This window comes from Acipenser ruthenus, chromosome 12 (assembly GCF_902713425.1).
Source record: "Acipenser ruthenus chromosome 12, fAciRut3.2 maternal haplotype, whole genome shotgun sequence".
In the NCBI taxonomy this organism is placed as follows: Eukaryota; Metazoa; Chordata; class Actinopteri; order Acipenseriformes; family Acipenseridae; genus Acipenser; species Acipenser ruthenus.
The window spans coordinates 16,662,048-16,783,943 of record NC_081200.1 but is presented as its reverse complement, the minus strand read 5'-3'; the positions used below and the strand labels follow the sequence as shown (position 1 = coordinate 16,783,943).

The following is a 121,896-nucleotide window of genomic DNA, read 5'->3' as shown; positions in this document are numbered from 1 at the left end:
CCAAACATTTTTCAGCTAAAGCGAACTGAATTAACTAACATAATGTACTAACAGAAACTGTAACCATACAAATGTACTGCATATCAAAATACGGAGTTGAAATACAAAGCAAACAAAAAATAAAAATTATCAAAATTAACTATACACAAAAAAAACCCCAAAAAAAACAGTACTACATACAGAAACACACACACAGATGAATACAGTAAATTGGAATCTATGGCTAATGGATGCCTTCTTTCAAGCATACTGGTTTGAGTTCCTTTGCTTCAAAAACAACAATCATTCCCAAGGGATTACAAATTTTTTTCGCTATACAACATGTTTTGAATATGTTATCTTGTTTAATACAAAAAAAGTTTAATTAATATTATAACAAACAGTAACATACTGATGTACATACTGATAGAATGTGTCTATTTTGTGGCTCACCTTTGTTATTTTTTTGTGTACCTTGTGTTAGTACATTAGTTAGCCACCTGTAATGAAAAAACGCTGGCACTGTCTCTGAAAATTAGCTTTCTTCCACTGTTCCCTTTAAGTGCATCTGGGTATTTCCCGTTTGATAAATAACTGAATATTTCTTGAAAGTTGGGCTCTCCTTTTCCACCAGTTACAGTGTCAGCACCAGTCCCAGCAGTGCAAGCAACAGTCCCAACAGTGCAAGCACCAGTCCCAGTAGTGCAAGCACCAGTCCCAGCAGTGCCAGCACCAGCCCCAGCAGTGCCAGCACCAGTCCCAGCAGTGCCAGCACCAGTCCCAGCAGTGCCAGCACCAGTCACAGTGTCAGCACCAGTCACAGTGTCAGCACCAGTCCCAGTTTCAGCACCAGTCCCAGCAGTGTCAGCACCAGTCCCAGCAGTGTCAGCACCAGTCAGTGTCAGCACCAGTCAGTGTCAGCACCAGTCTCAGCAGTGTCAGCACCAGTCACAGCAGTGTAAGCACCAGTCTTACCAGTTAGCAGCAGTTACCAGTGTAAGGCAACTTAAGTAGCAGTAAACCAAATGCATGTCAATAAAGGTATGAACCCATCTACTTATTAATACTGATGTTATATTCTTGTCCTTTTAAAATAACATATTTCTGACAGTGTCAATATGGTCATTTTAGGTTGCTGTAGTTTTGCTGGGAGACAATTAGTTTTAATCTTTGAAATAATATGGGTCATCAAATTTTAACATTAACATCATCATCCAAGGGACTTAATATTGCTTTGCAGTTTGCATGAACAGTCTCCAGGCTTTATAAGATGATTACTTTTACCTTTGTAACATGAACAGGATCTGCAAGAGGTTTGTTCAACTTTTTCACGCGGACATCTTGGCTTCCCCCCAGAATTGTTTTAGGGTATAAAGCAGCTAAATGCTACACTCTGGTGACTTTTGAGTATGAATTTTTCAGTAAAAAAAAATAATGAGATTAGCTATGATTGTTTGTTTAAATTTAATTTGGTTTACCTTAGTATAGATAAAACCTTTTTAATTTATACCAACTGAAAATCATTTCAAGTACAGAAAATAGCCATTTTTGTAGTATGTTTGTATTTTATTTACTGTCAAAACATAACAAATTGAAATGTATAAGCTTCTAAAACAAAGAAACAAAGCACTTTCAAAAAAGGAAAAAAGCCAGCACCAAATGTAATAGCTGTCCACAAAGTGAGTTGTTTGGAACAGAAGGGAATCCAACAGGTCAAACTGCACTTGGATGTTTAGCTTCATGGCTGACTTGGCTTTCCTGAGCATGGGACACACTTGCTGCTTCGCTGACATCATGACTTTGTGCGTCACCAGTGAATTTAGCATGTCTGTGCTCAGGCTGGCTCTGTGTTGGGTTTTGTTTTTGGTCACCAAGCTGAACACTCTTTCAGTCAGCATTACTGTGGAAGATGACCAAAATGCCTAGCGCGGTAACATTACAGTAATGCCCGATTCTTTTGTTCTGGACAGAAATATAAAGTTTCCTTCTACAGGATTCCTGCTGATCCAGACAGGAGGGTAAAATGGATTTCAGCGATTAAGAGAGGAAAAAAAAAACGAAAAAGACTGGTCCCATTCGTTTGTAGTGAGCGCTTCATAAAAAGTTAGTATCAGTAAGCATATACTGGTAGTTCTGATATTACGTTATTATTAGTAGTCGTAGTAGTATTAAGTCCCACTTTATCATGCTTACTCGTTTTTTTCATAAATATTTAGCTATACAGTTAAACAGGATTACACTTATGCGGGTCGATTATTCCCAGTCCTTACATAAAAAAAAAAAAAAAAAAATTACTGTTAACAAAATCCATAATGCTACATTAATGATCTTACTGAACTTCAATATAAATTCACAAACCAGCCGTTTATGACTTGTTTAAAGCACAATGAAACTGCATTTATCTACAATGTAATTGTACGCTACTTGCAAAGTAAACAGAAGCCTTACGTACCTTAACCATATTAACAATGTTAATGCTGTGCTCATTTTTATAAAATCGAATTTTACTGACATCCCTGTATGGTAACAGGCGTTTGTGAAAAACCGGACAACGAGCCAAAAACAGAATATTAAACTTAAATATTGTAGTATATTATTATAATAAACGTTTGTACTTACTCCCTCGCCATTCTCGTAAAATCCTCATTCAGCTGTATTTTCTTTTCATGCGATGCAGTTATCTAAACCGAGCACGTTTTTTTTTTTTTTTTTTTTTTTTTTTAACGCAAGTGGGTTTTTTCCTCGGACAATGAATGCATAACTAATGCATTAATTAAAAAAAAACAAAGGTACCGTAGCCAGTTTGAAATAATTTCCTCACAAGTCACAGTACTTCACACTCCCACCAATGTGTCCGAAACTGGCAGTTGAACAGAAGCGAGTCAGCTCAACAAAGCCTGATAGGCTACAGTAGAATGTCAGTGATTATACAAATAAACTGTACGAGAACTTGGATCGTCAACTAAACTCAAAAGCTTATTGGTTATTCTATCACGTAACTAAACTCAAAACCTGAACGGTTAATCTATCTTGCTTGCCTTGCTTGCCCTAAGTCCGGCCCTGCCGTTAGATGCAACACTTTCTCTAACTACAGGCAATATCATAGACGATGAGATCGAAATATGGATTACGTATTATTGCATATCATCTCTGATAAACGCGTACCCGTGTATTACCAACTCAAAATGCGCAGAGGTTAGCAGGTCTGCAAGTTGCACTGTTTTTTTTTTTTTTTTTAACCTTTAAATCCGTTAACCTGTTCTGCAGTCCTACAGTACCTACACCTATTTTGAACACCATTTCCATCACTCCACACCAATTTAAATCAATTATGAATACTGTCTATTAAGCTTCTAAACACGCAATTACTATCATATTTACAATCAAGGGACATTCATCGTATTTCATAAGGTATATTTGCAAAAAAATAAAAATAACTGCACTCTTATCGTAAACTTTCGACTATCAATATGGGGCTCAGATTGGAGGGAAAAATGGACGTTAAACCAGCCAAGCATTGTCTCCACGAATGACATTGAAATGCAACCAAATCCTGTATTTTGGACCTTGGTGATACTGCAACAGGGCCATCATAGCCTTGTTTACCTGCGTATCCAAAAACTGTCTTTGGTAAGCAAAATCATTCATTTTCATCAGAATATTAAAATACGTTTAAATATTTAGAGTACAGTAAGCAGGCAGATGCGGTTTTCTGCTTTCCTTGGAGACACTTTTTCAGAAGTTAAAGAGACCTCGCTTTCACTAAAAATGGAGTGAAGGACTGGGAAAATCTAAAGAAAAAACTTCACAAACATTCATAATCTGGCACCACAAACTGTTCTGAAATGTGGCATTTGTTCAAACAGTCGAAGGAAGTATGTTCTGACTGTAGCGTCACAGTTATCAAATTCTCACAAAACGGTGGTGCTTGAAAACAGACAGTATTGTACGAAAATATTTTGCCACAAGTTCTGTAAAATCAGATTCGGATCAAGCTGTTATTTTTATATAAATAACAGCAATTTGAATAAATCTAGAAATTGTGAAGAGGATGTTCTAGGCAAGTGAATGAGCAAAAAGGATTCTGTGTTTTTGTCGGTTGCCTCCTGCAGCTGTAAGTGGGGCTCAGATCAGCGGGAATAATTAACGTTAAACCAGCCAAGCATTGTCTCCTCCAATGACATTGAAATGCAAGTAAATCCTGTATCTCAGTCTACAGTGTTGATTTTGATATCTCAGCTGCCCTAGCGGTTTGGCGGTTGCACAGTAGGAAAACGAGAAATAAGTTTGTTAGACCTGCTTTGCACGCTTGTGGGAAAAAAAATCTAGCTTCTCTCACAAATATTTTTTGTGTTGGTCAGAATAATTTCTTGTGAGGGTTTTATTTTGAGAAGGCTTAGCCTCCCCAAGCCTCATACGCGCCGCCTATGCCCATGGTTATACTGTGAATTTATCATAGTTTACTCTGGTTTGCCATGTTTATGAATATGCTTTACCATACTTCTCTGTGCTTTACATATCTTACCTATGCTTTACCATGGTTTCACTAGGCTTCATTATACGTGGCTATGCTGTTATTTTGGTAAACCTTTACAAGGGCACTGGTTTCCCTGCCAGCCTCCAGCGAAGACAATACCCAACAGTGATTGATAAGACTGCTTAGGGTTACTGGGGTGCTAATCTCTGATGCTGCTGCACAATTATGAAATAGGGGGAAATAGAGGACTGGTGGGAACACGCCTGTCTACTTCACATTGATGCAAAACTTTAGATTGTGAGGCTCTGTTGATCAATCTCTTCCAACATAAAACATGAAATTGAAACATGATTGTTTATTGCTATCTGGTTATCCTATAATAATAATAATGTATAGCATGGTAACTATAATGTAGCAACTCATAATGCAATGTTGTTATATAGTTCATTACCAATTATACTACTACTAATATCAATTAGAATATAATACTGGTGACATGATGGCCTTTGTCGGCCAGTGGGCTCTAAGTGGCATGTTCTGTACTGTTTTTTTTTTCTGTTCTTTCTTTGAACTTTTAATTTACAGTCCTTTTACTAGTCTTTTTCTTTAAAATCAGTTAAGTGTTGGCTTTGTTAGCACCCCCTACAAATATAAATAATGTAAATAAAACTAATCACATTTCTTGTTAGTGGGCTAGACTAGAGTCAGAGTAACAAACTTCTTCTGAGCCAGTGATTAAATGCAAGTTTAAACTGTAGCCCAAGCCTCCAAGGCCCTGCATATGGAGGTGGGGACTGGACTGGAGAGAAGGGCGCTCCCGGTCTGTTGCTAGGTGACAGGTTACATTCCGGGTCGCAGAATCTGGTTGACGTAGGCCTGTCTGTGCCTCATCTCTTGGTCCAACTGCTCCTTCAGAGTGGCCACCTGTGAAAACAGTCATACTTAATAAAGGAGACCAGCTCACAGAGAAAGGATCATTGTAACTGACAACAAAACCATGTCAGCAACTGGCACTGAAGCAGTGTTTGACCCTTTGCCTGAATAAACAGTAGCCTGCAGTGTATGAACTGGAGCTGAAGGGGCCAATCTCCCCTGGGCCAGAACTTAAGTAACACTGGTGGTGGACACTGTGCTGGATGAGATATTAAACTGAGGTCCTCTTTACTTTGTTTTACAACATAATCATGGGATTGACTTTAAAAGTTTGCGTTTGCTTCCTGCTAATCCATGACAATGTTGGAAGAGGCTCTTCTTCCACATAGCAATACGCGAAATAATAACAAAATAGTAACACTGTTTCATATACTGTAAGTGCCAGTGGCAAAGTGCCCCCCCTGTGTATGTTATATGTTACGTGTTGTGTGTAAATGTTGGTATATAAGCATTGGTACACGGGATATAAGCGGGTCTGTGTTTCACGTGTGTGTAAATTGTGTATTTGTATTTAGGCACGGGGATGGCACATCACATCACGTGCAAGTAAAAGTAATAATATGTGAGCACGGGGAATTGCACTTTAATTAATTCACGTGCAGTTGTACCGAGATTCCAATTGAATGATTGACTAGCAATCGAGTCTTGGTACAACTGCATAAAAGCTGCATGTTTTCACTCACTGGGGGTTGGTGTTCGGTGAGTGGAGAACGGGAGAGAGAGGAGAAAAGAAAGCAAAGTAAAGTAATTAGTGTTTTCACTCACCGTGTTTGTCCGTTTGTCTGTTCACTGTTTAGTCTGTTTTGTTTGTCTCTTTATTTTGGCGTATAGTGCCGTGTCCCGTGTTTTTGTGTTCAAACCTTTTATTTTCTGTTCTGTCTGTTTATTCATTAAATGTAGGATTAACCAAAACTCCAAGTCTCTGTGTGTTACTTCCTGGCTCTGGTCTGACACCACCCACTCCGGCCGTCTTTGTGACACGTGGTGTCAGAACCGGGACGACAGCGCCTCCAGGACTCAGGCCAGAGCAGGAACCGCAGTTTCTTGGATTACAAAAAAAAAAAAAAAATAAAATAAATAAAAGTAAAGCAAGGATGGGAAGAAAGAGCTGCAGGAAGCAGCAGAAGCAGCAGCAGCAACAACAACAGCTGCAGCCCTCATCCTACATGCCGGGCTGGGAGGAGGACAGCCACAACGGGGCAGTAGCCACCCCTCTACCCCCACTGCCACCGGGTTCCCCACCGTCCCGGGAAATATGGGACTGGCTGGTGCACCCCGAGGGGAACTTCGCCAGTGACCTCCCCTGGGTTATTAACACACTGCGGATGCGAGATGGAGAACGATGGGAGGACTGGGAGCAACAGCACAACCCGGCATCAGTTCGTGACCTCACCATGGTGGTGCTGGGGTACCTAGCGGCAGACATGGGAGGGATGCCTTCCAGTGAGCAAGAGGGAGAGGAGGAGGTACAGTCTCTGCCCTCTCCAGTACCTGAGCGGGAGGAGCCTGAGCGTCCACAGCCCGAGCGGGAGGAGCCTGAGCGTCCACAGCCCGAGCGGGAGGAGCCTGAGCGTCCACAGCCCGAGCGGGAGGAGCCTGAGCGTCCACAGCCCGAGCGGGAGGAGCCTGAGCGTCCACAGCCCGAGCGGGAGGAGCCCGAGCGTCCACAGCCCGAGCGGGAGGAGCCCGAACGTCCTACGCCTGAGCGGGAGGAGCCCGAACGTCCTACGCCTGAGCGGGAGGAGCCCGAACGTCCACAGCCCGAGAGGGAGGAGTCGGTGCGTCCACAGCCCAAAAGGGAGGAGTCGGTGCGTCCACAGCCCAAAAGGGAGGAGTCGGTGCGTCCACAGCCCAAAAGGGAGGAGTCGGTGCGTCCACAGCCCAAGAGGGAGGAGTCGGTGCGTCCACGGCCCAAGAAGAGGAAGGTAGAGCGTCCACAGTCTCCACCAGCAGAGGGTGAATGCTTGCTGGGTCCCTGTCCTCCAGCAGAGGGTGAATGCCTGCTGGGTTCCTGTCCACCAGCAGAGGGTGAATGCCTGCTGGTCTCCCCTTCCGAGGCAGAGCTGCACCAGTCCCCTGCAAGAGAGGGAGGGCCGCACCAGTCCCCTGAAACAAGGGTAGACTACACGCCGCTCCCACCTCCGCCGCCAGGAGACTACACGCCGCTCCCACCTCCACTGGCAGAAGCAGAGCAGCAGGAGCTGCCTCTGCCTCCGCCACCTTCACCGGCAGGAGACTACACGCCTCCGCCACCTCCACCGGCAGGAGCAGAGCAGCAGGAGCTGCCTCTGCCTCCGCCAACCCCACCAGCAGAGGAGGAATGCCTGCTGGTATCACTTCCCCCACCAGCAGAGGATGAATGCCTGCTGGTAACACTTCCCCAACCAGCAGAGGATGAATGCCGGCTGGTATTACTTCCCCCACCGTCACGAGGAGAGGAGCACGAGCTACCTCTCCCTTCACGAGAAAAACCAGGACTAGATGCTGGCGGTCCTCAGCAGCCCTTGCATAGGCTGCTGAGGGAAGCATGGGGAAGAACCGCCCGGCCGCAGAGGATGAGAAGAGGGCCAACACCCGCACCCCAGCTTGTCCTGACTCCCTGCCTCGCTTCGCCCAAGGATGCCCGCCTCGCTTCGCCCAAGGATGCCCGCCTCGCTTCGCCCAAGGATGTCTGCCACGCTTCGCCCAAGGATGCTCGCCACGCTTCGCCCAAGGATGTCTGTCTGGCATCGCCTGGGGTTGCCAGCCGCTCCGCATCGCCTGGGGTTGCCAGCCGCTCCGCATCGCCTGGGGTTGCCAGCCGCTCCGCATCGCCTGGGGCTGCCTGTTCCGCATCGCCTGGGGCTGCCTTTTGCTCCACACAGAAAGGGGGGGAGGTCAGGAGACCAGCTTCCCCAGCCGCATTTCCGTGGCAGGAAACACGGTGGCCGGAGCCCCACGGAGGGGAGCTGGCGGCCACAAAGAAGGGGGGGGAGGTCAGGAGACCAGCTCCCCCTGCAGCAGTTTCGCTGCTGGAAATTGGGTGGCCGGAGCCCCACGGAGGGGAACTGCCGGCCATGAAGAAGGGGGGGGGAGGTCAGGAGACCAGCTCCCCCAGCTGCTCTTTCGCGGCAGGAGATAGTGTGGCTGAAGCCCCGGAAGAGGGAGCTGCCAGCCACGAAGAATTGGGGGGTGCCAGACATTCCACCATGGCCACCCCCAGAAACAACTTGCTTCCCCCTCTTCCGGGACTTTGGGACTGAGGGGGGAGGTGGCCATTGAGGCCATGTGTGCGTTGCACAAGGGGGGGTATATGTGGCAAAGTGCCCCCCCTGTGTATGTTATATGTTACGTGTTGTGTGTAAATGTTGGTATATAAGCATTGGTACACGGGATATAAGCGGGTCTGTGTTTCACGTGTGTGTAAATTGTGTATTTGTATTTAGGCACGGGGATGGCACATCACATCATGTGCAAGTAAAAAGTAATAATATGTGAGCACGGGGAATTGCACTTTAATTAATTCACGTGCAGTTGTACCGAGATTCCAATTGAATGATTGACTAGCAATCGAGTCTTGGTACAACTGCATAAAAGCTGCATGTTTTCACTCACTGGGGGTTGGTGTTCGGTGAGTGGAGAACGGGAGAGAGAGGAGAAAAGAAAGCAAAGTAAAGTAATTAGTGTTTTCACTCACCGTGTTTGTCAGTTTGTCTGTTCACTGTTTAGTCTGTTTTGTTTGTCTCTTTATTTTGGCGTATAGTGCCGTGTCCCGTGTTTTTGTGTTCAAACCTTTTATTTTCTGTTCTGTCTGTTTATTCATTAAATGCTGAGCGCGATCACGCGCTCAGCTTAACCAAAACTCCAAGTCTCTGTGTGTTACTTCCTGGCTCTGGTCTGACACCACCCACTCCGGCCGTCTTTGTGACAGTGCCATACGGAGTAAGTGAATCTGAGGAGTAAGGTTCAGTGAAGGCAAATACGACAGCCATAAAACACTTAAAAAGGAAATAAAGTGTGCTGTAGGTGCTGTGAGCCCTGGGACCCCACCTGCCCCTCCAGCCCCTTGACACGCTGCCGATGGGCTCTCTCCCGTGCCTCCAGGTCTCGTGCAGCCTGCTCTTGGGAGTTGTGCAGCCGCTCCGTTTCCCGGTCCATCTCCTGGCAGTGCCGCGCTGTCACCTCCATGAGGTGCTGTGCGTGCGTACACTCCAGATCTGAGATATTTGCCTGGGGGACAGAGAAACACATACAGTATTACAACTCTATAAAGACATTCAGGGCTGAATTCAGAAAAGTTTGCATGTGCAGGAGATAACAATTGTTTATCAGTCTTTTGAATTTTTTTTTTTGCAAGTTGCTAAAATGTACTTTCTGAACTGCAAACAGAGCAGTCAGAAATAATGAGCAGGTGTAATGTGTGGTGTACCTAGCAGGTTGATTTTGAAATGTCTTGTATTTTGTGAATGGTCTTGTAGGGCCTTCAGTTATTACAGTGGGGAATTTGGAACCCACAAACCTCAAAAGACAATCATACAAGAAATGTTGCATTGCCATGTTCAAAGGGACAATTTGTACTGAAATATATTTGGATATCTTCTTTAAGACCAGAATGCATTGCAATGTGAGTTAGAAAGCTTGACTTGTCCCCAACATGGAGCCTTTGTGTCTTTGTGCAGATAAAGTTAATTAACAATGCAGTATCACCTGATACTTTTCAACAAGCCAGTTATAAAAAAAAAAGTCTGAGTGCAGGACATGGGGAAATCCACTACTGAATACTGGTTGGGTTGCAAGTTCCTTTTTTATAGTTAAACAACCCTCTGACAGCAGTGAGCCAGCAGTTGTGTTTTATGTATCCACTGGCTTTACTGGATTGACCCTATCTTGACCTGCAGCTGCTGCACTTGGGCCTGCTGATCCACCAGTTCCTGCTCCACGCTTCTCAGCGATTGTTCCAGCTGCCCCCTCTCCACTCCCAGGCGCATGGCTTGTTCCTCCTGTTTCATCTTCTCTCGCTCAACCTTCAATAAAAAATAAATAAACGCTGGATTTATTTCAGTTAAGAGGTTTGGTGCATAAGCTGTAAGGAGCGATTTTTGGAGATACAGACATTCCATCTCCAAACTGAATCATACTGCCTCCCAGTCCTTTTGCTACAAGACTACTGTCAGCACACAACTTCAGTGGTAACACTTTAAAAATCATTGGCTACAAACTATGGTCAAAACTTCACATTAGGTGTCTCTAATTACTGTGTATTTACATAGCAGTTACTTATCAAATGTGTACTTACATATAATTACAATGTTATTATGCATAGTTGCAATGTACTTAGTGTGTACATCTTTTTGCATGGTGTAAACCTAACCCTTTCGCTATCCTTAACCCTAACCTTAACTCTAACCCTAACCCTTTTCTGCTAAAATTATTGTGGCAGAGCAGGGCTCTGTCCTTAGAAATACTGGCAGGGAAGAAGTTAAATTCTCCTCCCTGCCCAGGTTGATTGCTTCAGGTGGGAGCAATCCACCAATTAATTATTCAATTATTATTCAGCCACCTAGCATAAAAGGAGGCCTCAGCCTCTGTCATCCTTGTCACATATGGTGTTAGCAGTGGGATAGTGCCACCTGGCGGCTCAGAGCAGTATTTTTTTTTAGTTTTTGGTTTTTTTGAGGAGTTTAAAAAAAAAAAAAAAAAAAAAAATGGACAAGAAGAGCAGACAGAGGCAGCGACAGAAGCAGCAACAACAGCAGCTGCCACCACCACCCCAAACCCTGTGGGACCCAGCGAGCCTCTTCCCGTGGTGTTCCTGGTGCTGGAAGGAGGGTCATCGGTGGAGGTCCTGTCCAGATGGGCCACCAGATGTCCACGGCCCGAGAGGGAGGAGCCCGAACGTCCACGGCCCGAGAGGGAGGAGTCGGTGCGTGTGCCTATTTATTTTGTATTTTTGTTTATTAAAAAGCTTTATTTTGATCGTTTAAACTGTCTCTGAGTCTCAAACCTCTGTCATCCTTGTCACAATTATGTACTTACATATATTATGCACATTAAATACAGTGGAACTGTGCATGCTATCGCTGTAATTGTGTAAGTAATCACTATGTAAATTCACAGTAATTAAACACTTAATGTAAAGTGCTACCAAAATTCCTCTCAATTTCAGCCTCAGTTCTAGAAGGTCTAACTTGAGCCGTTCTCTCCAGAAGCTCTGCAGGTTGTTTCATGTCATTCCTTCACAATCAAGAGTGAAGGATGTGCTTTACCACTGCTGATAGTGGCTGACACAAATCCTACCCATTGTTCAGAACCAGCCTCCAGCATTTGGGGGAGGGAGAGAAAGCCCACACCATTCCCTGGGTTTCAGCTTACTGTGGCCAGCATTTATACATTCTTGCTCCATAAAAGATGTTTTACCAAGGTCTTTCAAAAAGAAACGTTATATTAAAGCTGTTTCAGTTTGGTAATGGTGAAAACTGAAAGACTGATAGCGCTGGAGGCTGAAACTGTCTTTGTCTGTAATTCATTTGTGACAGCCTGGCTGGGCGGTGACGTCCGGCAGAGGCAGGAACTAAAAACACTGACACCAGGCACCGCAGTTTCAAAATAAATGACGCAGGGGTGCCGTTTATTTAAATAATACAAAAATAAAATAAATATTTTTAACGCAAAAACACTTGCTCATAGAGTGAAAGAAAAAGGTTGAACAAAACAAAATCATGAACACAAAAACAACACAGGTCAGGCTGGGCTGTAGCCTTCACTGATCCTGTATTTAATTTTTCCTTTTAGTTTCGTTTTCTCTCTCCGCTCCTCTCATACACCCACCGCAAGGGTAGAGAGCTGCAGGCTTTTATGCAGGTGACCATCTCCTGATAAGCAACAAAATTAATCACTTAGGGCTGCTCGCACTGTTACATCATTTTATCTGAAATGTCTTTGAGACAAAGTTGTCGGAGGCTATGACAAAGCATTAAAAAGAGTGCATGTGATCATTGATGTCACGATAATTGGTTTCCTGCCGACTGTTACAGCAGTTCATTTCAACTGGTTAACTAGTCGGCAGCATCGATCTGTTATAATGCATTTTTAATAATGACAAAATAATAAGAATATATTCATTAACAGCAAACCACTGTTTCAAGAAGGACAGTTTTTTGTGTGTGACCCTAACAACACCACTGTTGGAGACTAGACCTCTGTATGTTTACCAATTGGAAAAGCACAGCACAAGATGAATTCAGGTATAAATGTTTGCCACTGTAAATCTGCATAGAACTGTTGCAGTTTTCCCATGCTTTTCCTATGGTATACTATGCATTTCTAGTAGTTTGACATGTTTCTTTAATATGTTTTACTGTACCTCTGTGGGCTGTACAATGCTTATCTACGCTGTCACTTTCCCTTTGTTACACCTTGTTTTTACAATGGGAAACATTTATATGGGATTGAAGAATCCATTTCCAGGCGAAGCGCCCCTAATCCTGCGATGCTACAAAAGGATTGGTGTCAGATGCTGCAGCAAGGATTCAGTCAGTCCCAGCCAGACAGGATAAAGGGGAACAGATGTGCAGGAATCCAGTTTCACATCACAATAATCCAAGTGATTAGGAGAACAAATTGATGTGGCTACATTGGGATATCCTTAGTATAGGAGCTATATAGAGGGCTGCAGTGCTACATCCTGTATACTGGGGCTATCGAATATGTACAACAACAAAAACCCTGTCAGTGTTAAGGTATTACAGTCTAACTTTGACTGTATTAAAAATGGACAGGCAAGTATATCTGTTATGTGCAGATTGTGCATGATTCATAGTTAACCAGGGCCTGGTTCTAGTTCTGTTCACGGCAGTTAAAAATATACACAGAAGTGAGCTAAGGGGACTGTTAAAAATAATGAAACATGTTTAGTTTAGAAAAAGACAAATAAGGGAGTTTTTCTTTGAAGTTCATTTTATCAAAGGCAGGTGTCAGTTTTCTCTCAATGAGACGATTTTATCAGTAGATAACATTACATAACTATAAAACACTCAATGGTGCTCAATTTAGAAATGTTAACAGAAACTAAATAAATGAAATGACAAAAAGTATTTTTCAATGCCTTCAAATTTGTTTGTCACAGTTTGTAAGTGGGTTACATAAAAGCAATCATTGCGTGAGACGTAAACATGAGGGGAAGTTTGTCACCCACAAAGCAGCATTGTGTTTTCTGTTTACTTATGATCGATCTCATGAAGTCATTTTTTGTTTTATGGATTAAACATTGCCGTTGCTATGCGGAGTTCAAAGTTTGGCAAAGACGCTACTGTGACGTCACAAGCTGGAACACCTGCACCCGTTCATAGCAGCTCAGTAAATTAACCCACCTAATGGCAAGTTGAGTCCTGCACCCTCTCAGCAGCTCAGAGCTTGCTCTGAGCCGCTCATTTACTTAATGCACAAATTTGTGGATTTTACTATTAGTAAGCCTGGCTGATGGAGGTTACTTTGTCAAGGGTTTTTCTGAGAGCAGCCTTGTCCTTCTCCAGACGGGCTCCTGCTCTCAACATGTCGCGGCACTCGCTCTCCAGCTCTTGATCCTGCAGGGCCTGCCTGTCCTCCTCCAGAGCCCCCTGCTCGCTGCCCTGCTGCTGCCACAGCATCTGAGGAACATTTACACAGACTTCTCCATACAGCCATGTCTCACATGTCTGCACTTCTTGATCACTCAGCATCCACTGCTGGGGTGGATATGCAGCAGCACATTAGCACATCATCAGCTTTCTTTTTTTTGGCCCCAGATATTAGTGGCAACTGTTGGAACATGGGTGAGGTTTAGCCATTGTTAGCACCTCTGCTGTTCAGGGCAGTATGTCCACAGATAGAACAGAAAACAGGACCCTTAAGACTCATTTGAAAGACAGCGCCTCCCACAGCATTCTGGGGCATTTGCATACTATGTGGATACAGATGAGAGTGCTCCCTGCAAAGAACTACATGTTACAAATTTCATACAATTCACCAGTCACCACCTTGCTTAGTTTCGGATGAGATGCGAATTTGTATTCACTCACTGGCCCTTGTTAGGATTTTCAGAAGCACAAGAATTGATATTATTACACAAGCCAAACAAATGAGGATCACTACTGTCAAATCAATATTACAAGTCATCAGCAGAAGAATTAACAGGGACATGATTAGTCTTTAAAAAGTCTTTAAAATCTTAAAAGGAGTTGACAAAGTTAACCCTAAGCAATACTTAAAGCGAAGCACAGGAACCTGGACAAGCTCAGTTAGAAACGGAGTCTAGGACAGAGGGAAGGATACACTTTATAACACAGAGGGTAGGGTATGGAATAGGTTACCTAGACATGTTGTTGATGCTGAGTCTCTTGTATCCTTTAGACCCGATTTGCCAAGGTTTTGAGATCAGTCAGCTTCTAGGAACCAGATGAGCATAGATGGGCCGAAAGGCCTCTTGTTCGTAAATGTTTCTTATGTTTCCAAATTCAAATTTCCATTCTCACCCTCCAGTGTCCTTTATATATGTTTATCTATCATTCTTCTCATTCAACCCTTTTCTCCCCTCATCTGACTCCACTGATGTTGCTTTCTCTGGCTCTGTCCTCCTTTCACCCCCCTGCTTTCACCATCCCCTCCCCTCGCAGCCCTCTCTGACCTCTTGAAGGTGCTTGCTCTGCCCCTCCAGCTCCAGGCATCGCAGCTCTGTGTCCTTCTGCTCTCCCTGCAGGGCCTGCAGCCTCTCCGTCAGGATGTGGTTCTGCTTCTTACACTCCGACAGAGACTCCCGGGCAGAGTCCAGGTCCTCCTGAACCAGAAACAACCAAATCAACAGGGTTACTGAGAGAACTTCACGGGTATGGCTATGTTCACTGTAGTGTTCAGTTGCTTCTCCACTGTAATAGATCAATGGACCAAGTGGGACAAGGAATTAGCCTGGGAAATATATAACATAAGAAAGTTAAGAAAGTTTACAAACGAGAGGAGGCCATTCAGCCCATCTTGCCCAGAGTGCCAAAGTATGTATGACAGTCTGATCCTAACCCTAATGGCCATCTTGCCACAATATGTGAATGGCAGTCTGTGTCCGGGAGGAAATATGAGTCAGTAGGTGCAATAATGATTTCCATTACACGAGAGAAGATGTTAAAACTTCATGCTGATTTGAACTCAGCTCTCGCCAGTTAAGCACCAACTAAGACTTAGCTTTACAGTAAACTAATGTGATCCATATGTGTCTCCATCCATTTGCGCTTCCTTCCATATGATGATGTAGATATCCTTCTGTCTGGTGTTGATGGCTGAAGTGTAATGCTGGCTCCAGGGATCAGCTTATTGCCTCCCTAGCGCATCAGCACACACAACGGCTGCGATGATGGCTCCGGGGATCAACCACAGTGCGGTCTCCCCAGCACATCAGCATGACAACCGTCTGGATTGAGCTAAATAGGGTATATCTCTGGGGTCTTCAAGTGCGCATCTTCCATCCTCTGTGTTTCGTCGACTAGCCCACGACACCTCAAGAGGGCTCGACGGTGATTCTGGCGTCCCAGCATCACCCCCCTCCATCCCCCACTCAGCCCAGCTTACTTACCCGTAATGTTTTGATGGAACAGGTGGCAACGTATTGGTCATGTTACGCTTGTCTTCCAATGATAAAGCCAAACATCACAGCACCTGGTCATGGCGCCAAGTAAACCGTCCTTGGCTAATAGCCACCTTACATCCTGTCAAAATGTGCCTTAATGTTGCAGGTGATGAACACAAAGGACATGAGGGATCCTCTCCTACCCAGAGATTTAGGTTCTGTGGTGATGGGAGAACATCATATGTTGACCTAATGAGGAAACTGATCCTGCTCTGTTCCATTGACCACAGGTCTTGCCAATCAATCTTGTGTTGTTCCACACTCTCCCATCTCATCCATTCTCCCTGCTTGGCCTAGGAAAATGTCCTTTATACACCTCATCCTCTCCTCCTGCTTTTGCACCTCATTGACTACCAGCTTCCTCCTTTGAGCTGGGGCTGCCTTGTGCCATGTAGGAGGAGCTGAACTGAGACCAAGACCCCCTCTTCCATGCTGAACTTGCCCCATGATATCACCAATTTGAAGGGCAGCCTTTGCATCCTCCACAGCTTTCTTTGCTGCCCACTTCCAGTTTTCAACACAGGTGCTGCCTCCCTTACGCATTTGTCACGTGACTCTACTAATGTCATTTCCAGTCTGACTTTGGCGCACTTAAACTCCTCGGTTAGAGCGGAGACTGGTAGCTGCAGTATTCCTTTACGATAAAGTCCCACTCTGCTGAGGCAGCGTGGAACTCCCAACCATTTCCTGATGTATGAACTGATTAAAGCTTCCAGCTTCTCTACTGTTGTCAAAGAAACCTCGTACACAGTCAGTGGCCACAGCAACCTCGGCAGTAGACCAAACTGAAAGCACCAGAGTTTTAGTTTGCCTGGTAAAGCGCTGCTGTCTATGCTCTTCAACCTTTCCTCTGCTTGTTGTCTAACTCCCACACAAACTGTGTCCTTTAGATCCCCGTCATACCATCTCCCAAGACTTCACTGGCTTCTCAGACACTGTTGGTATTGCTTCACCATTAATGAAGAACGTTTTATCTACTACTTTACCTTTAATTATAGAGATGCTCCTTGATTTAGTGGGCTTGAATTGCATTTGTGCCCATTCAATGTTATTGGTTAATTTGCCCAATAAACGATTAGTGCAGGCTACTGTTGTAGTCATGGTTGTCATGTCATCCATGTATGCTCGAATTGGTGGTAGTCGCATTCCAGAAGCCAAGCGCTCTCCTCCTACTACCCATTTTGATGCCCTAATGATTACTTCCATTGCCATGGTAAAAGCCAGTGGAGAAATGGTGCATCCTGCCATTATTCCAACTTCTACGCATTGCTATGTAGTGCTGAATTCTGAAGTTGAAAAACTAAATTTCAAATCTCCAAAGTAGGCTTTCACTAAATTTGTTATTGTCATCGGTACACTGAAAAAATCAAATGCTGCCCAAAGAAGTTCATGTGGCACTGAACCATATGAATTAGCCAAATCCAGGAATGTCACATGGTGCTCCTTCCTCTCCTTTTTAGCTGATTGAATTTGTTGCCAGATCACATTGATGTGTTCTAGGCATCCTGGGAAACCAGGAATGCCTGCTTTTTGTATTGAAGTGTCAATGAAGCAGTTCTTTAATAGGTAAGTTGACAATCTCTGAGCAATAATGCTGAAGAAAATCTTGCCTTCTACATTTAATAGGGAAATAGGGCGAAACTGACTGATGCTTGTAGAATCTTTTTCTTTAGGTATAAAGAGTCCACCTGCTCGGCACCATGCTCTTGGTACAACCTGTTTTTCCCATGCCACTTTCATCAATTTCCACAGGATTCGTAGAAGTCCTGAAGCACTCTTGTACACTCTGTACGGAACTCCACTAGGCCCTGGAGATGATGAAGCCCTTGCTTTTTTCACAGTTTGCTCTACTTCTTTCCACTTAGGTGCACAGTCCTCCATTTGGTATATAGGTGGATTGAAGGAATTGACATAGGCTCCTGCCTTTTTGAATCTGTATGTGTTTCCTCCAAATATCTCTCCAGCTCAAACTTAGATGCTTTTAGTGTGCCATTCTTCTCACTGGTGAATAACTTCTTTACAAATTTGAATGGGTCTTTATAAAAGTTAGTTCTCGCACGCTCCTTCTGTTTGTAGCATTTCCGTAGGCGCTCAGCTCTGCGCAATGTTGCAAGCTTTATCTTTTATAACCCTTTTTAAGAGATTGAGTCCCTCCTTCTGACTTTGTTCTGCTCTTCTCCATTGCTTCCTCAGCTGTCTCATTTCTCTAACTAAGCGTTCAATCTCCTGCTGCCGTCTAGACCTTCCAGGAATGTTTGTACTTTTTCCTTCCTTTTTTCAACTCCAAACATCTCGCTTCCATATGCGTAGATGATGTCCCCAAATTTATCCAGCTTCTTTTCAACTGTTTCACTTAACCTTTCCAATGCAAAGCAGAGATCTGTGTTTACTGTGTCCCATGCAGTTTTCTCACAAGCTCTTGGCCATTTAACTCCAGGCTTGTGCCCGTTGAGGTTCTTTCCTCTCGTATGCTGGTTTGTCTGACCGGGTTCACAAGGATCATTAGGTTCATCACTAACTGTGTCCATGCAAGTCCTCCTCACGTCTATGACAGGGGTGCTGATATCCTGCGAACTGTGGTTTGCTTCCTGTCGCTGGATTTCATTCGACTGACTTGACTGACTTCGTAAGAAGTACTGATCAATGCGAGGCCCTTGTCCCTTCTCCCTCAAGCATTTCATTCTCCCTTGATGAATCTTCAAACCCCTGACCGTTGTCGCCTTGCTCCAGCCGCAGACACAAACCTGGAGTTCCTTTGCTAACTGCAGATCTTGAACTAGTCTTTTGTGAAGTGCTCTCCATACTCATATCCGTTTCCGTTCCTAAGTCGTTAACCGTGTTGTCCAACGCTGAGTCATCTTCCGCCCCCGCTCTCTTTCTGTTTAATTTCTTAGAAGCCTTGGGCGGGTGTCTCCAGCATCCTGTAAACAGAGCTGGATACTGCCGACAAGGGTAGCTAACCCTTGCCAGCCCCAATGGGGTCTCTTTCCTCCTGTCAGCTGTCTCTCCAGGCTGTCACAAGGTCTTTCCCTTGTTGCCAGCTGCACTATTCACAGCAGCCACTGGACGTATCCAGATCTTCATGATTTCCATTACATGAGAGTAGATGTTAAAACTTCATGCTGATTTGAACTCGGCTCTCGCCAAGATAAGCACCAACTAAGACGTAGCTTTACAGTAAACTAATGTGATTCATATGTGTCTCCATCCATTTGCGCTTCCTTCCATATGATGATGTAGAGATCCTTCTGTCTGGTGTTGATGGCTGAAGTGTAATGCTAGCTCCAGGGATCATCTTACATTTTTCTGTAGATATTACAATACTGGTTTAACAGGTATATATAACTGGACACTTGCCTGCGCTAGTGTCACCAAGTGTTTAGATGCCATTCTAGAACCGTGCTGGCAAAACACCATGCCGGTGTCAACACTGTAAAAATAGTGTTACATTATTACAATCGTACATTATTACACCAACATGGAATATTTCTCTACGAAACTGGAATTAAAATGCATCATGAATCCACAGCTTCTAGAACAGAAATATGACTGGGCATTCTATTGCTACTGCTCTGGGTGATTCTTTTGTTGTGTTACTAATACAAACACATCATTATCTTATCAGGAGTTTCTTGAATAATGAGACAGAGGGGAGAGTCTATATTTCAATGCTTTACTCTTTCGTGTTCCTCTCAGATAAGATTCCAGAACACACACCTGCAGATCTCTCTTCTCTGCCTCTGCTGCCTGTACACAGCGCTCCAGGGAAGCCATTTGCTTCCGCAGTGCCTTCCTCTCGCACTCCCTGCGCCGAATCGCTTCCTCCTGCAGCATGAGGGACGTCTGAGCACCACTGAGCCGGATGTCCGCACACCGCTTCCCTGGAACACACAGCAGCACACAGGATAACTCCCTGCCTGTCTGCATCTGCACCTCAGTAGGGTCATACATTTGGATATTTTGGATTCTGAAGTATTTAACTTGAATAGTTTTGATTAAGGCCTGACTGACTAGCACAGGTTTGGCTATGTAGCACCGAAAAATACATATTTTTTGTTATAAATCGATAGCTTTGGATTAGGGGGTTTTGTATGAGAAGCACCTTAAGAAATTACAATACAGTCTCCCCTTATTAAAGTTTAATGAAGCATAGTGAAAACATGATAAAGCATAGATAAACATTGTAAAGCCTGAGAGGTATGATAAAGCATTTTAAAACATGGCAAACTATGGTATACTCTGGTAAATGCATAGTATCACAATGGGAAAAGCACCGGAAAACTTCAAAATGACCATGTGAAATGATTACTTTAATAAGGGATCCTCCAAGGAGATATCAGAAATAATTATAATAAAATCAAGATAGCACCATCCCATTCCCTCCACCTGTGAGGTTTAGTGAGGAGCAGTGTGCAGTGCAGCAGACACACCTTCCTCAGACTCGGACAGTGATTTCTGCAGCTGCTGGATGCGAGTGTTGGTGTGGTCTCGATTGCTCTCTAGCTCCCCCAACTGGCGAGTCAGGTTCAGAACCTGGATCTCAGCTTCATCCTGCACAGAGAGCCAAGAGACTTCAATCCCATGTACTGTATGTAAAAATGCATTTACTGTAGGTCCTATAATTTGCCTTAGATTTTATTAGAAGCATATTAATTGCCTTTTTGATGTCGATAAGCTAGTTGGCTAGCCATTTACACAGGTATTTAAAGTGGCTAAAAAAATAGTTTCATAAATCTCACCTTACACACAATTCCACTGACTATATACAGTAGTCTCTGCGTATAGGAACTCCTCCTAAGAGATCACTTCACCTAAGGGAACACCTTTGTGGTGAAACTGATGTTTCAGATTGTAAATGCTCCGGCTAAAGGAACAGGAACTTTGCTTAAAAGAACACCTTCTTGGGTCCGATAGCAATTTGTTCACAATATATACAGTACTGTTTTGTAACCTGATAATTCATCGTCATTAAACTTCAAAAGGTTTATTCAGTCTTCTCAAAAGCAACTTGTCACAGTGTCTTGAGGCACACTGATTGGTTTAAAATCTTTCCAGACTCATTTTGTATTCTGATTTCCACGAGTGCACCTCATAGCTACAAAATGCCATGTAAACAAATTGTTTGAGCTCCTGGTGGTTTCTGTTCTGGTGAATTGCTTCACCATTCTGTTAAATAATGTGCATGTCTTGTATATTGCTGCTACATTTTTTAACATGTGTAGGGGTGTTGTGTTAATTTCGTTTGTCTGACTTTATTATTATAGTTTATTAACATACACTTGCTATTGCTTTTCTCTTATTCAGTTAATTTCATATGTTGATGCACGTGCGTCATGACAAGTAATACATATTTATTTATTTATTGATTGATTCATATTGCGTCTAGTGGCTAACTCTGTCTTTGAGAACACTTTGCTTGCTTCCCGAGGGGGGTTCTCTTAGCCGGAGACTACTGTATGTCTCAAATGTGCAGTTTTGAAAGATGTCACAAAAAATATTTCCATATTAAAACATGACGTTGCTTGCCTTGCCTTTCAGGAAATCTGTTACATTTGCATTTGCTGGGTCCTTTAACCTCTGCATTTTACTGGCTGCAAAGCATATTATTTGTTTATTTAGCAGATGCCTTTGTCCAAGGCGACTTACAGAGACTAGGGTGTGTGAACTATGCATCAGCTGCAGAGTCACTTACAATTATGTCTCACCCGAAAGACGGAGCACAAGGAGGTTAAGTGACTTGATCAGGGTCACACAATGAATTAGTGGCTGAGGTGAGATTTGAACCAGGGACCTCCTGGTTACAAGCCCATTTCTTTAACCTCTGGACCACACAGCCTCCTAATCATATAATTAGCCTCCATATCAGTAATTAGATAATATAATTCATATCATATAATTAGCCTCCATATCAGTAATTAGATACGTAGCTGGTCGGTTACTAACAGGAAAGTGAAGGGGTGGGGACAATTTAATTCTACAGGTGAAAAGACAATGAAAGAGCAGGACAATGACTAAGCAAGGCCTGTAAACAGTGATTTTAACCAACTGTAGCTATCACATTTTAAAATGCAAATGTTTGCTAAAACATAGATTTCTTTCAAAAGTACACATTTGTGACCTATATAGTGGTATAAATGGATGTGCATGACATGTATGGCATTATTTTCTTAGCTACAACCATAAAAACAAACTCCAGGATGTATGTTCATTCTATCTATAATATATTAGATTAGTTTAGTTTAGTTTATTCACTTTGTGCCCACAGGGTCAGCACAGGGTGGTCATGACGCAGCTCTGTACAGACTCACCCGGTCTCTCTGAGCCTCGCACAGCTCCTGCAGGAAGTCCTTGAGCGCGGCCCGCACCACCTCGGGGTCCAGGTCCCCCACCCCCCCACCCCCACGCGAGGGGGAGAGTGAGCACAGGGGGAAGTTGCCACGGCTGCCGGAGGGGCTGTAGTTGCGCAGTCTGTCCAGGCTGTCCACCCCTGCGGGGGAGAGACAGCGAAGACAATGAGACACAAGCAGCATAACATGCACAGGCATTTAGTACGGTTCAATCAAAGACATTTTGACAAACAAGTGCATTTACAATTTGCCTTTTTTATCAAATGGGAAAACATTATTAAACTAGAACATTTTTCAGATTATTATTATTATTATTATTAGTTTATTTAGCAGACGCCTTTATCCAAGGAGACTTACAGAGGGTGTGTGAACTATGCATCAGCTGCAGAGTCACTTACAATTACGCCTCACCTGAAAGACGGAGCACAAGGAGGTTAAGTGACTTGCTCAGGGTCACACAATGAGCCAGTGGCTGAGGTGGGATTTGAACCGGGGACTTCCTGGTTACAAGCCGTTTTCTTTAAGCACTGGACCACACAGCCCCCAGATTATATGTAGTACTTCTTTTTTTAAGGAATACAGGATTTTTTGGTTTTAAAATTTAATTCCAACCCTAATCCTAACTAAATAAAACTTTACTTAAAAAAAGTTTAACTTTAATTGCATGGTTATTTTGCTGTTTTCCCATGTGTTTTTAATGGTTATACTACGTATTTACCACACTGTTTCTCGCTGGTTTGACGTGTTGTTTTTTTTTAAATATGCTTTACCATATCTCTCTGGGCTTTACAATTCTTACCTATGCTTTACCAGCATCTCACTATGCTTTTATTAAGGGAAACTTATATGGAGAAATGGCTAGTTTGTAAGAAAAATTGTTACCAGTGCCTATAAAACTGTTTATGCTGTAATTGCATATAACTACACTTTACTGCCTGACAACTGCTGCAATTACACACAGTAACTAACGCAGTGGGAGCTGTGCTTTACCTTTCAGTGGAGACACCACTCTCCTGGGTGAGGGGCTGTGCCCCCGTGCCCCTGAGCTCTGTGCCCTGCCTGTGCGGGCGATGCCCAGGGTGCGCCGCAGGACGGAGTGCAGGCCCCCCATTCTAAACTCCAGTTCTAGCCTGGTGGACTCTGCCTTGCCCAGCTCGACCTCCAGCCCATGTTCCCGAGCCTTGGAGGTGCTGAGCTGCAGGGCAAGGTCTCCAGCCTCGACTCCTGCTCGCTGCAGCGCCCCCTGCAGCTCCCTCGCGCTCTCCTGCTGACGTCGCTCCCCCTCCTGCAGCTCCTCCACGTGGCACTGCAGCTCCTTCTCACGCAGCCACGCCTCGTACTCCACCTCCGCCACCTGCTGCTGCAACAGCGCCACCTGGGGGTGGGAGATAGCTAAAGAACACTGCACTCTTTTATTAGGTTAGGTAGAGGCACAAAGATAACAATAAAGTAATACTGCAGAGAGAAGGTCTTCCCAAAGTGAAAATACATTTTGCTAAAGGTTAATTTGTTTTCAGTCTGAGAAACAACAATGACAATACAGAGAACTTGACATGCTTCAGAACAGCCACCCTGCATTCTAGAAACCTGGTTCGTGTTTCATGTATATTTGTTATGTTTTATCGCTCTCACTGTAAATATTTTCTTATTTCTAGAAGTCGCTGCTGCCAGGATGGCCCAGCAGTTTAGAGGATCTGACTTTGTAAACATATATAAAACAGGAGATGTAAATGAATGCAAGGGTATAAAGAAAAACATTTTAAAATAATCAAACCTGGACCCTTTTCTCCTGAGGTGTGATCTACATGTGTTTAATAGGTTATTGTAAGATATAGACTTAACCCTTTGTAGTCCATTTATTAAGTGCGTGTCAGGCGCGTCAGTTTCAATTTATTTTCACACGCGCAGTTAATTTTAGACACGCTGTTTAAAAGTATTTTTTTCCACAGTCAAACGGGTTTAAAAGGCCCTGCATATCAACAAAGCACTCACTAGGCATCTCCAGCCCCGCCCCACCCTTTCGTTCGCTATCGCTTTCACATATGCTAAGAAATAAATAATAATAATAATAGTCATACATACCGATCAATCATCTCCTGATCACTCGTTTTATCACCAAACTCCTCCGATCTCTCCTCACTCTCTGTCAATACCTTTGAATTTCATGCAGTCCAACTAACCTCTCCCTGTCAACTCCTGCTCATTGTTCTGTATCGCCCCCCTAGGCCTCTCACTCACTTTCTGGATGAACTCGACTATCTACTCTCCTCCCTCCCCTCTCTGTCTACCCCGACTGTCCTGTTGGGTGACTTCAACATCCATCTCTCCAACCCCAGCCACTCTGCTGGATTCCTCCCTCTCCTCCACTCCTTCGACTTCTGTCTCTCTCCGTCCCCTCCTACCCACAAAGCTGGCCGTCAACTGGACCTCACCTTCTCCAGGGCCTGCTGCCCCTCCACCCTCTCTGTCACACCACTGGACCTCTCTGATCACTATTTCATCTCTTTTTCTCTGTCTCTCCCCCCTCTCCCTGCTCCTCCTCCTACCCCCACTGTCACCTCTTGCCGTAACCTCCGATCTCTCTCCCCCTCTGTCCTTGCCTCCACTGCTCTCTCTCACCTCCCTCCTATCGACTCCTTTTCACAACTCTCCGTAGACTCTGCTACCTCCAGCCTCTTCTCCTCACTCACCTCCTCCCTTGACTCCCTCTGTCCCCTCACCTCCCGACCTGCTCGCCCCTCCCCTCCCCATCCCTGGCTCTCCTCGGCGCTCCGCTCGGCAAGAATCGCACTGCGATCTGCTGAAAAGAAATGGAAGAGAACCAAACTCCCTGCTGCCCTAGACCTTTACCGCACTCTCCTCTCCTCCTTCTCCTCTACTCTCTCCTCTGCTAAATGTGCTTATTTCCAATCTGTAATCCAAGCCTCCACTAACAACACACGTAAACTATTCTCTACCTTCTCCTCCCTCCTAAACCCTCCCCCCCTCCTCCTCCCTCCTCTATCTCCCCTGATGACTTCGCCTCCTTCTTCTCTTCTAAAATCTCAGATATTCGCAAACTCTTTAACACCTCTCCCTCCCCCGCACCCCCTCCTGCTCCAACCCCTACACCCACTACATCCCCTACTAACTCGCCCTCCTTCTCCACTTTCTTGCCCCTCTCAGACTCTGACCTCTCCTCCCTGCTCCAGGGTCACAAACCCACCACGTGTGCCTTGGACCCCCTCCCCACTCACCTCTTTCAAGCTGCTGCTCCTGCTCTACTCCCCTTCATCTCCTCCCTCCTCAACACCTCTCTACTTTCTGGTATCTTTCCCTCTGCCTTCAAAAAAGCCTCCATCACTCCCCTCCTCAAAAAACCTACCCTCGACCCCACCTCCCTCCAGAGCTACCGTCCTGTCTCCCTCCTACCCTTCCTCTCCAAAACCCTTGAGCGGACTGTACACCGCCAGCTCTCTGCTTTCCTGTCCAACCACTCTCTGCTTGACCCTCTCCAATCTGGCTTCCACTCTGCTCACTCCACTGAAACCGCCCTCCTGTCTGTCACTAACTCACTAAACTCTGCCCGAGCTGCCTCTCTCTCCTCTGTCCTTATTCTCCTCGACCTCTCTGCTGCCTTTGACACTGTTGATCACTCTATTCTACTATCATCTCTTGCTGACCTGGGGATCTCTGGCACTGCTCTGGCCTGGTTCTCCTCCTACCTCTCCAACCGCACTTACCAGGTAACCTGGCGTGGAGCAACCTCCACACCTCACCCTCTCTTAACTGGAGTCCCCCAAGGGTCAGTCTTGGGTCCTCTCCTGTTCTCTCTCTACACCCGCTCCCTGGGCCCCCTCATCGCATCCTATGGTTTCTCATACCATTTCTATGCTGATGATGCTCAGATTTTCCTCTCCTTCCCCACCTCTGACTCCACCATCTCCTCCCGTATCTCTACCTGTCTGTCTGCTATTTCCTCCTGGATGCACCTGCATCACCTCAAACTCAACCTCTCTAAATCTGACCTCCTTTTCTTTCCCTCCTCCTCCCCCTCCTCTGATCTCTCTATCTCTGTTCCTCTGGAATCTACCACACTCTCTCCCTCTTCCTCCGCTAAGAACCTCGGAGTCACCCTGGACCCCTGCCTCTCTCATTCCCAGCACATCTCCACTCTGCCACGCACTTGCCGATTCTTCCTGAGCAACATCCGAAGAATCCGACCCTTCCTCACCAACTACGCTACCCAGCTTCTGGTCCAGGCCCTGGTACTTTCCCGCCTAGACTACTGCAACTCCCTCCTGGCTGGCCTCCCTGCGTCCGCCACCCGTCCGCTCCAGCTCATCCAGAACTCTGCTGCCCGCCTGGTGTTCTCTCTGCCTCGCTTCGCCCACGCTACTCCACTACTCCGCTCACTCCACTGGCTCCCGATCACCGCTTGCATCCAGTTCAAGTCTCTTGTACTAGCCTGCAGATGCCGTGACCAGACTGCACCCAGCAACCTCCAGACCCTCATCTCTCCCTACACCCCCACTCGACCTCTCCGCTCCGCCTGCACTAGAAGACTGGCTCTACCTCCGCTACGCTCCCCTGCCTCCAGAGCCCGCTCCTTCTCCACCCTTGCTCCGCAGTGGTGGAATGACCTTCCTACAGATGTCAGGACTGCCCTGTCCCTGACCACATTCCGGTGCCTCCTTAAGACTCACCTCTTCAAACAGCACCTGTAGAACTCCTCTGTTTGTATCCTGGGACACTATCACCCTTCATTTAAATGTGCTTTATTTTGCTCTTATCTGCCCCCTATTTTACTGCATTTAATCCTGTACTTCAGAATACTGTAATCTGCCAAGTGTTTAACCTGTAGTATTTTGTATTTAATCATATCCTGATGTAACTACCACTATTATCTGCTGTATTATTGAATTGTGGTTTGTCACACTTGTACTTTGCTTGAACAAAAGTTATTGTATTTCTTGCTCTTATTGTATTACTTGTATTGTAACACTTAATGTATTTGCTTACGATTGTAAGTCGCCCTGGATAAGGGCGTCTGCTAAGAAATAAATAATAATAATAATAATAATGCGAACAAAGTCATTATTTTATTACTATAACATCTCAAAAAAAGCTGTGCAAATGTCCGTGACAGTCTCTGTGCGGTGATGCAGTATCAGCCAGCTTGTTTTCTTATGACCGTCCCTATGTGATGCCAGGGGCAAGTATGACTATTCATGAGATACGCCTTTTTTTTTTTAATTGGCTTGTCTCGGCTCCTGTCGCTCCCACTCGGCCATTAAATGGTTTTCTCGGCTTTTTCTGGAGAAAAAACGACTAGAAACCCGTTTTTTGCGTTTTTTTGACGATGTCAGGGTCCGACAATGGACCGGATGGGAATAATTGCAATGTCCGACATAGGACCGCAAAGGGTTAATTAACCAATCGGAAATAAATTAGCCTGGAAAGAAATTGAGCGTATGACTGTTCAAACCAATTGGATACAGGCTGCATATACATACAGTTGAGAGAAAAATACATTCCTTTAAAAGATGAAGGAATACCCTATATATATATATATATATATATATATATATATATATATATACATATATATATATATATACATATATATATACTGTATATACAGTGCCTATAGAAAGTCTACACCCCCTTTCAAAATTTTCACCTTTTGTTGCCTTATAGCCTGGAATTAAAATGCATTAAAAAAATGTTTATTTTTCATTTATCTACACATCCTACCCCACAACTTCCAAGTGAAAAAGTTAAGTGGCCTCCACCTGTGTTAAATTGTAGTGATTCACATGATTTCAGGATAAATTCAGCAGTTCCTGTAGGTTCCTCTGCTGGGTAGAGCATTTCAAAGCAAAGACTCAACCATGAGCACCAAGGCGCTTTCAAAAGAATTCCGGGACAAAGTTGTTGAAAGGCACAGATTAGGGGATGGGTATAAAAAATATCAAAGGCCTTGAATATCCCTTGGAGCACAGTCAAGATGATTATTAAGAAGTGGAAGGTGTATGGCACCACCAAGACCCTGCCTAGATCAGGCCGTCCCTCCAAACTGGATGACCGACCAAGAAGGAGACTGATCAGAGAGGCTACCAAGAGGCCAATGGCAACTTTGCAAGAGTTACAGGCTTTTATGGCTAGGACTGGTCAAAGTGTGCATGTGACAACAATATCCCAAGCACTCCACAAATCTGGCCTGTATGGTAGGGTGGCAAGAAGGAAGCCATTACTCAAGAAAGCCCACCTTGAATCCCATTTTGAAGTATGCAAAAAGACTGTAGCCATGGGGCAAAAAGTTTTGTGGTCTGACAAAACTAAAATGGAACTTTATGGCCTAAATGCAAAGCGTTATGTTTGGCACAAACCCAACATAGCGCATCACCCAAAGAATACCATCCCTACTGTGAAGCATGGTGGTGGCAGCATGTTATGGGGATGTTTATCATCGGCAGAGACTGGGGCACTTGTCAGGATAGAAGGGAAAATGAATGGAGCAAAGTACAGAGAAGTCCTTGAGGAAAACCTGCTGCCCTCTGCAAGAAAGCTGAAACTGGGACGGAAGTTCACCTTTCAGCATGACAACGACCCAAAGGACACAGAAAAAGCTACACTGGAGTGGCTAAGGAACAAAAAGGTAAATGTCCTTGAGTGGCCCAGTCAGAGCCCCGACCTAAATCCAATCGAAAATTTGTGGCATGGCTTGAAGATTGCTGTCCATCAACGCTCCCCAAGGAACTTGACAGAGCTTGAACAGTTTTGTAAAGAAGAATGGTCAAATATTGACAAATCTAGGTGTGCAAAGTTGGTAGAGACCTATCCCAACAGACTCACAGCTGTAATTGCTGCCAAAGGTGCTTCCACCAAGTATTAACTCAGGGGGGTGGAGACTTATCCAATTATGATCTTTCAGTTTTGTATTTTTAATATAGAAAAATTCTCAATAAAAACTTTTTTTCCCCTTAACAGTGTGGAGTATGGTGTGTAGATAAGTGGAAAAAAATCCTCATTTAAATGCATGAAACTCTGAGGCATTGACATAACAAAATGTGAAAAAGTTCAAGGGGGTGTAGACTTTCTATAGGCACTGTATGAATTACAAATATAGAGATAAAGTACAGGCATTATAAATAAGGCAGATACCAAAGCACAGGAACAGGAAGAAAGATACATAGACAGCAAGGGCGGCTGATAGCTAGACATACAGAACAGGGGAGCAATACCTCTTTGAAGGCGGACTCCTTGCAGGCCTCTGTCTCGACTATCCTCTGTTTGAGGCTGAAGGTCTCCTGGCGGTTCTTCTCCTCTCTCTGCTCCTCCTGTGAGACCCATGCCTGCAGCTCACCCAGCTCCTTACTGCGCTTTGCACGCTCACTGTCCAGGAGCTTCACCTGCGAGAGAGGAGGGAGAGGGTCTGTGAGGGGGAAAAAAGAGTGAAGGTATCTTCACCTGTGGGGAGAGGGGAGCTGTACATGAGATGGAACAGCAAATGAGTGGGAGAGAGGAGAAGAGAAAGGGAGGGGAAGGGGAGAAAAGGAGAGGGGGTAAGAGGGTGGAATTCTCACTATCCCACATCTTTACCTATAGGAACAGTGAGTAGTGAGAGCATGAGAGATGAGAAAGAGGGGGAGTAAGAGCAAATAACAATGAGAGAGAGGCTTGGCATGCCTTTCAGTGTTAAATACAGCATTTCAGATAAGTTCTAATGCAGGCCAAAAACTGAAAAAAACAGGGATGGGACGGTATACACAAAACCCACTGAGCAGCTTTCTTCATTAGCAGTATTTGAGGTTCCCGAAAATCAGGACCAGGACCCCGGGACTTGCACGCAGAAGAGCAGGCACACCGAACAAGAACACAAAGAGCAGCACATGCTTTGAGGTTTGCTTTTCTTGGCTCATCAGTTCCAATGTATTTCCTTTTATGTGCTCTAGTTTGTTTCTTCTTGTACCAAAGTGAAATCAGTGACTGAGGCACACAATCAAGTTTAGAAATATAAAAGCTAATCTAAGATAAGTTGGAAGACAATATAACATGTGGAATAATCCTTGTGGGAATCTCACAGTTTCACTGTGTTTTGCAAACTGTTTGTAGAATTAATTCACAGCTATTAGCTAGTAGTTTTTGTGATTTGTTTTATACACAGCTTTCACTGTGAATATAATTGTAAGTCATGTATCATCAGTATTTTCATTCATAACTATAAAACACTCAGTAGTGCAACATTTAGAATTAATGAAAGAAACTTAATAAATTGACTGACAAACTTTTCGACTAGAATTCTCTTTCAAGTCTTGAAAGAACACATTAAGAAAGACTTCTAGTCAAAATGTTTGACAGTCCATTTATTAGGTTTCTTTCAGTATTTCTAAAACTCATCTGTAGTAGTCGGAAGTGAACTCTCTCTGGCCACAAAGACACTTTGGTAATGTGGTGCCCAGAACTGAACACAGTATTCCAAGTGTGGTCTCCCCAGTGCGTTATACAACCTCATCATACCTCTTCTGATTTGTACTCTATACTAGGCCATTCTATTAGAGGAGTATGAGATATATTGTGTACAACACAGTGAGGTTCTGTAAATAACCTGTATGGATCTCCCATATCCCACAATGCCTCTCTGACCTGTCTGCGCCGCTTGTGTAGCTCTCGTTTAGTCTTGAGCTGTGATTTCTCCACCTTCCTCAGGATGCCTCTCAGCTTAGCTGCCTCCTTCTGCAAGGAGGCCTTCGACTCCTCCAGGATTGCCAGTCTCTGCTCTTTCTCCTCGTTGGCTCTCTTCAGACTGCAGAAACACGAATAGTGGGTCAGCTACTGTGTAGTGTCTAAAATCTACACAGTATCTTCAGTTCTTGCTTATAGAAGTGGAACCTGTACATATATACAAGTAAAAAATCAATTGAAAATCAATGGATACTTCAGCCTGATGCCCGTACCTGCTCCTGTCGCTCTCTGCTTGCTTCATGTTGCCCCTCAGCTCCTCGTTGGAGTGTAAGATGGCCTCCTTTTCGCGGGCCTCGTCGCTCAGAGCCCGTCGCAGTTCCAGGACCTCCTTGTGCTGAGCGTCCCGTGCCTCTGCACACTCTCGCACACACCTGTGAGCCTCGATCAGGTCCCAGCGCACAGCATCATGAGCATCCTTCGTCATGCGCAGCTGCAACTTCAACTCCTCCAGCTGAAAGGCAGCACACACAGTTCACTCAATGCTCAAACACATGAATCCCAGCAATCACAATCCAAGGTCACCTACTTTTACTTTTTCTGTTTCCGACCAAGAATAAAAACTGAAAAGGGCAAGCATGCCAATTCATAAAAAGCAACACACCACATTAATAAATGACCTAAATGATTCAGCATCAGCAACATGACTAGAGCCTTTTTGATGAAATGGCAGTCCACCGTTGTTTAATATTTTTTTCTTTACTGAACATTAATTAGTTCAAATGTGAAGAATAAATGTATTTATTTGTCGAACTTTCACTTATAAGTCTAAATAGCAGTTGTACGTGAAGCCCCTTATAAAAGTGTACTATAGTAAAAGCATAGCAAATGTGTAATAAAGCATAGTGAAAGCATAGTAAAGCAAAGGTTAGCATTGTAAAGCCCACAGAGATACAGTATGGTGAACCATGGTAAATGCATAGCATAGCCATGGGAAAATTGCAAAATCACTGTGCCCATTTCATTTTCATTAACAGGATACTTAATATAATTTACAGTTTATACATTATTTTTAATTTCGTACATGTTTCATATTATGTGTTTTTACAATATCATTCTTTATTGCTATTTCTGTTTGGATTATTATATCATTGCAACATTTACGAGGCTTACTAACTAATGTCATTTTTCAACCATGGTGGGTGCTTCTGTGCCACTGTAATTTCCTCCCTTCTGCAACTGTGGTAATTTTGAGTCAGTTATAGAAAATATGTATAGAACATCCCAGTAGGCACAGATATCACAGCTGCACACCACTAGTGTGGAGAACGATGTTAAATAATGACCTAAAGTACACACATATTAGGTTATGAAACATGCAGAAATTGAATACACTAAATACCAAAGAAACCATTTTAGACTGTCGAGAAAGTAGCAAACAACAGTTTAGACCGGGTTCGCAAATATGAACCTGTATTATTATTTTATGAAAATAGACTTTGAAAAAAGGAACGTCCAGCTTTGTGACCCACATATCTTAAAATGTGGAAAAATACCTTTGGAATAGAGAACGATAACAATGTACCAAAGGTAAAACATAGCAGGGCCACAGCATTACCAGCAATGGCAAAACAATGGATATTTAGCCAATTTTGCACAGTGGTTCAGATACGACACCATGGCACTACTTTACTAGTATACAACAGCCAACAACAGTCTAAAACAGTTTCCTGAAAATAAACTATTTTATTCCTAAAAACAGAAAACAAAACATTTAAATAACCCATAAATTGGGCCTGGTTTGTTGATACTTGAGGTCAACTTGGATAACATGGATACCACCCCAGCATTGTAATTTGCAGATGTATAAATGTTATTGTATTGTACAGTGAAGAAAGATGACAGAAAGAGAGAGAATAGAGGAGAGAAGAGTATGACTAATCTGGTATCCTGGGGAGGAAACTTGAATCTCTACATGTGTGGTCTGCAGCTGGTGGCATCCTGATGGGGTTAAATGGGAAAGCCAGTGCCAATGTAAACAATGTCATGCTAAATTACTCTCTCCTGTACTGGTACTAATTGGTACAAACTGGTCTCGGACTGGCCTTGCACCGCTGTTAAAGCAGGCCGTCCCTGCCAATGTAAACAACTTGTCAAGTTAAATTACTCGCTTCCCCAGTCTATCTTGCAACACCCTGTGCTTTCTCAGAGAAATCTCCCAGTGGGAAAAAACAACCGGGGCCAATAGGCCCTTTGAAGTGCTCTCTGGCAGCAGGAAGCGGGCAGTGAGGGCTCCACCCGGCCCCTCCAGCTCTACCCTGGTCAGCTTTCTTGCGTGCTGCTCTCTGATTACGTTTCACACCATCATGGAAACTTCTTGAACAATAGAAATTCATTACAAAGATACTTCTCAAAGACTGTTATCGTGGTATCTAAGCCAGAATTTACTTTTTTAGCCAAATAGAAACTTATTTTTGCGAGTTGAACCTACATAAACAATCTACCAATGTCCTGCAATAGAAAAAAAAAATCTAATAGTGTTGAAGGGTTAAATGAAATGTAAACTCATCAATCAACATGTAGTTATTCTAAAATACACATTTAAAATTCTTTCGTACACGTTTTTTCAATGCCTTCTTAGTTATGGTAACTACTTTAAATATTAATACTTTGGGGAAGATGGATTACAGCAATGCTGTACTTAGTCTTTGCAAACACTGTTATCATGGAATCTATTTCAGTATTAATGGTTTTGTGAGGTGAATCTAAAAGTCAATTTCATTCAATAGAAATAGTCAGTCATTCAGTCAATACAACAGCACAACACTGCTGAAGGGCTAAATGGAATGTCAAATCCAAATGTATTGACTAGAAATCTCTCAATTTATTTTTAGTTATGGATAATACAATATTAACACTAAGGTTGGAAAATAATTAACTTATTAAAAAATAATTCACAATTGGTGATTAAAATGTGACCAAAATGTAAAACCCTAATCAACTACAGGTAGTGGACAAAAAAAATGGAAACACCTGGGTAAATGAGGGACACCAAGTATATTGAAAGCAAGGGCTTCCACACAGGTGTGGCTCATGCGTTAATTAAGCAAATAACATTCCAGCATGCTTAGGGTCATGTATAAAAATGCTGGACAGGCCTGGTTGCCTATAATTATGGCTAGCATGGCTGCAAGAGGAGACCTCAGTGACTTTGAAAGAGGGGTGATTGTTGGGGCACGTTTGGCAGGAGCTTCAGTGACCAAGACAGCTCAACTTGCTGATGTTTCACAAGCAACGGTGTCTAAGGTGTTGTCGGCATGGAACTCCGAGGGAAAGACATCAGCAGCAAAGGGCAACAGTGGGCAGAAGCGCATACTCCAGGATTGTGATATCCATGCATTCATTCAAAGTGCAAGGCAAAACAGATGAGCAACTGCAGATCAATTGACTGCAAATTTCAACCTGGGGTGTGAGCAGCCAGTTTCATCAAAAATGGTCCGCCGAGAACTCCACAGAGCGGGATACCATAGTGGCCCAACGCTCTATTAAGTGACTTTACATTGGTGTTTCCATTTTTTTGTCCACTACCTGTATGTGCCAATAACACTTTGATATTCACTGATTTTTTAAATTTATATGCAATAAATGCTGATACATTCCTGGTAAATTTGTAGTTTATATAAAATCAAATAATGGGCCTACGTTTTGATGCATGAAACACTTCATTTAAAATGTTTCTCACTTTTACCTTTAAGATCTTTTTTTTAATAAAGATGGAACAGTAAACCCCATTAGGACATACTGCACACAGAGAGAGGGAGAATTAAGGTTCTCATACTCTGAACAAATAAAAAAGCAGAATTTTTACATTTTAATATGCCTCCGTTTAATTCACTTAGGCAGTGCACACACTTACAGAGGGTTCTCATAATTGCGTAAATATTTGTATAAATGTGTATAAAATCAATTGTGTTTTGGTTCATACACCCAAAACAATCTAAAAGGTCTATAGATGGCTAGGAGTCAATTATGATACCATTTTTGAGAAGATCCCGGGCCCAGATGGTTTGGATTAGCGAGTCTTCTGTATAATGCAGCAGGTCCCAATGACTGAGCACGGATTTCACAATTTCTGTGACATTTGTTGTATAATAACTCTAAAGAAAATTAACAATTTTGAATGTGACACCATTTTTTTCTGCTTTAATAAATATTATGTTTCAATTGTGAAATATCCATTTTTAGACCATGATGTGCAGTGAACAAAATACAACCCTACCAATGATAAATCTAAACAGATCTCTTAAACATGTAGATAAACCTCAGTCTGTGCATTGGGGAGGAGTTGCTGAGGGTTCCAGTGAACCGCCGAGGTACAGTGCAGTATTCACGGTTTTTAAGACTTCATACCCCAAATTCAGACTTTAAAAATGTATTTGGAGCCGGTTGTTTTAGTGTTATGGTACATGATCTTTAATGGCGTGTGGAGGTTCAATAAACAACAGGAGGCTTAGTGTAATAAAATGACCAGTTTCCTTTGTCCATATATCTCCAAGGGGCAGCATGATATAAATCAGCTTGTGTCCCGAGCAGCCTGAGCTCCTTAAAACACCTGCTGTGCTGCTACCTGGAACCCAGCCATGTATTTTAATTGTGTTAATCTGTGCTGAAGAAGTACAGGAGTGGAATGGGGCTGTATAACTCTGTCCTGTTGCTTCTGTTTTAGTCATTTTTTCACTGACATATTTTCAAATCTCCTTAAAATAATATCTTCTTTTAATCACAGAGACACTCAGTGTTTTGGATAACTTATATAACAACCACAACAACAACAACAGAAAAAAAACATTCACACTTCCTTAATCTGTGTATGTAATTGTGTGTATGTCGAGAACATGGCAAGCTAGCAAGTACCTAATAGATCTGGCTAAATGGTCTGATGGAGATGACAGAACCATCACACCAGACTGCAGATTTCAATTTTCTAGTTTTCTCTGCGTGAATACTCACAGCTATGGCCAAAAGTTTTGCATCACTTAGAATTTTGGGATTGAGGCATTCTTTAAAAAATATGTATATAGGAACATAATTTAGATCTTTTATTTAACATCATGTAATCAAAGAAACTACAAAATGATATCACAAAAGTCTACCGGAAGCCATAATAGTAGTATAGTACAGTTCGTGTGGGAGAAGTTAGGCAACAGTAGAGAAGCTGGAAGCTTTAATCAGTTCACATATCAGGAAATGGTTGGGAGTTTCACGCTGCCTCAGCAGAGTGGGACTTTATGGTAAAGGAATACTGCAGCTACCAGTCTCCACTCTAACCGAGGAGTTTAAGTGCGCCAAGGTCCAACTGGAAATGACATTAGTAGAGTCACGTGACAAATGCATAAGGGAGGCAGCACCTGTGTTGAAAACTGGAAGAAAGTGGGCGGCAAAGAAAGCTGTGGAGGATGCAAAGGCTGCCCTTTGAATCGGTGATATCATGGGGCAAGTTCAGCATGGAACAGGGGATCTTGGTCTCAGTTCAGCAACTCCTACATGACACAAGGCAGCCCCAGCTCAACAGAGGAAGCTGTTAGTCAATGAGGTGCAAAAGCAGGAGTGGATGAGGTGCGTAAAGGCCGTTTCCCAGGCCAAACAGGGAGAACGGATGAGAAGGGAGAGTGTGGAACAACGCAAGATCGGCTGGCAAGAGCTATGGACAATGGAACAGAGCAGGATCAGTTTCCTCATCAGATCAACATATGATGTTCTCCCATCACCACAGAACCTAAACCTCTGGGTAGGAGAGGATCTCTCATGTCCTTTGTGTTCATCACCTGCAACATTAGGGCACATTTTGACAGGATTTAAGGTGGCTCTTAGCCAAGGACGGTTTACTTGGCGCCATGACCAGGTGCTGCGATGTTTGGCCTATAAGTTGCCACCAGTTCCATCAAAACATCACATACAAAAGACAACATTCCTCTACCCAGGAGAGCAACCGCCAAGAGAAGATGTTAAAACTAAACCTCGCCCAGGAAAACTGGAAGCTGCTAGAGATTGGATAATGCTGGCAGATGTTGGTCAACGGCTTATTTTTCCACCTGAGATTGCCACCACTAACCTTTGACCAGATATTGTCTTGTGGTCTGGATCAGTATGCCTTGTTCACCTGGTAGAGTTAACAGTGCCAGGGAGGATGCTCATTTTTTTCATCTTAGATTTTGAAATGTCACATTTTTCAATTATTGACAGTTTTTTATTAAGTAGATGGAAAACTACAAAGCAGTATGTATTTCAATATGTATGTAACGCAACATTATTCAGCACTTTATGAAGCAAAATTAGTTAATTATATAGGGTGATGCTAAACTTTTGGCCATAGCTGTACACAGTTCAGTGTTTAAAGACCAGTAGTTTGTTGGTGTGTATATAATTAACCAATGCCATGCTGTTGGGATCCTTTAAGAATGACTGGGATCAATAAGCTACTAGGAACTCTTATATAAAGTGTCCTATAGTAAAAGCATAGAATAGTGAAGCATAGTTAAAGTATGGTATAGCATAGGTAAGCATTGTAAAGCTTACAGAGGAATGGTAAAGCATATTGAAAAACATGGCAAACTATGGTAAACTATGATGAATGTATAGTATACCCTTGGGAAAAGCACAGGAACTATGCATTATTGCCGTTCAAATGTACAGTTTTCCCATGCTTTTCATGAGTATTCTATGCATTTACCATAGTTTTATGGTTCGCCATGCTTTTTAATATGCCTTAACATATCTGTATGGACTTTTCTCCCATTCCTCTGTTGTCAGACTCTGCCCCTCGCACTCGTGGCCCGATACAGCATCCTCAAACTGAGTCCTCAGCATCCTCAACTCTGATGTGATACTGTTAATGGTGTCCTGGAGCATTGTGAGAATAACAAGATTGAACGAATATGTAACCACTGCCATGACACTGCTGCACAGATATGATGATTTGCAGTGCTTATAGGAAATATGCTGGTTCTCATTTACAGTTTTTAGTGCTTTAGCTGAATTGTAGAGCTTTTGAATATTTATACAAACACTGTTTGAAATGTATTTGGTGGCAAGTATCAGCATGTTTGTATTGTTCATATAACAGAATTGCTTCCCTTCTTTCATTTTACTCATAGGTAATTTGATGTGGTACCAGTTTATTTAACAAGCGATTTTTTTACTTGACTATACAAATTACTCTTTTTTTATTTTTTTTTTAGCTAATTCAACATTTTCTTTAAAGAATGTTTGAAAATGAAAAAAACCATGAAATAAAACAGTTGAACTGTAAAGGCTGCTACATACCAGACGTGATGTGGCAAGCGAAACTGTGCAGCGATGCGACAAAATGAATAGAACCTATTCTTTTGAGAAGTATTTTTCACACCACAGGCGACGTGACGGGGGACGCGGGAGCGGCACTGGCACTGGAGCGACGCAAAATAAATAGGATTGAATCCTACTTTTTGCAATTTGACGAGCATCAACTAGAGCATTGAGCAATCAAAGTAGCATATCCCAAATTAAAGTATAAAAAACAAGTGAAAAGGTGGGGCAGTACCAACACAATATATTGTACAAATAATTACAAAGTCGTTGTGTTCCCTGAAGGGAAAATGATGCCGCAATTATATTTAACACATAAATACAAGCTAGCACTCTCTTTCTTAGTATCGTAAAGCAGCTGCCTGGTGGGAAGGAAAGAAAACTCTGCCCCTGCCCTGTATCAAATGGTTTCTCTGCTCTTGTGCTTGAGAATAAAAACTTGAGATAAACGTCTCATAAACCTCCTTCCTTTTTTATGACTTACTTTTGTAATTTGTAATTTATTTTATTTTATTTTTTTATAAAAGTGTGTTTATGAGATATTTATGTATATGGTGTAAGTAATGACATTTGCTGAGTTTGCTCAGTGTGTCTTCAGGCAGCTGGGAGACAATACAGGCATTGGGGTCTGTTAAATGTATCTAAACTGTGACCAATCTGAATATCACCATTGTTTAAACTATTAAAAGAAGTGTGTAAGTCCCCTAAGTGTATTTTTGACTTTAAAAGTAAATAAATTACAGGTTTGGTCTTAATTTAATATTAAAACAATGGTGGTAGTTAGATATCTTATAATGATGTTTGACGTGAGAAGGAACATATAATTTTAAGTATCAAACCGATTTTTTTAAAGGACATTTTCCTTGCAATGCTATTCTTTTTAGTATAAAAAAACAACCATATAAAGAAGTCACAGAGATGAATGTGCTTGCTATAATCAAGACCCCTGTGAAAGACCCCTGTCCTCCTTTAGTTCCCTGGGACCCCAGCTCACCTTGTCCTGTTCCTGGCAGCTCAGCGCCTCTCTCCGCATGCGCTCCATCTCCATTGTAACGTTGGCCAGATTCTGCTGAGCGTTGGCCAGCTTCTCTGCCAGCAGCATCTTCTCCGACTCCTTCAGGGACAGCGCCTGCAAGCCACGACAGTCTCTTCAACACAGCAGCAGATTCATACATGTACACAAAAGGATGCAGGGATTTGCCTGTTTTATGATAGAGACTTGATAGAGACTTGTAGCAGCTTTAAGTAGCTCCAAGTCCCTCACAAACTTCTGAACAATCAATGTTAAATGTCTGCAGGTGCACTAAGGCCAATGCAGCGCTTCCTGTGGGTTAGCTGCCAAGATCAGCAATTGAAAGTGATCAGGATTTGAATATGCAAGTTCCTAATTGCCTAACTTACTCCATACAGCAGTGGCCTTTATAGATGAACCACTATTCACAATGGTAATTAGTTAACTATACAAATTAAAATAAATGTTCTTCTATAAAACCAAAATGCATCAACAAATAAATTCTTCAGCTGCATTTTGTATGTGTGTAGAAGAATAAGAGAGGAGACCTGTTTATTGTTCTCAGCCAGAATGAGGCTCTTGTCCCTGTCCTGCTGCAGGGCACCCATCTCCTCCTTCAGCTCCTTCTTCTCTGCCTCGCAGTGCGCCGTGATGTCATCGCGCTCCTGCTGCAGCCTGCGCACTGCCCCCTCCCGCTCCGCTGTCAGCTCCAGACACAGACTCTCCTGGGGGGTAGAGAGACAGCAGTGAGAGAGGGAAGAGAGAATCTGAGTCTGAAGAGTGACAGACCTAAAGACATGCGCAAAATTCAATGCCATTCTTGACAGTCGCCGCAGCAGAAACATGTTTTGGGGTCAAATGAGAAGTCCCACACATTCTGCATTGGTAGTAAACTGATAATATATGGGGTATGACTGTACTTGAAGGACAGATTTTTAAGTAAAATCTTTTGCATCTCCATTGTCATGTATATACATCCCCAGGGAGGGTGATAAACCCAGTTCCTTACCTTCTCTTTCCTGGCCCGGTCCATCTCCTCGCGGTGCGCATGCTCCATGTTGCCCATGGCGATCTGTGCCTCTCTCAGCATCTTCCGGTCTCTCTCCTGCTTCTTGACCTGTAGCTCAGCCTCGTCTCGCACGCGATCCACCTCGCCTGGACAAACCAACAGACCTTCATTCATTGTATACATGGATTTTGATACTTCATTACACAATATATGAACTCGACTTGTGATGCAACTGCTGTTTATTTTTATGCCGTACCAAGAGCACACTTATAAAAGATTCCCATAGTAAAAGCACAGCAAAGTGTAATAAAGTATAGTGGAAGAATGGTACAGCACAGTCAAGCATTGTAAAGCCAAGAGAGGTATGGTAAAGCATATTAAAAGACATGGCAAACCATGGTAAACTGTGGAAAAGCATTAGAAAACTGTAAAATTACTGTGCATACTTACAGCGATAAACTTTCATAAGGGCAGTGACGACTACTATTGAAGGTTTCTCATAATGCGATTTATTGTTGATAAGAAGATATTTGCCACCGTATAGTTGATTTGGACATACATCTATTCTATGAAAATGTAATTAATTCTATGGTTTCATATACTGTACTGGGCTGTGTTGCCTTTTCATAGTCTGATAATTCTCATATATATATATATATATATATATATATATATATATATATATATATATATATATATATATATATATACAGTATATATATATATATATATATATATATATATATGACAGGAACGGTAGTTTCTTGTACAAGTTAGAAAAACTTGTTTGAAACTACCGAGAGTCTCTATACAGCTCAAAGAGTTTAGCTGTTTTTATCATGTTGCAGCGGCAAAACTAAATCACTTAGAATTACCATCTGCACCAGTATCAAAAGTCTTAAACCACGTTTGGCTGGGCTAAATACAGGTGTAGCTTACAGAGGGGTTGCCCCTCGCCAGGTACCTGCAGAGAAATCAGCGGCCCAGCATGATTTAACCAGTTAAATGCAAGGCTACTTATTCAGAGAAATCAGCGGGCCGATGTGATTTAACCAGTTAGATTCAGGGCAACTTCTTCAACATAGACAAATGCATTTATCCACTAAAAGCCTGTGAATAAGAAGCTGAGCGAATGAGAAGCTGGCGAATAAGAAGCTGGTGAAGGAATAAATATATTAAGTTGTATGCGAACTCATGCAGTTGGCTAAGTTTTGAGCGCCTCATATATAATAGTTGGGGTGAGGTGGTGTAAGGATGGGTGGGGAATGGAATGTGAGATAGCGGGACCAGTTTTAACTGCTTCAGTAGACACCATTTGGTGGTATGACCATATATGGTTGTTTTTCTTGATATAGGGTTGAAAAGAGAAGATAAGAGTTACAGACGTGGACGGCAAGGTGATTGGTACAAGACTGAATTAACTGCTGTGTGTTAGAATATTATTGGTGCAATGTTTAGAATAGAGAATGCTATATACTGATGTAAAAAGGAATTCAGGCAGATCGCAATTTTCCGAGTACTGATAAAGTGCCGGTTGAGTGGGTCTCCAGAGCGCTCTGTAAAAGCTGTGTGTTAACCTTCAAATAAATAGACTTGATGAACTTGATTGAATTGTTTGGGGTTAGGTGAACATCCAGAATTCATCCCTACACTGGCGAATAAGAAGCCAACTTCAGCCTTGTCTGTAAAACCACAGACGTGTGAAACGTTTGTATGTAAATGGCATGTGTGTATAGTAAAAATAAATAAATAAATAAAAATAAAAGTGCTCGATTCCTACACAGGTGTAACACTGGTGTTTAGTCATTTGGAACTCTAAATAATTGTTAAACGTTATGGGTCAATTGCAACGAACTTGCAGAATTAGTACGGAGCTGCGTACTAAGTTGCGTACTAGCTAGTACGGTACTATCTCGGGATCATCCTCAGCTGCGTACTAAGTTAGTACCAATTGCGTCGAAAAAACAAGCAGAACAAGGTTGGAGACTAGCTGATCCCCAGATTTAGTACGGTACTAAGGATCAAGCATTGTTGTTGTTACCAAACAGGAACTGAAGGGGGCTCGGAATCATTTTTTCATTCATTCATTATCAGAACCGCTTTATCCTTTTACAGGGAGCCAGACACGGCGCAATGGCTCTGAATCAGAACATTTGAAATATTTGTAACAGTAATGTATGTATTTTACGATATATTTTACTAATAATCATTTTTACAATGTTACAAATAGGCCGACATTTATACATAAATATTAGTTTGTCTCTAACATATATTTATATGTGTGCACGTAATAATTTATTTTTTTATTTAAGATATACACTAACGGTCAAAAGTTTTAGAACACCATTTTTCCAGTTTTTATTGAAATTTACGCAGTATAATGTCTCAATGTACTCTGAAATTAAAGCATAGAACAAATAAACAATTGGAGATAAAAAAAGAAATCATGGAATCGTTTTGTTTAACAAAATTTAATCTAAATTTTTGACTCATCAAAGTAGCCACCTTTTGCAGATATAACAGCCGAACACACTTGTGGCATTCTTTCTACAATGGAAATCAAATATTGTTCAGAAAGTTCTTCCCAACACTGTTGCAGAAGTTCCCACAAATGTGTTGCACTTGTAGGTTGCTTTGCTTTCACCCTTCTGTCCATTCATCCCAAACCAGCTCGATGGAGTTTAAGTCTGGAGACTGTGCTGGCCATTCCATGATTTGAAGCCTACCGTCTTGTTCTTTTCTTCTAAGGTAATTCTGACATAGCCTGGAGGTCTGTTTTGGGTCATTATCTTGCTGTAGGATGAACCCCTGACCAACTAGGCGTATACCAGAGGGTATTGCATGGCGCTGCAAAATGCTGTGGTAGCAGTTTTGGTTCAGGGTGCCACTTACTCTGTGCCGACTCTGGATCCAGTAAAAGAGCCCCAGACCATCACGCTTCCTCCTCCATGTTTGACAGTTGGTGTCACACACCGAGGAACCATCCTTTCGCCTACTCGACGGCGTACAAAAACCCTGCGTGATGAACCGAAGATTTCAAATTTTGATTCATCGGTCCATAAGACCTTCTTCCAGTCTTCAGTAGTCCATTGGCGGTGCTTCATGGCCCAGGCAAGCCTCTTTTTCTTATTTTGCCATCTTAGCAATGGCTTTCTTACTGCCACTCGACCTGTCAAACCTGCAGCTCAAAGTCTTCTCTTCACAGTTGAAACTGAGACTTGCTTACTTCGACCAGTGTTAAGCTGTGCTTGAAGCTGTTGTCCTGTGAGCCGCCTACCACGCAAGCTGTTGACTCTCAGAAACTTGTCTTCTGATTCTGTTGTGGCTTTGGGTCTGCCAGACCTCTTCCTGTCAGAGTTTACTCCAGTTTCCAAGTGCCTTTTGATGGTGTAGGAAACTGTACTCACTGACACCTTGGCTTTCTTTGCAATTTCTCTAAAGGAAAGACCTACACTTTTAAGGGTTATAATGGTCTGTCTGTCTTCCTTTGTTAATTGCCTTTTTCTCGCCATTATGAGAGCAATATACTACTTCCTGCAGTACAATACTGTCCAAATAATGCTTAAGAGGGTGTAGTAACACAGTCTGTTCCAACACTGCTTTTATACAGACAGAGGGTTTGTAAGTAATCAACAAAAGTTGGGACACCTGTAGGAATTGTTAGCATCAACTTTCAAGGCTTAATTTACTTCCATTGCTGCAGAACAGCTGTAAGTTGTTAACCCATTACTTGTTCCCAGAAAAAGGCCTTTTTGTATAACTCTGAAATGTACATTATTTATCAGTTTTTGGTAACCTAAACTTTTTTTTTAAACCTCTGGCAGTTTACCGCTTACCTTTGTACCACTTCAGGTTATTCACTGGACTTGAACTGCTTAAATTTCAATAAAAACTGGAAAAATGGGGGTGTTCTAAAACTTTTGACCGGTAGTGTATATGCATGGTAAAATAGTCCATATCAGGGCACACGGACTGCCTATAAAATACTCAACCAAGTTCTCATTGAACCACAACAAGAACAAAACAGGGAAGGGGTGGTATTCCGAAGAAGTATCATAGATAATCATTTCTCAAAACACCCTGAGAAGACCACTGTTTATTTTATTTTTCAATGTGCCCCCAGGTCCTACGACATAAAATAACACTTAACTCACATTCTACCCACTGTGTCCCTACTCCTCAATATCCCTGCTCGCCCCTAAGAACCATGTCGAGTCCCCTCAAATTAAAGGGAATAAAAAGACTTGCTGCCCCCCCCCCCCCCCGCCCAAAAAATAAAAAAAGGCTCTCAAATGTGAAACCTACTATCGCATACTACAGGCTCTCCATGAATGACTGTAATGCTGCCAACACCTTCCTTCATTATTAGTAGTTAAAAGGATTGTAGTCGTAATGAAAGTCGTAATGTTAATTTACTATTACAATATCCGTACAGGCAGCAGATGCTTCAAATATACTATAGTGACGACATATATATGTGTATATTATATGCACACGTTATTATTTCAGCAAAAATAAACTGCCTGTACATTCTGGGACTTTCACATGTCTTCTACTATTCCACTTAGTACGATACTAAAATTCTTAGTCCATAGCAAGAGTTATACTAAGTTAGTCCTGTACTTAGTATCCTCTAGAGCAGGGGTAGGCAACCCTGGTCCTGCAGTGCCACAATCCTGCAGGTTTTATAGGTATCTCTTAATTGTCAATTGCTAAATACCTGGAACACATGGTAATTCTAACCAATTAAGCCAATCATTAAATCAATTAATTTATTAAGGGTCTTGGGTAAAACAAAAACCAGAAGTGTCTGTGGCACTCCAAGACCAGGGTTGCCTACCCCTGCTCTAGAGGGCAGCAGCAGTTATTTTTGGGTTTGTTGCAATTGAGACCTTTTTTAGTACGCAGCTGGGGACTAACTTCAGCCACCATGTTCGTTGCAATTGGTATTTAACTTGCGTACAAGTTTAGTACGGAGATGCATACTAACCACGGGATCATCCCCAGTAAGTACGCTGCTTTCAGTTCATTGCAATTGACCCTATGTGTTTAATCTGTGCCATTTTTGCTAAGTTTAATGTTTAGATGTTAAACACCAGTCCTGTTATAAATGCGTATGAATGTTTAAAAAGTGTTACAAATCATAAACACGACCAAGAGTTTATAAAATAAACACCACACAGTGTTTAAATCCTAAACACGTTTAAAATCATAAACCCAGTGACGTGTTTTAAAAGTGTGACAAATAGTGTTTTACAGTGTAGCTTTTATACTTTTTGTTCTATTATTTCACAAACACAACATTTTACCCCACTGTATGAAGGTCAGACACCTGGTTGTGCTCACTACACACTCCTATCTTAGCCACTGTACTATATGTGCTTAAACAATTTTTCTGTTTTCTCGATTTATCGGAAGTAGTTTTTTCTTTATATCAATTTCCCCTACAAAATGTCTCCAAAACCATTACTTTGGTTTAAATCGACACATTACTTTGGGGCCAGCAGTGTGAAGTATTGGTTAGGGTTCTGGACTCTTGACCGGAGGGTTGTGGGTTCAATCCCAGGTGAGGGACAGTGCTGTTGTATCACTGAGCAAGGTATTTTACCTCGATTCAGTATAAACAACTGGATGAATTGGTAATTGTATGTAAATATAATGTGATAGAATTGTGACAATTATAAGTTGCCCTGGATAAGGGTGTCTGCTAAAAAATAAATAATAATAATTTAAATGCAATCTGCTGAACTATTTGCACCTGACTTGGTATTTGTATATTCTGAAATATAAGAATTTGCATTTGAATTTCAAATCATGGGAAAGCTTCAAAAATATTTCCATTTTAAACACTTTTCAATAATAATGCTCATAATAAAGTAGAGAGACTTTTCAGTATTGCTGGTAAAGTTGATTAACCTGAACTCTTTTGGCTGCTTTCACAAACCCTGATCAGCACTAATCTTGGACTACCTTACCTGAGTTAACATTAGGTAGTCCTAGATTAGTGCTAATTGAGGCCTGTGCAGCCAGCCATTTCTACAAATAATTAAAATGCTCTGATTAGACTTTTTATTCATTCAATTGATGGTTCAATTAGTAATTTAAAGCTCAGCTGGAACACAAATCAGCCCTCAGGACCAAGATTGGGAAACACTGTTTTATGTAACTTGCTTCCTATATTGGTACATCAGGGGCGTAGCTAGGATTAGATTTTTACTGAGGCAAAAAAAAAAAAAAAAGTTGAACAAACCTCTTGCAGATCCTTACAAAGGTAAAAGTAATCATCTTATAAAGCCTGGAGACTGTTCATGCAAACTGCAAAGAAATATTAAGTCCCTTGGATGATGATGTTAATGTTAAAATTTGATGACCCATATTATTTCAAAGATTAAAACTAATTGTCTCCCAGCAAAACCACAGCAACCTAAAATGACCATATTGACACTGTCAGAAATATGTTAATTTAAAAAGACAAGAATATAACATCAGTATTAATAAGTAGATGGGTTCATACGTTTATTGACATGCATTTGGTTCACTGCTACTTAAGTTGCCTTACACTGCTGGGACTGGTAACTGCTGCTGACTGGTAAGACTGGTGCTGATATTGCTGTGACTGGTGCTGACACTGCTGACACTGGTGCTGACGCTGGGACTGGTGCTGACACTGCTGGGACTGGTGCTGACACTGGGACTGGTACTGACACTGGGACTGGTGCTAACACTGACTGGTGCTAACACTGCTGGGACTGGTGCTGACACTGCTGGGACTGGTGCTGACACTGCTGGGGTTGGTGCTTGCACACTGGGACTGGTGCTGACACTGTAACTGGTGGAAAAACGGGGCCCAACGTTCAAGAAATATTCAGTTATTTATCAAACAGGAAATACCCAGATGCACTTAAAGGGAACAGTGGAAGAAAGGCTAATTTTCGGAGACAGTGCCAGCGTTTTTTTTATTACAGATGGCTAACTAATGTACAAACACAAGGTACACAAAAAAATAACAAAGGTGAGCCACAAAATAGACACATTCTATCAGTATGTACATCAGTATGTTACTGTTTGTTATAATATTAATTAAACTTTTTTTTGTTCATTAAAAAGTTGTATTAAACAAGGTAACAAATTCAAAATGATTGTTGTTTTTGAAGCAAAGGAACTCAAACCAGTATGCTTGAAAGAAGGCATCCATTAGCCATAGATTCAAATTTTTTGTATTCGTCTGTGTGTGTGTTTCTGTATGTAGTACTGTTTTTTTTTTTTTTTTTTGTGTATAGTTAATTTTGGTCATTTTTATTTTTTGTTTGCTTTGTATTTCAATTCCGTATTTTTATATACAGTACATTTGTACGGTTACAGTTTCTATTAGTACATTGTTATGTTAGTTAATTCAGTTCGCTTTAGCTGAAAAACGTTTGGGGAAAATACAAATGTAATACCATAACTGTAAAAAGCAACGTGTTTTGAGCTTGAAAGTGTTTTGAAAGTGACTAGTAGTGTGTTTTGAGTGTACTCTACAGGTGTATTGCCTATGCATGCACTGTTTCAGAGCGGGAGAGTAAAAATCAAGGAACAAGTGACTAAGAAAATGATAAAAAAAAATGTAAGCGGCGCTCAAAAACATGATGTGTCAAAGACAACTTATGTGTCGATCCCCTGTCTTTTACAATGGTCCCACAAATGGGGGCCCACAAATCTGTTTGGCGCCAGGCCCACAAAAGGTTAATCCGGCCCTGGCTGTGGTAGTCGTAGTTAGAGCTCTGGACTCTGACGGCTGGGTTTAAGCTATATAATGGCTGTTCGTGTACAATATTTGTATGACTCTATAGTACTTTGACAAGGTACTCACCAAAAACAACAAAAACAATAATAATAATGTGATGTTCCCACCTCTGAACGCTAGATCTCCTTTGAACATTTACACAATTTCTCACTCAATTTTAATATTCTTTTGTCAATATAAACCGACGATAGGAAGTAGTGCACTACTTCAGGCGGGGGAAACCGGTCGCAGAGGTCCTGGTGCTGCCTAGCGCACAAGCCGGGTCGCTATAGATGCAAATACACAGCCACTATGCTATAATAAAACGCTATGCTATGGCAGGTAGGGTGATATTTGGACGAGCTGATTGTCCAGTTAAAGTGACGAGATAAAAAAAAACCATACAGCCAGCTATCCCTGTTTGGCTACACATTTAATGTCATCTGTGACAGGATGGCTGGGCGGTGACGTCATGGCAGAAGCAGGAACTAAACTGAAAAAACACTGACACCAGGCACTACAGTTTCAATATAATAAAGACGCGTTTTATTTAAATACAAAAATAAATCAAAGGTTTAAACAAAAAGAAACTTGCTCACAGAGCGAGAATAAAACAGGTAAACAAAACAAATCTCGAACACAAAGTATAAATACAGGTCAGGCTGGGCAGTCGCTGTCACTGTCACTGTATATTTTAAAGTTTGTTTTCTCTCTCCTCGCTTTCTCCACTCTCGCTCCTCATACACCCACCTTGAGTGCAGCGAGCTGCAGGCTTTTATGGAAGTGACCATCTCCCAATTAGCAACAAATCAATCACTCACTTAACTTGGGAGTTGGCCACCTTCTCCATGAGGTTTTTAAATTATTCCTGGCAGAGGACGAGCACCAATCTCGCCTCTGCCAGAACACGTTTTAAAAATAAACAAAACAATAACAAACCCGGCGCATGCCGTCATTAACACAACGATAATAATAAATACAAATAAATCATACACCAAAAAGACATGGCTTTCGCCATCATTTAAATACAATAACTAAATCAGAATAATAAACCACAAATACAAAATAAACTGCACATGGGCGGAGGGGAAAAGCCTGTTCTAATAATAAACAAAATACAGTTACATGGTAGGGCTCTCTTCCGCCCTGCTACATATCCCCCCCCCCCTTGTGCAACACACACTTGGCCCCAACGGCCACCTCCCCCCTCAGTCTCAAAGTCCCGGGAAGAGAGGGAAGCAAGGTGTTTTTGGGGGTGGCCATGGTGGAATGTCCTCCACCCCCCACTTCTCCATGGCTAACAGCTCCCTCTTCCGGGGCTTCAGCCACATTATCTCCTGCCGCGAAAGTGCGGCTGGGGGAGCTGGTCTCCTGACCTCCCCCCCCCCCCCTTCTTCATGGCCGGCAGTTCCCCTCCATGGGGCTCCAACCACCCAATTTCCGGCAGCGAAACTGCTGCGGGGGGAGCTGGTCTCCTGACCTCCCCCCCCCCCTTCTTCGTGGCCGGCAGCTCCCCTCCGTGGGGCTCTGGCCTCAGTGTTTCCTGCCGCGAAAATGCGGCTGGAGGAGCTGGTCTCCTGACCTCCCCCCCTTTCTTCATAGCCGGCAGCTCCCCTTCATGGGGCTCCAGCCACATTATTTCCTGCCGCATGGCAGGACTGGTAGCGACCCCAGGCGAAGCAGAGCCCCTGGCGACCCCAGATGAAGCAGGACCCTCGACGACCCCAGGCGAAGCAGGACCCTCGGGAGGCGAACTCGGGAGGGGAGCCCCTGGCCATGTAGGCGACAGGCCCAGGCGGTGCGGAGCCACAGGCAGGCCCAGGCGATGTGGAGCAACAGGCAGCCCCAGGTGATGCGGAGCAACAGGCATCCCCAGGCAATGCGGAGCAACAGGCAGTCCCAGGCGATGCGGAGCAACAGGCAGCTCCAGGCGATGCGGAGCAGCAAACAGCCCCAGGCGATGCGAAGCAACAGGCAGCCCCAGGCGATGCAGAGCAACAGGCAGCCCCAGGCGATGCAGAGCAACAGGCAGCCCCAGGCAATCCAAGCGTGGCATCCCTGAGCGGAGTGGGTGTGGCATCCCTGAGCGGTGCAAGGCAGGCATCCCTGGGCGGTGCAAGGCAGGCATCCTTGGGTGGTGCGAGGCAGGCATCCTTGAGCGGTGCAAGGCAGGCATCCTTGGGCGGTGCGAGGCAGGCATCCCTGAGCGGTGGCGAACTGGCATCCTCAGGCGATGGCGAACTGGCATCCCCAGGGGATGCACGACAGGGCGGCAGCAGTCCCTCAGGAGGCGACGGCGGCAGCGGACCCTCAGGAGGCGATTGCAGGAAGGGAGCCAGGACCAGCGGTGGTGCTGGCGTTGGCCCTCTTCTCAGCCGCTGCGACCCGGCAGTTTTCCCCCTTGCTCTTTTTAGCAGCCTATGCAAGGGCAGCTGCGGACCGCCAGCCTTCTGTTCCGGTCCGTCCTGTTGTGAAGGGAGAGGCAGCTTCTGCTCCTCTCCCTCCGGTGGTGGTGGTGGTGGAGGCAGAGGCAGCTCCTGCTGCTCTGCTCCTGGTGAAGGCGGCAGGGGCTACTCCCCTTCTGGCTGCGAAGGCGACAGGGGCTTCTCCTCTTCTGGCTGCAAAGGCAGCAGGGGCTCCTCCCCTTCTGGCTGCGAAGGCGGCAGGGGCTCCTCCCCTTCTGGCTGCGAAGGTGGCATGGGCTCCTCCCCTTCTGGCTGCAACGGGGGAACCAGCAGGCATGCTCCCTCTGCTGGTGGCGGAGATGGTTGCGGAAACAGCAGGTACTCTCCCTCTCTTGGTGGAGGTGGGAGCGGCCAGTCATCCTCTCACGACGGTGTAGGCGGGAGCGGCAGGTACTCTCCCTCTGCTGGAGGAGGTGGGAGCGACACACAGTCCTCCCACGGCGGAGGAGGTGGCACCAGCAGGTACTCTCCCTCTGCTGGTGGAGATGTGGGCCATAGACGTTCGGCCTCCCCCCTTTTGGGCTGTGGACGCACCGGCTCCTCCCTCTTGGGCTGTGGACGATTGGCCTCCCCCCTCTTGGGCTGTGGACGCACCGGCTCCTCCCTATTGGGCTGTGGACGTTTGGCCTCCTCCCTTTTGGGCTGTGGACGCACCGACTCCTCCCTCTTGCTGTGGACGCTCGGTCTCCTCCCTCTTGGGCTGTGGACCCACCGACTCCTTCCCCTTGTCTCCTCTCCTGTAGCTGTAATTCCACTCTTCGGGGAAGGGGCAAATAACTGGGAAATGCCCCCACTCCCCACAGATGCAGCAACAGTATGTCTGGCTTATGCTGTGGAGGAGGGCTTCTCAGCTGACCTCCTCCTGTGCCTGCTATTGCAGCTGCTGCGGTCTGCAGCTCTTCCTCCTTTTTCCTCCCATTCTCCTTCCTTACTCTCCTTCCTCCACAAGTAATAATAAAATGAAAAAAACGAGAGAAAAAAAATATGCAGTACCCTCTTCTGCCTGAGTCCAGGAGGTGCTTGTGATCCCACTTCTAACACCACGTGTGACAGGATGGCTGGGCAGTGACGTCAGGGCAGAAGCAGGAACTAAACTGAAAAAACACTGACACCAGGCACTACAGTTTCAATATAATAAAGACGCGTTTTATTTAAATACAAAAATAAATCAAAGGTTTAAACAAAAAGAAACTTGCTCACAGAGCGAAAATAAAACAGGTAAACAAAACAAATCTCGAACACAAAGTATAAATACAGGTCAGGCTGGGCAGTCGCTGTCGCTGTCACTGTCACTGTATATTTTAAAGTTTGTTTTCTCTCTCCTCGCTCTCTCCACTCTCGCTCCTCATACACCCACCTTGAGTGCAGCGAGCTGCAGGCTTTTATGGAAGTGACCATCTCCCGATTAGCAACAAATCAATCACTCACTTAACTTGGGAGTTGGCCACCTTCTCCATGAGGTTTTTAAATTATTCCTGGCAGAGGACGAGCACCAATCTCGCCTCTGCCAGAACACGTTTTAAAAATAAACAAAACAATAACAAACACGGCGCATGCCGTCATTAACACAACGATAATAATAAATACAAATAAATCATACACCAAATACAATCATTTAAATACAATAACTAAATCACAATAATAAACCACAAATACAAAATAAACTGCACAGGGGTGTGTGTGAGTGTATCTCAGTGTGTGAGTGTGTGTCTCAGTCACTTCAAGTTATACAAAGAGCATTTCAAGTGGAGCGATAAAGTGGAGCGAAGCGATCAAAAAAAGGTGCCAAGTTAGAAGCAAGAATTGTGTGAATGTTGGTCCCCAGCACCTTTCCAATTGTGCCTATTTGCTTGATGCTTGACAAGATTGGCCTAATTGCTTCTCCTAACTTGGACTTTTGTGTTTGATATCACCCCTTTAAACGACTGTTGCGTTTTTCTAACTTGTTTTTTTACATTGACAATGTTTTTGTTATAGATAAGCATTTTGCTGTATAAGGACCATTCACTAATTCACTGTCTTTAATATAATTCACGTTGCTTTGATGTATAAGAGCACTGTATTGTGATTCCAGATCAGTAAAAACCTACTCATTTCACTGTGTACGGATATCACAAGGCTTTATCAAGCCAATCACAGTACAGTGTGTGTGTGTGTGTGTGTCGGACAGACGTGTCTAAATGGGCACTACCTGTGAGAGTCTCCTGAGTAACCAGCAGGGCCTGGTTCTCTTCCTCCAGCTGGCTCTTACGTCCCTCCAGTGCAAAGACCAGCTGCTGTGCCTCAAACAGAGCCGTCTCCAGTGGCTCCTTCTCCGCCCTGCAACACAGCCACAAGCACTCCAGCTCACTGCACTTCCCTCCACTGCCTGGCTTTTTAAAGAATTTTACACATGCTATCATTTTATATGTTGTGTGCTCACCGCCTGCCACTTATCATGCTGAGAGACATGTCCTGAGAGTGAAGCAAGCACCCCAGCGTATAATGCTAAGGCAATTACATTCATAAAACACATAATCAGCACATGACTACAGTAGAAGCCTGATATAGGTGCAGAATCTTTAGTCTGACAGACCCCATGATTATGTGTGTGTAGACACTTAAAATATGCATCATATAAATATACTATTTAGAGTAAATATTGGTGTGAACGAGAAGGTTACCAATGCCTATTAGGATTTTCTGGAAATATGTCAGATATCATAATATTATATATATATATATATATATATATATATTAGCTCGAAAAGCCAGCTGCTATCTATCTATCTATCTATATATATATATACTGTATATATATATATATATATATATATATATATATATATATATATATATATATATATATATATATAACCTCCACCAAACTTTTCTTTTGGAAAAAAATTGCGTTGCAACTTCAAATAGGATTTTCAGAGTTTCAAGACTCTTTACAAGGAACCAGACAGGCTATTTGTGAGGTTATGATCATATTCATAAAAAAAAATAATTAATGCATAAATTCTCAACTTTGTAACAGTTCCTTATGGCATATGGTAAATTGTTACCTATCTTAACCTAAAGTAAATTTATTTAAATGCCATTTAATTACGCGGATGTAAATGTTTGAAGGTTTAATCAAAAATGCATGTTAATGCTGTACCTCAGTGCTGCCACCTCTTCAGCCAGCCCCCGGCTCTCACGCTCTGCTGCGGTCAGCTGGACGCTCAGCTGTTCCTTCTCTCGGACGGCCTGCAGGAGTGCTTTGGCCTGGCTCTCCATCTCCCTGCTGCTCTGGGTCAGCTGCTTGGACAGGCTCTGCCTTTGCCGGCTCACCTGCATCGGCCAAAAACACAAGAGGCTGTTTAACAGCTCCAAGGAGCCTGACATTGAAGATGATTTAGTCTGACAGACCTCTTGATAATGTGTGTGCAGACACTGAAAACACTGAGAATATGGGAGTCATAGTAGTCTCTCCAGCCAAGTTAGAATAAATTTGAAATCTAACATGAAATACTGTACTACTATTATGGCTTCCGATACACTTTTACAATATAATCTGGAAGTTTCGTTGATTACATGATGTTAATATAGTCTCAATCCTAAAATGTTAAGTGATTCAAAACCTTTGGCTATAGCTATATACAGGACCAATCATTTGGGGCAAACTTGCCAGTTCTTTTTTTTTTTTAAGCATGAAATCCCGTTCTGATCTTTGGAGATATCTCAGATATATGTGAGGGGCCTGGGGTTGGGAGAATGGAAATGTCCCGGGTCCTGCTCTGACCTGCATGTGCTGCTCCTGGATCTGTGCTTTATCCCTGCGGAGGAGGCCCAGATCCTGCTTCAGTCTCTTGTGGCTCTCCTCCAGGCTGTGCTGCGTTTTCTCCAGAGCGTGCTTCTCCGTGCTCAGGTCCAGCAGCTCCTGCTGCAGCCGGGACACCTCCTCCCTGGCCGCCGCGCACTCCTGCTCCACCTCCTGCCGCTGCTCCCCCAGCTGGGCCTTCTCACCCTCCATCTGCACCAGCACAGACCGACAACACAATTCAGTGTGTTCATAGAACTGCTGTTCATGATACCTAACTGCTGTTCATGGTACCTAATCACTTCCATGGGACTGGATTGCAGCTAGATCACTGAATATGAGCAACAGCACAGGAAACAATTACAGACGTGCTCAAATTTGTTGGTACCCTTACAGCTCATTGAAATAATGCTTCATTCCTCCGGAAAAGTGATGAAATTAAAAACTATTTTATCATGTATACTTGCATGCCTTTGGTATGTCATAGAATAAAGCAAAGAAGCTGTGAAAAGAGATGAATTATTGCTTATTCTACAAAGATATTCTAAAATGGCCTGGACACATTTGTTGGTACCCCTTAGAAAAGATAATAAATAATTGGATTATAGTGATATTTCAAACCAATTAGTTTCTTTAATTAGTATCACACATGTCTCCAATCTTGTAATCAGTCATTCAGCCTATTTAAATGGAGAAAAGTAGTCACTGTGCTGTTTGGTATCATTGTGTGCACCACACCGAACATGGACCAGAGAAAGCAAAGGAGAGAGTTGTCTGAGGAGATCAGAAAGAAAATAATAGACAAGCATGGTAAAGGTAAAGGCTACAAGACCATCTCCAAGCAGCTTGATGTTCCTGTGACAACAGTTGCAAATATTATTAAGAAGTTTAAGGTCCATGGAACTGTAGCCAACCTCCCTGGGCGCGGCCGCAAGAGGAAAATCGACCCCAGATTGAACAGAAGGATAGTGCGAATGGTAGAAAAAGAACCAAGGATAACTGCCAAAGAGATACAAGCTGAACTCCAAGGTGAAGGTACGTCAGTTTCTGATCGCACCATCCGTCGCTTTTTGAGCGAAAGTGGGCTCCATGGAAGAAGACCCAGGAGGACTCCACTTTTGAAAGAAAAACATAAAAAAGCCAGACTGGAATTTGCTAAAATGCATATTGACAAGCCACAATCCTTCTGGGAGAATGTCCTTTGGACAGATGAGTCAAAACTGGAGCTTTTTGGCAAGTCACATCAGCTCTATGTTCACAGACGAAAAAATGAAGCTTTCAAAGAAAAGAACACCATACCTACAGTGAAACATGGAGGAGGCTCGGTTATGTTTTGGGGCTGCTTTGCTGCGCCTGGCACAGGGTGCCTTGAATCTGTGCAGGGCACAATGAAATCTCAAGACTATCAAGGCATTCTGGAGCGAAACGTACTGCCCAGTGTCAGAAGGCTCTGTCTCAGTCGCAGGTCATGGGTCCTCCAACAGGATAATGACCCAAAACACACAGCTAAAAGCACCCAAGAATGGATAAGAACAAAACATTGGACTATTCTGAAGTGGCCTTCTATGAGTCCTGATCTGAATCCTATCGAACATCTATGGAAAGAGCTGAAACTTGCAGTCTGGAGAAGGCACCCATCAAACCTGAGACAGCTGGAGCAGTTTGCTCGGGAAGAGTGGGCCAAACTACCTGTTAACAGGTGCAGAAGTCTCATTGAGAGCTACAGAAAACGTTTGATTGCAGTGATTGCCTCTAAAGGTTGTGCAACAAAATATTAGGTTAGCGGTCCCATCATTTTTGTCCATGCCATTTTCATTTGTTTTATTATTTACAATATTATGTTGAATAAAAAATCAAAAGCAAAGTCTAATTTCTATTAAATATGGAATAAACAATGGTGGATGCCAATTACTTTTGTCAGTTTCAAGTTATTTCAGAGAAAATTGTGCATTCTTCATTTTTTGTGGAGGGGTACCAACAAATTTGAGCACGTCTGTACATGCCAGGAAGTAGCAAGTTTAAATATGTAGGATTGCATTACAAATATTTGCATATCTCAAATCTAGTTTATAAAAAAATAAGGCAACAAGATAAAAGATTTTCAATACAAGATAAGGGACCATGTTGCTAGTGCTACTAAGGATGGGTTTAAAGCCTTGGTTAGCATTTTATTAGTAAGTTCATTGACTTGTATTAATCAATGCATTTATCTCGTACTATGTAGCAGTTCCTTATAGCGTAAAATGTTAGCTATCTTAATTTAAAGTAAATGCATATTCTAGAGAGTGCATTTATTTAAATGTCATTTTATTATGGGTAAGGCTGTAACATCACTCAATCAATCAATCAATCAATCAATCAATCAATCAATATTTATTTTATATAGCACCTTTCATAGTGGACCACCATCACAAAGTGCTTTACAAGATAGTGAGGAACAATGTATAATACATTAAATACAGTGAAATACAGGGCATAGTACATTAAATACGAACAGTAAAAAAACCAATGCAAGTACATTAAATACAGGCATATTACATTAAAATACAAGACTAGGATGTAAATTCTAAACATAGTGGATGCATGTGTCATACAGAATCAATCAAATAAGATGGAGTGAAAAACTTGAAATAGCAATTTAGACAACAGCTAATAATGGATATCAGGCTTAAAGAGCATTGAAAGCAAGCGTGGGTCTTGAGAGTTGATTTGAAGTGCGCGACTGTGGGAGCTGCACGCACAAAAGCTGGAAGAGAGTTCCAGAGAGTCAGGACCATGAAGCTAAAAGAGCGCTCTCCGAGTGTGATGCACTTTTGCTTGGGTATAACCAGCAGGCCTGAGTCAGAGGACCTCAGCTTGCGTGCAGGGACATAGCGGGTCAGCAGGTTAGAGAGATACTCTGGACCTGTGTGATGGAGGGCCTTGTAGGCAAGCAGGAGAATTTTGAAAGTAATCCTGAACTCAACAGGTAGCCAGTGCAGCTGTGCAAGACAGGGGGTAATGTGATCATGTTTTTTACATCTGGTAAGGATCCTAGCAGCAGCATTTTGAACCACCTGCAATCGGTTTATGGCGTGTGACGGAAGACCACCATAGAGAGAGTTGCAGTAGTCGAGTCGAGAGGAGATGAATGCATGACAGAGTATCTGGGAATATACTAAAGGGCATAGCATATTACTAAACATTTAACCAAAAATGCACCGATACTGTCTTGTGAAGATTTTGCAATGACTTCCACATTTTTCAAAATGTTTAATTATAGCTTCTTGCTGCATTTTAAACCATTTAATGGAATATTGTGTGTGAGAATTAATGTAAAATTTGAAACAAAAGTTAAGTAAAATAGAAACATTACTATAATTGCTAAATCAAGTCTATTTTTTAAATGAATGCCACAGTTTAAATATTAAACCACCATTTACACAAAAGGTTTAAACATTTAATCTATTAAATCTTATTGGTTTGCTCCAATATCGAAATTTCCATACTGCTGTTTCAAACTACTGTGGAATGCTAACAGCCACATTTAGATGAACATTAATTTGAGATGGCTATAGGGAAAATAATTCAGATAAAGCAACTACTCAGAACAAGTAACACACCATCAAGACAACGTAAAGCAAAAAAACAACAACTTTAAAATCACAATTAAGCAATGCATGAAGCAGTGTGTATTTGGGAGGTAGGTGTGTATTGGATGACAAGCGTCCCTGGCCTGTCTTTATTGAGTCAGGTTTGAGAGGTGGAAGGTGTGTATTGGATGACAAGCGTCCCTGGCCTGTCTTTATTGAGTCAGGTTTGAGAGGTGGAAGGTGTGTATTGGATGACAAGCGTCCCTGGCCTGTCTTTATTGAGTCAGGTTTGGGAGGTGGAAGGGGGAGGCGGGGAGGGGGCTCAGACTGACCTGCAGGATGAGGCGGTTCAGCGCCACCTTGTCTCTGGCCAGCCCCTCATTGCGAGCCCCCATCTTGTCCAGTGAATCCCGCAGCGTGGCCTCCTCGGTCTGCAGCTTGTTGTGGGTGAGCTCCAGATCTCCATACTGCGACTCTGCCTGGGGAGACAATGACACACAGCAGGGTCAGTGTCAACTCCACAGTGCCCCCTGCAGGTATGGGCAACTTCCCTTGTTCTGGTTCCTCTCCATGTCTTGCTCCCACATGCAGCACGTATTGAAATGTCCGTTCCTGTATGGTTAAGCACTTGCTTCCTCTCCATGTCTTGCCCTCACCTTGATGAGTGATGTGCTCAGGCCTGTCTTCTCATCCTCCAGCACCTCCTTGTGCAGGGTAACCTGGCTCAGGGCTTTCTTCAGAGTCACCAGCTCCTTCCTCAAGCTCAAGTTCTTCAGCTCCAGCTGCTCCAGGCTCTTCTGGCTGAGGAACACACACAGATTTCTTTTGTTACTTTGTATTTCAAAAACACATCAACATCACAACAAGATCTGTGATAGAAAATAAGAATAGTGTATTGGGGAAAACATGAATGAACAAGATAATTAAAAAATAACAGGTAAATAATTAATTTCCCAAAATAAATGTCTAAAAAAGAAAAGCGTAGATGTTTTTTCAGAAACATGGGTTTTTCATGTTCAAATATTGCTTCAATATGTAATAAACATTTAAATATGTAATTTTGGTTATATAATTCATACCATATTACAGTAAAGAAATATATATATATATATATATATATATATATATATATATATATATATATATATATATCAGGAGTAAAATAAAGAAAGAAACACTCTTCTGTACACTAGAATGTGTTATTTATTCCAGATGACATCTGCATGATATCTTTTTGATTCAGTTATTTATAAATGATTTTATATTAACAGATACGAACGTGGTAATTTTTGTCACCAAATACACATCAAGCAATGTTCTATTGTTCAAATTGTCAAATATGTGTCCAAGAATTAAGTGCATTAAAAGGATTACTTCCAGCTCCCCAAACGCACACACACACACAGACTGACCCTCGCTCCACCTCCTTGCAGCTACGCTCGCTCTCTCTCTCCAGGTGGTCTCGCTGGTTCTGGAGGTCAAGGTTCACACCCTTCAGCTTCTCCAGGTCACCCTGCAGGGAGTCGATCTGCTGGTTCAGGCTGTGGATCAGCTTCTCCAGGTTGCCCTTCTCACTGTGGGGAGGACAGGGCGTTGGTGAGGGGGGTTGCGACTCAAGGTAAGGCCCTGTGGCTGTAATACGTGGTCTAGCAATGCCAGGATAAACTGGTGTGATATAGCACTCACCTAAGTACAGTAGCATGCATCTTACAGCCTCTATGGTAGAGTGATACGATGCCACAAGTGTACTGATTTTGGAGAGTTTCTTTCCAGCAATTTCTTTTATTTTTACATTTGGTAGTGCTCAGTTGTATCATGAACAGTGAATGAATGTATCAGAGTACATGTTCATGATTACATAAACCACACTGAAAACAATTCAATGTGAGATTTAAAATATATTTAAAAAGTAATTTGTAACATGGAAATTCGTGACTGAATACAGAAACCGGTGTGGTGCCAGGTAACCAAATCTAAACTACTTTAAATGGAATAATGACAAATGCCATACCTGGGCTCCCTTTGCCCCCTGCCCCTCCACCTCACCTCCCAATGATCTCCAGCGAGGAGTGGTAGCTCTGGCTGTCTCTCTTGCTCTCCTCCATGGCTCGCTCAACCTGCTGGCTCTCCTGTCTCAGCTGCTGGAGTCTCTGCTCCAGGGTCCTCTCTGTGTCCCTGTCCATCAGCTGCCTGCGCAGGGCCCCTGTCTGCTCCTGGGCGTCTTCTAGACGCACGCGCAGCTCCTAGAGCCACCCAGACAAACACAGTGCACATATCACTGTGCACAGTTCCCACAGGCATTTTTCTTTTTTTTTTGGGGGGGGGGGGGGGGGGATTTTAATACTTATGAAGACATGCGAGGACTATACAATAATGATGAACATGTTAGACAGAACTATTGACTTTCTTATAAGTTTATCTTATTAGATTTTGTATAGAGATTGTCTTTCAATTACGAACATGCAACTATTTAAAAAGACAAAAGTTATAGATGAAAAGTTGTTGGCTACTGCTTCCTGGTACCTAATTGAAGTGTTTAAAATCCTAAAATGAGTTTACATAGTTAACCCTAAACAATACTGTAAACACAGCACAGAAACCTGGACCAGAAGACACAGTTGGAAATTAAGTCGAGATAGATTTAGGACAGAGTTAAGGAGACATGGTCTACCGAGTCATGTTGATGATGGTGAATCACTGGGACCCTTTAAGACCCTACTTGACCCAACTTTTTTCTTCTTATGTTGTTTTATTGTAATCACATCATGCTTTGAACTCAGTCCAATGATCAAGCAACAATCGGACCATGTGACCTACAACAAAGGTACCAGCATGCTGCAATTTATATATAGTGTTGTATTGAAAATATTTGTATTTCTCAAATTAGCTTCAAAAAAACAAGTGGGACCAGTAATAACGGCAATAAAGTCAATAGGACCATATAAAATGAACTTTAAAGCATTGGTTATCACTGAGGAGCAGAGCCTGGGCTCACCTGCACTTGGAGCTGGCGCCGCTGCAGTGCTCTCTGGACTGCAACCAAGGCGGAGTTTCGGAAAGAGTGGGAGGAGCTGCGCAAGGCCGAGCGAGTGAGGGTGGGAGAGGAGTGTCGCGAGGGAGCACGCAGCGGGCCGTCTGAGGACAACGCAATCTCTGAATCAGCTCGAGCTACCTGAAAAGGAGAAGGAGAGAGGAGAGGGGAGCGCAATGTAAAGCAGTCAATAGTCCACAGCCCTGATCGCATTAATGGTTTGTCAGAATACTAAAATAATGTGATCTAAACATCTGAAATATGTACTTAATACGACACACTTTAGAGCTTTATATAGAGTGCCTGGCGACTTTAATAGGACATATACTGTACCACCGTTTACCCAGATCACAGGTTTGATTCGATGTGGCATAAACTCCACAAGGTGCTGGAAGGTGTCTCAAGGGATGTTAAATCCACTCTGTCATTGAGACTTCATAAAATTGGTGCAGAGAGGTAGACAGAAGATCAAAATAAAGAATGTGTCGTTCAAGTTCATCCCGAAATTGCTCAATTGGATTGAGATCCAGGGATTGTGATGGCCATGGCGATGCCTGAAGTCTGTGTCATGCTCCTCAAATCCTCCACAGTTTGGGTATGATAGATAGGTGTATCATGATCAGTACAGTGCAGGCCAGTGTTGGGTTTACTTCATCTGCACTGATGCTTAAGTATGATACAAAAAAACACTGAGAGTGGTTCTATGAAAGAACCTATTGTATAAAGACTATTGAAGGGTGTGACAGGGCGAGGAGCCCTGCACATGAAAAGGGGGCAGGGCAAAGCCCTGCCATACATGCCAAAATGTTTATTTTAGAATGGGGTACCCCTCCACCCCTGTGCAATTTATTATTTTGTATTTATTTTGTATTATTATTATTATTATTATTATTATGCTTTATTATTTGTATATATGACGGCGAGAAGACGTAGGTTTTGTTTGGCAGCGTGGACGGGAAGCATCATCCACAATTTAAAAACCTTGTGTAGAAGGTGGCCATCTCCCGAATTAAATGATTAATGTGTTGCTAATGGGGAGATGGTCACCAGCATAAAAACCTGCAGCTCTGTGTGGGTGTTCGGAAGTGGAGAATGAGAGCGGAGGATATGAGAGAAAACAAAAATAAATCTAGGAACAGTGAAGACGATTTGCCCAGCCTGACCTGGAATACTTATTTTCTTATTGTGTTCGTGATTATTTAGTTTAAACTTTTATTTTGCTCTGTGAGCATTGTTTTGTTGAAGTTTTTTTTTTTGGTTTAGTTATTTAAATAAAAACGGCGCACGCGGCATCTTTTGCCCTGCAGTACTGCATTTGTCTTTGTTCCTGCTTCTGGCCTGACGTCACCACTCAGCTATCCCTCTCACAAAGGGTAAAGTAAAATGTCTGGGTTAATAGTTTTGTATGTGGATTCTTAGTTATTTCTATAAGAAATAACTAAGAACCAACATGAAACCATTTGACCTACTTGAGTGATGCTGTGGAGGACTTGCTGTAGATTTTTAATCTTGCATTTGAGAACCTCCATCTCCAAGGAGTCTTCAGCCTGGCTCGTCTCCTGCAGAAAGAAAGTGGACCCATTTTACTTTTCAAGGGACCCCGGACAGGTCACTTTGTGGTAACCAGGAAGCAGCTGCTCTATCACAGGTGCGACCTATGTATGACTGTGGCAAAGTGCCCCGCCCCTGTGTGCATTTGTGTGATCTGTGTTGTATGCTGCGTGCGTGTGTGTGTTAATGTTGGTGTATAGATTGGTACACGGGATATAAACGGGTCTGTGTTTCACGTATATTTAAAGTGTAGATTTGTATTTAGGCACGAGGAGAGCACAAATCACTTCACGTGCTGGTTAAATGTAATATGTGAGCACGGGGTTGCACAGAATTAATTCACGTGCTGGGATTCAAGTGAATAATTAATTAGTAATTGAATCCCAGCACAACAGTATATATAGATGCACATTTTCACTCAGTCGGGGTTGGTGTTCGGTGAGTGGAGAACGGGATTGGAGACGGAGGTGAAGTAAAATAATAATAATAGTAATAGTAAAAGTAATAGTTAACGTGTTTTCACTCACCGTGTTTGTTCGTCTGTCTGTCCTGCACCGTCTGTTTAGCGTTTAGTCGTTTTGTATGTCTATTTATTTTGGCGTGTAGTGCCGTGTCCAGTGTTTTTGTCTGTTCCAACCTTTTATTTTCTGTTCTGTTTATTAAATGCTGAGCGCGATCACGCGTTCAGCCTCACCAAAACCCCATCTCTCTGTCGTTTGTGTTCCTGTTTCTGGTCTGACGCCACCCACTCCGGCCGTCTTTGTGACAATGACCCAACCCCCCTCCCCCTCCCCCTTCCCTGGGTAGCGGTTCAGATGTCTAGTGGTAAATCACCAATGGAAAATTGGCCAGTTAAGTTATAATTTTGTAACATTTCTGTGGTGTTTTGTCTTCTCAAGAAATAAATAGGGGCCGGCCGTCTCTCACCATTGCCTCCACTGTCGCCCGGAGAGCTGTCACCTTTTTCTCCTTTTCAGATCTTTGAGACTTCAGGTGCTTCACCATCTCCGTCAGCTCCAGGATTCTGGAAGTGTTTTTTAAGATGTGGATCAGTTTGTCTGGGATAGACAGGGAAGCAGGACTATACAGCTCTCTCATGTTATTTCACAATTCCATAATTCATTAATTTAGTTCATTCACGGTTAGACAGTAAATTGTATTACTCTTTACACAAAAGGGCCTTCACTAATTTACTATTTTCAATATATGGGTAACAAAGGAATAGAAATATGGATGGAGCATTACCTACTGGGAAAGGAACGCTTCGTCAGGGATTATTTTTAAATAGCCTTGGGGGGAAAGCTTTGCAATGGTGTTCTCAGATTACATGCATAAATTTCAGGGAAGACCAACAATTCTCTCAAGCTTTTTAGCTTAGGCATCATTACCATTTGGGGAAAGAGCTTGTGAGAATTCTATACCTCAAATATTTTTCTGTTTGATGGAGGAAATACATTTTCCTCTTGCTCACAAATTACCAGCCAGAGCTGAAATAATGTCGCCTTATTTCCTCCTAATGGGTGATTTTGCTGTCACCTCAAACCCCCTCAAAAGCATTATGCAACTATTTCATGTGCTCTTGAGCCTTAAATGAACTTTTGTGGTTTATTTCAGGTTGAGCAATAACAACATGTTGCAGTGGAGCTTTAACAAAACTAGTACACAATGTTTACAATTTGCAGTAAAGAGTTTCTTTCTTTAAAACAGCAGTCTGGCAACTAGTTGTCAGCCCACATGCCCATACGAAAAAAAATCAACTGTATTACCTCGATAAGTAACTATTGTGTTATCATTATTTTAAGTTTTTATTTTTATTTTGTACAGAGCTATTTTATGCTGAGTCCTTCAATAATATTTTCATGAAGCTCAGAACTAATAATATTTAATTAGTAATACATAATATTTAATTAATAATCAGCGGGTTTCCATTTCAGTTAGTACAGCAAGGACTCCATAAACCTGCAGCCTGTAAATGCCAGGGCAGGGGAAAAGAGGGGGAGATCAGCCCCCCTCTCAGTTTGATGGATCATTAAACTCCCCAGGAGGAAAAGCAGAGAGGTAGCTTGCTAATTAATTTCGACAAATTGGGACCTAATTTTTTTTTTATGGGCAGCTCACTTCCTTAGGGTGTGTATGTGTGTGTTTGTTGGAGTCGAGAGACAGCTTGAGTCATTGGGTTTAGCAATTAACCTAAAACACAACTCTTTGCTTATTCAGTGCCTATTCACACTTTTACTGCTCTCATTCACAACTGGGATGGGATTCTGATGAATATCTTGGTGAATGGCTATCTGCAAACCCAGAGCTCTAACACCCCTCCTCTGAGATAAAGCCTTCCTCACCCCGGATGTGTGGCGAGCGAATTTCCTCTTTGTTTGAAGACGTTTGCCATTGAATGTATTAAGACCTTGAAAAAGACTTGTAGTCGAAAGGGTGGTCATTGAATTGATTACGTTTCTTTTAGTATTTCTAAAGTGATAGACCACCACAACATGCTGTAGTCTGACTTATAATGCATGCAATCTAATGCACACCGTTGTAACAGTATTGCATTAGAGCAGGGGTTCTCAAACCGCGGCCTGCATACGGCCCGGTATAATTTTTTTTGCGGCCCACATATATTTTCACTTATCAAGCTACTTATGAGACATTCTAGTACAGTGTTTTTTGTTTTCAAATCACTTGGTAACTGGTAAGATACACAGGAACACACCAAGGGGTGATTTTATCATACAGGATATATTTTTTTCTCCACTGGAAGCGAGGCTTTCTCGAAACCCCCTTTTCATGGCTTCTATTTGGACTCTCCCAGTTGGAGGCACCAAAATTAAAATACGCGCCAAACTCAGTTCATTGCTCAGCAATATATTGTGATAAGGTCAGCTGATGCTTTTGAAGTACAGTGTTTCATAATGGATAAATGTATTACCAGAGTTATTCTGAGTTAGTCTAAAGCAGCTTCTGTCAGCAATAAACCACCAGAAAGTAATCAGTCAACAGTGGTGAGTGCCAGGAAAAAGAAATAAAAAGTCAGTAAAGTAAGAGAACCGAGGTTTCCAGGATGGATGGGAACTAGAATACTTTGTAACTGAAAATAACAAGAAACCTTTTTGTTTGCTTTGCAAGAAACAGATTGTAGTTTGCAAAAAATACAACGTACACAACGCCATTGTGAAATGCATTCAAGTGAACTCTGCCAGTATCCATTGAATAGTGACAAGCGAAAACGTAAACTTGAAATAATGAAAGTTGCAAAAAAAACGCATGAAGTGTGTTTGACAGAGGGTGAAGTCATTACACCTGCCAGCTGTGTTGGTGAATTTCTGAAAGAGGTTTTTTATTGAGGTGATGTGTAAAATGTGCGCCTTGCAATTGAGCAATGACACAGCAACTCTGCGCATTACCAATATATCCGATCACATTTCCAACTGTCTGATTGCTGCAATCAAATCAAGCCTGGCTTTTAGCATTCCATTATATGAGTCAACTGATAATTGTGATATCCCTCAACTATGTATCTGGGTTCGATGGGTGGACTATAGCATGGTCTGTCATAAGGAAATGATGACGCTGTTGGGCAAACGAGAGGCCAGGATGTTTATTGTTTACACAGCAGGGAAACTTTTTTTCACAAACAAATCAGTAAAGGTCATTTTAAATGAAACTTGTATTTTGTTTTTAAATGTATTACTAACATCATTTTTACAGCTGTGCAGTGTTTTATTCATTCATAAATGATGCATTGAATATGTGATATAAAAATATATAGAGCGCTGTGTGAACTGAAAAAAACTGTGGGGGGGTGGGGCGGGATCTCAAAACTGACTGACTTGCACCTACTGCGGCCCCATGCCCTTTAAAATGCATGTTTGAGAACCATTGCATTAGAGCATCGCCCCACCTCTCCTGCTCCTCCTCCAGCTGGTTGAGTGAGCTCTCCAGGTCAGTGCTGTGCTTGTGCTCCGTGCGGTGCAGATGAGACTCGGCCAAGTCCAGACGGATCTGTAACTGTGAGGAACAGAAAACAAACAACCAGGTAAGAGGAACCCTCTATACTGACCGCTGCAAAAACCTGGCCTGTCCTGCAACCTGTTCAGGCTGTTCAAAGGCATGTGTTTACTATTACAGCCAGGGTTAATAGACACATTTTCTACCTTCGATTAGCTTCATTACCAATATGTTTTTAAACATCTCTGAACGGTACAGCATTATAGAGCAGTTCTCCTTCATATTGGTCCGTAGAAAGATGTTTTCCCATTCTGCTTTTCTGTAACACTAAGACAGGTGGATATCACAGATCTATACATTTCCTTTGGAAGGATCACTAGCAGAGAGAGGATTGGGGCACTCGAATACCTGAGGAACAGCATGGAGGAGAAGGCTGCACACTGGATGCATATTTGTGAAACATAATAACTAGGGGTCTTTGCGGAAATCGGGAAATTGAGGGGTCACTGCGAAATTCACCTCTTTTAGGGGCCAATGCATACTGGACAAGTATGGAGAGAAAAAAAAGTGAATTACTGCACAACGCAAGCGACGCAAGCTACATATTTTCCTTCTGTAGATAGGCTTTTTTTTATTCCTTTGCTGTCCTGTGTGCATTGCACTAAGGGAAAAAAAAACAAAAAACATCCTTCAGCAAAAGTATATTTCGGCTGATCGTGTCAAGATATTTCCCAAAGAAACTGTACATGCAGATGGAGGTAATTGTTTATCTTGTAATGTGTCTTTGGAAAAAATACAATCTATCGTTATTTAGCTTCAGAATCACACATTAAACGAAAGGCTACTACAGAGGCTGCTGAACAGAACGTCAAATAAACAGCTTTCAGAAAACAAACTGGAAAGTCAGCGCAGACAAAAAGTATTCCTGTTGGTTGTAGCCAAGTTAAATCAGTACTACAGGTACGATCTAGAACAGCCACCTTGCTTCAAACAACCGGCTACTTACTTTTTAAACGCAGTTTGAATTTTATACTCGAATAGGCACATTTTCTTAGTTTTGACTTGGTACTAATAAAATACATTTTTGGATGGGACAAATAACATGACAACGAACGTGCTGCATATATTGCCTTTATTAAAGTATGCCAGATGCCCTTGGGTAACCGAGTTTTGGGACTGTTTCTAATGGATTTCCACATCTGTATAACTTGGCAAAGCTTTGCCTTCACTTCCAACCAATTCAGTGGATGCAGACGTGCAGTCTCAAAGTATGGGCAAGTCCACACCAGATGGAGACTGCCGGCAGCAACTGCTGGGGGATGTTGCATGCTTGTCTTTAACAAATGACAGCACAGTTTTAGTAAGGAAGCAAGTACCTCTATTTTTCGGCTTTTATATAGTGATCTGAAATATTGTCTACTTAGGTTTATTTAATGTTTCAGCAGGTCTGCGAAATGTCTGCAAAATCCTAATTTTATTCCATAACCTACACGCGAAAAATACTTAAATTTACCACGATTTAAGCAGACCCCTAATAATAACGATACGTAATCCAAAAATGTCCCACTAGGACCCCTACCAGTTGTGTAATTTGTTGCAAGAAAAAAACATAGGTTAAATAAGTTCCACTAGATGTGGGTTACCCTTTTAAAATGCTACCATAGTATAAGCATAGTGTGGTAAAGCATGATAAAACATAGGTAAGCACTGTAAAGCCCACAAAGGTATGGTAAAGCATATTAAAAGCCATGGGAAAAGCATGGGCAAACTGCAAAATGGCTGTGGTAAATTTTTGTAAGGGTGCTTTAGAATGTTTCTCCATAGCAAGGGAAAGCTTGATAGATCATTGCAGGTGAAGTAATACACACTGATTAAAGTGAGTATTTACAGTGCAATTAAAATGTAATGTTGCCCCTAAATAACACAACATGGATCCTGTCCTGCAAAAAAAAAACCAAAAAAACCTGTCTGCTCTTTACCGAGCGTTCTCTGGTGACTGAGCTCTGCTTTTGATGTGGTTTCATTGCCTCACCTGTGATCAACACACTGGATGCTCTTGTATTTGCCCGATTTATTTCCGAACAAGAACTTTGATTCATCAGAAGTCACAACAGCCAGATTGCGAGAGGCTGGAACTTCATTGAGATCAAAGATGTGGTTCTGCTATTAAACAGCCTGCTTCCAGACTTTAAAGCCGATATCATTTTGCAATCTGTCCAGAATGCAGAGAATGATGGAATATGATCTTGGGTCTGCTTAGCATTGGAAACTGTGCTCTAATTAGTGATACAGTAAGTCAGTCACTCGCTGCATAACTCAGGAGGGCAAACGTCTGCTGTGCTTAAGTTAGGATTTAAGCATTACAATTCTTTATTCTAGTATGGAATTAAAAACATGGCAGTTGATGCAATGGCTGTACCCCAGCAGGTTAGTGGTGGATCCCAATACATTGTTTCTCTAGGTCTGTGACTTCCTGCTAGGGCTGTTAAATTGTTGCTGGTATGAAGGCCTGTTTTTTTGCATAGAAACTCAGCAAGTTTCTTTGTCAATTGATAGCTGAGATTTTGCCTTTCATAGAAAACCATCATTTGAATATTGCCTACAGCTATTTCTGTAGCATTGTACTTGAAACTTTACTTGAGAAACTGAAGCTGAGATTTGTCCTCTAACACAGCTGATCCTTTCAAGTAAATTGCATGTGTGTAAGATCTCAAAACAGTTTACAAAGAATGTGCTGGACAGAACAAGGTACAAAAACCACAAACTCAGAAGACATTATACACAAAGTTAAACACAAGTGTTGCCTCCTTGCAAGTATAAGGTATACTATATATGTTGTGCATGGTTTTTGAGACATTTTGTCTAGAAAAAAGAAGAATTGGGGGGGACATCATTGAAGTCTTTACAATCTTAAAAGGAGTTGACAAAGTACTTTAAGAGCAGCACAGAAACCAGATCAGTTTTGAGATTAATCCGTTACTAGGAAATGGACCAGCTTAGATGAGCCAAATGGCCTCCTCTCATTCGTAAATGTTCTAATGTTATTACGTTCTGATTTGTCAGGTCCTATTACAGTGGTTCTCAATCTGTGGCCCGCGGACCACTGGTGGTCCGCCAGCTGCTTTCAGGTCATCCGTGGAAAGGTTACATAATTACAGAAAGGATGCAAGAGCATAGTTTATAGATCCCCTTGCAAACCCAAAATGTGAGACCTTAAAAAATCAGCTACAGATGCAGGAAGACAATGCATCCATGGAGAATATCTCCAAGTAAAAACAATGTCTAAACTCTCTGTCATATATAGTTTTGGAGTGTCTAAAATGTATTCGTTATTAGGGAGTTTGTGTATTGCGCTCACGTGCAGCTTGTACAGTAACACACGACAGGACGTGCACTGCACTACATTAACATATGGCTGTATGGCAAGCCGTTTTAACATTTAATCGTCAGTTTCTGATATCAACAATTGTATTTTTTATATCAACAATTCTATTTCTGATATCAAAAATACAACTGTGGATATCAGTAATTGTGTTGCATTTTTATATCGGAAACAGAATTGCTGATATCAGAAATAGAATTGTTGATATCAAAAATACAATTGTTGAAATCAAAAATACAATTGTTGACATCAAAATAAAATGTATTATTTCTGATATCAACAATTCTATTTTTGATATCAAAAAATGACATTGAGAATTGTTGTATAAAAAATACAATTGCTGATATCAGCAAAACATTACTGATATCAGTATTAAAATTGCTGATATCAGCAATTGAGGATTAAATGTTAAAACATCTTGCCATAATGGCTGAATGTTAATGCAACACAACGCACAAGCCCTGGAATGTAATCCCGCTTATATTATAAAACAGATACAATAAAAAAAGTACCTCAAACAAGGTTCTATTATTTGTTGTAAACATTAAACTGGAGGTTTTCAACGTTTCCATTTATTGTAATTAATTCAAATGAATGAAGCCTGTGTGCTGGTCTCAATCGCTCCGTAAACAGAGCTGACATAACCCTTAATGTTAGCCTGGTTAGTGACCAAGCATTTGAAAATTCCAATCACGTATTTCTGTTGATAATGAAAACATAAAGAAAAGGCAAAAACAAAGTTCACTATCCACACATTACTACTGCTGACCTGGAGAAGCTAATACAAAAATACATTATTGGCTTGGTCACCAACAGGCTATCATTGCGGTTTATGTCAGCACTGTTTATGGAGCGATTGAGACCAGCATGGAGGCTAACATAACAAAACCGAGTATGCTTGAGCAACAGAATTACGCACTGAAGCATAAATTACCATAGCAGATCGTTTAGATTTTCAAGACAAACTGTTTTTAAGTGGATTACCATGTCTTTATGTTTCATCAAATCAATAAAAACACCAGCTGCACAAGCATTTTTGTTTTCTTTGATTTAATTAAGTTGTTGACTTGTTAAATCTTTGAGCCTTTTTTTCCAACAGAGCTTTTGCTTCTTGTAATTCTATGCACTTACACTGTCATGCCTCTGAAAAGATCAAACGTGATGAAATGAATGTCAATAATTTTTAAAAACTTCAAAAGACCTCTCACACAATGTGTATATTTATTGCGAGTTTTATATGTTGTGTATTGATAATTTATTAATTGAACTGCTTCGGCAAAAATTAATTCTGCCGTGCATTGTACTATTCTGCACAGTAAAAAATCCTCAACAGCCAGTCAGCATGCAGCACGCAAACATTCAGTTTTATAAATAAAGATTATAGCTGGAGATTCGTAGCTCCGACTGTGCTGGTACCTCATCAATGCATTGTAATTTCACACATTATTAATTCACATAAATCAATTTCTGCTGTAATTATCAATTTCAGTAAATTGGTGTTAATGAAAAGTAAACTAGAACCGTTCTTTAAAAACTCAAATTTTAAAATAACTTTGCTCACAGAAACAGACCCGTCCGTTGCATTGAAACAAAGAAAGGTAAGTCTACGGTTATTCTTTAGTATTATAGTGATTTTTTTATGTGCTTATTTTTCAGTCAGCTATACTGTATTGTGTGGTCCACCGAGATCAAAAACAAAATTTAAGGTGGTCCGCGAACAAAAAAGTTTGAAAACCACTGTCTTATTACATTACTAACATAGATTGGAAGATGTTATCAAAATTAGGCTGTGAAATATAGTAACTAAATTATTGTATTTGTATTTGTATTTGTATTTGCTTGCGATTGTAAGTCGCCCTGGATAAGGGCGTCTGCTAATATATAATAATAATAATAAATTAAACAGTCAACGTAAATCTCACAAATGAAAAGATACACAGATGTCTTAAACAGTTACATCCTTTCCCAGTCAAACAGTCTTGCAGGAAGGTTATGAGACAAGACTCTAATGATAAAGTGCTCACGCTGAGAGAGACTCACCGAGTGTTTCAGTTTCTCTGACTCATAGGTTTTTTCCAGCACCAGCTGCTCCAATTCCCCACATCTTTGCTTATACTGGAGCACCTGGAACAAACCAAAAAGCCATCATCCGCGCGCTTATACTACATTATCCCATTATTGAATCAGGGCTGCATTACCTTGGGGTATTTTTTATAAATGACATACAGTAAATATAGTCTTATAGTGTCGGTAACATTTTCAAATAACGGCTGCAAATTCGTGTTCAAAGTTTCAAAGGATTGCATAGGAGGTACATCTGAATAACTAATGTTTTTGTTGTTATTTTGTAAAAATTTGTATTAGTCCTGAAGGTAATTTTAAAAAATGGCCACAAATTCATAATGACTTCCTGTGGAACACAACAGGAGTACCCGCTAATGCATAATAATTAAATTATTTTAAAGTGTAACTGGAATTGTTATACAAATATGAGGACAGGATCAGAGTCTCCTTGAGTAGTAAAACAAACTATTGTATCCCATCAAACCCACAGGGGTAACATACAGTGCCTTGCATAAGTATTCACCCCACTTGGACTTTTCCAAATTTTGTAGTGTTACAACCTGGAATTAAAATGGATTTAATTGGGATTTTTACCATTTGATTTACACAACATACTTAACACTTTGAAGGTGAAAAATATTTTTTATTGTGACACAAAAGTTAATTAAACAAAGAAAAAGACATGTGTTGGTTGCATAAGTATTCACCCCCCTGAGTCAATACTTGGTAGAAGCACCTTTGGCAGCAATTACAGCTGTGAGTCTTTTTGGGTAAGTCTCTACCAGCTTTGCACATCTGGATCCTGCAATTTTTGCCCATTCTTCTTGGCAAAATTGCTCAAGCTCTGTCAAGTTGGATGGGGACTGTTGGTGAACAGCAATTTTCAAGTCTTGCCACAGATTCTCAATCGGATTGAGGTCTGGGCTTTGACTGGGCCATTCTAAGACATTCAGGTTCTTGTTTTTAAACCACTCCAGTGTAGCTTTGGCTGTGTGTTTAGGGTCATTGTCCTGCTGGAAGGTGAACCTCCGCCCCAGTCCCAGGTCTCTTGCAGACTGAAACAGGTTTTCCTCTAGAATTTCCCTGTATTTGGCTCCATCCATCTTGCCATCAATCCTGACCAGTTTCCCAGTCCTTGCCGATGAAAAGCATCCCCATAACATGATGCTGCCACCACCATGCTTCACCGTGGGGATGGTGTTCTCACGGTGATGAGCAGTGTTGGCTTTGCGCCACACATAGCGTTTTGTGCTAAGGCCAAAAAGTTCAATTTTGGTCTCATCAGACCAGAGAAACTTTTTCCACATGTTTGCTATGTCTCCCACATGCCTTTTGGCAAAATCCAAACGGGATTTGATATGGGTTTTTTTCAGAAATGGCTTTCTTCTCGCCAATCTTCCATAAAGCCCAGCTTTGTGGAGCGTCCGGGTTATAGTTGTCCCATGAACGGTTTCTCCCATCTCAGCTGTGGATCTCTCCAGCTCCTTCAGAGTTACCATTGGCCTCTTGGTTGCTTCTCTGACTAATGCCCTCCTTACCTGGTCACTGAGTTTTGGTGGACGGCCTTCTCTAGGCAGAGTCGCGGTTGTGCCATATTCTTTCCATTTTTTAATAATGGATTTAATGGTGCTCCAGGTGGATGTTCAAAGTTTTGGATATTTTTTTATAACCCAACCCTGATTGGTGCTTCTCCAGAACTTTATCCCGGACTTGTTTTGATAACTCCTTGGTCTTCATGATGCTGTTTGTTTAGATATGCTCTCTAACAAAATCTGGGGCCTTCCAGAAACAGGTGTATTTAATCTGAGATCATGTGATACTTTAATTGCACACAGGTGGACTCCATTCAACTAATTATGTGACTTCTGAAGGCAATTGGTTGCACCAGAGCTTATTTAGGGGTGTCACAGCAAAGGGGGTGAATACTTATGCAATCAAGACTTTTCAGTTTGTTATTTGTAAATCATTTTGAAAAACATGTAGATTTTTTTACCCACTTCGACATTATGGACTATTTTGTGTAGATCAGTGACAAAAATCCTAATAAAATCCATTTTAATTCCAGGTTATAACACTACAAAATGTGGAAAAGTCCAAGTGGGTGAATACTTATGCAAGGCACTGTAAGTACAGTACTATTACTAACATCGGAATACCAAAGGACATTTTCATGCAAAGTTTAGCCAAATATTTCTCAACAGTATTTCTTTACAGTTATGCCAAACACAGTGCCTCAATTTCTCTGGGTTATTCATCATTCCTATAATTGCAAATACTGTAGGGGCTCATTTTTTGTTCCCACTGGTGATTCAAATATAAATGGATTAAAAAGCACAGGAAAAGTGTAATCTTTCAGAACATGTAATTGTCTGTTTATGCTTATTAATGGAATATGCAGAAACGTATATTATCCCAGTATACCACAGAGCAGACACTGCTGCTGGCCTTTACCTTGGTCTGCAGTTTGTAAATGGGTAATTGTATGTAAAAAAAATAAATAATGTGATATCTGTATAATGTGAAATAATGTATAATGTATATAATGTGATATCTTGTATAAGGGCGTCTGCTAAGAAATAAATAATAAGGGGAACCGAGGAAGTGTGGAGAGTGAATTTTAAAGAGAGAGTGAATTGTAAAAGGACAGAGAGAAACAATGAGAAACAGTGAATACCTATCTTGCTGCTTCCACTCTATTGCTGTGCCTTAATTAGAACTTTACAGAGAAGTGTACAATGAGTGTGTTCCCTAGGCATTAAGACAACAAGGCAGACGGCCATACAAGCACACTTCTCGTGTGGTAAACCATGGTAAATGCATGGGAAAACCATCGGAAAACCATCGGAAAACTGCAAAATTGCTGTGCAAAAATATTGAGCAAAGGTCTAGTCTGTATCTAGACCTTTGCTCAGTATTTTGATCCAGAATTTAAATATTCTTGTATAGTCCTGTTTTTATCCACATCTCCTTTCCCACTTTCTTCTCCATTCATTCCTCCATGGTCTCCTTCTATCTCCCCTGCCCCAGTCTATCTTTCTAGCACTCCATCTCCCCAGTTCCCAGGACCCACTTCTGTTTTTCTCTTTCCCTTCTCCCACTCTCTTGCCCCTTGCCCCCACTCTTTTCTGGTGCCAAACGCCCCTGTCCACAGTAACATGAACCACATGTTTGCAGTGCGGGGGCTGTAACAATATCAGCCTGTGAGAGTGGAGGCTGCCGTTCAACTCAGCGTCTCGAGAAAGCAAACACCGCTCCCCACCCCCTCCCTCCCTCCCCCCCCCCAGCCTTGGCTGCTTAATCTCTCCAGCAGTCCGGATAAGCTGCATGGAGAACGGCAGCTCTGTTCCCCTGGCTAGAGCTCCTTATTAATGAAAACTTTTAGTGCTAATTAGCTTCCACGGTGACAGTGTGTTGGAGAGATGAGAAGGGAGCGTTTTAGAACTCAGAAAAAGCGTTATTGAACTTCCTTTGATTTTGATCAGATTCTTATGAATCACAAGTTTTGGGGAATAGCAATATTTGATAAAAAGAAAAATATTTTTATACACATGTTGTTTGAGGAGACCGTCTGAACGTCATATTGAAGCACGCTTGAAGCATGACAACCATTATTTCACCTTTTCAAGTCGGACTCGAGTCGCATTTTTCGTGACTTGGACTCGGACTCGAGTCACGGCTGCAAAAGACTTCACCCTGTGTGACTCGGACTCGAACATCTGGGCTCTGTGACTCGGCAATATTAACAATGAGTCCTTTATTTTCTATTACACAAATAAAAGTACAGTTACTAGGAAACTGTGCACAATGAAAACCCACCAAATAAAACATTATTCAATCACTGGTTAGCCCTGTTGTCTTTGCAGCCAATCACAGTAAGAATAAGAAATTGGAAGCGATTAGGTTGTAGCCTAAACACACCCCCACACAAATCCAACCCAGACCAAGTTTTTTTTTTTTTTTTCTCATTTGCATTAAGTTTTATAAGAAATAAATGTCACCATGGTAAACAAGTAAGTAATTATTTGGCTTTTAACGAGTCTTTCTCTTTACTACTTTAAACGATAGATTATGTAAGTAACCCCAGTTCCCTGAAAGACAAGATGACCGCCAGTGATACTTTTGGGGTATGCCTGCTTGTCAGGTAGTCACTGAGCATTTTATATCAAAGCTGCCGCGATAGGCCCCTCCGCAGAGAGACGTCCTCGGTCCCGCCTCACCGAGGTAATAAATAGTCACTGCATGGAGATCTCAGTCTCTTTTGCATTGAACCCGCAAATGCAAGTGATGTGACCTCACAAGGTTGGCAGTCATTTTCTCTTTCAGGGATCCGGGGGTTACATCCGTAACCTATCGTTCACTTTCAATTCGAAGATGACCACTAAAGTATACCAAAGCCTTCGCAAGGAAGAATGAGTGAACAGCATATGAGGGACATCTCGCTACCGCCATCTAGTGTTGGTGGTGTGAGCGTGCAACCTCAAGGACCCTAGTGTGTATTGAAGGCATAGAAGGATCTATGACATTAAGTCGGTAGAACTTAGTAAATGTATGCAGAGTAGCCCAGCTAGCCACAGTACAGATAACGGTCAACGAGGCACCTCTAAAGAGGGCCCATGACGTAGCCACACCTCTGGTAGAGTGCGCAGCCACCCATCCAGGTGGGGGTAGGCCGGCATTGGTATAAGCAGTCGAAACCGTGTCCACAATCCAATGGGACAGTCACTGCTTAGAGAGGGCTTGACCTCGGGTCCGTTCACCATGACAAACGAAGAGCTGGTCAGACTGACGCAGCGCTCTCGTTCTATCCAGAGGGAATTTAATCTCTTATCCGACTCCTGTGCAAAGGGAGAGGGATGGAAAGCCTCTAGTTCCACTGACTGGTTCAAGTGAAAAGCTGTAATCACCTCAGGGAGGAAAGCAGGGTTTGTGCGCAATGACACCGTGTTTCCATTGTCCCAAATACACATACAGGAACTGTGCAGGGCCAGTGCCTGTAGCTCACTGACCCACTTAGTGGAAGTGATAGCTAATAGAAATGATGTCTTTATAGAGAGACACTTGAGCTCTATGGAATGTATGGGCTCAAACGGGGCCTTAGTGAGAGCCTCCAATACCACGTCTAGACTCCATGCGGGGAAGACATCCTTTATAGGACGTAACCACCGAGTACCCTTTAGAAAATGGGTCGCCAGGATATGAGCGCTCGGGGGCACTGAGTCCATGGGAACATGGCAAGCAGATATGGCTACAAGGTATACTTTCAATGTCTCTAGCAAATGTTGCAAAAACTGTAAAATAATTGCTATAGGGCAATACACGGGATCATGGCCTCAGGCCATGCACCAATTTTGAAAATATTTCCACTTGTAGGCGTACAACGCTCTTGTGGAAGAATCCGTAGCGTTCTGCAGTGTACCAACTACTGCGTCTAAGAGCCCTAAGGCGGAAATACGGTCCCGTTCAGGGGCCAGACCCACAGCTGGAGTCTGCCCAGTTCTGGGTGCCAGAGGCTGCCTTTTGCCTGGCTGAGGAGATCCATGCACAGCGGGATCTCCCAGGGCTGGCCTCGCAGCAACTGGCAGAGGTTCGAAAACCAGATTCTCCTGGGTCATCTGGGGGCCACCAGGAGAACCGTCGCTTGGTCTCTCCTGACCTTCTCGAGGCAAGCAGGCATAGCCCAAAAGTATCATTGGTGGTGAGCTTCGAATTGAAAGGAAACTATGTTCTTTTTAAGCACTGTAACAGGGTTTTCAAAATAAGCCGGCGACCGGCGCAATCCACCGTCTAAAATGATATTTGCGACGGCTACTTTTATTTTCAGGTATTATCATTCCGTACATTTCTTGTCCTATTATCGCACTGTAAGATATAATACATAAAAGCTACACAGAGTACATAATAGCTATACACATGCAACAACAAAAAAGCGTATACCTTTTATGATATCGTAAAATATAAACCCATAGGTGCTTGTCATTTTGGGAGCTCGTGTTAGTTTCTTACAAGTTGCGATGGCAACCAAAAGTACTGTAACAATATAGCTTAAAATGAACAGTTGCATTCAAGAAATTTAGAACAAGAACATCGAAAAACAAAAATAAAAATATACAGATTTGTGTGTTGGACACGCGACATTAACAAAAAGTTTAAATGTTGAACAAGGCAAGTAAAAAGGTTACCATATCAAGCTAAAAAAAAGGTTTTCTTTGTGAACTCCAATAAACCAATGTTATCTTTCGCCAGTCAAGTTGTAGATTGCCAAAATAAAGTTTTGAGTCAACATGAACAGACTTATTTCGTCTGTTGCATCTCTTAGCAGCAACAACTATTCCAGGTATTATAGATTCAGTTACATTGTTTACCGTCAGGAGTTTAAGGATGATTTAATTCCGCAGCAGGTTCCCTAGTTAGAGAACGAGCTAACAATATCTCAGCCAAAGAAGCATGCTCGGTAATTTAAGATGTTACCATAATGAAAAACAGCATGTAGCTGAATTTTGGACTAAAGCAGGGTCAGCTGTTGCAGGGAAAACTACGTTTATTCCTCAAACTGACCATTTTAAGGTGAAAGCAGAACGCATAGAAATAATTGAGACATTATTTTGGAAAAGTACTGCTGAGAAAAAATAAAAACATTTGGGGAATTAAAAATGAAGCTTACTTGATTGCAGTAAAAAAAAAAAAAAACACATTCACTAAATTTAGCATTGAGATTGTGCTAATGAAAATATCTAAAATATCTAAAACTCGATGCAATTTAAACTTGTTTTTACTGAAAAATAAACGGTACCATGTAATCATAAGAGCTGTCTGTGTTACATGGGCAGCAGTATGGAGTAGTGGTTAAGGTTCTGGACTCTTGACCGGATGGTTGTGGGTTCAATCCCAGGTGGGGGACACTGCTGTTGTACCCTTAAACAAGGTACTTTACTTAGATTGCTCCAGTAAAAACCCAACTGTATAAATGGGTAATTGTATGTTAAATAATGCATAATGTGATATCTTGTAACAACTGTAAGTCACCCTGGATAAGGGAAACTGCTAAGAAATTAATAATAATGCTCTCAGCTCAGGTAACAGTGAGCATGGGAGCTGCAGCATGCTGCTTCCCATATTACAAGTGGGCAAAATTAAAGGTGCAGTCACCAATTCCACACACATTTTCAGCCAGTCTTGTGTTACAGGGGCCTTGATGATCAAAGTCCATTTTTTGTCTTGTTGATCTTGCTGTGAGCAGTGCTGAAATTAAGCTCCTTCATTGCACAAATTGAGTACTTTGTCAGACACTACAAGCAGACCACAACTAGTCTAGTACACGCAAAAATGTGGCAGAATGCACCATTTGAATCCTTTTTTTCAAAATTTTCCACTGGAAACCCCCCTCCTGCACACTCCCACCTCGGCGCTAGGCGTCTCGATGAGATGGGTGCCCCCTACTACCTTAGAAGAGCCACGTACCTTAATTGAAAACCCTGACTTTAGAAATACATTTCTAAACCTGCATTCTTGAAAAATACTTAATTTGATTTTGCTGAGCTTCCTGAATCTCTGGAATATAATTTATTTGTTTGCACTGAAAACAATAGAACATTGATCACCTTAATAATTTTGAGTTTAGTGAAAACAAAAATGAATGAAAAAAGAATATTCATGTAAGGTATAATCATACATTTAGAGCTTTTTAATTCATATCTGAAAGTCGCTGTGCGATTAAATATTCTGTGCTTTGCTTCTAATTACTCGTTCCCAGCACACACCATCACTGTTTGCAAGCAACGTCAATGAATTCACCTGGCAAATTCAGTGTAAAACTAGGCACTAAAGTCTCAAAATTGGAAATTGGCTACCGTCAAACAAGCAGATATATTAAAGTAAATTGAAATAATGATCAAGTTGCTTCAAAAAATGTGATCAGAGAAACTGGATCCAATTTCTTTGACACACCTTTACTGTGTTATCATAAATATTTCCAAGTAACCACCTGGTACTGCTATGTGATCATACCAGCTGTGTGTTATGTACCACTGGACCTGTCAATATCATAAACTAGACACACTTACTTACTACACGGAGCTGGGCTGTGGCACAGAATCCATTTGATTTCTTAACCAGTTTGTACATACACATCTGCGCAGTTCAAAAAGTATTCCAATTCCATCCAAAAGAAAAGAAGATTTGAAAAAGGCACGCAAATAGAATAATTTAGCATGAAAAAATAGATCCAAATCATTTTTTTTGTGTGTTTTTATTTTTTATTATTTGTGCATTTTTCCTGAGGGTTATCAGACAATGTCCATTAGCTAAACTGTTCCCCCACTGCTACCACTAGTTTAATGAAAATTGATTTGAATTTGTGTCAAGGACTCGTGACTCGGATGATAGTGACTTGGACCCTGGACTTGGACCCTGATGACTCGGACCCTGATGACTCGGACTCGGACCCTGATGACTCGGACCCTGATGACTCGGACTCGGACCCTGATGACTCAGACCCTAATGACTCGGACTCGGACCCTGATGACTCGGACCCGGACCCCGATGACTTGGACCCTGATGACTCAGACTCTGATGACTCGGACCCTGATGACTCGGACCCTGATGACTCGGACTCGCACCCTGATGACTCGGACCCTGATGTCTCAGACTTGGACCCTGATGACTCGGACTCGGACCCTGATGACTCGGACCCTGATGACCCGGACCCTGATGACTCGGTCCCTGATGACTCGGACCCTGATAACTCGGACTCTGATGACTCGACACTCGGACACGAGGTTTGAGGACTCGACTACAAGTCTGGTATTTACATAGTAGTTACTTAGTAAATATATGTGTACTTACAACATTATTATGTATGGTTACAATGTACTTAACAGGCTCTATGTACTAATATTACTTATGTGTTCGTAAATACTGCGGATTCGTAGCCTCCGTCCTTCGCAGAATTTTTGTGTGTGATGTACTAAACAGCTCTTTTTCATGAACAACTACAGTAATATCACCGCAAGTTTGCAGACAGCATAAATTACTGCTTAATGATCTGAATTTACAATAAATTTGCAACGCCGAAAGTAAAGATTTAGAACTTCCTTCGGGAAGATAAATGAGTGGTATAGTGAACAGAAGGAAGTAGTAGGCATATATAATAGTTGCATGCTCCAACCTTGATGCAACTTTGGCACCGGCCAAAAAGAAAAGGACAATTACTGGGCCCTGGTGCAAGACTGTGAAAAAAGAAAAGAATGCGGAGCTCCTCTGCAGAACAACCTAAAGAAAACCTTTTGAAAATAAATCCATCAGCAGCAAAATCTGAATCTTCAACAAAACATATTCTAACAAGACAGTAATCAATCAAGTAACAGTATATCCAAACATTTTAATAAATAAATTACGTAGCAAGATCAATTTGATTAATAACTCGATGTAATTAATATTGAAACATTTTAATATCTTCAAATTAGTCGCAAAACGTATTAATCATAGGCATCAATTGGATTTTTAAATTAATGTTATCAAGTACAAAAGTTAATATGAAAACGTTTATATAGCCCACAGTACACATGCATTTGTTACAACTCATAAGCGAAAGCATAATTCTATGAACACACAAGCATGTTAACTTAAGAATATTGCAGAAAACTTTTGTTTGAGTCTACGATATGTATATTTTGGTTGTGTAAACGAAAAAAGTACAGTACATACAGTAGGCTACGCAAGTAAATACTTTTCATTGTATTTCAGTTGTCTATGCACTACATAATTAATTACTGATAAGAAAAGATTTCAGAAACCAAAACAAATGTATTTATTGCCATTGTTATTTAATATAGACTATTAATATATATATATATATATATATATATATATATATATATATATATATATATATATATATATATATATATATATATATATATATACAGCTCTGGAAAAAATTAAGAGACCACTGCAAAATTATCAGTTTCTCTGGTTTTACTATTTATAGGTATGTGTTTGGGTAAAATGAACATTTTTGTTTTATTCTATAAACTACTGACAACATTTCTCCCAAATTCCAAATAAAAATATTGTCATTTAGAGCATTTATTTGCAGAAAATGACAACTGGTCAAAATAACAACAAAGATGCAGTGTTGTCAGACCTCGAATAATGCAAAGAAAATAAGTTCATATTCATTTTTAAACAACACAATACTAATGTTTTAACTTAGGAAGAGTTCAAAAATCAATATTTGGTGGAATAACCCTGATTTTCAAGCACAGCTTTCATGCGTCTTGGCATGCTCTCCACCAGTCTTTCACATTGATGTTGGGTGACTTTATGCCACTCCTGGCGCAAAAATTCAAGCAGCTCGGCTTTGTTTGATGGCTTGTGACCATCCATCTTCCTCTTGATCACATTCCAGAGGTTTTCAATGGGGTTCAGGTCTGGAGATTGGGCTGGCCATGACAGGGTCTTGATCTGGTGGTCCTCCATCCACACCTTGATTGACCTGGCTGTGTGGCATGGAGCATTGTCCTGCTGGAAAAACCAATCCTCAGAGTTGGGGAACATTGTCAGAGCAGAAGGAAGCAAGTTTTCTTCCAGGACAACCTTGTACTTGGCTTGATTCATGCCAAAGCTGCCCGATTCCAGCCTTGCTGAAGCACCCCCAGATCATCACCGATCCTCCACCACATTTCACAGTGGGTGCGAGACACTGTGGCTTGTAGGCCTCTCCAGGTCTCCGTCTAACCATTAGACGACTAGGTGTTGGGCAAAGCTGAAAATTGGACTCATCTGGGGGTGCTTCAGCAAGGCTGGAATCGGGCAGATTTGTCTTTGTGAAGGACGCATGAATCAAGCCAAATACAAGGTTGTCCTGGAAGAAAACTTGTTTCCTTCTGCTCGGACAATGTTCCCCAACTCTGAGGATTGGTTTTTCCAGCAGGACAATGCTCCATGCCACACAGCCAGGTCAATCAAGGTGTGGATGGAGGACCACCAGATCAAGACCCTGTCATGGCCAGCCCAATCTCCAGACCTGAACTCCACTGAAAACCTCTGGAATGTGATTAAGAGGAAGATGGATGGTCACAAGCTATCAAATAAAGCCGAGCTGCTTGAATTTTTGCGCCAGGAGTGGCATAAAGTCACCCAACATCAATGTGAAAGACTGGTGGAGAGCATGCCAAGACGCATGAAAGCTGTGCTTGAAAATCAGGGTTATTTCACCAAATATTGATTTCTGAACTCTTCCTAAGTTAAAACATTAGTATTGTGTTGTTTAAAAATGAATATGAACTTATTTTCTTTGCATTATTCGAGGTCTGACAACACTGCATCTTTGTTGTTATTTTGACCAGTTGTCATTTTCTGCAAATAAATGCTCTAAATGACAATATTTTTATTTGGAATTTGGGAGAAATGTTGTCAGTAGTTTATAGAATAAAACAAAAATGTTCATTTTACCCAAACACATACCTATAAATAGCAAAACCAGAGAAACTGATAATTTTGCAGTGGTCTCTTAATTTTTTCCAGAGCTGTATATATATATTGTAATAAGACCTGCAGCACTCACGGTTCGTTGCCCCTTTAAAATCAGACCCAGGACTCAGACAATGGATTTTTAACTGCGCTGACGCGCTATTTTTAATAAACAAAACAAAACACAAAATAAACACCTAGCTCTTTTTTTGAGCAATAACTAATACACAACCAGGAACCTAACTACAAACAAGACAGCTAAGCTGTTTCCCTGTACAACAAAGCAAAACAAAATAAACACAGTTTTCAATCACAACTTTTCACGTTTCACAGTACCTTCTTCTCTGTACGCCTGCACACCCTCGCAAGCGGGCTCTAACCACAGCAGCCCCGCACAGACTGGCTGCCTTTCTTTTATACCCTGCACCTGGCTCTAATTTAATAATAATCACCAGGTGCAGGGGATAATCACCGAAGAAAATAAACAATTAACAATAAAACAATTAACAGAAATAATTAAACAATAAAACAAACTAACAAACCCCCTCCCTGCTGTGTTACAAAATATATATATCTCTACGCCAGTGAGAGGTATATGTAAAATAACAAGCACAAACCGAAGTCGTAAATCAGGATAAAATTATAAACCATCAAGGGTAAGCGTGAAACTTCGATATTATAATGAGATTCATATATTTGCATATGAAAGTAGTTTGAAATGAACAGTCGTAACTAAACTGCTGCAGCAGGAATGAAACTAAGTTACAGGAGTGAAAATGACTTTAATACATCGCGGGTAGGTCTATGAAGTCACAAAAACCTACAAAAAGTCAAGATATGAAAGAATAACCCTAACCCTATCCCTAACTCTGAACCTAACTCTAAACCTAACCCTAACCTTTTTCTGATACAATCGTGTACTTACATAGTTTGTGTAAAAAGATGTACATTGTTAAGTACATTGTAACTATGCATAATAACATTGCAATTATATGTAAGTACTCATGTATTAACTAAGTAACTACTATGTAAATACACAGTAATTAGAGACACAGTGTAAAGCGTTACCCAGTTGTGTCTATTTTTATTTTAACAGACACTGATCTTAATGCTGCAGCCGTAACAATTATACTGGTCTTATTCCATTGTATTTCAGATGTTTCGAAGGGGGTCCTGGTGGGAAACACCAGCAGGATTAATGTAGTTAAAGGTCAGGGGTGTTCACTTATGCACAGTACAATTTGTTTTCTATATATCTTTCATTGAAAAGAAGTCTGTAGGGGCCTGTTGAAATGCATCCTGAATTATTTTGTAATGGCACACATTGCATATTTGGGGACTTTCTCTCTTTATATAACAAGACATACCCTCATACAAAGGGTCTTAACAATGGATAAGAGATGGGACTCGAGCCTACGATGTTCCGACTGCTGCTAATTCTAAACTGTTTCCATAACAATACATAAACATGCCGCTTTTTAAAGAGGGTCCCTGGTCTCCAGTAAAGTGTAGATGCTCTCTTTGTTGGGACTCCCCTGAATGGAGTTGATTAGCCACGCTCAGATGATGGAATCCCTGATGGAGTGTTCTGGGGCTTTTGGCATTCCAATTGTTATGATAAATTACCCAGAACGTCAAACACTCAATCATAAAATCTATAAATAAACAAGCCTTTTAAAAGAAAACTGGAAGACAGTTTTGTTGGACACAGACTTTCTTTTTACAGAAGAGTCTTCTCATGTTGCATTATTTCAACCCTCTTCTGATAAAAACAAAAAACATATTATTAGTGGTTTTTTTTTTGTGCGATTCATTTTTTGAGAGGAGTCACAGGCATTGCCCCTTTAAGTAATATGATGGGTATTACACAGAAGGTAGCCAACTAGGCACAGATTAGCAGAAGTGGAGTTTAATACCCTGTTTACATTTGTGTAATGGGCAGTGCTCTGTGCTGCTGCTTCATGAAATACACTTTTAAATACATTTTTAATTCGGTCTATAGCATTATATTACATTGCACAGAATGTGCACTGCTGTACGCTTTCTCTGTATACTCAGTCAGTCTGTAGCTAATCAGAAGGAAAACAATTGTGTCATATATTTTGTTAGTGGCCAAAATAACCCTAATCCTAATTTGTAAACATGGAGATTATATAAGAACAGCACATACCTCTTATTATACTTTAGTTTCCATTTGTAGGGTGGTCTCCATAGAGATATGATGCCACAGGAACGCACTTATTTGAGGGACTTTACGAGCGCATTGAGGATTAAAGCCAGCTTAGAGTCCAGGTGAGTTTAAATGGCAGATACAATGGATTTTCAAGAAGTCATTATGCCTATCTCATTATTAAAAAAATCATGCTAACGTGATTTCCGAAATTATGTTCGATTAACGAGCAGTACTTCTTACAACTATTTGTTTTGTTTGCATGGGAATTTAAAAGCAAATCCGTGTTAATTGTCATAATTTATCAGGAGTTTATTTGCACTTGGAAAAGGAGGATTTTAATTAACAAAAGACTATAACACACCTTGAAACAGAAATTTAACAGACTACAGCTGTGATGCCGACGATACAGAGACTACCTAGATAATTCAATATTTGTAGTTATGGGAATGTTTTAGATTTTTATATACAGTACTTATGGTTATGAATGACATTTTATTCACTTGTTTTAAATTTGTAACCTTAAGCCCAGAACACAGTGCCCGATAACATTGCAGTAAGGGATGCATGGATGCATAAAATACAGTGGCAATGGGGCAAATCAATAGGTGAAAAGATATGGCTATGGCAGTGTGGCAAAGTGGCTGCTGATTAAGAACAGATGCAGAGGTGATGCAGTGCAGAAATAATCACAAGTGAAAACTGTAATCCAATTTGGAAATGTTATTTTTATTATTACACAAATCCTGGTCTGGCAACCAAACAATAATCATCCGGCAATACACCTCTGGTGTAAAGCTCGGCTGGAAAATAATAATAATGATTTGTAAACAAAACAAATAATAACACGTTATCTGCTCCCACAATACTACTAACACAAATCACCAGTCCGGGTGCGTGCAGTAGTGCTCAAGTTGGGTGATAACAAATAACAGTGACTGTGGTGTTGTTGTTCCGGGTAGTGCTGGCCCAAGGCAACAGCTCCGGAGACGTGTTAGCCGTCTAGTGAATTTACAAACAAAAAGACAATTACTAACAGTACTACAAACAAACAAAACACTCACAAATACTTTTTATTTCTTTTTGGGAACTCTCCCGGTCCTTCAAGTTCCATGCGTCTCTGAACCCAAGCAAAGGAAAAGATTTACAATTCTCTAGCCCCCTTTATGCAATCATGAATGACCCCTTGGTAAACGATTACAGCTGACTCTATTGCCTGCAGCTGCTACCTCATTTACCTTCCGGGTCAATACGTTCCTGCAACGGAGCCTTGCCTTTTTCCAGGCTGACTGACTTTCCGACCCAGGAAATGAACTGTCAGGCCAACCCGTCCAAAGCCTTTACCTTTCGCTACTTAGCGCCCTCACAGGTCGGGAGGGAGATTTACAACCAGAACTCATATTTCCATCACAGGCAGTAATAAATGATCTACAATTTTGGCTAGAACTTAAGGCGACATGACCGTGAAATCCACATATGACTAGAGACATGCATGTATTCTCTCTGTAGTATTGATTGTAAAAAGAAAATAGACCAGTCTTGGTTTGCACGTAAAATCTGTTTATTCTCTGAACACAGGTCCCACACCTCCTAGAGCACCTAGCGAAAATGCCTACCACACACCTCCCACAAACCCCTCTAACAGTACCAGTGCAGTGGTTGCTAGGCAACCATATAAACAGGAACCCATATTCTACATCCCTTCTCTAAGTTTAGATAACCCCTCTGGCACATGACTGGAAGATACCTGTTTGCAACTGCAAAGTAAGAACTTAGGGTATAACAACAAGAATAGAAAAGAAACAAAACAACTGTAAATGTATCAAATAAGAACCTAGTGGCCTAGCACTACAACCACTGTTTTAATTATTATTTTTTTCAACATGCATGAAGTCTGATACTGCACAACAGTGCATCAAGTCACAAAGTCCTTGAACTTAGATCTTGGCTTGCTCACCCTCCCTGAGCACATAATCACAAAGGGCTGTTGATCCAGGGGACTGTCTTGGCAAGCGTCCACATTATTATTATTATTATTATTATTATTATTATTATTATTATTATTATTATTATTATTATTTATTTCTTAGCAGACGCCCTTATCCAGGGCGACTTACAATCTTAAGCAAATACATTTCAAGTGTTACAATACAAGTAATACAATAAGAGCAAGAATACAATAACTTTTGTTCAAGCAAGGTACAAGTGTGACAAACCACAATTCAATAATACAGCAGATAATAGTGATAGTTACACCAGGATATGATTAAATAGTGATAGTTACATCAGGATGTGATTAAATACAAAGTACTACAGGTTAAACACTTGGCAGATTACAGTATTCTGAAGTACAGGATTAAATGCAGTAAAATAGGGGGCAGATAAGAGCAAAATAAAGCACATTTACATGAAGGGTGATAGTGTCCCAGGATACAAACAGAGGAGTTCTACAGGTGCTCTTTGAAGAGGTGAGTCTTAAGGAGGCGCCGGAATGTGGTCAGGGACTGGGCAGTCCTGACATCTGTAGGAAGGTCATTCCACCACTGCGGAGCAAGGGTGGAGAAGGAGCGGGCTCTGGAGGCAGGGGAGCATAGCGGAGGTAGAGCCAGTCTTCTAGTGCAGGCGGAGCGGAGAGGTCGAGTGGGGGTGTAGGGAGAGATGAGGGTATGTTTTCACTTGGCTACAGGAATCATGGTTCTAGTCCATCTGGAAAACATCCTCTGTGCTGGTGAGGGTAGACCTTCTATAGGCAGGTTGCACAGGTTAAGCAAAGCAGCACAAATGTCTGATCCGTCACATAAGCATTTTTCAAGGAGATGTTTAGCAGTGCGCACTGCCTGCTCTGACAAACCATTTGATTGCGGGTAAAGAGGGCTACTTGTGACATGTTTAAAGTCCCACGTGTGCGCAAATTCCATGAATTCTCTGCTTGTAAACTTCCTAGCATTGTCTGTCATCAGCCGTTGCGGAATCCCATGCACAGCGAAATGCCTCTTAAGTTTCCCGATTACTGCTGTACTTTTCATGTCTGGTAAGTAGTCAATTTCAAACCATCCTGAGAACGAATCGACTAGAACCAAGTGCTATTTTCCATTCCATTCAAATATGTCTGCAGCTGTGAGTGACCATGGCATCTCATCATCAGGAATCTCATGTAGTTGCATTGGTTCTTTCATCTGGTGAGGTTTCAGGACGTTGTATGGTGCACATCTGGAAACCTCTCTCTCTATGGGCATGTAACGGGGGGAGGTCTGTACGGACTGTCTGGCGCATGTGTGGTTCTGCAGGAAGAGGGCAGCAGCCTCGTAAGATCCGCCTGTCAGTCATGGCAATAACACGGAGAGGTGGGGAAGAAGTTGTGTTGGCTTTCCCTCTCTCTGAGTGGCTGAGAGGCGGGCCTTGGGGGATTGCTCGGCCCATAAGTACTGCACTTGGTTATGCATTCGGGTGGCCGGAGAGAGGATACCCAGTGATGCTGGCGGAAGATGCCAGTGTAAACAAAGACCAGGCAAGCAATGTTGAGGGAGACAGCCTGCCTTAAAATAAACCAAGAATTAAAATAAATAATTCTGTACCCGAGGGGACGTGTGTAGTTATACGGGGAACTCTGGCCACCCCAGTGTATAGAAAATAGCTGAGCATAGGTCGGGGACCTGTATTGACCAGCTTAGCGGCAGTGGGGGCACTGCGTAAGCAGCACTTTTGTTTTGTAGTTTTATTACTGTGTTTTATTTTCCCTTTTTCGTTTCGCCTTTGAGCACCTGTGAGTGCGCCTGCCAGTACCTGTATTGGTATTACTGTGGACCTGGCTACTGTTGTCGGTATTCAGGCCATAGACAACAGTGCCCTCTGCAGGCTAAAGAAAATAAAGCCAAAAGAAAATAATAAAACTGGGCACCAGTGTGGTGTTGCAAATAAAACTTCCGTCTCCCGTGTGTGTCAGTGCATTGCCCACCACCCTTCCACAGGGCCTCATCTACTAAAGGTTCTTAAAAGTAGTCATAAGACGGGTGTTAACACAATCCCATGTGAATGCCGCTTATTAAGACGCGTGCTGTGGAAACCATTAGCATATTAAGACGTGCTTTATGACGACATTGGGGCCACTGGCTATGAAGGAATGAGCAGAGATTGAGATACGCAGTTGTCAGTTCTTGACTTTTACTAAATACTGTAGATGTATTGAATACTCTATAACGGCGTTTGAAAGGCAGGATCGCAAAAATAAATAAATAAAAAGTTATAAACAATCCTACCTAGACACTGTCATGGATGTACAGTATATATAAAAAGCATTTCACTTATACAGTATAGTATTAGTAGCCTATTGTTTTTTTTTTTAAATCCATCATTGATTAGATCAGTCTGCAGCCCTTAGGTTACATTAATGAAACTGTGAATACAACAAAGTATGGAGTTAAAATTTAGACCAGTTGGCATATTTCAACAATCAACACATTTCTGTACAACGTAGATCTCGCAGAAACCAATTGCAAGAAATGCACAGGTAATAATAACTAGGAGTAACTATACTGTACATAGCCTTCTGTATAATCTATTTTGTACAGAAGTAAAAGCAAGTATGCAGAAGGTATCGACCCCAGTGCCAGCCAACACATGCAATGGTATAGCTGTGTCCAGATCGTGTGGGGAAAATAAAGTGCACTATACTGGTATGTGATTTAGGAGAACACTTCTTTCATTGATATTATGTGCTGTTGTGATTGTAAACCCAATTTCCTTTATTTATTTATATTACCGTTTTTCAATTATGTCTGTATGAATGCAGTTATGTCTTTTTTTCGTTTGCATAGTAAGTTATGACCATTTTTTTTCATTTGCATAGTAAGCTTTTGCATGCTTTTTATGTCTATAGGCTACATAAACACATTTATTTTCAATGTCCTGTTATTTATTTTGTTTGTACAATTTTATTTAATCATAATATACCTGTATATAGACGCATTTCTGTTCAAAAGTTTATGTATTTATTTATTTTATGCAATCGGCTGGCATATGTGCGTTTTAGTATATAAACACATTTATTTTAAAATTAGTCTTACTTATTTAGAGTTTCGGATGGTGTAGTATCGTACATACATATACCTGTACCTTGTGCTGACAGACAGCTTTAAGATGGATCTCGGCTCGTAACACCTGCTTTCCATTAGTGCTATCTAGCACGCGATTTAAGGTGTGCTTCATGGTTAGCACAGTTTAGTAAATATCGTCTGAATATCATTAGCCTCATTAGTGCTCTCATGCCACATGATTTGAATACATCACCATGTATTTTGCATATTCAACAGATGCTAATGTACCCCATCGTGTTATTTTTAAGGCATGCGTGCTAACTCACGCCTTATGCTTTAAGTCACGCATTATCGTGGTTGATAAATACAGGATTATCTAGCACGCACCTTATCCTTGGATAACACGTGTGTTATCGCATAAGAACCATTAGTAAATGAGGCCCTATGTCTCCATAGGGCCAGTACATGGTTTCTTTTGCCCTGCGTTTTGTTGCTTCAACACCTGGGTGCCCTTGATGCAGCTGCTGAGTGTAATATTTTTGCAGGGAATGTGGGATTATGAATCTCTGACCAAGCAGTATCAGTCCACCTTGCACTGTCAATTCCTCCCTCATGGCACAGAATGCACGAACGTTACGGGAGAGGTCTTTCGCAGGCTCAGGCCAGCCATTTACGATGATAATGGAGAGCTTTTTGCATAGTTCATCCGACTGTGTTGCATTTTTTGAGCTCATCAATTCTCCTTGATGACAGCACTTGGATGCTCATGACATCATACTCCTCTTAATGTTCCTTCTCAATCTGAAAATATCGAGTCTCGGTGTCTGTTAAGGCTCTTGATGTAAAAGCTACTGGCCTACTATCTTGAATGCACAATGCCCCAAGCCCATGCTGGGATGCATCTGCTAACAGCACCACATGTTTCCGGACATCAAAGTATTGCAGCAGAGGTGGGCTTGAGAGTGGTTCTGTAAACTTGGTGAAGGCATTGCTTTGTTGTTCCTGCCAGCTCCATTCTACATCCTGTTGGAGGAGCTGACGCAGAGGTGCAGTCACTTCACTGTAGCCTGGGATAAATTCTGACAGGTAATTTGTCATGCAAAGAAAACGCTGCAGCTCATGCTTGTCTTCAGGTGGCGAATTCTGCTGAATTGCTTTGGTTTTCTCTGGGTCCGGCTTTACACCTTTATCAGCAGGTGGCCCACATAGGGAACTTCACTCACTCTGAATTTGCATTTGAAGGGGTTTAACTTTAAATTGGTGGCTCTAATTCTGTCAAGGACCATGCGCAGGTGCTCGTCATGCTCTTGACTTGAGCGTCCCCAAACAATAATGTCATCAACGATGATCTCACAAGGCTGTCCAGCAAAAAGCTGCTCCATGCATCTCTGAAAGATCTCACTGCCAGTGGAGATGCCATAAGGCATTCGTAGGAATTTGTATCTGCCAAGTGGTGACATGAATGTTGTCAGTTTCGATGATTCCTCATCGAGGGGGATTTGCCCAGATCCACATTTTGCATCCAAAATACTGAATATCTTTGCATTGGGCATGTCTGCTATTACTTGCTTAACTGTCTTCATTGGATGGTGGGGTCTAAGTAGCACTTTGTTTAGGTGGACTGGATCGATGCAAATCCTGACTGTTCCATCCTTTTTTACAGCAGCTACCATTGCGGACACCCATTCAATGGCTTCTTCTATGGGGGTTAGGACACCCAGCTTTGTCATTCTGTGTAATTCCTCTATTACTTTTTGTTTCATGGCAAGGAGTACTCTCCTAGAGGCACACATGGTGGGTGGTACAGAATCATCAAGTCTCATGTGATAAATTACAGGCAGCTTCCCAATTGTGTCACAATCGAAGAGATCTTTGTATTCCTCAGCCCCCTTTTCAGTTGTAAGATCAACACATTCACAGTAGAATGTTTTGCTGGGCTCACCGTCTTGTTTTAATTCCAGCTCATTTACTCTGTTTGCATTTCTCACTCTGGGCTGATAATTGGCCGTGGCATGTTTAGTAGCAGAGATTGTTGGTGGTGGCTTGAAGTTGCTGGGGGGCCTTGATCTGCAACACTTAGCAAAGTGATTCCATTTTCCACAGTTATTACAGCGTTTATTAAATACAGGGCACTTTTCTGGTGGGTGCTGGCCATTGCAGTTTGGGCATGATGGGCCTTGTACGGAGAAAACTTCAGCCTCTTTTCTCAGTTCTTTTGTACTTCTCTCAGACTGTCTTCCAATGTCAGGTTTTTTCCATGGAGCAGTGCCTTGCGCACGCTGTCGCTTTGTATTCCACATACTACTCGGCCCCTAATGATTTTGTCTGTTAAAGCACCAAAGTCGCATTTCTTTGGTAGTATTTTTAGTGTGGAAACAAATGACTGGAACAACTCATCAGGCTTCTGATTAGTGGAATTGAATGCGTGTCTGTCCATAATTACGTTTTTTTACAGGAAAACAAATCTGTTCGAATTTCTTTAACAGTACCTCAGGATCTTCTTTATCCTCCCCCTCAGCAAAAACGAAAGATTCCGACTTTTCTACAGCGTCTGGGCCAGCCAAATTGAGAAGAGTTTAAGCTTGAACTTTTTTCATCTTCTCCGAGAGACCCGCTTAGCAGTACGCACCATGCGCGCCATTCTTTTTCAAACTTTTTCCAGTTGTCAGCGATATTGTCATCAAACACAAGCAGATCAATGCGCAGAGGTCCTTGTGCCACGTTCTGCCAGCTCTGACACCATGTAGTATTGCTTGGCCTCCTCTCGTTTGTGAACTTTCTTATGTTCTTCAAATAGACCAGTCTTGGCTTGCACGTAAAGTCTGTTTATTCTCTGATCACAGCCCCTAGCGGAAATGCCTACTGCACACCTACCACAAACCCCTCTAACAGTACCAGTGCAGTGGTTGCTAGGCAATCATATAAACAGGCACCCATATTCTACACTCTCTCTATTAAACACACACACACGTACACACACACATACATACATACACACACGGTATTCCATTGGTTTGTAAGTAATGTCCATGCCGATATTTTTTTAAAACAAGACCTGACAGCCCCACATTGTACTTTTTAACTATTAGACTAAATATTTACAGAACACTTAAAAACTGCTGCTATAATCATGATTAATTTATTATTAATAGCGTTATCATTAAATTATACCAAATCATGTTTTTTATTTAAAATGAAGGTAACCTATATTGTCGCCCAAATGCTTATAAAGTCAGCAAAAACATGTTTTCCCTTCATTGTAAATAAAAACGTGATATGGTATAGTTTAGTTATAACACTATTAATAATATATAAATCATGCAGCATGTTCCTAATAGCAGTTGTGTTAAGTATTCTGTAAACATTTCGTCTAATAGTTAAAAACTGCAATATGGGGCTCGCTTTCAAAAGATATCGCCACGGACATGAATGGAATACCTAATGTGATCAAGATCATTGACATGGATTTTACCTAACGTATTTGTAATATTGTCACACTGTATGTACACTGTACACTCTCACCTTCACACATCTGTATGAACATATTATAACATCTTTTAATAATACTGTAAGTGTTCGTGGCTACTTCTATTCATGTTGATTTTATTTATCGTGGAGGCGAGCAAACGGTACCAGAGAAAATGCATGATTAGAGGAATTCACCAAACAATTAACTATAAACAAATTATGTATTGGGTTGGGGAGTTCTATTGTAATTTTAAAAGTTTAATAAATATATAATTAAGTGGTATACATGTATAATAACTAACAACTACAAACACAAATGACACTTCAAACGTATTTATTTATAGCCTAGAATCGTACATACTAAAATACATACGAAAGTAGACGTCAACTTAAGAAAATAAATTCCTGGGGGGCTCCCGAGTGGCGCATCCAGTAAAAGCACTCGCTAGAGTGCAGGATGCGCTCTATGGCCTGGACGTCGCCGGTTCGAGTCCAGGCTATTCCACAGCCGACCGTGGACGGGAGCTCCCAGGGGGCGGCACTCAATTGGCCGAGCGTCGCCTGGGGGGAGGGAGGGTTAGGTCGGCCAGGGTGTCCTCGGCTCACCGCGCAGCAGCGACCCCTGTAGTCTGGCCGGGCGCCTGCGGGCTTGCCTGTAAGCTGCCCAGAGCTGCGTTGTCCTCCGACGCTGTAGCTCTGAGGCGGCTGCATGGTGAGTTCGCAGTGTGTGGGAGAAAATAATAAAAACTAATTGGCAACGACTAAATTATTAAAAAAAAAAAAAAAAAAAGAAAATAAATTCCAACCAATATAGATAGATGACTTACCCCCACCATATATCCAACTATAACAGGGCGAGGAGCCCTGTACATGTATTTGTTTATTTATTTTTAGAATGGGTTCTCCCCCTCCGCCCCTGTGCAGGTTATTGTTTTGTATTTATTTGTTGTATGATTTATGTATTTATATATGACGGCGAAGCGCCGCATGTTTTGTTATTGTTTTGTTTTTATTGAAAATGTGTTCTGGCAGCGGCGAGGTTGGGTACTCGTCCTCTGCCAAGAATAATTAAAAACCTTGTGCAGATTGTGGCCGAGGGGTAATGAGATAATTGATAGTTAACCCCTCGGCCACAGTAAATAAAAGCCTGCAGCTCTCTGCACTCGTGGTGGGTGTTCAGAGGAGGAACGAGATCGAGCAAAGAGCGAGAGAAGAAAAGTTAAATTAAATACAGGATCAGTGAAGGCTACTGCCCAGCCTAACCAGTATTATTTAATTTTGTGTTCGTGATTTTGTTTTGTTTAAATATTTATTTTGCTCTGTGAGCAGTGTTTTTTGTGTTAAACCTTTTATTTATTTTTGTGTTTGAAAATAAATGGCGCACACCACGTCTTTTTGCACTGCAGTACCTGCTGACATTTGGTTTCTGTTCAGGACTCTGGCCTGACGTCACCACACACGCCATCCTTGTCACACCGACCCTATAACATTTTTACTTCAGTGATGATTAAATGTGACGCATATCTGATTATTTCATCTGATTTAACTTGTATGTAGGTGACCACATTGAAACCTGCCCCCTACCAGCCCCCTGCCCTGCACACACACACATATTTCGTACAGAAAGAAAAATACAGTATATGACTTGGGTATGAGGAACTGTACACAGAGTCGTTGATTCTTTCATTGAAATTTGTTAGAGCGCTAGTTGGGGGAATAACACAGCAGTAAAAGAGAAAAACATGTCAGTTTTTTCAGGGAACATAAAAAAGATACAATGTCAAAAATACATAGCTGAAAGGGCTGTGTTTTAAAATAAGTAGGCTTCCATGTAGAAGTACTGTAGTTGGTTTTGTTGGTACAGTACTATATTTTCAACAGACGTAGTATTTTAATTCAGAACAATATGATTCTGAACATATCACTTGCCAAAAGAAACGACTGGGTCTGTGAACTGTAATACAGTACATACTGGTACTTTTAAATCCAGTACATATTGTGAGAAACCATGGCGACGCGTTGATTGCAGGGAGGAATTTTCTGGGTATAAAGGGAAAGCAGCTACGTCAGTACCTCCCCTTGCGCTGAGAAAGTAGAGCGACTGACCGGAGCTGGTGTTTATTTTCTGTGTGTGGATTACGTGTTTTTGTTTGTGCTTTATAGAGAAGCAGGAGGACGGGAGGCTGTAGCCGAAGAGCCAGCTTTTACCCCAGAGCACGCCCCTCACCACAAGCACAACACCGCACAGCGATCCCCCTAGAGGAATAGAGCACCGTTTACATACACAGAGAATTGTGGCTATCGGAGTGTCTTTTTGTTTACCTTTTTGGACTCAAAACCTCCTATTATTTTGCCCCAATACCATCGTTGGTAGTGGGGCTTATTTATTTATTTTCGTGTGGAATTATTATTGATGGACTTTTTGCTTTGATTGAATAAAGAAAGGATTATTTATGGGAAATGGCAGTTTGGACATTACATTCTTTGCGCTGCACCAGTCATCCTTGCCACACACCAGTTTTCAGAATTAAAACAGTATCCAAAGTCAGTCTTCAAAATTGCAGAATATAGTGCTCGATAAGACAGTTCACTTGCAAATAAAAATACACAAAAGCAACTATAAATCACAGATTTTTTTTTTTTAAATGCATCACAGTATCTAAAACTGTTTAATGATTAACTTTTACATTACTGTGCCTTGTCTCATTCGCTTTGTTTTTGGAGGAAATGCTGTGTAACTGTAGTGCACAGTAAAGACTGATTTGCCATGCTAGAAAAAAAAGCGGGCTATGACGGTTAGACAAGTCAATTGTAACATTGAAGAGATGGGCTTTGTATGGAAGTCGGAAATCGCGTGTAATGGGTGAGTGCATTAATTTGTTACATATATAATAGGGATTGATTTTATTCTTAATACAAGGACGGCAAAACACGACTCACATGTATCTGACTGTTGTAAATACGAGTGCTGACTGTATATAGGTGAAGCAGGCGGGTGCCAACTGTGCCTCTCAGCTCTCTGTGCTGCTCGTGATTTTTGCTGTTTTCAGTGAAGCAGTGTTTCTGCTTATTTTTAGAAGTAGAAATGCTCCGGTAAACATAAACAGTAATTACAATACTCAATACTTTGACGGGGGTTTACATTTGGCACCAGAAGTGGGGTCTCGGTGTTAGAGGGTGGATTGGTCGGTGAAGAGCAGGGCCGGATTTAAGGGGGGGCAACTGGGACATTTGTCCAGGGCCCTGGGCTGCCCGCAGCCTGGTTAAAATAAATACATAAATAAAAAGAGAGAGATAGAGCACGTGAAAGAGACTAATACAGAAAAAATAGAAAAACTTAGCGGTGCAGTGAAAAGAAAAAAAACAAAAGGAAAAGCAAGCTAGTGAAAAATGCCTGCTGGAAAACATTCCAAGACTATCAAATTTCGGTTTTAAATCCTATAAAAATGAAGTAACGAAAACAACAAATTAACCTGAACAACTGGTCAACGAGAGTTTTGGCGACGCTACTGTTCCAAATAATGGGCCTGAAGAATTAGAAAGTACTGTAGTACAGAACAAGGAGTCAGATCCAGTCTGCCTACATCTCCAAATTAACGATCAAGGTAACTTCAATCTGCCTTTCGCTTTAACCCACAGACTTGTGGAATAACATTCCAGAGAGATTCGACAAAACTAGTAAATCCATTCAAACACAAAACATCGAACTGTCAGTGGTAGTTGAATTACTTGAATCTCTGAAAAAATTTCTGGATGAGATTCATGATCATTTTGATGATTTTGAAAACCGTGCAATGCAAACTGCAGTGCTGAAGAAATATCGAGACGAAGAGCGACGGCAGAGACGACCACCCATTGCTCTGCAGGATCACGAGTGCCCCAGTGGAACTAAAGTTGTACTACAGGGCAGAGACAGATTTCGTGTCCATATTTTCCTAAAGATTGCTTGCACTGATCAAAAGCGTATGTTACTGTGCATAACTTGTTTGGCTTCCTTACCGACTTTCAGAACATGTCAGAATATGACATCAACTACACTCATGCAAACCTAACCTTCAGATCTGGATGAATATTTCCCATCAGAAATGCTCCAGTTTACTAAATTTGTTTCTGGCAAGGACAAGAGAACAGCATTAGACCACCTTCAACTTATCCTGAATTCTCAAGTGATTTCCACGTTTACGAATGTCACCCCTGCTCTGCACATTTACCTATCGTTAATGTGCACTAACTGTTCTGGAGAATGATCATTCTCTTGCATAGAACTCATTAAGAATGAACTGAGAGCCACCATGTACCAGGATCGCCTAAACAGCCTTGCCATCATGTCCACGGAATGTGATATACTCAGAAAACTGGATTTTACTGACATTAGAGACTTTGCACAGATTAAATCGAGAAGATTAATTTAAGGTAAGTCTGATTTAATTACTCTGCGATGTAAGGTTTACTTAGAACAGAGGTGATTAGGAAAATTTAAGAAACATGCTGTTTAGTTTTAAGACAGATAGGTATTGAGCACTTACTAACATTTTAATATTCCTAACATTGTCTTTTTAAGGTTCTTTTCATATTTTATTTAGCAGACACCTTTATCCAAGGCGATTTACAGAGACTAGGGTGTGTGAACTATGCATCAGCTGCAGAGTCACTTACAACTACGTCTCACCCGAAAGATGGTGCACAAGGAGGTTAAGTGACTTGTTCAGGGGCACACAATGAGTCAGTGGCTGAGGTGAGATTTGAACCGAGGACCTCCTGGTTACAAGCCCTTTTCTTTAACCACTGGACCAAGTCTTTATAGCCAATTGTTTCGTGAATGTATTGCACGTTTGAAACAATGGAGTAGTTAACTTGAATTTGGTGTCAGTCTGGGGGGGGGTCAGTTCTGGTTCCAAAATCCGGCCCTGTTGAAGAGCCAATGTCGGAAGGGAGACCGTGAGGTTGCAAGAGACTGGAGTGTCGGACGAAAGACATGGGACCAGGCCGAACAGAGTCAGAGGTGATCGGAGTTGGCGAACAGCGTGGGAAATTCAGAGGACCAAAGAGGACCGCGAGGTGGCAGTAGGCAGCAGCAAACAGGTTAGAAATCCCATATTTGGGCTACTTGGAACTAGATGTTGAGGCCATGGGAAATAGCTAGTAAGGATCAAGTCAGAATTCCAGCAGGATCGCTGGCATCAGTGACTGTTTCTGCAGGGAACAGGGGGAAAGAATTGGCGTTGCTAGAATCATTACCCACACCGTTACCGGGAGGTTTCATAGTTGTCCCTATGTTAGTAGAAGTCGTAGCAGGTCTGTGCATAGTGCAGTTAGTGAAGATGGTGAAATACAATGTGTGGCTCCCTTCTAAGATGAGAGTAGGAAGGTACTGCCAGTAGCCGCAGTGGAAAACAGACAGTGTGAAGTGCAATTTCACAGGATTTCAGGCAGTGTAGATCAGATCGTGGTGTGTGACCAGAACAGAACAGTTGGTGACAAGGGAACTGAATCAATGATTGAGCAGGTGACGATAGGGGGGACGCCGGAACAAAAACAGGTAGAGCGGTTGTTAAGGAAATATGCTGATGTTTTTGCACATAGTGATGAGGATTTGGGGTACTGTGATACCATGAAGCATGAGATTACGTTGACAGATGACGCCCCAGTCGCTCAGCCTTACAGGCGGATACACCCCCTGCAATATCAGGAGGTAAAAACCATATCAAACAGCTATTGGAGAAGGGTATCATCCAGAACAGTTCCAGTGCATATATGTCGCCTACTGTACTGGTTAGGAAGTCAGATGGGAAAATTAGACTATGTGTCGATTATCGGAAGCTAAATGATAAGACCAAGCGAGATGCGTTCCCACTTCCTAGAATAGACCAATCTTTTGATGCTCTGCATGGGGCGCAGTTCTTTTTGACCTTGGATTTAGCTAGTGGATATCATCAAGTAGCGATGCATGAGAAAGACCAAGAGAAAACAGTGTTTGTCTCTCCGTTTGGTTTGTTTGAATATACCCGAATGCCTTTTGGTCTGTGCAACGCCTCCGCTACATTCCAGTGGTTAATGCAAGCTACTATGAGAGATCTGCTGTTTGAAATATTGTTAGTTTATTTAGACAATGTATTGGTTTATTCTACATCATTTGATGAACATCTTTGCCAATTGGACATTGTATTGGCTAGATTAAGGGAGACAGGATTGAAACTGAAACCAAAAAAATGTCACTTTCTGCAGACAGAGGTGAGGTATTTGGGGCATTTAGTTTCAGCTGCAGTAGTCTCCACCGACTCTGAAAAAGTTTCAGCAGTGGGAAACTGGGAAACTCCGACCTCTGTAAAAGGGTTGAGGTCGTTTCTTGGATTTGCTAGTTATTACAGGAGGTTTATTCATGGTTGCAGGACCATTGCATGACCTGGTGAACGTCTGCAATAGCCAGGGTGCCGCTAAGCTAGAGCCCAAGTTGTTCGGAAAGCTGTGGACAGCTGACTGCAAACGAGCCTTCATGGAATTGAAGCAGTGTTTGACTAAAACGCCAGTGTTAGGTTTTGCTGACTACAATAGACCTTTTGTAGTGGAGACTGATGCCAGCCACCAAGGATTAGGTGCAATACTATCGCAAGAAAAGGCGGGTGGGTGTCGGGTAGTAGCTTACGCTAGTAGGAGGTTAAGACCGGCAGAACGAAATGACCGCAATTACAGTAGTATGAAGTTGGAGTTGCTAGCCCTTAAATGGGCACTGTCAGAAAAATGTAGGAGTTACCTGACAGGGTCCAAGTTTGTTGTGTTGACGGACAACAACCCGGTTATGCCATCTGCAAACAGCAAAGCTGGGGGCTATAGAGCAGCGGTGGGTAGCTCAGTTAGCTCTGTTTGACTTCACTGTAAAGTACAGACCTGGTAGAAGTAATGTGAGATTGTTCCATATTGAATACAGGGGAAGCGCTGTAGAGCCAGAATTGCGTGAGGGCATGTGTTTTACATTAGGTGTATAGCAGATGCAACTTGTGACAAATTAGGGTTTAAACGGCCAGCAGGTGGCGCCAGAAGCACTGACACCAGCTCTACCAGGCTACTCCAAATTAGATTTAAAGTGGTTTCAGAACTTTGATTCATTCAGCTTTGAGTGAGTTTCAGAAGTACTGGAATGTGAAAAAGAAACCCGAAGGTACGGAAAGGAAACAACTGAGCCGCACTGCTCGTTTGCTACAGAAACAGTGGAGTAAAATCCAGGCGAGATGGGCTGCTGTATCGTGTAGTGCAGGATACTAGGTCCGGTGAGAGGCGTCTGTTGCTGTTGCCTGAGTCTCTGAGAGAAACAGTTTTAAGGAGTCTGCATGACCAAATTGGACACCAGGGAATAGAGAGGACATGGAGTTTGTGCAAGGCAGGAATGTGGAGGGATGTAGAGAAGTAGGTTAAGCAATGTCACCACTGTACCCTTTCCAAGTTACCACACCCACATGCACCTGCACCGATGACCAGTTTTCTAGTCTCCCATCCGCTAGTAAGTAATCGCCATTGATTTTACTATGCTAGAACCAGCTAGTAATGGTAGGGAAAATGTACAAGTAATAACAGATGTGTTTACAAAGTTTACTCAGGCTATTTCCACAAGGGATCAGAAAGCAGTGACAACAGCCAAGGCGTTAGTGAGAGTGGTACCTGAAAGAATTCACTCTGACCAGGGTAGAAATTTTGAGAGTGAAGTAATTTCAGAACTGTGTAGACTGTATGGAATTAAAAAAGACACCAGATGGTAATGGGCAATGCGAGAGATTTAATCTTGCATGATCTCCTTAGGTCTCTGCCCCCTGAGAAGAAGAAAAGGTGGCCAGAACACCTACCTGAGCTGTTGTACGCATGCAATGTGACTCTGCATGCGTCCACAGAGTACTCACCGTATGTACTGTTGTTGAGAAGAAATCCTAGGGTGCCGGTTGATGCAATGTTAGGGGAAACTGATGAACAGGAGGGTAGTACAGTGACTGATTGGTTGCGCACACATCAGGAAAGGTTAAGTGATGCGCATCTAAAAGCAGGGGAGTATCTCCATCTGAAAGCTGAACACAGAGTGCATGGTCACAATGAAAAAGTAGGGCCATCTCTCCTAAAGTTAGGTCAATACATTTATGTGAGGAGTAGACCGCAACGGCGGAACAAGACACAGGATGCTTGGAGTCCTAATGTGTATAAGATCACAGAAATACGGGTACTATCTGTACTATAGTGTCTGTGGAGGGAGCAAAAGTTAGGAAAGTCCATCAGTCAGAGTTAAGGGCTTGTAATGACTTTGCAGAGAGCACCAGGAGGGCAGAGTCAGTTCCACCACCTCAGCCAAAAACGGGGAATGCGTCTGATTCATCAGAGGATGACGGTGCTGTAATAGGTCAACCTTCCGTAGTGACACCAGGAGAAGTAACAAGGGTAGTCAGGCCGGAATGTGTTGGGTCAGGGACAGCGGTAGTACCCCAACCCGCCCCCAGGAGATCCCGAAGGACTAGGGGGGGTGGGTCATGCATACAAATCCCTTTAGACAGCCAAAATCAGCGGTAGGTGGTCTAGAGGTTAGTAACAGTGAATTCATTGCGCAAGTACTCCGGGAAGTGGGACAGGTGCTTGTAGAGAAACTCAGGACCCAGGGCTAGGATAGTCATAGAGGACTTGTAGTAGGGGAGAGTGTAACCGGGTGGTTAAAAATGAGTGGTTTTATATATGGGCCAAATGCAGGACTATCCCTTTAAGGCACTGAATTATAAGGGGTTCTGTAACAGGGGGGGTGATCTGGACTGACTATCTGACACATGCGTGGTTCTGCAGGTAGAGGGCAGCAGTCTCGTAGGATCCGCCTGTCGGTCATGGCGATGACACGGAGAGGTGGGGAAGAGGGTGTGTGTGCTTTCCCTCTCTCAGCCCTGAGGGGAGGGCTTTGGGAGACTGCTCGGTCCATAAGAACTACGCTTGGTTGTGCACTCGGGTGGCCGTGTTGGGGAATGAACTATGACACTGACAGAATAGGTCAGTTTAAAGACAAGGACCAGGCAAGCCTGGTTGGGGAAAACAGCCTGCCTTAAAATAATTTGAAGAAAAACAGAAGAAATAAATACGTACCCGAGGGGACGTTTTCCAGCTATACGGTGAACTCTGGCCACCCCAGTGTATAGGAATACTGAGCGTAGGTCGGAGGCTCGTTCTGACCGGCTTAGCGGCAGTGGGGGCACTGTGTAAGCAGCACTTTTGTTTGTAGTTTTATTACTGTGTTTTATTTTCCCTTTTTCTTTTGCCTTCTGTTTTCATTATTATTTTCGAGCACTTGTATGTGCACGGAACGGTATACCTGTATTGGTAACCCCGTGGTCCTGTTTTACTGTCGACAGTATACAGACCACGGACAACAGCGCCCTCTGCGGGCTAAAATAAATAAAAAAAGAAAAATAAATAAAACTGGGCACCTGTGCGGTGTTTGCAAATAAAACCTTCTGTCTCCCGTGTGAGTGAATACCCCTACCCTTCCACACGTGGTGTCAGAGTGGGATCCACTGGCACTGCCCAACCCAAGCAGTGCAATAGTCAAGGGAGTCAGAATGGACCCGCAGCAATTCGCCGCAATGATGGACCTCCTGCGCCAAACCCTGACTGACATAGGGCAGGGGGGTGTAAGTGCTGCTGCGCCCGACCCAATGCTACAGCAGCCAACAAAAATGACGGCAGAGGATCGGCCAGACGCTTACCTAGAGGTGTTCAAGGCGATGGCGATCTCTGCCGGATGGGCCCGAGAGCATTGGGCTAGCTACCTCTTGCCCCAGCTGACGGGGGAGGCGCAGGCGGCGGCGAGCACCCTGGATCCCGTGGCAAGGATGGAGTACCCCACGTTAAAAGCTGCCATCCTCAACCGCTTGGGTGCTACTCCAGAGGTCTACCGCCGCAAATTCCGGGAGGAGAGTTTCTCTGTGGGGGAACACCCCAGGGCCATCGCACACCGATTGCAGGATTACACCCGGGGATGGTTGAACCCAGGAGCCACCATCACTGCCAGGCTGGTAGAGGTAGTTGTGGTCGAGCGGTTCCTGTAGTGCTTGGCTCCGGAACCGCGTGTGTGGGTGCAACGGCAGACGCCCGTCACCCAAGAGTTGGCGATCCTACTGGCAGAGCAGTACCAGGCAGCGGAACCAACGCCCGCTAAGCTGCCTGGAAACAGCGCTACTCCAGCATCACCCCCTCTACTGGCCCCAGGGAGGGGGAAGGGGCTGGGGGGGAGGGGTAGCCAGGTCTTTGGACGGAGTGTGGCGGTGGGAGCTCCCGGCCCGAGAACTGGGGCAGAGTGGGGTCACCCACAGGCTGCTGCGGTGTTAGACCAGGGTCTCGCACGGCCACCCTACCGTCAAGCCCCTTTGATGGCTCTTGTGTCTCAACCTCTTGCTGAAGCTCCTTGGCGAGAAACCAGTTCACTGATGTGTGGAACAAGCTGGGGGGTGAGCCACATCAATCGGGATTGCCCTGCTATGGTATGTGACGTCATTCGACCAGGTAAGACTGTTCCATTCCATCAGTCACTCCAGCAGACAGGTTTTGTGATTCCTGTGTCAGTGGATGATACACAAACCCAGGCTCTCTTAGATTCACGGTGTAGTCAGTCCCTAATAGAGAGAAAGGGTCAATGCTACGAATCTGCAGTATTTACGAACACGTAAGTAATATTAGTACACAGAGCCCTAAACTTTTAAGTATTTATAAGAAGTGTGTCTGTTAACACACAATAACACTGAAACTGCTGCTTTCTGAAGGGAGTCGAAGGGGTTAAAAAAACTCAGTATTATTTTCTAGCTTGGCTTTGGCCCAGAGGTTTAATAAAAGGAATTAGTGGAGTGTACTTTAGGTCAGATTCTCCACACAGCTGGTGCGGAAATGCGCCCCCCCCCCCCCCCCCCCCCCAAACAGTCCTCACCCACAGGACTGGCTATCCCACAGAAACAGTCACAGAATTCTCATAAAGACCACGCCCCCACCCTGCCCCCACCCCACCCCTCTCTGAGATTAAACGAGTTACTCCAGTGCTGGTCTTGACTGGGTCATACAGCATATACAGTGGTACTCATATGCACTGACACCCTCAGGATAACAAAAATAAACCAAGTTTATTCCCTTTAAATGGCTATGCTAATACAAAACAAAACACTTGAGAAAAGCAGTCATGGCTTAAGGGAACTGTTTGAGGGCAACTCAGTAAATACTGTACAAAAAATTGTTATGTTAGACGTATTGGTCCAGAGATGAAGACTATACAAGCTTTCAAAACTACATCAGTCCTTTCATCCACTTTTACCAGAGGAAAGGCTACAAGTATGTGGTCCTGAAAGCCTGTATATTTTCAATCTTTCACAATGTCAGCATCCAGATTGGTATATACTATATATGCTTTAGTTTATACAGTAGCCTAAACGGCAGAGGGGGCTGAAATGTAGTTATTTATGTAAAACTAAATGTAATTTTAAAAGAGAAAAGGGCAAATATCATATCAACTCCAATAAGTTATTTCTTTTAAAGCCTTTTTTATTTTAAAATGTTGTATTTTTTTATTAATATAATTATTAATACTATTAATTGTGATATAACTGTATCTTTGTTAAAGAAATGCCACAGTAAGGCCTACTACTTTATTGATTTAACATTTCTAATGCTTCATTCATTGCGTCAGCTAACATTATGATGTCAAGTGTCTAGTGTGTCTTGTTACAGCTTCTTTAAAAACCTGCATTATTGAGGGAATATGTTGGACAGGTTTTAGTTTGAACCGGGGCAAAGTTTTCCACACTTTTTTTCAACAAAGAAAACAACTTGTCTTAATAATATAAAACCAGCAAGAATCAACTGGGCTTTAAGTAGAAACAGGTTAATTACAATGCCATGTGTTTTTTGCCTAGTTTTATAACATTTACCAAAAAAGGGGCCCAGAATTCAGCTGCATGTGGCAGTGAAAACATAAAAGTTCACTGTGCAACAATGGTAATGCTACATAACTGAGAAAAGCATAGAACACAGCTGTGTACCAATAACTTCAAGTGTACTGTCTCTACATCAGAAACTTAAAGTCATATGACTTCAATAAGGCAGCCATGGTGAGGCGTCAATGTCATGGTCACAATTAGTGTTTATAACCTTGACTACCTCAAATAACCCTGATTGAACTTGACAGAGAGAATCAGTAAATACAGCTATGTGTTCCGAGTATGAAGCCAAAGTACGTCGCACTTCAAAACTTTGCTTTTATTTCGAGAACCGCCTGCCCAATTGTCAAGAAAGTTAGAATGTATCATAATCTCGAGCTATATGGAGTCTGTCTGTCATTTACTGGAGATACTCGGATTCCTTTTTTAAATAATTAATTGACTGCAGTCTGGATCATTTAAACAGACCATGATGTTATATTTAAACCCAAGTGCACCCCATTACCATTATGGTACAACCCCCAAGTCTTTCTGATGAACGCTCAGTATGTTCTAGAAGGAAACTTAACTTCACACTGCTCCTCGTTTCAGTTTAGCATTCTCGATAGAACATCAGTTGTCTATTTGGATTTGAAACAGGAGATCATATGTTTGTGAAAAACTGTTTACTTTCATATAGAGATCCAAGTCATATAGAGATAAAAGTGAAAGACTTGTAGAGAAGGACTGTAAGAGGAGCTACAATAGTTAGCTTACTATTACAGATCTTGCACTGGACTTGTTAGATTAGATTAGGCTTGTTAATGTAATTGACATGCCGCATATGACTAGGTTTGCTAAGCTTTTCTTCCAGTGCAAAATCTACTATTTTCTCAGTATAATAACAATCAGAAATAAAAAAATAAAAACTAAAGTGCTCTTACATGAATCTGACCATAATGGATTGCATTAACTACCCAAGTACTGGGCTGATAAATTAAACTAATGACACCATTTTACTAATAATGGATGTTATAAACAGCAAGTTGTAGAGTCTTAAGTTTCTTCCTAGTTTTATAACATTACCATTTTCAGAAAAACAACAGAGTCCTTAGATTTATCTTGAGTTTCAACGCACAGCTTTCTCTGTGGATAATGTTGCTGTATGCATTACAGTACATATACACATTGCCTGTGGAAATTGCTAACTGGCAGTATTCCAAAGTCAACAGAAAGGTCAAAGTTCCATCAGACTTATTCTGTAATCTCCAGAGACAATTCAGCTTCACAAACTGGGTCAAAGGCTGCCCAGGTTCTTGTCAAATTTCCACGGGTCAGCAGAGATCACAGCGACTTGTGTTCACTCGGATAGCTGGAGCAAATTAATTTGAAACCAGGACGTGGCTCCCATCAGACAAGCTCCCAGTTTTTCTGGGTGGATGTGTATCTACAGTAGCTTTATCAGACACAACACATGCTGATTTCATTGTTAATTATAATTACCTTTAGTATGACACCCTGTCCTAATACGATTAATAGACTTAATATCAGAACATTATATATTTTCTTTAATGAACACCTAACGTTACTCCTGTGTTAGTATAAGCCGTGCTTGGCTGATATGTATGTGTTTTACTGTAGCTATGGCCGATTTTGCTAAAGATATCCTGTAGTTGCTCAGAAAATGAAGTGTACAGCTTTGTCAACATGTTGTAGTCAATGTAAAAGTATAACATAAACCAGAATGCAAAACAGGAATATTCACCATGCAAGAAACAACCAAATAAAGAGCTTTTTTTTATATAGCAGCCTTTAATCGGGCTACAGTGAATGAACAAATCTTCATTTACTTCTATCAGCCAGCATGGGGAATTTGGGAAACCTGTGGAGCAGTCCCTGACATGGGCTGTGTCTATATTCAAGCTACTGAGGAGTGGATTATGTACTAAACCTTCATTATTGTTTCATGTGTTTGTTTCACTATGGGCAGGAGAAACAGTGTCATTCCGTGAAGAAAGACAAATGCCTGTTTACAGTTCCTAACTGGTAACTAACTTAAACCCCAAAGGAAAACATACTTTGAGTTATTGATTCTCCTGATACTTGTAGCCTAGCAACTTCAGTCACAAACTGCTATTTGTAATAAATGTAATTAAAAGCCAATCTATAGATCTTAAGCAGTTTGCTTTTAAAATGTTTCAGGTTTCAATGAGTTTTTAAAAATGTTTTCTATAAAACCTGTTGCAGCAATACCCTGAGGGGTGCCCCATGGTGGAGAGCAGGGTTAGTCATGCAATCAGGAGATAGCTGGATCGAATCCTAGTATTGCTGAGCTATCAATCTTGGTTCTTGAAGGGATGGCTTTGGTCTTTGGGAGGAAAATCAGCTGGGTTTAGTCCAAGCAGACACTTCCCATGCTCAGCAACCTGAGAACATCCATTTCTTAGGTTTGGCGAGTGAAAAGTGGCAATAGACTTGACAGCAGAGATTACCCATTGATTTTCACTTCATCAAATTGACTTCATCACTCTCAAATTGAGTAGAACAGCTTATCGGAGTTATATCTTATCATTTTATTAGTGCAGACAGCATTCTTAGAATGAAAAGTGGTTGCTCTGCACCCTTTTTAAAAATATTTTTCTTTTACAGCTACACTTAATTCAAATGTGTGAATAGCCACTAGAGTGTTCTCCATAGGCACTGAGACACCCCTTTTTTTGTCTTGTATGGCAGGATGCACTTTGTTTAAAAGAAACTGTTCCGTTTTCCTTCAGCTTTAGAGAAGTTGAACAAATTCCAGTTATAGAAATGGATTGAAGCATGGGTATAGAACTGTTCTTATGATGGTAATGAGAGTTAGGGAAATGGAACACCTTGGCAAGCGCTCCTACAGCAGTATATATATATATATATATATATATATATATATATATATATATATATATACTGGAACGATTTCATTTAAGTTGTTCAGGTTGATAAAGGGGTATCCTAAAGGAAGGGGGTGATATTTACAAAACAAATACATCGGAACTAAATATGCCTGTGTGATTGTGATTTATTTATAGTCCTGATTTGAAATAACTTACATGGACAAACCAAACAGAGTCATTCATGAACTCCCAGGCAGGAGAGAGGGACCTGTGTTATCACAGATGCCAACTTTGTATGGGGTGAAAAAAAAGGCCTTTTCTTCTGGAGGCCCCTGAGACCAGCAAGCTACTAATCCCCCCCCCCAAACAGGAGCCACTCTGGTGGGGGAGGGACCCCATAAAGGCACTGGAGAGAGGGGGGTGACTTGGGAAACATGGGTCCATATTTTTTGGAACATAAGCCCATTTGTTTCCTCTCTACACACAAGAGGGAATGCTGGGAAGTGCCCGACCGACTTTCCGGCAATTTGCTTCCAGGCTCACAATCGTGCTTTCAAGGCAAGCAAGCAAAAAAATGTAAAAAATGCAGGCAGGTTTTTCCCATTTCACTCTCTTTCCATCTACAGCTTTGAAAACATAGAAGTGTGTTACATGACGGGGTCTGAAAATAGTGGGCCTCTTGCACTTAGCCACAGTTGATTGGTAGCTGTCATAAATTCCTGTAAAACAAACTGTACAGTTTAACAATGTTCAATAAAAGAAAACAAGAAAGAAAGGGATTCATATAATGACTCTAATGTTTTCATTGACCTCCAAAGTCTATGTTTCTTTGCATGCTTTGTTGTTGTTGTTTCAAAGGTCATTTCTGTCTCGGTTGAAAGCACACTTATGGTGCAAAAAAAACCTATTACTTTGGCATGGCCTGAGAAAGCACAGTAAGAACGTGTTTTGGAATGCTGTTTTGTAAATTGCCAAAAACTGTAATCCAGTGCTTTGTTTTGCAATAATTTTAACTGATTTTCACAGAGTACTTTGGTGTTTTAGATGTACCTGACATTGTTCATTTCTACAATGTAGTATAATTACTTCCTCTGAGATACGATATTTTCACATATCCGATGGACCCCTGGAACCCCTGGAATTAAACTGAATTCAACTATTTAAATCTCAATTCATTAACAACTCCCAAATGTGTACATTAGGATATCCAGAATCATCTTAATAAATCACACCCTATGAGTGGTTTATGTATGGTATTTATTGCTACAATACAGGATTTATAGGAAGTCCAATCCAGCCCTTGGATTGATGTAAATGGCAGTGTACAGTACATACCAGGTCGCTGACGGCTCGGTTCTTGATGAGCAGCTCATCTCGCTCGACGAGGGTTTGAGAGAGAAGGTCCTCGATGCGCCACAACTCCTGCGGCAACAGCCGGTTCTCCTCTTGCAGTGAGCCAGGAGGAGGCATTTCCTGGGGGGCTGCAACAAGAATTTTAAGGTTCAGAGGTCAACCAGCACCTTTACAGTACATGTTCCTAAAGAAAATGTATTCCCAATGAAACCATTTAAAAATGTGGTCCTACCTTTCCATGAACAATAGAAACAATGTGCCTGGTTCACAAAGCTTTAACCCAGGAGTTATTTAAAAAATGTTTAATAAAATAAAGTTTAATATTCATTCCACACTTCTATATTTCTGATGCCATTTTTAACAACCGTTTTAACTGTGAATATAAACAAAAATAATTAATTTGTTAAAGCATTGTGACTAAGACCCAATGCCTTGTCAAATGTGTATTTTGATTTGAAAAAGTAGTATATGTTGTATTATTAACATGAACATGTACAGTAGGTAGGTGACCAGACACATTTTCGGGACACATTGTTAAATATTGATGAGACTAATTAAACCATTTAAATATATGTTAATAGCCATCCTCACTCTTAGTATGTAGCAGCTAGCTAATTTCAGTATACTCCCGGTGTATAATTTGTGGCTAATTAGTTTAAGTAGACATATTGTGTTATATGTATTGAGTATTAAGTTCAATAATAATAATAATAATAATAATAAATTAAATCATTAAATACATGTATGTTTTGGCATTTTTCTTTCTTTTTTCACTCACTGTGGGAGGCTCTATTTATTGATGTTGTTGATGTTACCTGATGGATTCGGATGCTTGTAACCTCTCGCTGCTGTCTGGGCTTAAACCCGCCAGAACAGAATAGCTACAAAATAAATACAGAATATAAACTAAATGAAAACGCATAGTGCACTGAGGAATAAGCACGTACGCCTGTGTCTTCACTGCAGGTGTCATAACATAAAATAAAAACGGTTGTTTACGTTATTTTGACAAAAGGTACTTAGAGTGTCACGCTACATGAAGTGGCTGAAAACCGGGACGTTTTAAAGATTTTGAGCAAAATGTTGGGACGCTGGGAACTTTGATGGAAAACCGGGACTGTTCCGGCTAAACCGGGACATCTGGTTACACTACATATAAGGATAGATTCACCAAGCTTTTACTTCAAAGTAAAATAAAAAGCTGCTTTCAGAATGTTTCAGAATTAGAAAATAACAGCGCAGGTGTGTGTGCTTTTTATTTCAATTAGAAAAATGTGGAGCAAACTTACAACAGGCATATTGTCTCTTCACATTCTGGTCTTTGAGCTGTGATGCTCTCACACCCTCTGCTGGAGGCTGGAGATGTGGATTGTCTTTGCAGAAATCAACTCCAGTAATGTCCAAGCCTGGTTATTTTGGAGCCCTGTCTCATGGAAATGTCTGCAGTTCAATACACTGCCAGTGCCACAGAGAGCAGGCTCATTCATTTTTTAGATAGGAAATGTAACAAAGCCCCACTCATTCCCAGGGGCAGCCCTTTATCTGACAAATCAGTTGGCAAGACACCATGCTATCTGTGCTCTGAATAACAGCGAGGGCCATCATTTGCACTCCCTGCACCCCCAAACTGAATAACATGTAAGCATGTTTATATCAAGCACCTTTGCTATCCAGTTTGACTTGTAAGGTCTTGTAAAAAAAAAAAAAAAAAGTCTAGTCTAGTGCTCAGCGTAGTTAGAATAACTATATTATCTTTGGCAGTATTTTTTGTTTAAACTTCAAGCAAAGCTTAGTGATGTTTTCAATTATTAAAGTGTGGCATTAGTCATGTAAAACTTGCTAGTAAGTATTGTCCAATTAAAACTTTTTTTCCATTTGCAAGCACTGCCAAGACAAAAAAAGGGTTCAGTCTTATAAATATCTACAATAAGGGGCAGATGTACTAAAGTGCGCCTGTCGCAATAGTCGCAAACCAGTTGCAAACAAGTCAGAAGTCTTGGGTGAAATGTACTAAACATGCGCAATGCTGTAGCAACTTTATAAGGAATGCTTTGCGGCAGAAGTTTTTCTTTGCGGTTCAACTTTAGATGAATATGTAATTATGGGCGTTCCTGCATAAATGCGCACAAAGGGGGCGGAGATTGTGCAAATGAGGGCTCACAAATATTATAATGAGATGTACTAAAGCTGTCGACAATTGGCTGACTGTTCAGATTTATGTTTTTACATAATGTAATGTTTAGCCTACCCAAAACACATTAGTGTTATTTCAGCGCAGTGATTTATATTTAAAATACATTGTGAACTGAAAATGTATGTGTGTGCGATGTTATTGTATTGTTTTTAAACCCGACACCTCCTTATGTCAGTTTGCGAGGGGCTACTGTATGATTATGAAAAGCTTTTTGGGGCTGAAGGTTGGGGACCCACTATAGAATCTGATGGGAGTAAACTGCCTTTCATTTTTTATATATATAACAGTATTAAAATAGCTAAAATGAAGACGGAACAAAATGCATTGTACAGATGACGTTTACATTTAACAAAAACAATGTTATTTTTATTCTTGCACCCTTGCATGTATAGTTGCTATCCTTCGAGCACCCTCTGCTGCAGGAAACCACAACTCAACTCTGGCTATTTATTTGAACAATATCGCACGACACTCGCAATGTATGCTCGAGATGAAGAAGATGCAACAAATATTTAAATTAGTATATTGCGGCTCTTTTCATTAACAAATGTTCTCTTAGTATATACGACAAAATGTATACTTTGCGAATTGTCGCAACGAAAATGCAAATTGTGGTATGTCTGCACTGCGACTGGCCCATCTTAATACCCCTAAGATCCTAAAAAGGACCAGCTTTATAAAGAAGTGATAGCTACAAGATGGGCCAAATAACACAGAGACAAAAAATGGGGCTAAATGATTCATTTATTTTTTCAATTTATGTCACAGCAAGGTGACTGTCAAAGAATCCAGGACTACTTCAGAACAGAACAACACCAGGGCAGTGTCATTGAAGACACTAATAGTCGAAACGACTGCCATTCAATTTACAACGTTTCTTTTTTAAATGTACCACTATTAAAGTAATTGCAGCTAACAAAATAGTTCCATGACTTTTCTCTGCCGTGCACAATTAATTATATATGGGTCTCAAAAGTGCAGTTTTGAAAGAAACACATGTTTAGGTTAAAGAAATCTCTGTTTGCAAGCCATGCTTGCACTTCTTGGGTCATTCCAACGGGAGAGTGACATTCGCTGTGCCCTTTCAATGGCTTCTTTCCTGTTTCTTCTATTGGCAGCTGTAACATGATTTGACCCAGAAGGCACTGCTCAGAGGAAATGACCCAGGAAGTGCAAGTGTAACATCCTTCCAGTAAAAAAAGAAAGAAAACATGAAAACTTCACTTGACCTAAAGTAATAGTACCATTTTTAAAATCCAACCTGTAAGAATAATTTTGTCAGCTACAATTATTTTAAGTGCACTATAGATAAACACGCATGACAGGGGAGGTCCGTACCCTGGTGTCTTTCCTCTTTCAGGTTGCGGGTGACGATCTTGCGGATGCGTGCTGGGATGGTGGTGGCTGCACCGCCCTGCCCCTCTCCTTGAACTGTCAGAGCCTTCTCCTCCCCACTGGAGTCTGGGTTCAGTAGCGTGTCCTTCAGCTTCTACACAAAGACAAGAGGGGGTGGGGTTAACAGGAAGTGCAGTCCTCAGCACCAGCATGGGCAATAACCCTTCTGAGATTAGAACATAAGAACATAAGAATATAAGAAAGTTTACAAACGAGAGGAGGCCATTCAGCCCATCTTGCTCGTTTGGTTGTTAGTAGCTTATTGATCCCAGAATCTCATCAAGCAGCTTCTTGAAGGATCCCAGGGTGTCAGCTTCAACAACATTACTGGGGAGTTGGTTCCAGACCCTCACAATTCTCTGTGTAAAAAAGTGCCTCCTATTTTTTTTTTTTTTTTCAAACAAGTCAGTAACATATGCCTCCTGCCATGGCTGCAAATAGAAAATTAGAGCCCTCGGTATGATGAAAAAAACTGTATTAACTATATTACAGAATAGTACACAGTATAATAAGAATTAGCAATGAGATGTTTAATCACAATTTCATAAAAAACATTCTTCAGATTAAGGCAAAAATGTACACAAACAGACACAGCCACCCCCTATTTCCTATTTTCATGACAATTGGAAAGCAGTTCTCCAGACATATGTAAAAATGTGTGAAGTGTAATGTATGACGGCCTCCTCTATATCTACCCCTTCACCCCCCGTGAGGGATAAAAAGAGTGCCTAGGCTGAATGTCCAGAGTGACGGGACATTTCCATTTCTTAAACCACATGCAATAGAATTGTGAGAATAAGCACAGTTTAAAATGGTACAAACTGCAGGTGATAGCTGTCTATCCTGCACACAAAAACCTAAAACTATGCAACATGTTTCACTCTTCCTCCTGAAGCAAAAAACTATAGTTCCAGTGCCAAGAATTTCTGAGCCTTGCATCCTGTAAAATGTTTTTAAATTCATTGGAAAGTCTGCTTTTAAAACTGCTCAGAACTATGGGCCCTATTCTGAAGCAAATGTATTGACAGGTGTATTGTAACACTATAAAGTACCAAGAATTAACTCATCCTAAGATTTCCTTTTTAGGTAAAATGAGGTCAAATGTATTAGGTACCTGCAAAATGTATGGTATAACTGTGACAGAGTATACACCTGTGAGTTGTAAATCCTGTTTATTTTTGAGATTTAGTTTGTGTTAATGATTTCTGCTGGTACTTGTTTTCAGTTCCGTATAGTGCAGTATAAATGTGCATAATTATTCCACCAACTACATCAGTAACAATATTATCTTTATTTTTGTATTTGTTGATTTTTGGTATACAGTCACCACCACTTACACCGTACAGGGTTATTTCGGGCAGCCGTTTATATCTGACAAATAGCATTTGCCGTTTGCCATTCCCATTGGTTTAAATAACAAAGGCATTGTTTATGCCGTGTTAAGCACACCGTATATTTCGGGCAAACTGTAGTAATCACTCTTACTAATCCAAAACAGCTGTTTTCACCTCGTTACCTTGCCATTCACATAGATTTCAATAAAAAAGGAAGCACTTTACTGTAGTAAATGCTTGACAGATTGATCAATTAGCTGTTTGCACCTCATTACTGAGCGATTACCTCTGTATCAGATTTATTTACAGTTTAAAAAAACAGCACTGTCTGCAACAGCAAGCATGCATGTCTGGAAAGAAAAGCGATTAGCATCAGCACGAAACCTCAGAGTAAATAAAATGTCTCTGTTAGATGCTGTGCGCTTGCTAAAGCATGCTTGGAACTCTGTCAGACAGCAAACAATGTAATGTTATTTAAAAAAACTGGGGACAATGCGGGAATGGACCTGATTATGGACTGGGGAAGGGGATGGGAGTACTCTGTAAATAATGTGTGTTTGTAAACTTCATCTGACCTTGTTCATATCTGTTGGCATTCTCTGTGTGTTTTAGTGCTTGTGTGACGAGCTGAAAGACTGCCTGTGTGTGAGTGCGTCACTGAGGGGGGTGGGAGCAGGTCTGACATGACCAGTCAGAAATAGGGAGTGTTGGACCAATGAGTGAGGAAGGGGGAGGGACTTGGGTGTGTGTGTGGAGAAGCGAGAAGCGTGATCTGGCGGCGGGAGAATTGAGAGGGAGAGTTAAGAGAGGTTGAGTTTGTGAGTGAGAGGAGAGGAATGAGAGCCATTGTTCACTGAAAGCTAAACAAATAATAAATACAGTGGTTTCCTACTGCTTTGAACCACAGCTGTTGTCTGTCTCATTATATCCAGGACACCCCGCAGCTCAGCATTACAATATGTTGTAACAGCGTTACAACGGGGGCGTATCAACTTCAACCTCCATCTCAATCTCCTGCCTGTCACTCAGCAGTGAATGCACGCACCCACACGGCAGACGGCTACTCTGTTCCAAGCATTAATACCCTGTATCTTTCTAAACAAAGGATTTAGGGGAGCTCCCTAATAAAAGCTGAATCTCAAAACAATAATAAAATAGTACAGTAATTGTTACAGCTGTGTATAATGGTATTTAAAACATTTATCCGCCTTTTTACATATCCGCCCTTACTCTGGTCCCATCGCAATTGGATACGTGACGGATTACTGTACTTTTTATTACATTCATAGGTTTTAATAATTTTTTTTATTAGTGTAATGTGTCTTAATAAATATTTTTAACCACATAGACGCTTGTTTGTTTTGATTACTGTACTGGTGATTGGGGGACATTCTGAATGTCAGGTTATTGTGTGGGAGTTTATACTGTCCATCACTTACTGCGGGTGAATCACGTCAACACAAACGCGCCTGTTCTAAGCAGTGGCGACTGTACATGTTTCATAGTGTTTTTGTTAAATGTATGACATATGCAACCCAGGAAAGGGTTAAGTTAGAGCCTTGATTTAAATGGCCATTTCCATGTGAGAATGTGGCTAGAATGGCGAAATCAGTGAGCCATGATTGGTGATCTAATTAACTAATTATTCAATTTAGTTTAAATGAGGCAGATATGTATAAAACACTGCAACTAGCCAGTTTGTTCAGTATTACAGAGGCTTTTGAACGATGGATATGAGTTCTGGTCAAAGGTTTTGTGGAGCTTCTTGGTCATGCTGATCTGGTGAGATGTACAAAGAAAAGAACACCATACCTACTGTCAAGCATGGAGGAGGTAATATCCTTCTATGGGGCTGTTTTTCCTCTAATGGTACAGGAAATTTAGTTCCAATAAATGGTAAAATGGATTCCATAGCATACCAAAAGATATTGGCCAATCAACTGAAACCCCCTGCTATAACTTGGTTTAAAGCGCAACTGGACATTCCAACATCAAAATCTTAAAGAAGAGTAAAATCAAGGTTCTAGAATGACCTAGTTAGTCCCGATCTAAATCCAATTGAGAATCTTTGGTATGAGTTGAAGGTGGCTGTGCACAAGAGAAGTCCTCAGAATTTGAATGAACTGGAACAATTTTGTGTTGAAGAATGGTCAAAAATCACTAAAGAATCATGGCAAAATCTCATTGACAAATATCCTAATCATTTAAAATAGGTTATTATTGCTAAAGGTGTCTCAACTAGCTATTAATGAAATTTTCCTTGTCAGGGTATGAATATTTTTTAATTAGCATTTTTTGAGTTTTGCAAAAAAAATTGCTGAAATAAATAATTGTAGACATCTATTTCTTGTAATTTATTTTCCTCATCCACAAAAGCAAAACTTTTGCCACAAAAGATTTATCCTATAATTATTTGTTTTTGAGAAATTTCTAGAAATTATAAACTTGCATTGGGGTATATAAACTTTTGACTACAACTGTGACTAACCCCTGGGTATAGGCTGATCAAATCAACCCTTATAGTGTTTTGAAGATATGGACGAATTACTTTTTAATGATGGTGCCGCTTCCTTACAGTGGCGTTTTAAACGGCCATAAAAAATTGTGGTTTTTGGTATTGTATGCAGTGTTAGCACATTAAATAATCTCACAGTTACAGTTAAGATGTATTTGGTACTATTTAAAAGGCACAATAGCTGTGCTGTAATTAAAATGGTATCCTTGATTAGTTTCTTCCTAGTTTCATATTGTAAAAATGACGCTATTTGCCTTTACATCAACACTTTGTTCACACCTTGAGAACAGACAACACTGCTTGTTTTACACCAGTGGTGGACACCAAACACTGCGATCCATTTTGGTGGATCTCAACGGGCTCCGCGATCCACCAGTAAACTATGACCAACAATTATTAGCGGGATTTAATATAATAGTGTCCAATACGTAATAGCAATAATAAAACAAAACAACCACAACAACAAAAACGTAACACACGCTCTACGCTAACTTTTTTAGGCACATGTGCGCCTAAGTTAAAAAAATAAATAAATAGATGTGCACTGAAATTTAGGGACACACACAAAATAAATAATATAATTTTTGCTCAAATGTATTGTTGAATATCTACCTTACTTACATATACTTTTGTATCAACAAAATTAAAAAGGAATAAGTTTCTTTTTTTTAACTGCCTGGTCGCATGTTCCTCAGAATGTGCTGCTTGCGTGTTATGGTAGCGGGGTGGTCTGCCTCTCCGCACATTGTGTGCCGTTTTGAAGCACTGTGTTTAATATATTTTCATGTTTGAACTTCTGTCTCCCTGTTATAAATGCAGTCTTGCCTGCCATCAGTTCCCCTGCATCCTGATAAAACGTGCAAAACATGGATCTTTCTAACATTGTCAAACTTAAGCCAGGGGAAATCTTTTAGCCACTGTTGGTTGAACTTGTATTTTACAACTGTGAACACGCTGTAACTAACTCGTTCTATTTCATCTTCTGACATACCTGCATTGCCCATTTCTTGTAAAGACGCCGACATATATGAATTTGTTATTTTCCTCATCTTGGTTTGACAAACTGTCTGGAAACGAGTACCCATCGCACTGATAAATCAGTCAAATTGGCGGGGTATGGGATTTGTAGTTTTTAATGTGTTATTAACAGTGGCAGTGGACACCAATAAACTACATTCCCAAAGTACATTACGATTGAGCTATGAGTTTAGATCCGACTGTGAGGTTTTTTGTTTTGTTTTGTTTTATACTTTTCAGCTGAAAAAATAAATCACGTTTATTGTTTATAGTCAACCTTTAGGAATTTCTAGTCGCATACGTGAGCCTAAGCTAAAATGTGCATTTGCACAAGCATTTTGTTAGACTCCTATGCAGAAACTGTTGGGATATTTTCATCTGTGCTACTGGACGACACAGAAGTATGGAGGATAATTTGTGCCAAAATTAAAAAATAAATAAATAAATAAAATTCGAAATAAATAAATAAATAAATAAATAAATACAAATATAAATAAATAAATAAATATAAAACGAAATACATAAATAAGTAGAAACTGAAATATATTTAATAATGTATCTATGTATTTATTTATTTCGTTATTTATTTACGTATTTATTTCGTTTTTTTATTTATTTATTTCGGCTTTTCATTTTGGCACAATCTTTTCGAGCTACAGTCAATCATGGTCGATGGGCGGGACAGTAAGTGAATCGGTGATCTACTATCTTTGCCTGGTGGTAGTGCGGAGAGGTGTGCAGTCAGGGCTACAAAGTCGTTGTTGTACAGTTTCAATGCTGTGAATATTCCATACGTTACAAATGTGTGCAATATGACTTATAGGAGTCTTATCATATAAAAGATTAGGGAGCTTTTAATTCAAGTTGAATGTGGTTCGGTAAATGGCGACTTTATTTTGTGTCGAGTAGATTGGCTGTTGGAAAGAATAGGGCAGATATTGGCATGTACTGATGAAAATATTTGATGAAGGTGCTAGAACTAACTTGCAGATAATTCGCCATCAAATTCTACGCAGTACCAGTGACGACCGTAGCAGAAGAGTCCGCAGCGGTAGGCCAAACTGGGACGGGAAAATCTGGACGTCCCAATATATTGTAACGACCCTGGCGATGGCAGCATCCTGGACATTGTGTTTGTCTTGTTTGTTACGTCCTGTTTAAGGTTCCATGTATTGTGAGGGTATGGGGCACGCCGTTGGTGTGTGTCTGCGTGAGTGCATGCGTGTGTGTGCAGTGGGCGGTTCCCCCAGAGGCTATAAGTAGGAGGGCGGGGAAGCCGCGAGCGGGAGAATGCGTGTGAATCTCTGTCTGGAGAGCGATTACGAGAGACAGAGTACCGGCTGAGAGACTGCTTGTCGGTGAGTCTGCGGTGTAAAAGAGAGAGAGACAGCTATTTGTTATTTTGGCGTGAACCCCGGCCCAAACAGGGTTTCGTTGTGTTATTAAAGAAATTAAAAAAATAAAAGTACGTAGAACCTCATCTGGTCTCCCCCGAGTCTGTCTCACCCCCATAGCACAGAACGCTACATTGGTGTTTCAGGAGTGGGATTTGTACAGCGGCTGTCACGAGGGGTGAAACAGAAGCAAGAGGGAGAAGATGGCGGACGCGAGAGAGATGAGAGAAGACGAGCTGCGAGCCAGACTGGAGGAGCTGGTCGCTGAGCTGAGGGTCAGGAGCTACCCGGGAATGGGCGCTGCATGGGGAGGAGAGAACATGGAGCGAGGGAGGAGCAAGAACCCTTGGGCGAAAGAGGAAAGAGGGATCAAGATGGCGGAGCTGGGAGACAGACAGACTGCTCCGCAGGCTGAGGGGCACTGCGCCATCATCATCGAGGGAGAAGGAGTTTCTTCGGCCGCCGCAAGGACGTCATCGGCCACAGAGATAGGAGGAGCGCAAGCGCGCGTCAAGGAGGAGGCAGCGTCACCATCGGACACGCCCGCCCTGCAGCAGAATGTCAACAAGGGGGTTTATTACAGCCGTTTGCAGTACAACGGTAAGGCCGATTGGCGAGACTTTGTAAAGCAGTTTGAAATGATGGCAATGGTAAACAACTGGACAGACAGAGAGAAAGCCAGTAATTTAATTGCTTGTTTAGAAGAAGAGGCTTTACATTGTTTAACCACCGTCGATCTAAATGGCTGTAGTAGCTATGGGACATTGGTTGCTGAACTGAGCGTGTGTCTGACAAGAGAGCGTGACGTTAAGCCCCGACATGGGCCCCGTGCCGATCACGGGAGAGAGAATATCCGGTGTGGGGGGATGTGACAAAGAGAGAGTGAATTCTTGTTTTAGATCTCCCTTCCGACCGGTGACGGTGCTGGGGAGGAGGAGCAGACATCCCCAGGAGAGGTGGAAGCCGGCCATCTTGGAAGGGGGGCGGGTCCACGGTGCGCAACGTCACCAACCCAGACGGGGAGCGCTGTGGCAATCGCGCATTGGTCAACGGCGGTTGCCCGCGCTGCCCAATGGGAGCGGGACGGAGCGTACAAAAGGGGGCGTGGCCCGGAGTTCTGTTCCTTCTGGCAAGGTACTGCGTGAGAGACGGCGAGAGAGAGAGAGAGAGAGAGAGAGAGAGAAAGGAAGGAAGTAAACGGACGGAGTACAAATAACGAGGGGAAGGGAAATAAGAAGGAAGGTTGTGTGGCACAGAGGTTCCCTGTTAACCCCTTGTTTTATTGCACCCATTAGAGCACTAACGGGACGCTCCGGAGCGAGACGGGAGGAGCGCAAACCCGGAAGTGCTGCACTGGTTCCGCCCTGTGTACCTGGGGGAAAGGAGGAAGGACGGACTGTTGTTTTGTTTTTGGTTTATTGACATTCTTCGTTGTTTTTGGTTTTTCCAATTTCCCCCTGTTTGTTTTGCTTTGTGGTTGCCGGGTTACACATCGTTGTGTATCCCGGCTCCATTATTTTCTGTTGTGGCACAATAAAGCCGCGGATTATTATAACTAAAAGCCGGGACTGGTCTCTTTTATTCTTCCCACCACCCACTCAGCCATTCCTGTCACACGTGGTGTCATCGTGGGATGGACCCCACCACTTTATCCGCGATTCTGGAGGCGTTGGACAGCCGGAGGGAGGCTGAGGAACGGAGGAGGGAGGAGCGGTACACAGCCCTCATCGAAAGGGTCGGGATGGGGATGACGTCGGCGGCAACCGGCCCCGTGATGGTGGCCCCGAAGGCCCGGGCTCAGAAGATGACGGC

General features: G+C 41.9%; 2 protein-coding genes across 2 annotated transcripts in view; one reads left to right on the top strand and one right to left on the bottom strand.

Annotated features, from left to right (window-relative positions):
* Positions 1 to 1,527: 1,527 nt before the first annotated feature.
* LOC117416760 (rootletin-like) lies at positions 1,528 to 76,633 on the bottom strand. Its single transcript, XM_059034213.1, has 29 exons — positions 76,586 to 76,633; positions 71,934 to 72,017; positions 66,465 to 66,571; positions 63,491 to 63,587; positions 62,482 to 62,571; positions 60,977 to 61,153; positions 60,028 to 60,224; positions 59,394 to 59,555; positions 58,638 to 58,782; positions 58,314 to 58,460; positions 54,392 to 54,622; positions 53,768 to 53,940; positions 52,817 to 52,944; positions 51,280 to 51,381; positions 40,396 to 40,541; positions 39,935 to 40,111; positions 39,369 to 39,503; positions 31,306 to 31,544; positions 30,995 to 31,154; positions 29,593 to 29,760; positions 23,357 to 23,741; positions 22,328 to 22,506; positions 20,450 to 20,570; positions 19,737 to 19,900; positions 15,030 to 15,179; positions 13,858 to 14,013; positions 10,261 to 10,392; positions 9,419 to 9,598; positions 1,528 to 5,380 (listed from the first exon to the last, which is right to left on the bottom strand). The coding sequence occupies exons 1-29, from the start codon at positions 76,631 to 76,633 to the stop codon at positions 5,297 to 5,299; spliced, it is 4,464 nt and encodes a 1,487-aa protein (XP_058890196.1). The 3' UTR covers positions 1,528 to 5,296.
* A 44,325-nt stretch (positions 76,634 to 120,958) lies between these two features.
* The window catches only part of LOC131740027 (putative SCAN domain-containing protein SCAND2P), a 2,280-nt gene continuing 1,342 nt past the window's right edge, over positions 120,959 to 121,896 (top strand). Inside the window, exons 1-2 of the mRNA XM_059034212.1 lie at positions 120,959 to 121,218; positions 121,380 to 121,896. The exon at positions 121,380 to 121,896 is cut by the window's right edge and continues 600 nt beyond it. Of these exons, the coding sequence (XP_058890195.1) occupies positions 121,718 to 121,896 (179 nt within the window). The 5' untranslated portion in view covers positions 120,959 to 121,218; positions 121,380 to 121,717. The remainder of the gene's footprint in view (positions 121,219 to 121,379) is intronic.

What these genes read in the sequence shown, in the direction of transcription:
- LOC117416760 (XM_059034213.1), bottom strand. Translation starts at nt 76,633, where the DNA reads ATGCCGGCCTACCCCCACCTGGATGGGTGGCTGCGCACTCTACCAGAG. An exon ending in TCCAGGAGCAGCACATGCAG is followed by an intron (nt 53,941 to 54,391) that starts GTCAGAGCAGGA and finishes TGGCCGATGCAG; the next exon opens with GTGAGCCGGCAAAGGCAGAG. An exon ending in TGGCTGAGAACAATAAACAG is followed by an intron (nt 39,504 to 39,934) that starts GTCTCCTCTCTT and finishes CGTGGCTTGCAG; the next exon opens with GCGCTGTCCCTGAAGGAGTC.